Source organism: Xiphophorus hellerii, chromosome 2 (genome assembly GCF_003331165.1).
Source record: "Xiphophorus hellerii strain 12219 chromosome 2, Xiphophorus_hellerii-4.1, whole genome shotgun sequence".
NCBI classification, from domain to species: domain Eukaryota; kingdom Metazoa; phylum Chordata; class Actinopteri; order Cyprinodontiformes; family Poeciliidae; genus Xiphophorus; species Xiphophorus hellerii.
This window is the reverse complement of record NC_045673.1, coordinates 31,152,913-31,261,398: the sequence shown is the minus strand read 5'-3', so window position 1 is coordinate 31,261,398 and position 108,486 is coordinate 31,152,913. Positions and strand designations below refer to the sequence as shown.

Sequence of the window (108,486 nt, the reverse complement as noted above, 5' to 3'; positions counted from 1 at the left end):
CCAGCCCTAAACTTCCTTGTCCATAGATAAAAGTGATAGTGCCAAACTTACCACAAAAGTGCTCAGATTAGAATTCAATTCAGAAGCCAGTTGCAAACATGCCAGCGGCAAAGTGGGTGTTTGGTTGGTACAAACCACTAAGTGTAAAACAGCGGAGGCGGACCATTCCACTGCTTGTAGTGAGTTGTAGATGTTTTTGTGTCAACACATTATGCACAGTCAGTAATAATATTTATAGGCAAGTAAGAAATTGTACAGAAAGGAGTCACAACACACTGTTCTCAACATGTAGTGCTTAATTTGAAACATGATTAATCCCCACCTCAAGGACGGTGAGGGGATGCGAGGGGGGAGGGGTGAAAAGAGGGGAAGGTTTGGGAGGGAATTGGGGGAGATGGGGATGTAGTGGCCATCTACCCCCCAGGACAGGGAGAGAGGAAGAGGGGGGAAGGGGATGAGGAGAGGTGGAACAAACATCAAACTTGTATTCAAAATTGATTAGCAGTTTTTCCCAACACTGGTCCTCAAACTGACCTGCATGAGCGCACTTCAGCAAAACCCTGTTAATCAGCCATCAATTAAAATCATGTATGCTGAATTAGGGAAATGCCTAAAACTTGTATGGCAGTGTGCCTTGAGGAGTAGTATGAAAAACACTGGATTATACATTGGCATTTCAATCAATAGAATTTGACCAGAAAACAACATTGATTCAATGACATCTTTTCAACATTAGTTAATTGGCTAGAATTAGATGATTGCTTGATGGTTTATCCACCATCGGTCGTAAACCTTAATCATAAATTCAACCTTTATGGTCACCATAATTCAACATTGAAGTAACATCTTTTGCAAACAAGCCAACAGCGAAGTGGCTGTGAGGTAGGGACGTCCCACTCATGTAAATAGTGGGGGTGGACCGCTTCACTCCTTGTAGTAAGTTGTAGATGTTTTTGTGTCAATATATCACACAAAAACAGTCAGTAATATTTTTTATGGACAAGTAAGAAAATGTACAGAAAGCAATCACCACCCACTATCCTCAACAGTGCATAATTTAAAACGTGATAACCCACGCTCAGTAATAAAATACTCTCACCCAGAGAGTAGATGAGGAGGAGAACAGGGGAAGAGGTGTGACAAAACAGCATACGTTGATTAAACATTGATTAAACATTGATCAGATGTTGATCAGACATTGCCATTTCATTCATTAGATTTCAACCACAAAACAACATTGATTCAATGACACATTTTCAACATTGGTTACTTGGCTAGAATTGGATGATTGTTTGTTGGTTGATCCACCATCAGTTGTCGATCTCAACCAAAAATCAACCATTCTGATTATAATTCAAAGTTGAATTACTATCATGTGCTATTTGGAAAAACATTAACGAAAAACATTCGTAAACACAAAACGCTATCAATCCAAATTTAGATCAAATTAAAATTAAATACATGAAATAAAGTAAAAATAAGGTTAAAATGAAATTTTCTATCACATCCTACCAAAGTGTTGAGAAAGAAATGCATAGTCAGTCACTTTCTCTGAGTGGTCATAAACTGGCGCCTAAAGCCCCTCTGTTATTTTTGACCAAAATATGTCATGAAACATCCCATATTTCCACTACCTTCAAAAACACAAAGAAATAGACAAATTAAAAGAGAAACCGACAGATTTTGAACAATATTGGATTGATGTGGTGGAGAACCAAAAAGATTATCTCGGCTCTATGTGTGGACTATGTCAAGGAATTGTTTGAATAAAAGTTAAAAAAAGAAACATCCCATATTTTCCCCAGGTCTTTAGGATTTCCTTCTTTGTCCTATGGTATATTGCCAGAGTTGGGAATATCCTTTTCAGGATGCAGCAGAAAAACTGGCTAAGTCTAGGAAGCATTGAGGGAGTTTGTCCAGGCCAGTAATGCAAGTCCTCCCAGCATGTTGTCTCATCCCCCAAAAACAGTCCTGGTAGCAGTTGGGAGAAGGTCAGTGAGCAGCTTGTTCAACATCACAACCTTAGTGTACCCATCGCCCTTTTGTTTCTGAATGAATGGCACTATCTAATTACTGGAGCAGCGACAGGGGCTGCCAGCCCCATTAACAAAAGACACAAACATCCAAGGCCAGAGCCAGAGAGCAAATCAAGCCCAGTGGATGATTAGACAAGAATTTGGTTCACATACAAAGAGAGCCCTTCAAGTGATTATGTAGACAACACAATTACAGGAATGTTGTGTCCTTACAAAAAGATTTCAAAAATAAAAAAGTTTAATCAAAGGATGTGGCTGAAAGAAAAGTTAAAGACTTCTCCAAGAAATCAAGTAATCAGGGATGAACAGAGTCACAGTCCTATTATGGCCCCGTCACTCCCCCCTCCCCCCAAACACACATATATATATATATATATACACTGCTCAAAAACATAAATGGAACACTCAAATAACACATCCTAGATCTGAATGAAAGAAATATTCTCATTGAATACTTTGTTCTGTACAAAGTTGAATGTGCTGACAACAAAATCACACAAAAATCATCAATGGAAATCAAATTTATTAACCAATGGAGGCCTGGATTTGGAGCCACACACAAAATTAAAGTGAAATAACACTACACGCTGATCCAACTCTAATGTAATGTCCTTAAAACAAGTCAAAATGAGGCTCAGTATTGTGTGTGGCCTCCACGTGCCTGTATGACCTCCCTACAACGCCTGGGCATGCTCCTGATGAGGTGGCGGATGGTCTCCTGAGGGATCTCCTCCCAGACCTGGACTAAAGCGTCCGCCAACTCCTGGACAGTCTGTGGTGCAACGTGACGTTGGTGGATGGAGCGAGACATGATGTCCCAGATGTGCTCAATCGGATTCAGGTCTGGGGAATGGGCTGGCCAGTCCATAGCTTGAATGCCTTCATCTTGCAGGAACTGCTGACACACTCCAGCCACATGAGGTCTAGCATTGTCCTGCATTAGGAGGAACCCAGGGCCAACCGCACCAGCATATGGTCTCACAAGGGGTCTGAGGATCTCATCTCGGTACCTAATGGCAGTCAGGCTACCTCTGGTGAGCACATGGAGGGTTGTGCGGCCCTCCAAAGAAATGCCACCCCACACCATTACTGCTGAACGATGTTGCAGGCAGCAGACCGCTCTCCACGGCGTCTCCAGACTCTGTCACGTCTGTCACATGTGCTCAGTGTGAACCTGCTTTCATCTGTGAAGAACACAAGGCGCCAGTGGCGAATTTGCCAATCCTGGTGTTCTCTGGCAAATGCCAAGCGTCCTGCACGGTGTTGGGCTGTGAGCACAACCCCCATCTGTGGACATCGGGCCCTCATACCATCCTCATGGAGTCGGTTTCTAACCGTTTGTGCAGACAGACACATGCACATTTGTGGCCTGCTGGAGGTCATTTTGCAGGGCTCTGGCAGTGCTCCTCCTGTTCCTTCTTGCACAAAGGCAGAGGTAGCGGTCCTGCTGCTGGGTTGTTGCCCTCCTACGGCCTCCTCCACGTCTCCTGGTGTACTGGCCTGTCTCCTGGTAGCGCCTCCAGCCTCTGGACACTACGCTGACAGACACAGCAAACCTTCTTGCCACAGCTCGCATTGATGTGCCATCCTGGATGAGCTGCACTACCTGAGCCACTTGTGTGGGTTGTGGAGTCCGTCTCATGCTACCACGAGTGTGAAAGCACCACCAACATTCAAAACTGACCAAAACATCAGCCAAACAGCATAGGTACTGAGAAGTGGTCTGTGGTCCCAACTGCAGAACCACTCCTTTATTGAGTGTGTCTTGCTAATTGCCAATAATTTCCACCTGTTGTCTATTCCATTTGCACAACAGCAGGTGAAATTGATTGTCAATCAGTGTTGCTTCCTAAGTGGACAGTTTGATTTCACAGAAGTTTGATTTACTTGGAGTTATATTGTGTTGTTTAAGTGTTCCCTTTATTTTTTTGAGCAGTGTATATTTACAGTGGCGCTGCCAGAAATATTGGGCCCCATGACAAAAAATTAAATCCCCCCCTCCCCGCCTCCCACACACACAGATTGCTGTTACAATTTTTCGAGTCTATCTGACCCACCAAAAGTGTCACAATTTTAAAAGCTTGCAACTGCCTTGCTTTCTTTGGTCCAATACTGATACTAGGACAATATTTACTGCTCATGAATTTTACATGCAACAGTTGACATGCAGTATGCAAGTAGGTTGAATAAATTTTTTCTATTAGTTTTAGATTACTGAAATGTCTCTCCCCACAAGCAACAGTCATAGGCAACATGCAAAATATACATGAAGCAACCCAGACTTCTCAAAAAATGCTATGTAGATGCACTTTATACAGTATATAACTTTAATAAAAATATATATGTTTTCTCCATATTTATTAAAGCTGTCACCATGTTGTGACAGTTTGTTATGAGACAGATAATCTGTGAAAACAATCAATCTCCTCCACCTCCTCCCGGAGCTACTATTGCTAGCTAAAGAAATCCAACGTTCCGACCAAAACAACCAATCGGAAACAGTAGGTCGGTCTTAGCGTTGTCTATCAACCTCATTCATTCACTGCTAAATGTTCTAAAGGTGGAGAAACAACTTATCATTACAGGAAAAATGTTTATCTGCTGTTATTGGTAGCTACGCTAACCAATAACAGTGTGAGCATTCACAACAGGTTGTGTTAGCTGCAGCATAGGGATGAGCAGCCATATGAGATTGTGATTGACAGCACTAAAACTCTCCTCTCTCTGATTAGTTGTTTCTAGAGAGCACTGGGAAACGGCAGAGGAAATAGATTTTTCACAGATTATCTCTCATGCCATACTGTCACAATATAATGGAAGTTTTAACAAATATATAAATAAATAAATTATAAAAGTTACATACTGCAGCTTTAATTTCACTTAGGAGAGGACGGGTCAGGAGGGACGTGGGTTAAAGCTGCTGCTGTCTGACTCATCTGTTGTTACGTGTGATAAAAAGGTACAGGGACAAGTTCAACATATGAATATGTTGGTAATTTCTTTCCTTAATTCATTAAATGTTAGTGAAATGGAGGCAAACAGTAGTCTGTAGCTAAGCTAACTATGTTGAATGCTCACACAGTCTACCCACCTCTCGGGGAAAAACTGGGTTACAAATTGACACCTTTCCCTCTCTTCTTATCTCTCTATTTTTTGAAAATCTAACTTTATTATTTTTCTTAGCAGCATAGTAACTGCCACAGTCATTCTTGTCTTGTACTGACTGCTGCTGAACACCGTCACCGTCAAGCGCTCCAAGCAGGAACGAACCATTTCATGCAAATCCAGGAGGGCTTAAGTGCAAATATGGATGAGTGCATTTTGGTCTAGAAGGGGTAACATTTCATTTTTACTGATAAAACCAATTTTAGAAAACACTATTTTGTAATTGACAGGGCCCCATTTTAAAAAATGTTTATTAACAAAAAAAAATAAAAAATTGTGGAGGGCCCCCTGTTGGTCAGGGGCTCTTGGAATTGTCATATTTTTTCCCACCTATACGGCGCCCCTGGGTCACATACCTCGAATATTCAGCATGTGTGGAAGCAGCTCCAGCACAAACATGTATTTATATACACTGTAGTATTAGCTGTAGAAGGAGCTTCTACCTGTAAACATGTCTGTTTGTTCCACAGACTCCAGGCCGCACTGGTTCAGACCAGAAACAATCAGTGATAGCTTGTCTCAGACTAAATGGGGCACCATGTTCTGTTTGGCTCACTGTAACTCTGTTCACTGCGAGGGCGGTCTCACACGCATACTCAACTGGGTCGTTGTGACAACAGCAGGCTAAGACAATGGTGCACTATATCCCCTGGCTGGGTGGCGACGATGATGACGAAACGATGGTGAGAGATCAGCCAGCTGAGAGTAGATGCTGCAGATATATTATTATGAGAAACCAAAATGTCTTCACCAACAACAGCAAAACATTGTTAAAATTCTGTCCACACAGCAGTGTCTGCTCCCAAGTTATTTTATAGTTTGTTAAATACTATAAAATAAATCTCAGAAAAAACAGTGTTTATAGTCTGAAGCTTACAAACAATGGTAGCTGTATCCTCCAGATAGACAGCGATGAACGTTAACCTCTTTTCTTCATCTGGATGTGTGCTGATAATCAAAAGAGAACCAACTGTTGTTCGAAGTCTGCACGCTTTTATATTTGAAAGTTGGTAGAGCTAAATCAGTTAAACTTTATTTGTAAAGTTTCTTGAGAGGGTGTAAATTTAATTAATTTAAAAAAGCAATAATTCATCAATGTAATACATCAATTTATATTCAGCATCACTTCACAACAATTCAGTCCAGTGTTTCTCAATCCCAGACCACACAGCCCTGCATATATTAGCTGTCTCTTTTCCAGAACAACTGATTCAAATGATTCCATGACCTTCTCTTCATTCCATTAAGTGTGACAGAAAGCTGTTATTCACCCATTTATAGACATCAGGTGTGTGGCAGAAGGGAAACACATAAAACATGCAGGGCAGTGTTCTCTGAGGCCTGGAATTGAGAAACAGATTGGATGTCACTGATTGATAACAATTGACCCTTGTTCTGTTTATTATTCATATTGGTTAAAAAGTTTTTTTTATGTGTGCAGTAGTAATGACCTGCTTCTAAAACAGCACAATGTGTGTGGCATGGCCCACAGCAGGGGTGGGCAACTCCAGGGCCGTTCTCTTGCAACTTTTAGATGCATTTCTACTTCAACACACCTGAGTCAAATAATGAGGTCATCAGCAGGACTCTGGAGAACTTGACTGCACTTAGGAAGTGATAGTGATGGTGAGATGAAGCCTCATGAGGCATTGAACCACTTGAGCCAACTGGTTCGAGAAAGGGTTCATTTCTTGAAGCTTCATGTGCACACGAAACCACCTACTGGCCAGGTGTATAATCACAGCCAGCTGTATCTTAACACGTGTGATGCATTGAATTTTTGTCTATTATGGCTCTTGGGAATGACTTCACAAAAGGTGTAGGACAAAATCATTTGTCTACATAAATTATGTATACACATATGTGTATAATAAAATATTGTTTGAATGTATTCTCTGTGTGTAATTATTCCCAAAATAGTAGTGTCATGTGATATGGCATGTTGTGTAATAATGTTTTTCTGTGACTCTAGAAAAATGGCATGGGCTTAATCAGGCAGAGGACAGTGAAAGTGCTTGTGGAACTAGGGAGGGGGTAGTGAATAGGCTAATGCTTGTGTAACTTGGATGATTTCATGCATTTTTATTAAGAAACAACAATTTCTCCACAGTTTTTGGTTTCAAACGATTTCTCTTTTTTGACACTACATGGATGAGGTGTTATTATTGTACCCCAACTCCTTGGAGCACAATAAACACCTCACCTTTACAGAAAATAAGAAACAGTGAAAAATGCAGTTCCTCATTAGCAAACCTAATGCATCTGCAAATGTTCAGTTCACCTTACCTTGTTAGGGCTTATCAAATCGAAATGTTCCCACATAGGGGAAATCCTCCTCTTTCTCGCCGGCTCCATCCTACTCCTATCCTGTCCTCGCGCTCCTAAATCTCTTATCTATCTATCTCTCTCCTAAACTCTCCAAACACCAAACTAACTGTCTCAAACTAAATAACCATTATCCAAACTCTGCTATCCAAACTATCAAAACTCTATCCACTCTCTCAACTGACCGCAACTCGCCTACAACAACCCACATTTTGAATGGAGCCTGTGGGGTTTCTAAAGCTGTCAAACCCCGTGCCAAACTCTGAGCACTTCCCGAAGCAGTCACGTGGTACAGCCGGGCAGCGAGGCTTCGGACGTCATCGTTTTCGGCTCCTCCCCTAAATGAAGCAAGCTTCGATACGCGCTTTACGGAAACGACCCCTCCATTACTCGACACACGCCTCGAAGCCTCGGCACATCACGTAACATCACTAGGAAGTGATTCAGCTATTGGATTCAAGTGTGTTGGACTAGGGAGACATCTAAGAGTTGCAGGACACCGGCCCTTGAGGACCAGGATTGCCCACCCCTGGCCCACAGTGTATTGACCTGACACATCTCACAACAAAGCCCAGGAAACAGACATTATGTGCACTGGGGTCAAACTCATAAGGGAAACGTATACGTTTCCCTCATAAGGGAACGTATGAGGGAACAGTCTAGTGACTGTATACAGTGTCTAGTGAGGGGATTTCCATTGAGCTAACCTGTGGAAATCCTGTGGAAATGTATACAGTCACTAGACACTGTATACAGTGTCTAGTGACTGTATACAGTGTCTAGTGAGGGGATTTCCATTGAGCTAACCTGTGGTGAGAAATAGGCCCAAGTCACAACCAGATGGTCAGCCCTTCTGCCCTCACACTTCTCAATGGACATAAGTACATCTGACTTAGTGAGACCAAACAGGTAGGATAGAGTCACTCACCCTGTGGTCAGAACTAACAGCAGTTGTGTTTTAAATTAAATAAAGTTTGTACCAACACTGACAGCATGTTCAAAGGAATGATGGTGAAGGACATCCAACAACACCAGACAGGAGGCTTCTTCAGTTAGACAGGGTGAGGTCTCATGGTGTCATCGACGACTTAAGCATTGGTAGCTGAAGTCATGTCCCTCTCGTGAAAAGGCACACCAAGAGATAACATCAGGATCTGTGTGATGTTTGAGTTTTGCATGCCAGTGTGCAATCTCCCCTGAGCAGGATCTTTGCTTGGAGATGCTTTCTGCCTGCTACAGCCTGCACACCTGGCTGCAGTCAAGGAAGTGTGACCATATAAGGCCCATACTGGCCTCTTTACATTGGCTGCCTGTTTTTTATCAAATAGATTTTAAGATTCTTTTATTAACTTATAAAGTTTTAAATGGATTAGCTCCCCCTTATCTTCGGGACTTTTTAAAATTTCAGTCCGTGCCCAGAACCCTACGTTCAAATAATCAGCTTTTACTGACAGTTCCTCGGACCCGACTTAAGAGGAAAGGAGATCGGGCTTTTTCTGTTGTTGCTCCTCTTCTATGGAGTAATCTACCTTTCCAAATTAGATCTGCCCACAGCCCGGATCATTTTAAATCGCTTCTTAAAACTCATTTTTATTCCTTGGCATTTAATTGAACTAGTGTTTTGATACTCTGTTTTTATTCATTTGTGTTATTGTGATTCTTGTACAGCACTTTGGTGCAGTTTTATGCCTGTTTTTAAAGTGCTATATAAATAAATTTGACATTGACATTGACAAGTGTTAAAGGAAGATTCGGCCCAGAGCATTTAGAGTTCACAAAATAAACATCAGAGAAAATACTGTAGCAATAATTAGAGTAGTGGGAAGACACACATATTCCAGGCTAAACAATCACAGTGACGTTTAATAGGGGCATTAAAAAAATATGTAGGCGATATTCAGTGGCGCACAGTGGGTTATTTGATATCAGACAGAGTGGGTCAGGAGAGGAACACTGCAGATCCGTCAGAATCTAAAGAACCAGACATCAGTCTCTTCATCCCTCAATCATTTCCTGAGACCGAAAAATAATATAAATGGCAATTTAAAAACAAATCATACAAATAGATTAATAGATTAATAAATAAATTAATAAATATTGTGAAGAGAAACTGTTTATTTTTTCAACATTAAAAACGTTTGTTAGGATTGTGTAGGAAAAACGTTGATATCTTTTATAAATACAGTGTTTTGTGGTCAATATTATTTCACCATTTTATTAATGTGTGTGGTCAGTTTGGACAAGGCTTCCTATCAAGCTACAAGAATGATAGAAAACATCCTAACAAAATGCCTCAGACCGCAGGGCCGTGCAGAGACCTATGGAGGGGCAAGGGCAGGGACTCAAATTTAAAAAAGGGGCACATTGAACAAAAACTCCGTACAACAACATAGCAACAACCCATATTAATCAAGAATCTAATTGGATCCTACTATGTCATTGCCATCATGTGGGAACAATGCAAAGCAAATGTAGTGTATTTTCCCCAACAGGTATAAAGTTTCTGTTTCTGCTGCTGACAGTCCTGGAGGGTTGAGCTGATCTGAGACTGTAGCTGTTAAACAGGCCAGAGGAGAGAAGGTCTCTGGTTATGAAGTTATGAAATAAGCTAATTTGCTGCCATTTTACTAATGAAGCCCTAATAATATCTATTTAACCTCTACAACAACTTGACTGCAGACTGATTTATAGATCAAAAAACTCAAAGGGGTTAACTCTATATAATAGTTTGATGTTAGCACCTCTAAGACCTAGAATGATAAGACTGGAATATCAAGGTAAAGAAAACTCAGTAGCTGCTGGTAGGGGCCATTCAGGGCCCTCCAGACACTCAGGGGCCCCTAGAAATGGTTTAATTGTAACACAGACCATAGATCTAAACCTGTGGCATCATTTATAGAGAATGACAATGTTATTACATTTTATTTAATGCATCAGCTGAGAAAAATAAATAGTACATTTAGGATTTAATTAGGAAGTTTACTTTGTAAAAGTTTAAAGAATCATCTTGATAGTTTGATTGTTGTGTTACCATGGCTACAATATGGTGTAATCTTTGTGTTTGAATTGGGTTTGTTCACAAATACATCACAGCAAATAACCAATAATCAGTGATTGATTTTAAACTCGGCCAATAAACCTGGTCTCCCTCTCACAGACTTCACCTTATCTACAGTTATGGCCAAATGTTTTGAGAATGATTCAAATGTTAATATTTACAAAGTCTACTGCTTCAGTTTTTATAACGGCAATTTGCATATACTCCAGAATGTTATAAAGAGTGATCAGCGTAACAGCAATTAATTGCAAAGTCAATATTTGCCTAGAAAATGAACTTTATCCCCCAAAACACATTTCAACTTCATTGCAGCCCTGCCTTAAAAGGACTAGCTAACATCGTTTCAGTGATTGCTCCATTAACACGGGTGTGGGTGGTGATGAGGACAGAGCTGGAGATCAATCTGTCATGATTAAGTAAGAATGACACCACTGGACACTTTAAAAAGAGGCTGGTGCTTGGCATCATTGTTTCTCTTCTGTGAACCATGGTTATCTCGAAAGAAACACGTGCAGTCATCATTGCACTGCACAAAAATGGCCTAACAGGAAAGAGAATCGCAGCTAGAAAGATTGCACCTCAGTCAACAATCTATCGCATCATCAAGAACTTCAAGGAGAGAGGTTCCATTGTTGCCAAAAAGGCTCCAGGGCGCCCAAGAAAGGGGGTCCTGGCAAGCGCCAGGACCGTCTCTTAAAAGTGTTTCAGCTGTGGGATCGGGCTACTAGCAGTGCAGAGCTTGCTCAGGAATGGCAGCAGGCTGGTGTGAGTGCATCTGCACGCACTGTGAGGCGGAGACTCTTGGAGCAAGGCCTGGTCTCAAGGAGGGCAGCAAAGAAGCCACTTCTCTCCAGGAAAAACATCAGGGACAGACTGATATTCTGCAAAAGGTACAGGGAGTGGACTGCTGTAAAGTCATTTTCTCTGATGAATCCCCTTTCCGATTGTTTGGGACATCTGGAAAACAGCTTGTTCGGAGAAGACGAGGTGAGCGCTACCACCAGTCTTGTCTCATGCCAACTGTAAAGCATCCTGAAACCATTCATGTGTGGGGTTGCTTCTCAGCCAAGGGAGTTGGCTCTCTCACAGTCTTACCTAAAAACACAGCCATGAATAAAGAATGGTACCAGAATGTCCTCCAAGAGCAACTTCTCCCAACCGTCCAAGAGCAGTTTGGTGATGAACAATGCCTTTTCCAGCATGATGGAGCACCTTGCCATAAAGCAAAGGTGATATCTAACTGGCTCAGGGAACAAAACATAGAGATTTTGGGTCCATGGCCTGGAAACTCCCCTGATCTTAATCCCATTGAAAACTTGTGGTCAATCATCAAGAGACGGGTGGACAAACGAAAACCTAGGAATTCTGACAAAATGCAAGCATTGATTGTGCAAGAATGGACTGCTATCAGTCAGGATTTGGTCCAGAAACTGATTGAGAGCATGCCAGGGACAATTGCAGAGGTCCTGAAGAAGAGGGGTCAACACTGCAAATATTGACTTGCTGCATTAACTCATTGTAACTGTCATTAAAAGCTTTTGTTACTCATAATATGATTGCAATTGTATTTCTGTATGTGATGACAACATCTGACATACACACATGAAAACCAGAGGGCAGCAGATCATGGTGAAAATATAATATTTGTGTCATTCTCAATACTTTTGGCCATGACTGTATATTTCAACATGTTAGTGATGCTGAGGTTCTTAGTAGGAAGGGTTCCGGAGGGAGGCGGGTTCTGTCTATTACCTTATGCCGGCCCTGGAGGAACAGCTGCTGCGATGCTCATTTCTGGAATCTACCTGGAATCTACCTGGAATCCCCCGGTGGCCCCCGTCAGTCCTCCGATGCTTTGGAGACATTTTGATTCATTTCATTGTGGCATGTTTGGCTTTTTGCTGCGGTTCTAATTATTGCTACAATATTTTCTCTGATGTTTATTTTGTGAACTCTAATTGCTCTGGGTCGAATCTTCCTTTAACACTTGAGGTTCTGCAATAACTTCTATTTACAGCTGCGAACCTCCAGCCCAGATCCCGTCAGCAGCGGCTTTAACCCGCTTGGTAGAAACGTTAAGGAGAAGCAGGGCGAACAGAGAGCAGGTACTACCAGGTGGTATCAGGTGGTATATCGGGTCAAAAGTTTTCTCTGCAGCTGAAGCATTTCTGTGTTTAGTGGCGAGGCGGGTTTTGTCCCGCTATTGCAAGGACCATTATAAAAATATAAATAGAAACAGTTTTTCTAACGTCAACATCAGACCTATGTTAAATAAAATATTAAATAAAAATGTTTTCATGAATTTCCGCTTTTCCAAGTTGCTTTATTCAGAAAGAACATGGCAGGCTTTAGGACCCAGAGCATCACACATATAGTTGGATTACAGAGGAAGTCACGTTGCTACTTCTTGGGTAGGTGTATTTTAGCTTTACAAAGTTAGCCGATGTTTAGTATTATATTTATATTGGCTTTGGAGAGTCTTTTAATTGGAAAGCATATGAACTGCTTGTCCTGGCCACTTCAGTGCTCTCCAGACCTCTTTATGAACTAACTCCCTGTTAACAGTAGAGGCTAGATGTTAGCACCAACAGTCGGCAGCAAGAAAAGGTGAACAGGATGAGGCTGAAAGATGGGTCAGTGGTTGCTGCTGCATAAGTTGTTGCTTTTGTGTTTGCCTACAAAAATCTCATTAGAGACATATCTCCACACCGTTTATAAATAAATTAAAATAAAATGTGTAATTATCATATAGACCAAAAATGTTACAAGAAATTCATAAGGAACACTGTCATAAATTTTCTTCCCCTCTATCCTGACATCTCTAAAGAAAATAAGAACAAAATCGCTTTCTATTTACTATTTCAGTTCCACAAAAATGTAAGATATTAATTTCATAATTATGTATGAAGTTTTCCGTGTAATGACTTTCTGCATTATAAAATATAAATAAATATAAAATAAATATAAATTCCTGTGCGAGGTCGATAAGGGGCGACCGCGCCACAAGACGCCCGTTCTCAGAGCCTTTGAAGCTCTCATTCACTCTTAATAATTCTTCTCTGATATAATATCTAATCTTCATCTGATATGAATTCGGTTTTTGCCATCAGAGTTCTGATTTTTTTTCTCTTCATCTGTTGTCTTTTCCTTTCAAGTTACCATATGGCACTGCAAACATCAGCAGGACGGCGCTATGTGCAAACTTTCATTAGTGGATTCTTTGTTGCTGTTCCCGTCACAGTTACTATCCTAGATAAACTGGCATATGTGGCTCGAGTGGAAGGAGCGTCCATGCAGGTGAGACTCCATGACTCATCAAGGTGATGAATATCTATCTGTGGAAACACCTTACTAACACGGGGGCAAATAATTATCGCAGCATATTACAGTTTAGTTGTGGTGGCCCTGAAAGTTGGCTTGAAAATAACATTTTGATGTGATCAGCCATTTTTTCTGAACCTCCGTGGCAATCCACATGGACTCATTCTGAAGAAAATCCCACCAGTAACGGTATCTGGTCCCTCACATGCTTCCTCCTGTCTGGCTGGGACAGTGGTTTTCATCAAAGGGTCTTTGCACCATCGGGTTCCTGTCCATGTGTCAAATGTACCCAAAGCGCAAGGGTTTACTCATTTCAGTCTTTCTTTTTTAGTTTTTATGGATGCCCTTCAGCCTTAAAGGCAGACTCATCAGTTGGGTCCTGCAGGGTAGGCTATTTTTATTCATTTATTTGGACATGATGTCAGTGGCAGAACACATATTGCATCTCTACCAGCTGTTTGGCTAAGCTCTGACGATTGTGAACCTGGCTAAATGTCAGTTTGATCTGTCTGCTGTTGTTGCTGGGACATAAAGTGTCACCTCAAGCAAGTGGTTCCCTTAACTGTCAAGGTTGAAGCTGTTTCAGCTTTTTATCGCTCTCCCTCAGTGAAGCTCATGCAGGAGTTTTTGAGAATGGTGGACATTTACAACCATTTCATCCCCCATGCTCACCGTACGCACAACTTGTATGAAATGTTTAAAGGCAAAAAAAAAAAAAAAAAAAAAAGTGACCAGCAGACAGAGTGCATTATTAAGAGGATAACTGTTTTTGATGATGCCAAGAGAACTCTGGCTAACAAGGAGCTGTTTGCCCATCCGTCTCCAGCAGCTCCTATGGCCCTGATGGCCAATTGAAGCTATTTTTTTCTTTCTTAAGTTATTGTTTATTAAAAAAACATTATCCACAAGACTTTCTCATCAGGGGGTCTACTGTACACCTGGCATCAGAAGTACAGTAGACCTCCAATTTCCTACAGTTGGTCTCAAAGTCCTGTCCGTCGAAGATCTCACAATCATGGTCATCATTATTACTGTCCTCTTCAGAAGCTATAACTACAACAGCAACTTCTGTAATTTGTTGTATGTATAAAATTCTTATCTACAATGTTTAAAGTACAGTGTAAAATTTGCAAATGTTAGAACTACTAGAGTTCACTTTAAATCAGTTTTTTATATTGCGCCAGTTCACAACAAATGTTGTCACGAGGTACTTTACAAAAACCACCCGATTAAATAAATACATACTTACAATACTTACGAGTACATTGACTACATGTGACATGTGCATAGCCATGCTGAACTGTGACACTGCCGCATCATTGTTTTTCTATCATTTTATTATTAATAAATAGTGAATTAGGTACTCAATTATTTTTCATTATTCCCTTTGTTCTTTTAGTCACCATTCAGTAGTTGGTTTATTTGACCAATTTCAGCATTACTCCTTTTTGCTTGTTAGTTTAGTTGCATGTTGCTAACGGTGTTGCTAGCTTAGAGTTTTTTGACTTTGTATTTTGACTATGCGTCTAAAGTATTAAAATAAAATTCTCATGCTTTGAGGAGAAGTTGTTTGTCCTCATTGTGTGTATGTGTGCAGAGCTTGCTGTTTGGGAATGCTATTGCATGAATTCTCTCCTTCACCCCCATTCGCTAACAGTTCCTGACATATTGAATGTTGCTATTACTGATAGTAATGAACTATTACCAATTGTAATGATTCCTGATAATCAGGTGTTGTTAATGTAACACTTGGTTTTGTTTTTGTTTAAGTGTATGGAGTACCGTTGTGGGTGGCATGTTGGTGTACTTTTGTGGTCAAATGGTTGTTTTGAAGGAACACCTCCAGAAACATCTGATTTGGTAGAAAAACAGCTCCAAATGTAACAATTTGTTTTGAAATTGTATACTGTTAATATTTGCCAAAACAGGCCAGTATTCCAGTAATCTGAACATTTTAAATTTGACTTGTTGTAAGCTGATAAAGTCAGCTAAAACAGACTGTTAGCTTCACGTTTTCACCACTCTTGTGATTTATTTTCATTTCCAATAAGCTCCTGGTAATATAGCATCTTTCTGCTGCAGAGAAACAGAACTATTACCAATTGAAAACTTCAAAGAACCTCTCTCAAAAAACTTTTAACTAATGTTTAACGTTGTATTTCTGAACAGCCATTCCTTAACCCAGATGTGGGAGCCCAGTCTGATGTTGTCTTGCTGAATCGTTGGAGTGTAAGAAACTACCAAGTTCAAAGAGGGGACATTGTCTCTGTTGTGTGAGTAAATACCACAGTCATTATGAACATACATCGAATTTTATTTTTAGTTTTTTTTCTGTTTAATTTTTGTTTGAATACAATACACACCACCAATATAAATAAACATTAGCTTTGTTTAATAAACCTCATTTACTTTTCTCAGAAGTAATAATTAACTTCACACATTGCCTTTTTCACCTAATTAAGACAACCAAGGTTTAGTATATTGAACAGGATAAATCAATAGTTTTAAAGCTTTCCTGCATTTAGCTGCATATTAACTGATAAAAACATCAAAATGTACACTGATTTTAACTTAAGAATAATCAAAAATACAATTACAAGACTTACAACAAAAATATAGAATTTAACCAGTGACGTGCGGTCAGGGGAAGGCAGATGAGGCAGAGCCTCTCCTGTCATCATGGAAAAATAATACACTGCTCAAAAAAATAAAGGGAACACTCAAATAACACATCCTAGATCTGAATGAAAGAAATATTCTCATTGAATACTTTGTTCTGTACAAAGTTGAATGTGCTGACAACAAAATCACACAAAAATCATCAATGGAAATCAAATTTATTAACCAATGGAGGCCTGGATTTGGAGCCACACACAAAATTAAAGTGAAATAACACTACACGCTGATCCAACTTTAATGTAATGTCCTTAAAACAAGTCAAAATGAGGCTCAGTATTGTGTGTGGCCTCCACGTGCCTGTATGACCTCCCTACAACGCCTGGGCATGCTCCTGATGAGGTGGCGGATGGTCTCCTGAGGGATCTCCTCCCAGACCTGGACTAAAGCATCCGCCAACTCCTGGACAGTCTGTGGTGCAACGTGACGTTGGTGGATGGAGCGAGACTTGATGTCCCAGATGTGCTCAATCGGATTCAGGTCTGGGGAACGGGCTGGCCAGTCCATAGCTTGAATGCCTTCATCTTGCAGGAACTGCTGACACACTCCAGCCACATGAGGTCTAGCATTGTCCTGCATTAGGAGGAACCCAGGGCCAACCGCACCAGCATATGGTCTCACAAGGGGTCTGAGGATCTCATCTCGGTACCTAATGGCAGTCAGGCTACCTCTGGTGAGCACATGGAGGGTTGTGCGGCCCTCCAAAGAAATGCCACCCCACACCATTACTGCTGAACGATGTTGCAGGCAGCAGACCGCTCTCCACGGCGTCTCCAGACTCTGTCACGTCTGTCACATGTGCTCAATGTGAACCTGCTTTCATCTGTGAAGAGCACAAGGCGCCAGTGGCGAATTTGCCAATCCTGGTGTTCTCTGGCAAATGCCAAGCGTCCTGCACGGTGTTGGGCTGTGAGCACAACCCCCTTCTGTGGACGTCGGGCCCTCATACCATCCTCATGGAGTCAGTTTCTAACCGTTTGTGCAGACACATGCACATTTGTGGCCTGCTGGAGGTCATTTTGCAGGGCTCTGGCAGTGCTCCTCCTGTTCCTTCTTGCACAAAGGCGGAGGTAGCGGTCCTGCTGCTGGGTTGTTGCCCTCCTACGGCCTCCTCCACGTCTTCTGGTGTACTGGCCTGTCTCCTGGTAGCGCCTCCAGCCTCTGGACACTACACTGACAGACACAGCAAACCTTCTTGCCACAGCTCGCATTGATGTGCCATCCCGGATGAGCACATCAACCCACACAACCCACACAAGCCACTTGTGTGGGTTGTGGAGTCCGTCTCATGCTACCACGAGTGTGAAAGCACCACCAACATTCAAAACTGACCAAAACATCAGCCAGACAGCATAGGTACTGAGAAGTGGTCTGTGGTCCCAACTGCAGAACCACTCCTTTATTGAGTGTGTCTTGCTAATTGCCAATAATTTCCACCTGTTGTCTATTCCATTTGCACAACAGCAGGTGAAATTGATTGTCAATCAGTGTTGCTTCCTAAGTGGACAGTTTGATTTCACAGAAGTTTGATTTACTTGGAGTTATATTGTGTTGTTTAAGTGTACCCTTTATTTTTTTGAGCAGTGTATATAATGATAAAATAATTTATATTGCTATTTTCACCCTGTGGTTTGTACTATAAAGTACCTATTTTTCATTTAGCTTTACCAATTCTGATTATTTTTTCTTCAAAATCGCTTAATTTTCTCATTTTCCCATTCAAATGCTTGGAAGGCAGCAGCGAGCTCAGCCTCACCTGGGATTGTGCAATCTCTCGCTTACTGCACTGGCTTCCATTCTATGAGAGCATGTTCCTCCTGTCTGTACGTCGTCAATAAAATGGCTAAAAAACATTTAATGTATGAACTAATTTTCATAATTTGGCTTATGTATATAATGTACAGTGTTTTTGTCACCAACTGTTTGTGTAAGAGTTTCCTGTGCTAAGGATCGATCATAAATGGCAGAGAACAGATTCGAGGTGAGGTAGGCAGTTTTCTTGCCTCATGGCAGGGGGCGCTCATGATCCCAGACATTGAGGATCACAACTGCATTGTAAGAGACAGGAACAGCGAGCTAGCCATGGAGCTAGCCATGGAGCTAGCCATATAGTCAAGTGCAGCGATATATTTATAGTTTATTATATTTTATTAATATTCGCAAAATAAGCATCAAGCCTAAAACCATACAGCATAGCAACAGACTGAATGTTCTGCTCTTTGTATGGGAAATATTTGAGTATTCTTTTCGTTGTTGCTTTTTTTTGTTGTTGTGGCGTTGTTGTCAGTTGCTATTTTCATGTAGCTGCGCTTTTACAGAGAGCAAGAAAGAAGTGGTTTTGAGTTGTACTTTAACGGGTTTTCCCTTTGCTGTGGAGTACAGCACGAAATTAATAATATCTACATGTCCAAGTTTGATTGAGTTAACGGAATTATTCTACGGCGGCAGCGCAGCTATGCATGACATGTAAAAGAATAGTCTTTTTGCCCTCCATCGTTGTCCCCATGTGCAAAATTTCCTTATGTAAACCGTAACATGCAGGGGGTCTATATTTGTAAATATGATTATGATTAAGCCAATGCCTCACCAGCTATGAACCTCACCGCACGTCGCTGAATTTAACATGGCATTGTTTTAACTTTAACGTCTGAATTCCCACACTTCATGAACAAAGAATAGTTTCTCTACCTTTGACTTTGGCTGGACTCACTTTACCTTCATGCTCTGAGATACTTTATGAATCAACAAGCAACTGAATATTATTCAAACAAAAGCAAAATAAAACTCCTAAAACCCAGAGTTAGTAAGATATCACGGTCTTCCAGTCACCTAACCCCGTGGAACTTCCCAAACCTTCAAACCTCAAACCTTCAAAAACTTAGAGACTTACCAGCACACTTGCTGATTACAGGATCATCCAATAGTGGATGTAATTATGTTCCTGTTGTGCCTGTTACCATTAACTATTATGTATTAATATGCTTAATTATTTAATTCAGTTCCCCTAGAAATCCCAAGCAGAAGATCATCAAGCGTGTCATTGGCCTAGAAGGAGACTTCATCAGGTAGGAACGCTTTCCCAGTTTTCTTGCAGTAGCCTCAAACAGTTTTTTGATCATTTACTAGAGGTATGCTAACTATATTCTTGGAAAAGAAACAGTCATTAAAATCGAAATCATGCAGCGATCAGAGGGAAATCCGTTTTTTTAATTTTTTTTTAATGTTTTCTGCTGTAGCAACAAGCACACATTATATTGTGGCGTTGTGAAAACTGGCATAAGGAGGTGAGATCATTCCAGGCTAATGCAGACAAGAGATCATGTAGGCCTGAGAGAAATAAGTGAATCTTGTATTTTGATTTATTGATGATTATGAAACAAGTTATTTTGACTTTACTTATGTACTCATGTGAATTAATGATGATTATGAAACTGGTGATTTTGTATCTTTGATGATTAAAGTTGAAAGCTGACTGTGTAACAGGATGAAATTAAAAAGAAATCAAACAATTAATAAGAAAAGTAATGAAGAAAAGAATGCATTAAAAGATGTTGTGTATACTGGTTTAATGTTTATGATGATTATACACCATATATAAAACTGTAATTGAAATAATCAAACAATGTGTTAAATACAGAGGCAAGGGAAAAAGGCAAGTCTTAACATGTCCGGACTTGCCCCAGAGCTGTGTCCCAAATAAGGATTTGAAACCAAGATGGTCATGAGGCAAGTAAGGGAGTGAGGCAGGGTGTTGACCATATGTGCAAATGGCTGGGACTTTCCGATGAGGTAGTTGCATGCCTGAGAAGTCACTTACACCTTATGGAGGCGTGGGTTGAAAGGGTATATAAGGCCAAGAAAACCAAGAAAAGAGGTTCTTAGTCCGCGGTGCTGAAGACGAGTCAACAAGAGGACGCAGACAGAAGACCAGCAGAGGACCACACCCTGGAGCCATGGGGATGTTGAGACTTCGCACCGCCAGAAGGGACAAGACCCCTCGACCCTCAGCCCTGGTTCCTGATTCGACTGCCTTACTCTGCCTCAACCCAAGGATCTCAAAGTTGCAGCAACAGACTTGGAAAAAAGACAAAGGTCACTGAGTGATGAAGATCTGATGTGTTCGAAGGACAACAGCCAGTTCTGCTTTGCTTCTATTTCAAAGAGGATTTTGCCATATAAAGACAAAGACTCTGACCAAGGACATTGGAACCTTCCGTTGCTGAGATCATTTTCCACCCGGGTATGAGTTGAAGTGCCTCCCAAAGCCTCTTTTAGTAAATCAAGTGACACAGGGTAGGGAAAGAAGTTAGGGAATTATTAAGGTGATTGTATTCAAATTGATTTTTACTTTTATTTTGTAATCATTGATAATTAATCTGTCTGTCATTTACCCCTGCTAAACACTTGCTTAATAAAGATGCATCAAAATTATAATGAGGATTGTGGACATTGAAATTAATTGAATCATTTGTCATTTTATGGTTTTTCTAGTTAATGTAAAATCTATGTGCATGATTCTAGAGACGTGGTGGCTTCAGAAATTCCTTTAGTGTTGAGAAAATAATGACCTAGGGGCTCATGCTGAGCCACTAAAAATCAACTAGTCTGTAACAAGCGCACGTTGTACTTAGAGGGGGAGCTACCATTAACAGGAGTGGTTATTGAGGTTATGCAGCTATGAGGGCTACTCAGCTGATTGCTTCTTAACTGGAAAAGGCCATAACTCTTGGATCGTAGGTAGTTAAAGGCTAGTTGAGTCTCCTTCGACACCAGCTTAGATAGATCATCTCTACTAGACTTGCCTCTGGGTAATACTCGAAGGCTTAGAGATTTTTCGGACCCGTTGGACGGAGAGCTGGTCAGTAGTCAGTCCCTGGATGTTGTGAGGTTGAGGGCGGTAACAACAGTGGTTAAAGTCAGGTATTTCTTGCTATTTAACTCTTTAAGAAAGTCTGAGTTTTCTCTTATAAATTTATTCTTAAAGTTGATCAATTACAAAGTTATTATATAGTATACAAACAATTATAAATATTTCTAGATTTTCAACATTTTCTAGTTTACTAGGTTGTTTGTTGTTCTTGTTGGCAAAAAATACTTGGATGTGTTTTAAAACTAACACCACCTGTTGAAAATGGATTAATTAATATAACTGTGTGTGTAACACTTTAAGAACTCAGGAAGCTGCCTGAGTAATGTTTGCTGTGATTGGTTCTGAGTAATGTTTGCTGTGATTGGTTCTGAGTAATCTCAAGCTTTTAATGAGAGCACATGCTCAGTGTTAGACAAGCAGAAAGTTGAAGAAGTTGGAGATCGTTCAGAGCTGTTGTACAAGCTCTGAAGAGACTGAGAGTGTGTAAATGAATGACAGTAAGTCTTATCAGGATTAGAGCAGCATTTGTGTACCTGTTCAGTTTAATATATGTATTGCAATGTAAAGAGTTAAGATTGTGATGTTGTGCTTTGTGGTTTGTTTGTGGTCTTTTGCGCCATCTGGTGGACAAATTACAAATAACCGTTTGTAGCGAGCAGAAATAATGGGTTTAATTTTGTTGTCTTTTGTGTTCTTGTAGACCACTCTCAGCTCAATTAAAAAACCAAGACAGGAAAACTCTCCTCATTCTTTACCGGATGCTCGTGGTGGCTGTACTATTTAAGGAACTAACACACAAAATAAAGGGAGCACAACATTTAATGGTCATTCGAGCCAGAGTACAGTTGCCACGAAGAGAGCATGCCTTGGAGTTTTCCTCAGAATGTGATGGAGCGGGACGAACAGGTTCGACCCAGATGGCAAATACGTTGGCCACCTTACCTAAACAAATTTTATGTGGAGTATGTTGGTCAGCAGAGTAGAGCACCTTCTTATGGTGGACGTTACGAAGCTGTTGGACAGGGAGAGTATACAGCAAGGACACCCATCAACACTCACCCTTACGTAAGTGGCCATCAGCAACGTCATGAGGGATCTGCCAGGATGACACCTCTCCCCATACAAAGCTTTGAAGGTGGAAATAAGACACCAGCCTTCACTGAACAAACAAGAGATGAGATGGTCTTGACAGCAATTAGGGAAATTCGACAAGAAAACCGTCAGATGCAGGAGAACATGTTACGGCTCACAGAAGCAGTAAGCAAGCTGCAGATAACCCAGCCCCTTGCACCCAAAGTCGAGCAGGAGAGGCAACAATCTATTGCAGCTAAGTCAGTTGAAGATGTAGAACTTCAGGATTCTCCATGTACATCTGGATCAGAGTCAGAAGCTATTTCCCAATTGGAAAGTTTAAAGATAAGTATTGGTCAAGCAAATACAGAAGGAGCAAGTTTTACCTGTTCAGGACCCATCCCCCCCGCTGTAAGACAACGCTTGTCTCCCTCTCATTACTCCTATTTCAAGTCAGCTTCAGTGATGAACGATGACGTGCAAGATGTATGTAATGATGTGCAAAGGATGGATGTAAAGGAAGGAGAACCTTCTCTCACATATGGTGCTGTTCGGCCACGGCAGTACCCATCTTCCACAGAATATTCACAGCCATCTCACTATCATGCAGTGCAGTACCCCCATGCTACAGGTAACGTTCTTCATCCTCAGCTTCAAAATCAGCAACCACAAGATTTTGTACCCAGGCCAGGACATCAGGAGAAGATGTACAGGGGACCGAAGCCTACAATTCCCCCTTTCATACATGACAATCCCAGAGAATTCTCCAGACTTAAAATAGCTTTGGACAATCTTCTACCAAGTGATGCCACAGAACGGTTCAAGTATCAAATACTGGTTGACCACCTCAAGCTAGAGGATGCATTACTCATTGCAGATTCCTACAGCAACTCAGTGATCCCCTATAGTGACACCATGGCGGCACTCACAGCACAGTACGGACAGCCTCATCAGCTCGCTTTAAAAAGAATTGCACAGTTAATGGATGGCGCCAATATCAGAGACAGTGATACTTCATCTTTTCGCAGATTTGCTCTAAAAGTGCGAGCCCTTGTTGGAATGCTGGATCAACTGGGACAAAATGGACGAATTGAACTGACTTGTGGTTCCCATGTCACTCGACTCACATCAAAATTACCACATGCTTTAAGGACTAATTTTCATCGCTATGCTCTTTCTCAGCACATACAAGTACCCACATTGTACGATTTCTCAGACTGGTTGGAATTTGAAGTCCAGGTGCAGGAAAGTGAAATAGTAATGTCAGAGACCATACAGACAGAGGGAGCGACAAGAGAAACAAGCACACCCAAAGTCCTCTACTGTTTTACTCAGCACAGGACCTAGGACCACAGCTGCCATCCCTCCACAGACATGTTCTATTTCCACAGTCATCTCCAGCCAGTCAGAAATCTAAGTTATTCTGCCCATATTGCAATAACAATTAACATCTCCTGAATCAATGCACAAACTTCAGTAACCTCACTAAGGAGCAGAGAGAAGTGTGGATTCGGAGTAACAGAAAATGCTGGAAATGTGGAAGGAATCATCAAGCTGCTCAGTGTAGGCTGAAAGTTAGATGCAGCACAAGCAATGGCAGACACTTAGAAGCCCTTCATGAGGTAAATGCAAGACCAGCAAAAGAGGAGACTTGCTTAACAAGCTTGTTAAAAGAGCAGCTTCCCACACAGGTTCAGTGCTTTTTCACATGAAGAATGTGCAACAACTCTGGCAATTGGCTGTGCTGGCCTTCAGAAATGAAAAGGTGATTATGCGATCACAACAAGATCATCAAGCAATTATGCTCCCAGAGGAGAAAACTGCAAAAGTGACTGTCAACAGCATTAACAGGTATGCAACCCCGCTTCTTCGCAACATTAATATGCCTACATTGCATGCTGCTGAAGAAGCTGTTTTGCCACTGTTGAGAAGCACAGAAAGGAAATTCCTGAATGATGTTAACCGAGCAGACATCTACAATGAAGAAATAGCCAAGTTGGAAGATTCAGGCTACATTACCAAGTTAAAGCCAGATGATGTTGCACAAACAAAGGAAGCGTGGTATATACACATGGTGGAAAGCACAGAGTTGTGTTTAACTGCTCATTTAAATACCAAGGACATAGTCTGAATGACTATCTGTTGCCAGGACCAACCCTCGGCCCTACACTTCTGTGAGAGCTTTTGCGCTTCAGACAGCACAGCATTGCCATTTCAAGTGACATTAAAGGAATGTTCCATCAGGTCTGAGGACAAACCTCTTTTAAGATTTATATGGCGGGATGTAAAAAATAATGCAACCTCCTGATGTGTTTGAATGGCAAGTACCGGTACTTCCATTTGGCACTGTCTGTAGCCCATGCTGTGCTGTCTATGCATTGCAGATTCACACAAAGGAGAATACAACACCTGATGAAGAAGTAAGAAGGGTTGTGGAGAACAACTTCTACGTTGACAACTGCTTGTACAGTCTGAGTTCTACGGAAAAGGCAAAGGAGTTAGTTGACAGGCTTCAGTCACTTCTTCTCTCAGGAGGGTTTGAACTCAGGCAATGGGCAAGTAATGTCCCTGAAGTTATACTTCATCTTCCAGAAGAAGCCAGAAGTGGCAGCAATGAGCAATGGTTGGCCCAGGACAATCTAGAACAGCAAGAAATGACACTCGGCCTGCGCTGGGATTGTGAGAAAGATGAGCTGGGTTACAGATATCGTGCAGTGCCAGAGAACAGACCAACAATGCGCTACATTTACAAAGTTCTGGCAAAACAGTACGACCCACTTGGTTTCATTACACCTTTTACCACAAGAGCGAAGATTATTGTTCGGCACTTATGGGACAAGCATAGAGAGTGGGATGACCCTCATTTGCCTGAAGACCTCCTTAAGGCATGATACAAATGGGAAGGAGAGCTGGAACACCTTCCCCGAATAACCATCCCATGGTGCTACAATAGCCCTGAAACAGATATGCAGGACTGCAACAAGGCTCTCCACATATTCTGTGATGCATCTGAACAAGCTTACGGCGCCGTCACATACCTTCGTACTGAGAAAGCAGACAGAAATGTGGAATCAGCTTTTGTGATGGCGAGATCCAGAGTAGCCCCCAAGCGGCAGCAAAGCATTCCAAGACTGGAACTGTGCGCTGCTCTGACTGGTGCGCAACTGGCAAAACTACTAGTCACTGAGTTAACCTTACCAGTACAACAAGTCGTACTTTGGTGTGACTCCACAACTGTACTGAAATGGATAATCAGACTCGTGCAGATTTAAAGTTTTCGTCGGAACCAGAGTGGCTGAGATCCAAGAACTCACCGGTTCTATGACCTGGCGATGTGTAGATACACTTAATAACCCGGCTGATGACATCACTCGAGGAAAATCTCTGGAGTCCCTTATCAACTCGAATAAGTGGAGTCAGGGTCCAGCTTTCCTCTTGCTTTCACCAGAGCACTGGCCTAATCCTCCTGAATTAAGGGATGTGGATGAGTGTGAATTGAAGGTCGCATCCTTCTGTGGAGCCACAATGCAGATTTTGAATTCTATATTTGATGCGGATAACGCATGTTCCTTTCAAGAACTAATCGAACGCACCGCAGTATCTGCTCACGGGGCGGCTTCTTCCCAACATCACCTCTCAGTGGATGACTACAAGGATGCAGAGTTGTCAATTTTACAGCATCAGCTGCTGCAAGCAGGAAAAACCGTGCCACCCTCAAGTAGACTTGTTAAACTGGCTCCAGAGTATAACACAGAGATTAAACTGATCAGAGTTGGTGGACGTCTCCGACATAGTGAATACCTGGACACAGAAGAAAAGCATCCCATTTTGTTAGGTGGCACCCATCCTGTCACTAAACTTATCATTAAACAGTTTGATGATAAGCTCCATCACCCAGGGCAGGAAAGAGTGTTTTCTGAACTACGCAGACACTACTGGGTCATTAAAGGAAGGGAAGCTGTTAAACGACTTCAACGAGAACTCTGTCAAAAATGGCGTGCAACACCAGTGCTCCCTCAGATGGCTGATCTCCCAGCAGCAAGGTTGTGCCTATTAATACCACCCTTTTACTCATGTGGAGTTGATTGCTTTGGACCATTCCTTGTGAAGATTGGCAGGACAAATGAAAAGAAATGGGGTATACTTTTTAAGTGTCTCACAACACGAGCAGTTCACATTGAAGTCCTCATGGCTCTCAGGCGTTTTGTATCAAGGCGAGGAAAACCATCAGAATTACTCTCTGATTGTGGGACAAATTTCAAAGGAGGTGAACGAGAACTACATGAAGACTTTCAGAAGATGTGTCCTTCAATTCAAGACCACCTCTCCAAACAACATATAAGGTTCAGTTTCAACCCACCTGGTGTGCCTCATTTCGGTGGAGTTTGGGAGCGTGAAGTACGATCAATCAAGTCAGCAAGAGTATCCCTTGGAGCTCAGACTGTCACTGAAGAAGTTCTCAGAACTGTGCTCATTGAGGTCGAGGGGGTACTAAACTCCAAGCCACTTGGTTATGTGTCGTCAGATATCGCAGACTTGGATCCTGTAACGCCAAATTACCTTCTAATGGAGCGGCAAGATGCTTCATTACCACAGGTAATCTATCCTGAATCAGATCTGTTAACCAGGAAACGCTGGAAGCCCAGTCAGATGATTGCAAAACAGTTTTGGCATCATTTTATAAGAAGTTACTTGTCTACCTTGCAGTCACGTCAGAAATGGTCAATGAAGACAGAAAACCTTCAACTTGGAGCAGTGGTAATGATAGTTGACAAACAACTACCCAAAGCACTATGGCCTGTTGGAAAGGTTGTAAAACTTCTACCAGGATCAGATGGAACTGTTTGAACAGCTGAAATACAAATTAAAGACAAGACGTACATCAGACCAGTGGCACAACTTGTGCGTCTTCCAGCTATTCCAGAGACTGATGATAAGAAGGAGAAGACATAACTTGAATTTTCTGTTATTCAAATTTGTAAGACAAATTTGGGGGCGGCTGTTGAAAATGGACTAATTAATATAACTGTGTGTGTAGCACTTTAAGAGCTCAGGAAGCCGCCTGAATAATGTTTGCTGTGATTGGTTCTGAGTAATGTTTGCTGTGATTGGTTCTGAGTAATCTCAAGCTGCTAATGAGAGCACATGTTCAGTGGTAGACAAGCAGAAAGTTGAAGAAGTTGGAGATCGTTCAGAGCTGTTGTACAAGAGACTGAGAGCGTGTAAATGAATGACAGTAAGCCTTATCAGTATTCGAGCAGCATTTGTGTACCTGTGCAATTTAATATATGTATTGCAACGTAAAGAGTTAAGATTGTGATGTTGTGCTTTGGTTGTGGTCTTTTGCTGCCATCTGGTGGACAAAAAAAGAACCGTTTGTAGTGAGCGGAAATAATGGCTTTCATTTTGTTGTCTTTTGTGTTTTTGTAGACCACTCTCAGCTTGATTAAAGAACCAAGACCAGAAAACTCTCCTCATTTTTTACCGGATGCTCGTGGTGGCTGTACTATTTAACCCTAGTTAAACCCTAGTTGGGAGCACAACAAAATAAAGGGAGCACAACACCACCTGTTTAGAAAAGATCAATCAATCATCTGCCATGCTTATCCTTGTTGGGTTGTGAGGGTGCTGGTGCCTACCTTCAGCGGTTTGGTAAAAAAGGAAAGAAGAGAAAAGACTAGACGAAACCAGAACAAGCTCAATATGCTATCACTTTCTAAAGCTGTTTTTTTTTTTTTTTTTTGCATTAATGTATTAAATAACTTTTCTCTGATAATTTCTACAGGACTCTAAGCTACAAGAACCGATATGTACGGGTCCCTGACGGTCATTTGTGGATAGAGGGGGATCATCGTGGACACAGTCTGGACAGCAACTGCTTTGGACCGGTATAAACAATAACAGTTATGATATCCAAGCTGTAGGGAGAACCAACACTATCAGTAATGAACAAAAGTTATACTTCACAGATAACATCTTCTTAGTCTGCCCTTTCCATGTTATCCAAACTTTCAAGAAAATCAGTCCTGATTCCTGACCATATTTTTTACTGGAGAGGAAGAAAACTCTCACTTATTGTCAGAAGTTTATTATTTCAACCTGGAAAAAGAGAAAGTAGCTATTGACAAATAAACTTTGGTGCTCAGACCCTGGCAGAAGACATGGCGCTGGTAACTGCCGTCAGAGAGGATGAGCCGTTGTGGATTAGAGATGTCTTCCCCCCAAATTCCTTTCTGAATCTCAAATCATGGACACTGATCTAAATGCATCTTTCTGACCAGGACCTGACTGCATGTTGAAGAGTTATGGGCTGGATGCTGTGGAGCGCGTCTGGTTCAGAGGCGCATTCTAAACTTTTGGTTGAAATGTTGGTTGAAATTAAATTTAATTCCAGACTGCAGGGCAATTTCATCAAAGCAGCTTGATAAATTTGACTGGCAGCCAATCAGAAAGATGAGCATGGCAAATAACATTTCAATAAATTATTTTAGCTTATATTTTATTTGCTTTATATTTTAGAATAATGATTGTGAAACAGATTACATTTTATGATACAAAACATATTTTAAAAAATTTGATCAATATTTGGATTAATTCTCCCATTATTATTTTAACATATTTTTTTGTCATCATCCCCCCAACTTTCTGAGTTTTGGGGAAAAAAAGACAAAACAAAATATTGTACCTGAGTATGAATTCTGATCTTTGAATATTAAAACTGATTAAAACATCTTTTTTTTATATCCCTTCCTCTTTAGGTGTCACTGGGGCTCCTGCATGGCAGGGCCTCCCACATCATTTGGCCACCAAATCGTTGGCAACGCATTAAACCATCTCTACCGCCAAATAGAGAACCACTGGATGCTGAAGAAGATGATGAATAAAAAAAATATCAAGTAGTTTTTGTACAAATTCTTTTAAGCAAATGTTGTGCCAACGTCTATTTCCTCAGTATGTAACCATTTGAATTTGAATAATCAAGTGCTTTGATTGGGTTGCTTGTGCTTTTTTTAAAATCACTATAAAGTAAATCGTTGGTACTAACTTGGAACTATTTTCTTTGAGGTTGTCAGCTTTCGAAGCTTCAAACCCAAATACAGTAATAATCCCGAACATTGTCCTTTGAAACAGAATTTTACACATTGATATTCAATAGAGCAGACGACTTCAACGTGGGGGTCAAGAGTCACAACCTTGACTCAGATATGTGGGTCTCAGATATGCTCTGACCCACCAGTACCTCTGATTGAGACATTTTTTTGTAGATTTTTAAAAATGCTAAAGTTATTTTGTAATATTTTACTGATATTCACACAGAAGAAATTCTGATGTCAAATTCACACATGTGAGTGTGAATTTCCCACTGGGCTCCATCTGGCCTGCTTCACATCCAGACAAATGAAGCCCAGATGAAGTGTGTTTTGTTTTGCAGGTTACTAGAACAACCTCACTGCTGCTATTTATTACTTGAACTGTTCTGTGCATTTTTACATACAGTATATATCAATTGAACTTAGGGAAGGTCCAGTCTGAGTGCATGAAGTTCATGTTGAGTTGACTATAGCAATTAGAGCAAATTATTAAAGTGCAGTAAAAACAGACCAAATTTAGATAATAGGTTCTTGGGACACTTTCCATTAGAAGTAGAAAATGATTGATCAGTCTGTGCCTCTATCTAAGCAGGTGTTCTCTTTCCTTGGCAAACAAACATCAGTGATTCAAGAAAACTGTTTCAATTGTGGTGAGATTTATGGCCTTGTTAAAAAAAATATTACTGTAACGATATGAAACATCTCTTCTTTTACTGTTACTGAAAACTTCTCCTGGAAATGTCTGAGATGTCTTGGTAGAATTTCCTTGATAACATTTGCAGATTAAAACACCTTATGATTTAATGTTAACCAAATGTTGGAATAGTGTACTTTAAGAAATAAAAGAATTAAAAATGCATGTTGTCCTGAAATAAATTAAAATGTGAGTACTTTGTTTGACAGTCTAGGGCAAAATATATTACCATTTGCAAATCTGGTAGAATGCTCTTTTGCTGATTTTAGTCATTTAAAAACTTTCAGACATTCAAAAACCCTAGTAAAAGATCCATGGTTATGTTTTCTGTTCTCAAAATGAACAAGAGAAAGATAATAAGTCAATTGGATTGATAAAGAATGACCCAGCCTAAATATGTCTAAATATTTAATTATTTATTAGCGGGCATGTACAGTAGATGAAAATTACATGCAACAAGACAAAGTCAACACAGCAGAAAATTTTCAACAGTGATTGAAAAATAAAAAAAATATATGTTTCACAAAATCAAAATGGTTCATAGGAATTGGTGGGAGCTGTAATGCCAAGAACCTCAGTGAACTAAAGCAGTTTTGGAAAATGCTCCAAAATTCTTTAAAAAAAATTCATTTTATGAAAGTCACTGCTGCTCAAAGTGCTTCTACAAGCTACTCAATCATGAGATGTACCTAGTTTATTTTTCTTTTCGAAACAGGCTTCCCATTTTGGCTTATTAAATAAAGTTTGTTTATTAAAACTTTCACAGACAAAACTGTCACAAAGCAGGAGAGAAAATAGAGGTCATGTGAGCTCTGATCTGTGAGTAGCCTGGCCGAGGTATTTCCTATGGCTTGGAGGTGAGAAAAGGGTGATTGATAGCTATACCTTTTAAGTGTCAGACAACAGATTGTCATTAATTATTACATTAATGACAATCTGTTGTGTGGTTTTATACACTTAATTTTAGCTTTTAAATACTAAGGTACTAAGCTTCAATCATAAAACATTAAAATTAAAAAGGGACTTTTTTCTGTCTACATAAATGCCAGTAGATCTACCTCTCTGCTATATAATTTCAAACTTCAAATGACATCAGGGCATTTGGGCAATATTTTAACAAATATTTATGAAAATAAAGAAGAATGAGAAATTGTACTCATGAACTTTAGCATGCTAATCAACAGGAAAAGGAAGTGGCAAAAAGTCCTCCACCGTTTTGCATCATGGGATAAGAACTGGAAGTGGTGAAGGAGTACAAATAGACAAACAGCTGTTAGTTAATCTACAGAAAAGACAAAGCAGAATCTGCTTCTTGGGGTAGTGTTGATCCTTCAGTGTTTGTATAAAGACGCTACATCTTCTATAAGACTGTTGTGGAGAATGCAAACTCTTCTCCTGTTGAGATAGCAGCATCAGGACCAGGGACTAAAAGATCAAGTCTTAGATTCAAGTCCTAATAGACCCATAAAGACAAACAAAAAATATACATTTCTTGATGAAAATGCACGTATAAGGAAAAGAAAAAACAACATATATATATTTCGTGTTGAAAGCGCACGTTTAAGGGAAAGGGGAAAAAAAGATTTCTGCTTTTATTTTTAATTATGTCAGTTTTGGTAAACGGGCAGCACCACTTAGGAGTTGACGATGCTGTCATCTTCCTGCTGCAACGAGCACTTTCGCACCTGGATGGTGGAGGAGACACTGTGAGAATCACATTCTTTGATTTCTCCAGTGCTTCAACACCATCCAGCCTCTGCTACTGGGTGAGAAGCTGCGGAGGATGGGTGTCGACGACTCAGTGATCTCCTGGGTTACTGACTACTTGACAGGCAGGCCACAGTTTGTCTGTCTGGGCAGTGTCCTGTCTGATGTGGTGGTCAGTGATGTAGGAGCTCCACAGGGAACTGTGCTTTCTCCCTTTCTCTTCACCCTGTACACCACTGATTTCCAGTACAACTCTAAGTCATGTCACCTACAGAAGTTTTCTGATGACTCAGCGGTTGTCAGGTGTATAGGGGATGGAGAGGAGGGGGAGTACAGGACACTGGTGGACAGCTTTGTGGAGTGGTCTGAGCAGAATCACCTGAGGCTCAACATTAGTAAGACCAGAGAGATGGTGATTGACTTCAGAAGGAAGAAGACACCTTCACAGCCACTGAAGATCAAAGGGGAAGTGGTGGAGGGGGTGGAGGATTACAAATACCTGGGAGTTGTAATTGGTAACAGACTGGACTGGGCATCTAACACTGACGCTGTGTGCAAGAAGGGGATGAGCAGACTCTATTTTTTAAGGAAGCTGAGATCCTTCAATGTGTGCAGCAAGATGTTGGAGACCTTTTATCACAGAGTTGTTGCCGGTGCCATCTTCTTTGCTGCTGTGTGTTGGGGAAGCAGCATCAGAGCCAGCGACTCTAATAGACTGGACAAAATCATCAGGAAAGCTGGCTCTGTACTGGGACTAAGGCTGGAGTCCCTGGAAACTGTGGTGGAGAGGAGGACAGTGAAGAAGGTTCTGTCTATTATGGACAATAAACAGCACCCTCTCCACCACATAGTGGACAGACAGCGGAGCACCTTCTCACATAGACTGCTCCAGCTCCGCTGGGACAGATAGAGGAAATCCTTCCTGCCACATGCCATCTCACTGTACAATAAAAGCTAAATCATTGTTCTGCACTAATCAGTCCGATTTTGCACAACTGCACTGTGGCACACTTGCTGTACATATATTTACATATACATATCTGCATTTTTTTAATCTTTGCAAGGACTGCTCTTAAGTTGCTTATTATATTAACAGCATTTTATATTTTTACAATTTATAGCATTTTATATTTCATTTTTATTTTTTATTTTATCTACAACTACTACTCAGTGGTAGTTGTTATTGTGTCTTGTCTCTATGCTGTAACTGCGAAGTAATTTCCCTGCTGGGATGAATAAAGTACTTCTATTCTATTCTATTCTATTCTATTCTATTCTATTCTATTCTATTCTAGTTCTGCTTTATATTTTATTGTGGAAATGCTCTAACGGAACCGGTAGCGCTTTTTTCAAGTCCGGTAGGAACCTTTCTCCGCTCGAGAAAGGTTCCTACATGTTGGAAACAGTTGTACATATTTTTATGGAATGTAATAAATATAATCTAGAAAGAGAGGAATTAGTAGAAGAGTTAAATAGGAATAAAGTTAAATTAAATATTAGAGATCTGCTACAAAAATCTTCTGGAGATGTGGTTTTTAATTCCGTATTTAGGTTTCTTAGAAAAACAGGTCTAATAGGGAGATTATAGGGTTTAGGCATCTGGTTCATACTCCAGTCCAGAAGGTGGCGGTAATGCACCTGACAGTTGTTTGCCAACCGCCATAAAACAAAAAAGAAGAAGAAGAAGGTTCCTACACGTGAGCGATGGCCGAGCAGACACTTCTTATCGGTCTCTGTGACGGAGAGCTGGATCCCAGGAAATACCCCTCCACATTTCTGACAAACAAAGTCGGGGGCAAACCGGACTGGTCGTCGACTGTCACCGGGCAGTCACCCTGCTGTCGTCTTTGTAGCGCCCCGCTAGCCCATGTGGTGCAAGTGTACTGCCCCCTCCAGGACTCTCCCCACCATAGAAACCTTCACCTGTTCGCCTGCTGCCAGCCTGGCTGCAGCGGGACGTCCGGTAGCTGGACGGTCCTCCGCTGCCAGTGTCCGGAGGCTCCCAACCAGTCCTCCACGCCACAGGTAGTTGTTCCGTCGGCCACAGATTGGTGTGAGTTAGCTGATGACTGGGGAATGGAGAGGGAGGAAGATGATTCTGGATGCAGAGGAGGTGATGATCATCAGCAACAGTCTGAAGATCTGCAAACAGGAGGTAAGTATTTCAAAATTTCAAAATCATTAGCCTGTTGCCATCTTTCAATCCGGGGGGAGTGGTGGTGGGGAGTTACGCTACTCTTGTATTTCTCCATCTCGGCTCAGAGGGACATTTGGAATCTGGAAACCTGTCAGGTGTTGCAGACTCTAACTTTCACTCTGGTGTTTCATCAGTAAGTCCTACAGTCTGCCCCATGGATGTCAGCTCCGGTCTTCAACAACTCAGTCTGGTAGAATTTGAAGACATGCCCGTCTTCCGTCCATTTTTCATCAGTGTGGTGGAGGAGTCAGAACTGTGTGAGGAGGACGATCAGCTGGAGCACGCTCAGGAACTTCTGAGGGAGTATGAGAGGAGAGAGGGCACAGCAGTGTGGGAGGGAGAGGAAGGAGGTGGTGGTGGAGGAGAGAAGTATGAAAAGGCTGGAGCCAGACACGGAGATGCTGCTTTCTTCAGGTTCATGAAGGCCGTTTCGTTGTGTCCGCAGCAGATCCTGCGCTACTGTCGCCACAGTAAACCACTCTTCATCTCCAAGCCGCCATCCAAAGTGAGTCAGGCGGTTCCAGCATGCGGCTCCTGTGGAGAACCCAGGACCTTTGAGCTGCAGCTGATGCCTGCTCTGGTCAGTCTGCTGCAGAGGACAGACAGCAGCCCAGAGGACGAACTGGAATTTGGGACTGTGTTGGTTTATACTTGCACTAACAGCTGCTGGACTGCAGGAACAAACTGCCCAGTGGAGGAGTACTGCTTTGTTCAGCCAGACCCAGATCAGCAGCTCTTTAAATGATGGAGCAGATTGATTAATCTAATCATCGCTTTATACATTAAAAATGGATGAAAGAAGTATACATAAACATCCACCCATCCATTATCATACACATTTATTGTCCCTAGTGGGGTTAGGAGAGGTGCTGGTGCCTATCGAGAGGTGGGGTCACCCTGGACCGGTCACCAGTCCATCACAGATACATAAACATGGGAGGATTAACAGGCATTAAAGCGGATCCTGTTTTTGGTTTGTCTCAGCAGCATTAAAACATCAATCATAACCTGCGTCTGAACAATGCTCGGTTTCCATCAATCAATCATGTTTTTAGTGTAAAAGTAAAGGACATGGGAAGACAATTCATATTCTTCCACTGATATGTGTAACCTCATTTACATTTTTTCTGCAAATATCCTGTAGTAATCTGTAGTAATCCTGTAGTGGTTATGTTGATGCCAAGTTAGTGCCTGACAGGTCTACTCAAATCTGTCATATGTACGTGATGCATTCACATTGATATGCATTCTTCCCTTTATGAAATAAATAAATTCATATTTGTCTACAGTGTTGGCACAATTATTAGGTAAGTCTTATTACCTAAAGGAGTAGCATTATGTAAAATTGTCTTTTTTGAACTTTACATCATGTTATTTCCTCATCATAAACATACCTGGAGTGTTGCTTTCATTCTTTCATGCATGTTTGAGAAATCGCCGCCTTCCAGATGCAGCTCTTCCTCAGAGCTGCAGTTTCCAAGTTGAGCATCACAGAGCACCCTTCGTCCCCGCCACTCGGCTCCTTCAAACTAGCAGCAGCAATTAGAAAACATCTGGTGGAACATCTGCTGAGCTTATGCTATGAACTATCCAGTCCTCCAACAAACGTTTGACAAACGCATATTATTAGAATGACGACATGCTAAAGATGGAGAGTTGCCTAGAAATGATTTTGTCATGATACCCACTTGCACACAAATAGATGGAGTAGATAGAATGCACAGAACAGGAAGAGCAATAATAAAATAGATACGCATATGTTACGTCACTAAAAAGCGCATGGTGATTATTTATACATTATTTTTTAGTGGCAACCAAACCTCATCATAGATTCCATTTGTAAACATCTTAACCCATACCTGAGTGAACAAACTCTCTACGAGTTTTCAATAGTAGGTTTGAGGAGCCACACACCCGTCGCCCCATTTACACCCCGACTTCCTACGAAGGGAAAACACAGCAACTGGCAAAACAGGAAATGAGCAGGAAAACGCAAAAGAGTTCTTAGCAAAAGCCAAATAATTACTTTTTAAAACAATTGGAGTGTATGTCAAAATCATACAGTTGATATTTTGGACCAGGGTTTGGTCTCCACAAAGCCTGTCAGTTTTGAAAAGGTCCTATAGAGAAACATGGGAAAGTGTGGAGACAAGTTTATCTAATTATTCTCAGTTAAGTATTCTTTATTTTTACTTCAACCTCACAATATATTTCAGTGTCTTAAAAAGTCACACCACAGGAATTCAGGTTGAACATCATTAACGTAAAGCAAGAGAAAAATAAAACAAAGCCTTTAAAACGGTGCCATGGCAAAGCATTTCTGGATCAGATCCAGGGATCAAAAAGAACTTTTTAAGCTTACTGGCCCTGTCAAAATTCAAGAAATGTGTTTTTTTGTGCAACTTTAAAGTTTAACATTAAAGTTATAATATGACTTTGAAATCAGATTACAGTTACTTTTTCCCACTTTACAATTTCTCCAATTCAGTCATCAAATAAAATGTTTGGTTTGACTGTGAGGTACAAACTGCTTGTTTTCTAAAATTCCTGAGAAACATAAGGAACAGAACTCCAAATAAAATAAGCTACAGATTCCTCAAAGGCTACTGACTGGTTTTCAGGCACTTAAAGATCAGTTTGGAGAACTTTGTGCAAACGTGACCATCCGATGAAGGAACTGTCTTCTGAAACTACTGAGGGTCTCCATGGAAGGGCCCAGAGGGGCTGCTGGAACTGTGCTCCCAGGTGTATTGCTGGAACTGGTCATGCTGGTCAGTCTGCACACAGCTGCTCAATGTGCCAATGTCTCTGTCGATAATCTCGTTCACTGCAAGACGAAACAAACATTGTCAAAATTTTAGACAAATTTAGAAATTATTTCTGAGGGATGATAGCTGACTGGTCTACAAAGTTAAAACAAAAAATATACAAACACATGGTGTAAAATCTCATATAGAAAATGGTTTGAGCTGTTTATCAGTTGGAATGTATCTATTATATCTATATATCTATTTATGTTACAGTAATTCTGATACTGAAAGCTCCCAGCATGCCTCAGTGAATACTTGAGTAGCGTCCCAAAACAGAGACATGCAGCTGATGAGATTCATAGTCCGACTGAATGGCAGCTGGGAACCGGGCTTATAGACAGAGGTCAGGAGGACAGCTGGTGCCAACCAGCACCGCAACAGAACCCATCAGCATCATGCACAGCAGCAAACAGCAGACACAGCTAATTTTAGCTCAGATCACTCGGAAATAACCAGCAATACACATGCTTCAGGGAGCAGGCAGGAATAAATTAGGTAACAGAAATATGAAACGTGCTATTTTTGAAATCCAATCTGATACAGATAATTCCTCATTAGCCTACTTGAAAGTATTTTTTTTTTCTTCCAGCAAGTGGATTGAAGTTTGACAAAATAAAATAATCTGTTCATCAGGAGAAAGATTTAAAAAATGAGGTTATTTTTAAAAAAAAATTTCAAAGAAAAAACAGCAAACAAATGGATGGATGAACACCTGAACAATGGAGTAGGTGGAGGAGCTACTTCCTCATTTTTAAAAGTTGAAGTTTCTTCTCCCTCATTTTTCTGATGCAAGGAAATCTGATCACACTATGCAGTCTGAAACTGCATAGTGTGAAACTGCACTCCTTCACCTCAGAGATCACTCAATCCAAATTACCACATAAAACTCAGTTTGTCTCAACGTGAACCAGGCACATGCGGGGGGGGGGGGGGGGGGGCTTGAGCCCCTGCCCTAGTGCCCTTTTTGAGTTTTGTTTTGTTTTTTTCAAAAATTTTATTTTTATTTTTAATCCATACGGCAGAAGGCCTGTTTGTGCCCCTCAGCAATAATATTTAGCTAAATATGATAATTTAGTGGAAATAAACTAGTCTGGCTGCCCTCAGTCTCATAATGACTCTCAGAGCCTCCATGTTGTTCAGACTCCAGGTCCATGGTAAGGAGGAAGAGGGGGGCGGATCTGTGTCCTCTAACTATCAAATTATGGGCAAGAATATTTTTTCATACACTGGTTTGTGAATAAAAACATAGGTCTGATGTTGACGTTAGAAAAACAGTTTCTATTTATATTTTCATAATCGTCCTTGCAATAGCGGGACAAAACCCGCCTCACCCCTAAACACAGAAATGTTTCAGCTGCAGAGAAAACTTCTGACTTTAACTTCATCATTCTGCTGAATGTCTGGTTCACTACAGGCTGTCTGAGTCGGTCCACCGACAGATAGAAAGAATATCTGTCTTTAAATCAGACATCCTGATATAAGACACGGTACCGACTGTTACCGCGAGTAGCAACGCAGCTCAAAGCCCCAGTACCACCTGGTACCACCTGCTCTCTGTTCGCTCTGCTTCTCCTTAACGTTTCTACCAGGCGGTTTAAAGCAGCTGCTGAGGGGATCTGGGCTGGAGGTTCACAGCTGTAAATAGAACTTATTGCAGAACCTCAAGTGTTAAAGGAAGATTCGGCCCATTTGGAGTTCACAAAATAAACATCAGAAAACATTGTAGCAATAATTAGAACCGCAGCAAAAAGCCAAACATGCCACAATGAAATGAATCAAAATGTCTCCAAAGCATCGGAGGACTGACATATTGGCCACCGGGGGATTCCAGGTAGATTCCAGAGATGCGCTTCGCAGCAGCTGTTCATGCAGGGCCGGCCCAAGGTAATATGGGGCCTTAGACAGAACCCCCCCCCCCCCCCCCCCCCCCCCCCCGCCCAGAACCCGTCCTACTAAGAACCTCAGCATCGCTAACATGTTGAAATATAGATAAGGTGAATCTGTGAGAGGGAGACCAGGTTTATTGGCAGAGTTTAAAATCAATTACTGATTATGCAGAGACCTATGGAGGCATAGGTCTCTGCACGGCCCTGATGTCACCTTGTTAGTTGGAAAGTTTTCAGCAATGATAGGAAAGATATGATAAAGTAAGTCTGAGTTAGCTTTTTAAGAGCTAAACATCTCAAAGTCAACATAAATCTGACAGTAAAAAACATTTACTGTTTGTAAGGAGAGGCTGTAGTTCACAGGATAATAGGCAGGTTCTGATCCTCACCCTAGAAACCAAGGGTGTGTTTCTGAATTAAATCTAGCTGGTAACTCATGTAATAGGCTTATTAATCAACAAATTAAAAAGGAAAAAATATACAGAAGCTCAAACTCTCCTATACTTCAAAAAGTATTTATTTTATTTGGTGGGATTTTTGGGGGTTGGCTGGAAATGGAGATTGCACTTTAAGAACACAAATAGTTTTGATGCACATATAATTTGGTTCTAGGACAGCCAGTTGGTGTTGCTTCTAATTAGAACCAGACTGGTCTAGTTAAAGCTATTGTTTACAGACAGCAAGCTGTTCAGGAAATGCCATGAACTGTGGTTTGGGAAGCCACAAAGCTTCACCCCCTAACTGTAATTTATATAGAAGAGAAACTGTTGTAAAGGGTCAAACTAGTGAAAATCTGATCATGTAAACTTTTACATAGCGTGATAATAAATATTCTAGAGGTTGCCAGTGCTTTAATTTGCTTCTTACCGTCATCCAGTGTGATTTCCTGGAAGCCCAGAGATCCTAGAATAGGCTGCTCCTCCGGTTCTTTCTTGACACTCAGAACTTCTCCTGGGTTGTGCAGCAGGAACTCTTTGTGAGCGTCCAGAGAGCTTTTCAAAGTACTCTTGGAACTTTCAGATTGTTTCCTTGGAGGACCACCAGCAGAGGTATGATGAGAGAGGTTTAGAGTTTGGATGGGGGGAGAAGGTGCCTGTGCATCAATTGTGCCTATCTGCACTGATGTCAAACCTTGATTTGGAAGTGGAGTCATGATCTGACATGGTGCAGAAGACATTTGAGGCAACAATAATGATGCTTCAAGGGAACGCGTGAAAGCAGGAGGATGGTGTAGATGGGAGGAGTTTTGGGAAGGAAGACCATGCAGTGGGAGATTGTATGGATCATAAGCTACATCTGGCCTGAGCACGGCATCATGGGAAGGCGACAGGCTGGGCTCTGGACAGAAGATGTGCTCGGACCCCCAGAGCTCCTGTTTAACTGCAGGAGCAGCTTGATGGGGACCTCTGATTCCAGGCAGGTAAGTGAAGCTCTGCATTAGGCTTCTTCTTCTCTTCCCATTTGAAACATAGAACTGGACTTGGACAGGAGACGCTGTCCTCTTAACATAAGGGGGAATTTCCACCGTGATCCTCGACTAAAACAAAAACAAATAAATATGAGATCCAAACTCAGGAGTCTCAATCATGTTATACTGTGTTGAAGTCACTGTTCAGTTGTAATCAAAATAGTTCACTAGTTAATGAATGGAGCACACGCTGTGTGCTAATTGCAATGTATAAATTGCTAATTGCAATGTATAAACCTGCACGTTTATACAAAATACATTTCATATACTACAAATTCCTTTAAACCTTTATATGGGCTATAAATATCAATAAATATTCCTACTACTATTCCTACTATTCCTTTGAATGCAGCCATTCAAATAAACTGTTTTGTACTTACTTCATTACTTTTGTCAGACAGAACTCTGGCATCTACTTCCCATTGTGGTCTTCCATCTAAAAGTTCAATGCATTTACAATGCTGATTAATGTTAGTGAAAAGAGACATGATGAAAACACACTTATTGATGAACATAAGAGGATCTTACCAGGCCCCTTCTCAACGAAAACAACTGTAGATTGTGCAGACATGTTTGTTCCTGTGATTAGCAGCTCTTCTCCTCCGTCCACAAAGCAGCTGGTAGGAGAGAAACTCTCCACCTGAGGAAGCTCCTGACCTGATCGCTGGGCTGGAAAACAGGTTAGTTTAAGATTTCAGACGTTCCTGTGCATCATCAGTAGTAAAAATAGCAGCTCTATTTTCTCAAAAAGTAAACTGTCAGCCAGGACTACTTTTGAACATCTGTGGAAATATGTCATTTATTACATCTTCTGGTATTACTTATAATAAGGAATTCTTTACTTATTATGCAAGGTATATGTTGTTTAATACCAAACCAAAATGTTCATATGCAGTTGAAAACCAATATTAATATGTATTTTATAAACAGATACTGTACATACTGCATTGACTGTGTACCGCACATTGGTCCTGTGGGTTCTTATAGTCCTCTATAAATAAAGTTGGTAGGGTAAACAACTTTTTCTCTCACTGTCTGAGATTAAATTACACATAACTTGTCTTGTTTTAGCTGACTGCAGCTCAGATAAAACAGTCATTAGCAATTATTTTGACTTGCTAAATGCAAAACAAATGAGAGTTTGTTAGATATTTTTGTTAGATACATTTCCTGGCACCGTCTTCACTGGGGGAAGTGTACACGTATAAAATGCATTTATTTCTAGATCACAACTATTTCCTTCCAAAAAAAGCATGATGGCAGGACACTCCAATGCTGTTTATACTTGCAACTATTTGCTTGAATATATAGATGTGCTCTTGTTAAAAATGCGAAGATGAAATAGACTTATGTTCTCTTCACGTTATCTAGCCTGATTTCATTATTTCTTCCATATCACCCAAAAAACAGTAGGTGTGCTGTAAAATACATTGACACAGCTGTCGGTCCATTTAACTCGGTAGTTGTTAAGAACCAGACAAAACCATCCATCATCTGGGCTTTCCTAAACTATTCCCTGCATGAAAATCTTGGACAATGTAAACTTCTCGATTTGAAGAAAGCATAAAAAATCTCTCTTGCTCATCTGGTGTTTGGTAAAAGTAAACAATGTTGGTCATTATAACTCACGTAAAACAGGAAAGTTTAATTTGATTGAATAGTTGATTGTGTACACAGCTTATCTAAATATCTAGTTTCAACTGCACTTCAGTCCACTCACAGCACTCCACAGGAATAGAATCTGTCTGCAGCCAGAGCATCTGTCCGTCCTGCTGAGGCACGGCGACTCGAAATACAACTCGGACTCTCGTGTTCTTCCGTCCAATATCTGTCTCGCCTTTCTTCAGCTCAATATCAGCATTCCGCAGCTTCAGGATGCCAGCACAGTCAATGCTATGTAAAAAACAGAAATAAAGTATGTTCTTTCTAAATCTAAAGCAATTTTCTAACTTCAATTCGTCCTCTGACTTATAGCAAAAAAAGAAAAATCTTTGGAGTTGTATACTAGGCTCTTCTGGAATCCAAACAAGAACTTTCGGGTATTGCAAACAGAGGTTGTGGCAGACGTTTTTGTTGTCCATCACCACCTGCTGTGGTTCACCCCGCCCCCCTCCATCAACCAGAGGCTCAGAATGTAAACAGTGCTTGATGCAAACTGACCCCCCCCCCCCACCTCCTCTTATTGAACAACTTACAGGAGGGCTGGCCAGTAAGGTGGTTCGCCCAGGTCACCAAACAGACTGGGACCGCCTCTGGCTGCATGTGCATAATGGCACATGCATTATGGCTCTTGTTACAGTCTAACATGTTACAGTCTAATTAACTTATGAACATTTCTTTCTATCTTTGTTCAGCTTTCCTCATTTCAAACATTCCTGCTGTCATTTGTACATCCTCATTCTTTGCACAGTTTTTTTTTTACTTCTTGTAAACAGTCTTTTTTTTAACAACATTTTGTATTTAACTAGTATATTTTGATATGGTGCACAGCTACCATCAATTTCTGATGGTACAACTCCAACAATTATTGCTAAAGAGAATACTTAACTTTAAAAAATCATTTACTCAAGCTGACATACTGACTATATATTTTACTAAAATGTAACTGCAGGTCATAATCATCAAAGTCATGGTTTACAACAGATATAATTAACAGCATGCATGAGTGCAAAGTTTTCCCTGGGACATTTTGGTAAGGAATCTTTGATAGCAAGTGCAGAATATTTTTTTGGGGGTTTGAAGTTGACCTAAAAAGATGACCCCCCCCCCCCCCCACTAAATCCCAGTATGGTGAGGTTGCCTCCAATACCTGGCAGACATGTTGCTTTCTGGAAGCAAAGGGATCTCCAGGACTTTGGTGCCACTCATTATTTTCTCCTGGCACACAGTGTTGACTGTCTTTCCTGTGACTCGGTGGACCTGGTAGAAGGAGTGAGGACGAAGGTATCTGTCGTCTGCAGTACCAATGAACACCAGCAGGTGGACTGGTTGCTCACTGTATCCAATCAACTGCAGACAGAAAGAAATCTGATAAATAATTGGGAAACAATCATTTTTGCACAGATGGCAGGAAAATAGAATGTATTATTAATTTTTTTTAGGGATTTTGTTAAACGCCTACTATTCAGAAATGGTTAGTTCTATAACAAAAGCTCAACATGCTACAAAACTGATTTGAACATGCTATATGTTTCCAAATTCCATTTGGAAGTATATCTTAAACAAATAATAGACGTAACATAAAAACATAGTTAAAGAAAGTTCCTATTTGGTCAGTGAGCTGAAAATTACATTTGTGGTGCTCCAAAAGTTTTATGGAAGTTGGATTGGTGAAAACTTGAAGCAGAGCTGTATTCATCTGCGACTAGGTCTAGTGTTCAAATGAAGGTGATTTTGAGTGGCACACACTTCTTTGAGAACTTTACACTGATTGATGCTGTGTTTTTATCTTAGAAAATTGAAGTGAACAGGTCTCATTGTGACAATATTCAATAGCTGTTTTATTTGTTTATTTAACAGGTATTTTCAGAATAAAATGAGAGATGGAACCTGCAATTTTGTTTAAGCAGGCAAACTTTCAGTCAAGCTGAAGAAGATGCAGCTCAGTGCAGTTAATCACTTTTCTGTCACACCAATATTCTTTAAAGCCAAAATAAAAAAATATTTTGGCTTTAAAATAATTCTGTATTTTAAAAAATATTTTAAAATATTCTTTAAATTATTAAAGAATATTATCTATAAATCTATCAATAGAGGAAGCCATGGAGTTAAAATATTCTTTATCACAATTAAGGACATAAAATGTAAATTTACTGCTACATGTCCGGTTTTGGTACCAAAATACATTTTTAATGCAACTTCAAAAATAACTTTTCTGAAAAAGAAGCAGGTCTGTTTTGTGGGGAAATTAGATCAGCCACTTAGAATAAAGTATGTCCACTACTCAATCCCCTCAGATTTATTCTGTATATCACATAATAAATCTCCTTTCTTCCCCATTTTGATGCTCTGATTGAACTTTTAGATGCATTCCTTCTCCAACACACATGGATCAAATGAATGGCTCATTAGCAGGACTCTGCAGAGTGGAGTTTCTGCTGGTGAGAGAAGTCAGCCTTTTGACTTGGTGTGTTGGAGCAGGGATGCAAAGGTTGCAGGGCAGTAGCTCTCGAGGATTGGACTTGGTCACACCTGAATTGGGCTGTCAAATCCTATTGAACAAAAAAGTGATGAGAAAAGACATACTTTGACAACAGGATGTCCTCCAGTAGTTGCCTTGATCGATCCTCTGCTGCCCTCCGTCTCATAATGTGCTCTGTGATAGGACCTCGGCTGGACCTCCAACTTCAACTCAATGAGATCATACTGGTTGGGCAGAGGCCAGTCCAGTGGAGGGGGCGATAAGCCCCTGGAGAAAAGACACATAGAAGAATCTGATTGTTTGAAACATCAAACTTTCTCATAAAAAAAGCCAAAACAATGGGACTGCTACAGCCTAATAAACCATTGGTCAAAGTTTCTCCAGAATCCTCTGTCTCACTGAGAAATTAACTTTCACACCAACGAGATACTAATAATGACTAGTAATGAGTAATTTGTTCTTTAAGTAGCACTCTTAACAATAAGCCAACAATAACTAGCCCAGTTCAATTGGATCTTATTTCCACACAATGATGTCTTTTATTCACTAAAAAAAAAAAACAATAATTCTAAAAGTAAATTGGTCTGCTCTCTGCGCTTAACCTCTCTGGGAAAAGAAAAGAAGGAAGGAGAAATCAGATTTGAAAATCATTCGCTCTAACCGGAACAACGGGGCATTTCCAGGTTTAGGTTTAGCCCAGCTGTAGTGGGAAGGCACTTGAAGGTAAAGCTCAGCAAGGTCGGGTTTTTCTTTGACCTCCTCGCTAGGAGAGTCCTGGTAGGTGTCCAGACCAGGCTCTCCCTGACCGATCAAGAGGCCAAGGTGGCTACCAGTTGTCCTCCTGGTTTTGGAAGGAACGTCAAGCTCCTGGCATCCAGAAATGAGGAGTGAGCCAAGGGCAGAGGCGGGGCTTCCCACCCATGTGTCATCAGTCACACTGCCCCGTGGAGAAGTGCCTGGAGTGGGGCTTGGTGAGTGATGAGGAGAGGGTGAGCGAGCATGGGGCTCAGCACCGGAGTGGCGTCTCTTTCCACAAGGGGATGTTGGTCTGGATGATGGCCTGTGAAAGGAAACTTATTATTTACCAAATTTTAAAGCTCTCAAATGATTTCTGTTTTTGAGAGAGGTATTTTTTAATAGATGAATACATTTTTCATACAGGCATAAATAGTAATGCTGGTTCAAAATAACTGTGTGGAACATTGGTGTGATTCATATTTCAAGCATGGGTCTTAATAAATTGTAAGGGAAAGTCAGAAGTTCACAATGGAAGCAGTCAGTTCATCAACAATATTAACAATTATAAAATCTAACCTGGTTTAGGTGACCTGAAAAGATCCCAAATCACACTCCTCAATAAAGATAAAATTCAAAAAGAATCCAGAAGGATATAAAAGACTCTGTCGCTTATTGCTGACATTTTATCAAATGTTTTAAAAGTTATTTTGATCAGACTTAAGACCAACGGTGCCCAAAGTGGGTCCTCGAGGGCCGGCATCTTATGTGTTTCAGTTCCCAACCTGATGGTAGTATCAACCTCAGCATGACTTAGGCCTTCTAATGAGCCATAATTTGATCCAGGTGCATTAAACCAGGGAGAGAACTAAAACATGCAGAATGCCGGCCCTCGGGGGCCAACTTTTAGCACCACTGTTTAATACCTTACATAATTGTGATTGGCAGTTAATCCTGACAGATGAGGCACAACCTTTTACTTAGGAGGCAATTATTTTTCAAATCTCAAAATTAACTGTAGTAACTACGGCTGCCTCAGTTCCTTGACATGTTTATTCTTGACTTGGGAGTTTAACGTGTAGGAATAACCCTTTCAAAGATGAACAGATTCACTCCCACTGTGGGATGCAAATCCATACGCCACATTAACTAGTGTTTATTAATGTATCAGATGTTCCAGTTAATGCACAAGGTATCTGCTAGTTTAGGAAAGTCAGATTTAAGACTTTTTAAGACATCTTGTGAAAGCCACTTTGATCAAATTTAAGACAACTTTTTACTAGGGAGCCAATTATATTTCACATAGGGTCAGATGTTTTATGGAAAGCTTTTTTAACTTGAATCATTCTTTGTCTTAAAAAAAAACTGTATTTTGTTAAATACTTTTTAGACAATGCTTCATGAAGAACACTACTAGTAATGAATAAAAAAAACCTATGCAATACAATTGTTTGGAAAAAAAAAACAAATCACAATTAAAATCACAATCGCATTAAATCTATCCTTACCCAAGTACAACAGAGAGGGTAATTATGCATACTGCATAATGGATTTCCATATGGAGGTGAAGCTGACTGACCTGGAGGTGGGCTGGCGGCTCAGCCAGTTCTCCTCTGTGACACTGGTGCGTGGGGAGTGACAAGGTGACTGTCGGGGTGACTGATAGGGTGACAACACTGGATTGAAGGCTGACGGATGCTGGTACTTCTGCTGCCAAAGCTCCACCCCAAAAGCTCCACCCCTGCAACCTGGTGACCCCAGAGCTAGGAGTGCAGGGTCTTGTAGCTCTCCCTCCACATCGTCATAACCATGGGAGAATGATTCACAGGATGACAGGTCAGACATCCAGCTTCTAGAGGAGAGGCTGCTGCAGGGACTCTGACTGAGCGCCGTTTCACGATAGCAGGCATCCAGAGGCAAGTACAGCTGATCTCTGGTCCACAGTGGCTCAGGATAACCTCCTTCTGCACCACCCAGTGGCAAAACCTCCAGGTCATTGCCAGGCTCGATATGATTATGAGCAATGGAAGTGATTTCAATGCTTGGGCAATCAAACGCCCTGAAGTTCTGCTGGAGGCCACAATAGGGTCCGTGAGAAAGACCGTCAGCATGATCGTAGTCAACTGTACCAGGTAAACATGGAAGGTGGCTCTGCAGCTCCGGACTACAGAGCTGCTCAGTGAGAGCCTGAGTGGAGGGAGATGTCTTCACATCCAGAGCTAAAGCTGTGAAGTAGGACACAGTACAATCAAATGTTCAAAAATAATGAATCTCAAAATTAAATCAAGTATTGTAGCAACTACTGCTACCTCAATTTCTTGATATGTTTATTCTTGGATTGGGAGTTTAATGTGTTAATCTCCATTAATTAAGTATAACCTCTTCAAAAATTAACATTCACTCCCACTGTGGGATGTACATGTACATCCAGGTTCTGATTAACCTTAACAAAGGTCAAGGATTTTTACCATGACACATAATCAATACTCTGGTAATAGCTACTGATTTTCTAGAATTATATTTTATTAATAAATCATTCAGGACCTTCATTGTTCCAACAGACTTTTCCTTCCCACTTAAGAAGAAGAAAAATATACTTAAAGAATTTTCACATTTTCAAAGAGTCTGTAAGAAAATCAGATGCAGTTGCTTAAAATGATCCGCACTCCCAAAAGCCAAAGGATCAATCTGATGTGGAAAAAAATGTAACGCATTACTTTTTCTTACAATTATTAATTTCAAGTTTGGGAACATCTTCATAGTTGGATGTTGTCTAATAAATATACCAGCTTTCTATCCTGGTAGGTATTTTTTAAACAGTCTCACACACACCACATAATGTATGCAAAATATGTGTGTATGCAAAAAAGGTGTTGTTAAGGCACCAACTGTGATCTGCTTCACCAGCTCCACTGCTTCACGCATAACCCTCACTTTGCAGGGTAAAATAAGCTCGGCATGGAGAAGAGCAAACCTCCTCCTGTTGGGTCAGTGTTCCTCAGTTCCGGTCCTCAGGGGCCACTGCCCTGCATGTATAAATGCTTCCCTTCTGTCACACTGAAGACTTAAATCAGAAAGTGATTAAAAGGCTTCTTCCATTTTTTAAATCAGGGGTTCTGGAACAGAGACACATCTAAAGTTGGAAGGGCAGAGGTCCCTGAGGACCAGAATTGAGAACCACGTACCATGTTTTAGATATTATGCGAGACAGAAGGGGAAAAACAGCGGCGGGAGGTAACAGTCTAAACCAGGTGGGTGCCACAAAGCAGTTAGAAAACCAGGAAGTAAAACCAGCCAGCAGACATGCTGGGTGTCACACTGGTTCACTGCAGAGAACCTGAAAAACAGGCAGTCTAGAGACAGACGTGCTCCTCTTGGCTTTATCGACTCATCTACTTATTTGTTCATCCATTCACCTGAATCGTTAGAAGAGAAGAATAAGAAATGCTCCTTCAGATAATAACATTTTCCTTTTTTCTTCATTTTATAAAATTTTGAACTGCACTTTTGTCTGACAGACAGATAGTAGTTAACAGTGTTGCATTGCGGTGGAAAGTGCTCAGGGTGTGAACACAGAGAGGGTTCGCTCTGGATCCTGTGGCTGCCTGTCACAGTCCAAACATATGTACATCAGGTTAACTTCAAATGTTAAAAGCATTTTCAACATATCTCATCTTTGCTGGTTTATTTATTATTTCATTTATTGAATTTTGCTTTATTTACAAAATATTTTTTCTAAAGTAAGCTACTTGTATGATGGCATATGATGGTGTTCACTGAAACCTGGCTCACAGACCATGATGACGATGAAGGCCTGTCAGTAGTGGCTTCAGGCATGCACCAGCTGGACTCAAACATGGAGGTAGTGAGGGACACACAGGGGGCAGTGTGTGTCTTTGCACCTGTACTTCAGTGGCTCAGAGAGCGCATCTGCACACTTGATGTGTAACTTCTATCAGTGTCATTGCAAACCCTCTTATCTGCCCTGTGAGTTCCTGCAGCTTTTCATTACTGTTGTATTTACCCAAACTTAACACATCATCTGCAAGTACTATTTATGATATTGTGCAGAGACTTCAATTTATTTCTTCTGACACGTTAAGGTTTGCATTATGGGATTTTAAGAATGTTTCCCTCAAAAAGACACACTGTGGTTTTGCCCAGGACATATTCTGTCCCACCAGGTGGGATAAGACTACTGCTAAGAGGCACAAAGGGGTGCTGTGGTGGAGTATTAGTAAAGCAAAACATGTATGGAGGATTTGGTCTTTGACACAGACGTCACAAGTTAGAATCCTGGAATGATGACCTTTGCATTTCTTCTCCCTCTTTTCATTACTTACTTTCCTGACTTACCACTCTCAAATAAAGGCTGCTTGAGCCAAATAAAAACTAAAATTTTATTTTATTTTTTTTTAACAGAGGCACGCAAAGCTTTCCTCCTACCTCCTCTGGGAAATGATGATCAAAACTTCTTTCGCCAGTTACAAAGTCGACCTTCTATCACCTGAAGAATGTTTCCAGGATTAAAGGACTACTGTCCCAGCAAGATCTAGAGAAACTCATCGATGCTTTTATCTTTAGTCTAATTAAGAAAGTTAATAATATTTTTTGCTCTGTGCAAAAAAAAAGTTGGTGTGCTATCAAAAATGGCATTGAGTATTTTTCTTAGGGTCAGTATCAATTTTGAAATTTTTGTTTTGTGTCAATTCCAGCAACACCAGAGATAGATCATAACCAGATCAACTTGACACATTATATTCCATTCACAACTAAGTGTACAAGACTCAAATAATCAAAACTGTCAGGACAATTTGTTTTTAGTGACTAAGGCAGATTATCGGCACCCCTTTCACAGTGGAGACTTTTACAACACACTTTTAATCCAGTCATTCTGCAGAAATTCCTCAAGCACGTTGCCACCAGTACCCAAATTTAAGTACTTGTAGTTTCAGTTTCATGTTAAGAACACTTGTAGCCTAATGAGTGCATCATGTCATTTCATAATTGGCTATGCCATGTAACCACATCAACCAGAGCTCTAGACCAGCTTCTTGCACTGGGTGCACCTAAATTTTTGACCACATTGCATTTCACATCACAGTTTTACAACTACACTTTCATTTCTTAAACACTGTCTATTAAGGCAATATAGACTTATAAATGTTTAATTAACAAGCTAGTAAACAAAGTTATTTCTTTGAACCAGTTCAACAAGCTGAAATTTAAACTTAAAAATCTCCAAAGAAAAACTAAATAAAAGAAAAAAACATTTTTACTACGTTCAAGTCATTTTCCATATGAGTTCAGACTTGAACTTAGTGAAGGGAACTTTATATTTTGCAGATATTGCAGGCAACTTAAATCTAGACCATCATCTTGGCCATGTCTGATGATCTGTCTACTCATACCTGCTACTGAAATGCAGAACTTGGGTAGTGCTTTTCCCGCAGTATGTAATGTGTTTTATAGATGCATTGTGCTTTCTTGACATTTCAATTACAAATGTATTAGAATCAGTCACAAATTACGTTAGTACCAAGGTGCTTGTCCCAGAAAAAAATAAAGGGGGTGTGCACAGGACAGAAAGAGTGGATCCATTGCCTGAATTCCAGCTAACTAACCGTGAAAGCTGTGATAGTTTACTTTTGAAAAACAAGAATGTGCAAATTAAAAAAATTAGCAAGAAAAATGTCCTGCGTGTTTCCATTATTCTGCACCCCCCCCCAAAAAAAGTTCCAACATCACCACAGAATACCATGAATATATCGCCTAATGCCATATGGACATAAGGATATGGACTATCGGTTGGGAAAATTTTGCCAACATCCCCCAACCTTAAATACTACTATTGCCAATATACACAGCTCCCGGTCAAAAACAACCAATGTCAACCTACCTCATGTACAACCTGCTTAATGTGCTAATGGCAGAAAAACAACTTACTGTCCCAGGAAAGCCATTTAGTGGCTCAGTGGCTATGCTAACTAGCCAGAGGATTCACAGCATAGCAGAGAGCAAAAGGGAGGTTGTGCGCAACGCCTACACAAGCATGAATGACAACATAAAAATGCTCCTCCTGGCTTTAATTGGTGGTTTCTGACCGAGCTGGGTCTTTCTGTAGTTAGCACTGGGACAACTGGGAGAATGCAGAGGAACTCAATTTATTTCACAGATTATCTGTATCATACATGTTTAAAAAATATGTAAAAAATACTGGAATAAAAGTTGCATACACCAGCTTTAACTACACAACTTTTTTTGCAAAAATCTTTCAAATAAACACTTTAATGGTGATATCCAAGCCTTCTGTTTGGGTTCCGGGTTAAGTGTTTTTGAGTTTTGATTTATTCTAGTTTGATTATTCTGTGTCCCTTTGACTTTTGTTTAGATCATTCCTGTTTCTGTTTTACTTTAGCTCAGTCCTTCTTAATGTTTCTAGTTATGTTTATATCTTTTTTCTAGTTATTCTCAGTTACTCTAGTTTTATTATGTTTCTTTAGTTCAGTCATTCTTTAGTGTTAGAATTACTTCCTCATTCCCAGTGTACTCTGTCTCCTCAGCCTGCTTCCTGCTCTCCCCTCACACCTGCAACTCATTAGCTCATCAGCCTAGGTCTTTGCAACCTCATCAATATTTAAGCACCTCATCCTCCTCTACTCCCGTCACTTCCCTGCATTCTGCCAGTGTTCTCCTTGCTGGTCTGTTTATCTGGATTTATGGTTTTTATTCTTCATTTTTATTGTTAAATCTTCACTTCATTCAACGTATTCTCTCAGGCCTGATGCAATTGGGTCCATCATAAGACATCAGGACACCTTTCAAAAAGTCGTCAAATTGGTAAAATTCAGAACATTGGTTTGTAACTCTCCCCCCCCCCCATTTGATTTTACTTTTATTTTGAAGGCCTAAATTGTCGACTTCTGGTTTAACTCTCACAATCTCTTGAACTTGACAAGAGTTTTCGCTAACTAACTACTCGATAAAATGACACGTACCTGTTGAGTGTTTACCGTGTTCCTCAAACAGCAGTCTGAAGTCCAGCTCTTCAGCAGACTTTGTTGTGGACATTGAACCATGAGACGATTAAACGTCTATGCATGTAGCCTATAAATCGCACTGTCTTTAAAACGGACCTTTCTTGCTCCCTGTTTTATCCGATAGAAAGCAGAACTCTGTGTCGACTCCGGTAATAACACGATAATTCTAACCTGAAAGTAGTTCACCAAGACAAGTCATGAATAATTACACATCCGGACAACGCTGTAATTAACTAAAATCTCATTGTTGAGCTAACTTGTTCACTGCGTTTCTGCTCGGCTGCAGCGAGTTTTACTCTGCTTCAGCTTGATCCTCGTGCTGCCTTCAAGTCCCCTCGTAAACTTTATGACTTTTGAAACGGATGCGTAAAGGTGGGCAAGAGAAAGTCTTCAAATAAATGACATTGTTCTCTAGAGCTATGGATAAGTTCACTTTCATAATCCTTTTGATAAAAAATGCATAAATTGGTTGACAACTTCAGCGCTGAAGTAATCAACCAGATTTGATAACTTTTACATTTTTAGAATTTACTTTTGCTTTTCTTTACAATGCATTTCCTTTGTGATTAAATTACGAACTGTCTGTAATTGTTTTTTGTGGAATATCAAGAGTTGTATATGCACAAGATGCTACTATTGCATACTGAAACACTTTTGATAAAGGATTAAATAAGGATTAAGTTGAAAACACAAAATGCAGTAATCAGCTGCATGCCTACTTCCTCTTGTGGCCGCAAGACATTTGCTTCCTGTGAGAGATTAGCTACACTTAAAAATTATCAGTCAGCAGCCTTGCTTATTTCATCGTGTTTGTTATGCAATAAGAAAGCAGAAATTCAACCAGACAAACACTTACACATACTTTCCTGAGAAGGTGAAAATATGCTTTGAGTTATGTTGGGGGTTCAGTTACAGTGATAAGGCTATGGTGGAAAAAAACTACCATAGACTCTTTTTATCTCACCGATTTCAACTTTTATGTTTTTCACGTTTCCCTAAAGGCATCATTAGACCGCCCCGTAACGACGTACTCAACGTTGTTGCTAGAAGATACGCCTTAATTTCAACTTTGGTCAGTTCACTTAATGAAATACGCAAGCTAAAATCCAGGTTTATGACAGCTGTATGATCAAATTAACAATGTAAGCTTTTAACTCCCTCACTTTTTTTATTCCTCTTGTTATTGTTCTCTTTCGAAACTATATGTTAATTAGTTTGGGAATTCTTGGTTACCTGTTTGATATTAGACTAGATTAACAAAATAATACAATACGTAAAAATATATTGTCAGTAAAATCCATAACGGGGTAAGATTCTGACCAAAACATATCTTCACCGTTTCTGTTAAGGTGAATATAAGTTCTGCAACTTTTTTTTTTTTTAAACTAAAATTAGGAAGTGTCCTGTAAGTTGTCTTGTAAACTGAGAACTGTGGGTGCTTTATTTTGTATGGCACATTGCTGCCATCTACTGGATGTTTTGGGGAAGGGGAAATGCGTTACTTTTATGTGGCTTAGGGTTTTTGTTCGGCTAGCGGTGAAGCAGATGGACGGATGTGTCTGTTGTGGTGTCGCATTCTGTTCAGTTTCTTCGAGGCAATGTCTGTAAGTGACATCTTATAGTTCAGAATGAGCGTTTGTGTTAACGTGTAAGGCCGAGTGAGTTGTCTATTGAATTTATGTTGGTTCTGAAGATAAATGTCAGCGAGTCGATTGTTGCTACGTCATTGCTAGCAGGCCGTTAGGATATTTTAGGCCATTACGTAAGCGTTGTTTTGTACTTATGTAACTGTATGTGAAACATTTCTATTAGCTGTTTTGAGCTTATTCTGAGTTGTTTGTGTTTGCAGTTTCACTCCGTTCTACATGGAAAATAAAGAGGAGCTGACAAATCCTGACTCGTGTGAAAGGAGTTTGGCTGATGGTTAGCTTTGGTTCAAGACACCATAGCGAGACCATTACAGTGAAAAGACAGACGAATCAGCTGAAACTTAGTCTGGAATCAACATGGATGATCACGACAGTGCATCTCAGGTCAGCACAGGAAGCATACGCTCGTCTGCATCACAGATTAGCAGGGCTGCGTTAGCCCGTGCTAGAGCAGAAGCAGCACGTGCACGCGCATCATACGCTGAGCGAGAAGTACAACTTAAGCTGAACAAAGTCAAATTGGAAGCGGAATTGGAGTCCCTGAGTTTGCAGCGAGAGGCAGCAGCTGCTGATGCAGAAGCGGACATTCTGGAAGCAGCTGAGAGCAATAGTACTCACCTTTCTGTCATGCAAAGGAGTAATGCACCAATACATGGTGAATCAGCAGAACACACATTGGAATATATTGAAGGACAAGCAAAGCATCAAGTCGACCTACAAAGTAAAGATGCCTTAAGCAACGCGCCGCATCCAAAGGATGATTTTCCAAAAGAGAAAGTACCAAGCATTAACGTCACATATGAGCCAGTCAGAGGAAGTCATATGTTTCAGAACGCTTACAGTGAAACGCCTTCAAAGGCTTACATGCAGCTACCCACACCCAGTCATTACCCTCCAGTCACATTAGATGATTGTGGTAGGGCATCATTGAAGCATCCTAGCTGCCCTAATCCAGCAGCTCGGCCCTATACGTCACCGAATGTTACCAGCCTACATCCCCAAAGTCACAGAGACTCAATGTTCGACATTGCCAAGTTTTTAGCACGGCGGGATTTGGTGAGCACAGGCCTCAGCAAGTTCAATGACCAACCAGAAAGCTTCAGAGCATGGAGGTCTGCATTTGTTAACGCAACCCAAGAGCTAGAGCTGTCAGCAAGCGAAGAGCTGGATCTTCTCACAAAATGGCTTGGAAGGGAGTCAGCGGAACATGTGAAGAGGATGCGCCTTATGCACATTAGTAACCCCGAAGCAGCTCTCAAGAAAGCCTGGGACAGGTTGTATGAGTGTTACGCTGCACCAGAAGTGATTGAAAGTTCATTATTTACACGGCTTGATGCATTTCCCAGAGTTGCCAGCAGGGACTACAACAAACTAAGAGAGCTAGGAGATCTTTTGATGGAACTCCAGGCAGCAAAAGAAGATGGATATCTTCCTGGATTAGATTGCTTGGATACAGCTCGAGGAATCAGTCCAGTCTTAGAAAAGCTTCCCCATAATCTACAAGAGAAGTGGATAACAGAGGGTTCAAGATTTAAGAGAGAGCATTATGGTCGTTTCCCACCATTTTACTATTTTGCTTCATTTGTGTGTAATGAAGCCCGTACCAGAAATGATCCTAGTTTCGCTGTTCTCAGCAGTTCTCAACCTACAGTAAAAGCTAAGTCATTTGGGCAACACACAGCTGCAAAGTTTCCTGTAACCGTGCAAAAAACAGACTTAGAAGAGGGAAATGGCTCTGCCGTTCCTACCATGCTGAGGCAAACTGACCCAAGCAAGCATTGTCCAATCCACAAAAAACCCCACCCTCTGAAAAAATGCAAAGTTTTCAGAGCTAAAACGTTGGAAGAAAGGAAAGAATTTTTAAAAGACTGTGGGATTTGTTACAAATGCTGTGCATCCTGTTCTCATATTGCAAGAGACTGCAAAGTCCCTACTAAATGCAGCGAATGTAACAGTGAACACCACATCTCAGCAATGCACCCCGGTCCACTTTCACATGAATTAAAGACTACTTTAGCATCAGAGGTCAGCAAAGTCGAAGAAGATCATTCTAACAAGATCGCTGTTAGTAGTCACTGCACAGAGGTTTGTGGTGAAAGACACGCACCTGTGTCCTGTGCCAAAATATGCCTCACCAGAGTGTTTCTTCAGGACCAAAGAGATAAGGCCATCAGGGTGTATGCAGTAATTGACGACCAAAGCAACTGCTCACTTGCTAGGTCAGAACTGTTCGAGATGTTCAATATCCAGAGTCAGGTTTTTCCTTACTCACTGAAGACATGTTCAGGGCTCACAGACATGTCAGGGAGGAAAGCTGCAGGATTATGTATTGAACCAGTAAATGGAGGAGAATGCATAGCTCTGCCACCACTGATTGAATGCAACCAAATACCCAACAACAGGTATGAAATACCTACACCGGCTGCAGCTCTTCACCACCCACATCTTCAGTCCATCGCTTCGGAAATTCCTGAAATTGATCCCAGAGCAGAGATACTGCTCCTGCTTGGGCGGGATGCTATTGACGTGCACAAAGTAACACAACAAATAAGTGGCCCAGTGAATTCTCCCTTTGCTCAGAAGCTTTACCTTGGCTGGGTAATAGTCGGGGAGGTGTGTCTTCAAGGTGCCCACATGTCAAGTGTATCATCCTACAAAACCACTGTTTTGGCAGGTGGTCGACCATCTTTCATGACATCATGTGATGCATACATACAGCTTCAAGAGAGAGCAAGTTATGGCAGGGAGAGCCCCTGGGGCACTATTGCACCGTCAAATGAGCCAAAAGAGCAAAGCATAGGAAAGACTGTGTTTGCTGAAACAGGTAACGACAATAAGCTAGCACCATCATATGAAGATACTGTCTTTTTAAAGACTATTCGACCCAAATGTACAGAGATAAAGACAATACCTGGGTTGCTCCGCTGCCGTTTAAAGCACCCAGGCCAAGGTTGTCAAATAACCGTGAGCAGGCAACAAAGCGCCTCACCTCCTTGTGCCGCACGCTCAACCGAAAAGGGGAGATGAGAGAACATTTTGAGAGCTTCATGAAGAAGATCTTTGAAAACAATCATGCTGAGATAGCACCACCCCTTGCGGAAAATGAAGAGTGCTGGTACTTACCATTCTTCGGTGTTTACCATCCTCAAAAGACTGGGCAAATTAGGGTCGTTTTTGATTCCAGCGCTCAGCACCAGGGAATTTCACTGAACAGTGTGCTGCTCAAAGGGCCAGATCTCAACAACAGCCTACTCGGGGTCCTACTTAGATTCAGGAAAGAGAGAGTAGCTGTCACAGCTGACATCCGTCAGATGTTTCATTGTTTTCGAGTAAGGGAGGACCACAGAAACTTTTTGAGGTTTATGTGGTTCAGAGACAATGACATGACTAAAGATATTATCGACTACAGGATGAAAGTCCATGTGTTCGGCAACAAACCGTCCCCAGCTGTTGCCATATATGGTCTCCGAAGAGCTGCTGAAGTAGGAGCACATCGCCATGGTGAAGACACATGTCACTTTGTGGAGAGACATTTCTATGTCGATGATGGACTTATGTCACTTCCATCTGAGACACAAGCCATAGATCTCCTTCAGAGGACGCAAGCATCCCTTTCTGAGTCCAATCTTCGCCTGCACAAGATTGCATCTAACAGTCCAGCTGTGATGAAGGCTTTCCCTCCTGAGGACCATGCAGAAGGAATCAAGGATCTGGATTTCAGTGGAGAGCAGGAGCCTGTGCAGCGTAGTCTGGGGTTGTGCTGGGAGGTAGCATCTGACACCTTAACATTCAGCATCTCTGTCAAGGACAAACCATTTACCCGTCGGGGTGTCCTGTCCATTGTGAACAGCCTGTTTGATCCCATCGGGTTTGCTGCTCCAGTCATAATACATGGAAGGATTCTGCTTCGAGAGCTTAACAGTGACACATTTGACTGGGACACACCACTACCTGAAGTGAAGCGACAAAGCTGGGAATCTTGGAAAGATTCTCTACAAGAGCTGAGCCGCCTGCACATTCCTCGCATGTACACCAGTAATTCCCTATGCGAAACTGTGCGGAAGGAATTGTGTGTCTTCTCTGATGCATCTACAAAAGCCATTGGAGCAGTGGCATACATCAGAATCATAAGTGGAGACGGGACAACTAGTGTGGGTTTCGTTTTTGGGAAAGCCAGGCTGACACCACAGTCAGAGCCCACTATTCCACGCCTGGAGCTATGCGCTGCCGTGATGGCAGTGGAAATAGCTGACTTCATTCTCAGCGAGATTGACTTCCAACCAGATGCAGTGAAGTTTTACTGCGACAGTAAGGTTGTCTTGGGTTATGTACATAACCAGAGCCGGCGATTTTACGTATATGTGCATAACAGGATTCAGCGCATACATCAGTCTTCCAAACCTGAGCAGTGGTTCTACGTCCCATCTGAGCAGAATCCAGCAGACATGGCGTCCCGGTCAGTTCATGCTTCCCAGCTATCCTCCACCATGTGGTTATCTGGACCGGCTTTCCTCAACAAACGCTATCAAGGTGAGGAAGCCACATTTCAAGCACATGAGCTTGTTAATCCAGATGAAGATGTTGAGGTGCGACCAACTGTTACATGTTGTGTTACACAAACTCAAGCAACAAAAGTTCTGACAGCTGACCGGTTCGACAGGTTCTCTACATGGAGCTCACTTTTAAGAGCAGTGAGTTTTCTCATTCACATTGCTCGTTCACACCAAGAAGGTCAAAAGGTAAAGGGCTGCAAGAGATGGCACAGATGTCATAAGCCTCGAACACCAGAAGAGAGAATTCAAGCTGAAAACATCATAATAAGATCAACACAAAACCAGGCTTTTGCAGAGGAGATAACAGCTTTGACGGCAGGGAGGCCCATTCCAAAAAACAGTCCCCTTTTTAAGCTTCAGCCAGGGATTGATGAAGCGGGACTCATCAGGGTTGGAGGTCGGCTTAAAAATGCTCAGCTGGACATTGAAGTGAAAAATCCTCTCATCCTTCCTAAAAACCACCACATATCCATGCTTCTGGCCCGTCACTATCACGAGCAGGTAAAACACCAGGGGCGTCATTTCAGTGAAGGAGCCGTTCGAGCTGCGGGTCTGTGGATTATTGGAGGAAAAAGACTCATTAGCTCTATTATTCACTCTTGCATCACCTGCCGGAAACTCAGAGGCACAATCATGGAACAGCAGATGGCCGACTTGCCACCTGAACGCGTGACAGCAGCACCACCTTTCACGTTCATAGGCATGGATGTTTTTGGGCCGTGGTCAGTTACTGCCAGACGGACAAGAGGTGGCCAAGCAGAAAGTAAGCGGTGGGCTTTGCTGTTTACATGCATGTCTACCAGAGCAGTGCACATCGAAGTTATTTCTACTCTGGATACGTCAGGTTGCATTAATGCTATGAGAAGGCTTTTTGCAATAAGGGGACCTGCCAAACATCTTAGGTCAGACTGTGGAACTAACTTTGTCGGAGCACGGAAGGAGTTGGGATTCCTGAAAAAAGTGGAGGGTGACAGCATCCAAAGATACCTGAATGAACATGGCTGCACTTGGGAATTTAACTCTCCTCACTCCAGTCACATGGGAGGAGCATGGGAGAGGATGATTGGGGTTGCCCGGAGAATCCTAGATAATATGCTGGCAAAAGGACATGTTCACCTTACACATGATGTTTTGTGTACTCTGATGGCTGAGGTGTCAGCCATTATAAATTCCAGACCCCTCATTCCTGTGTCTACAGACCCTGAATCACCATTCCTGCTTACACCTGCGACACTTCTCACACAGAAGACAGCTGCTGCATCTCTCTGTGGAGAGTTTACAAATAGAGATTCATTTGGATGTCAGTGGAAAAGAGTACAGGCGCTTGCCAGCAGTTTTTGGAACCGTTGGAGGAGCGAGTACTTGTCTTCTCTCCAGCCACGTTCCAAATGGAATGAACGACATCGCAATCTTCAAAAGGGGGACATTGTGCTGTTAAAGGACAGTCGAGCACCACGCAATGAATGGCCAATGGCTGTCGTTGTTGCTTCTTACCCGAGTGCTGACGGTTTGGTTCGCAAAGTGGAACTGAAAGTTACATCACAGACTGGTTCGAAGACTTACTTGAGGCCTATTTCGGAGGTCGTACTCCTACTCCCAAAAGACGCTGCAAGTTAAGACTGTTTCAAATGTTATGTTTCTGTAGTATGACATCACAGATGTCAGGCAGGGAGTGTCCTGTAAGTTGTCTTGTAAACTGAGAACTGTGGGTGCTTTATTTTGTATGGCACATTGCTGCCATCTACTGGATGTTTTGGGGAAGGGGAAATGCGTTACTTTTATGTGGCTTAGGGTTTTTGTTCGGCTAGCGGTGAAGCAGATGGACGGATGTGTCTGTTGTGGTGTCGCATTCTGTTCAGTTTCTTCGAGGCAATGTCTGTAAGTGACATCTTATAGTTCAGAATGAGCGTTTGTGTTAACGTGTAAGGCCGAGTAAGTTGTCTATTGAATTTATGTTGGTTCTGAAGATAAATGTCAGCGAGTCGATTGTTGCTACGTCATTGCTAGCAGGCCGTTAGGATATTTTAGGCCATTACGTAAGCGTTGTTTTGTACTTATGTAACTGTATGTGAAACATTTCTATTAGCTGTTTTGAGCTTATTCTGAGTTGTTTGTGTTTGCAGTTTCACTCCGTTCTACATGGAAAATAAAGAGGAGCTGACAAATCCTGACTCGTGTGAAAGGAGTTTGGCTGATGGTTAGCTTTGGTTCAAGACACCATAGCGAGACCATTACAGGAAGCATTATGTGTTTAAGGATTCAATAATATTTTTTTCATTGTCATGAAAAATGAAAAAAACGTTGTTTTTTTTTTGTGGTACAAAATTCGGACTCAGGTCCCAGATTAAGAAATAGAATAAACAAATAAAATAAATAAGTAATTTATGTGATATATAGATATGTATTTTTAAATAATTTATGAGATGAAGCTAAATTAGATGCAGCTTGAGTTCAGCAGTCTGATGGCTGAAGGGTGTTGTTTTTAGCCCTTAGGACTGGGAGAAAAATAGACAAGCAAATAATTTTTTCATGCCATGCTGTCACAACATAGTGACAGTTTCAACAAATATGTAAAAAACTATATTTTATAAGAGATGCATACTGTATCTAAGGCAGACTTCCCATCAGTTTCAGGTGCAACACAAGAACAGACACATGTGCGGTAACACCTGAGTAACTGCTTCTGGTGTTGTTCTGGATGCTCCTCAGCCTCCTGCCTGATTAGAGCGACTGGAACAATCTGTGTGCAGGATGGGTGGAGTCATGATGTGGAGTGAACAGGTCAGATTGCTATTGATTAGGCACAACATTGGTAATGGGCTTGACCTTCTAATTTTCAGAATTTTCTCAATAAAGAAGTTAGTAAGATTGTTTCAGGTCCTGGTGGACTGGAGTTAATTTGCCTTGGTCACATGGTGGTTTGATTTCAGAAAAGGATTCCTTGCATTCTTCAGTTGTAAGTTATATATGTGAAGTGAAGTCTCTCTCTATAGATATCACAGTGAACCTGCAGTCCAGTCCTACAGTTCAAATTTTGACACTCCCTTCTAACCAGTGGAGCACCACAGGGACTTCTTCCTACCAAAGACGACCTTCATTTTAAAGGGAGCAATAGTATTGATTATGTCTGAAATGTTAGAAGGAAAGTTACCAGCTAATTACTGTGCCAAAGTGACAAAGGATAGAAAGAGATGGAAGAATAAACTTGATCAAAGTGTTCAGCTGAGTCAGTCGCTGAGATAACGTCTTGCTACATCAGAATTTTTTTTTTAAATAAAGTCTCTCAATTAAAGAGACTGGAAATATTTAGAAACCCAGTAACTTACTGATTATCAAGTCAAGTATGTGTCTCTGTGTGTTTGATGTACAACATGTTGATTCAAAACTAAATTTTGAAGTGTTTCATATGGTTTTGAAGCATTTCATATGGTTCTTTTGCTTCTTTGAGACACTTTAACATCCATGTTGACAACCTCATGTTGTCAACATGGGATTGTCAACATGTTGATTGTGTTTGTCAACACAAGCAACACAGATGATAACTGAAATTCCCAAAGAAGTTCATACAAGGCTAGAAAAATAGTTCAAATAGGGTCTTCGCCTGAATAGCAAAACATTCAAAAGGGTCAAAGTTCCCCATTAGCATCTTTTTACAGTTTTAGTGAATCATGAAATAAGGTAGCAACATTTCCCCTCCCCGTTCTTGTCAGGTCAAGAATCTCAGTTTGTTTCCTTTGGGGGAAATTCTTTCTGTCCTGGGAAAATTTGCTACAACAATTACATTATCCAGTCGACAGCATAAAGAATAGTATTCTAAAATAATACAAACAGAAATCATAAAACGTTTATCAATCATCCTCCCACAGAGTCTGTCTTATTTTAAGCCATTTATCAATCCCAAACATCAACACATGCAGATTTTTAAAATCTTTATGGATTTTCTGCGCTCTCGTAGAAAATTGTCAATAGGAGGCGTTGACTCGATCAGTATAGGTGACTCACTATTTCTATTCATCCCCAAAATGTACAAGAAGAATGAATGTGTTTAAAGCTAAAATGTTACATCTACAGTTCTGCATTATCTCACATCATTTCTTTATAATGACATTATTTCAGGCAGAGTGTTTGAAAGTCTTTCAAAAATGTTTTCATTGTACATTTAGTTTTGTCCAATCCTTACAACTGATCAGTAAAGTTGGTTTGGTTACTAAGACAGACAGAAAACAGAAAACCAGCTTCCATAAGGACAAATTAGCCTATTCCATCCAAATAAGAAATAAAGATTGAATGTAAATTAAAATATGTATAAATCACCTTGACAGGTTTACAATGACAACAAAACATCTTACAGCTAAAAGGAAACAATTTTAAATGGTGATTTTAAGCAGGAAGGCACAGATATTAAGGTTTATATGATTTTTGTGAAAAAATTTAACTGAACTAATTGATCTGCTTTACCTATAAACACAAATATAAACCTCGCCACTTAAACTTAAAACAAATGTTTAGTTTCTAATACATTAAATAAAAAAGCATCATTAAGGCCACCTGGCTTTGTCCCTGCTGATGGAATCAGTTGATCCAACTGGGAAAATAATCCTTTAGAAATATGGAAGACTTAAGCAAATCTTGAAAGAGTCTTATTTTAGTGTTTCCTCCAAGGAAAGGTTCCAGGCTTCAAAATATTACAACAGCAATAGGCTGATCTGCAGTCCTCTGGTTCAGTCAAACATTGCAGAAATCTGTCTGTCTTCTGTTTTAACTGAGAGCTTCTCTTAAAGCTTCTGCTTGTTTTAAAGGTGTGGCTGGGTTTTGCTCATCACTGTTCATCTCCACAGTGGGGCTTGGGGCTTCCGCTTCCTGCAAGATGTCAACATGCAGCTTTTTGCTCCTCCCTTCCTCACCGCTGCAGTTCGGCTTTCCCTCCCTCTTCCTCTTGCAGACCAAGCCAGAATCTTCTTCCCCAATGCGACCCTCTGGTACACCCAACACTCGCAGGCAGACAATAGCAGAAGCTTGCTCAGCAAACTTTTTCGACTTCTCCCTGTTAGAAATAGAACACAGAAAAGCAAACTGAAGATGAGTCAACATATAGAAAGGCTTTTTTTACATTGCTCTTTTACATCTTAAATTATGACAACATAGTTTGTTTCAAAACTGGGTCAAATAATGGATTAACAGAGGTGATTAAAAACAGAGGTCATCACAGTTGGTAACCATTGTGAAATGGTGATCAATGCATTTGATCACCATCATCAAGCCTTTTTGTTTCTTCTTTTCTTTTTATTTTCTGGGCCTAAATGAAAGAGTTGACCCAAGTCTGCTTTTAAGATTGCTCACTAGACCTTCATAGTCATTTTACTTGTCACAATAAAATACTACTGCACTACAGCTTCTCCCCATCAGAGGAGCCTGGCATGAATGATCAGACTAGTTAGCATAGCCACAGATGACAACGTACAAACGGTTTTCCTGTAAAGCAGGACAATGAGCCCAAGCAACAGAGGAGTTCATCAGGCAGAGAAAGTAGAAGGTCAGATCTATTCTAAACCTCCAGGTTTGAATGCCACAGAGAACTATTTGACCTACTAGGCAGGAGACTGTGGATGATCTAACTTTCCTAAATGAGGCTCTTCGGAAAGAGTTTGGGAAAATATCACAAAAGAAGATTCTAAAAGTTTGGGGAAGTCAGTAGGTCACAGGCTTCATGTAGTTATTGCAAGCAAAGGCTCTGAAACTGCACATGAAGGGCCTGATGTTAGAAGATTCTAAATAAGGAGTACTAACGTGCGAGTGTGGAAAAAAAAAAAGTTGCCATGTTGCATTCAATTTGAAGATTGTCTGGGCCGTTGATTACAGATGCAAAAATGGTGCTGACTTTATCTCATTATTTAAATGAGATCTTTGCATGTGCTACTAGCTGGCACCATGGAGAAGGTCAGACAGAAGCATGGTCATATCTTCAGAACCAGATAAAGTCTGTAAATAAAAACTAATATATTTCAGTTACATTTTTTACTGTATAATCTAAATGTTTGCAGCATACTACACAAAAGGCTGTCGTATGCTGCAATAGATTTTATACAGACAATAGATTTGATCAAAGTGACATTCAAAGATGCAAAACAAACTTGTTGGACATCAACAAAACAAAGAATATGGTACTGTATTTTCCGCACTATAAGGCGCACCGCATTATAAGGCGCACCTTCAATGAATGGCCTATTTTAAAACTTTTTTCATATATAAGGCACACCGCATTATAAAGAGCATAGAATAGACGCTACAGTAGAGGCAGGGGTTACGTTATGCATCCATTAGATGGAACTGCGATAAAGGGAATGTCAACAAAATAGTCAGACAGGTCAGTCAAACTTTATTAATAGATTACAAACCAGCGTTCTGAAAACTCTGTTCATTCCCAAAATGAATAAACAGCTGTTTTATTATTTTCCCCGAGGTAAAGTAAGTGACGTGGTATTTTCGTGACACAGTTTATCTTTTAACAACAGCAAGGTATAACATGTAGTGGAGGGGAACTTTTCCTCGATTCAATAAACACGTAAAAAACAGTCTGATACTGTTACGGTAAATCAAACGTTAGTGCAATCACAATATATATCCACTTCCGCACCATTGATTCGTTCATGTTAAATTCTCTCGCTGCTGCTCTATTCCCGTGTTCTACTGTGTGACTGATCGCCTTGAGTTTAAACTCTGCGTCGTAAGCGTGTCTCTTAATAGGAGCCATTTTGGGGTCTTTACACAAAACCCAGCGTGCACCGCGCGCTTCTTCTTCTACGGGGGAAAATGAAGTCGGCGGCTGCTTACCATAGTTGCGAGATCTGTTGTGGCTCAGTATTGGTCCATATATAAGGCTCGCCGGATTATAAGGCGCACTCTCGGCTTTTGAGAAAATTGAAGGTTTTTAGGTGCGCCTATAGTGTGGAAAATACGGTAAATGTTTTTTGGGGAAAAAGCTTGTTCAGTTTTTTCATTTTACCTTTTGTTTTCAATACTTCTGCTTAAACCAAAGTTGCCACTCAGGAAGCAGACTATGCTTTTACCAGAACATGTTTCATTTACCTGGTTGATGTACAGTATGTCAGGTTGTTGATGTACAGTATGTCATGAAGATCTGCCTGAGTGAAGCCACACACACACACAGGACAAAAACAACATGCATGTGTGTACTAACCAAAGGGATGATCTGTATTTTTTGTTGGCAACAGTCACAGTTGACTGAAATGCTCGATCCTGAGAGCGCTGTGCCTGAAAAGAAGGAAAACACACTGCTTTGTTTGAAGCATGCTTAGAAGACATGCCTGATTGCCTGGCACTTCACTCTGCCTCACTATCTGTACAACACATTAAAAAGAGGAAAGAACATGCACTTAAAAAACCTTTAGAAACACATTTGTTACATGCAATAATGCATGTTGGATGTTTTTTTCTTCTGAGGCCTGCATAAGCTGGTCAGTCTGCAGCCGGCTGCACACTGCTCATCAGGAGGATGAAACTGTGAGAGGAGCCATGTTTTATCCTTTTGATTGCTCTTACAAATCAATCATGATGAGCAGAATTTGGCTTTTCTTTTCTTTTTTTAAAAAAAGAAACCTTTCATGTCAAAAGGACACCATTATTTCAATGATTTCTACAAAAAATAATGACAGTAATAGAGATATTTTCACAGATCATCTGTCTCATAACGTACTGTAACAACATAGTGACAGTTTCAAATATGTAAAAAACTATGTTTTTTAATAAAAGTTACATACTCCACTTTTAAAGTGAGCCATTCACACCAAAATAACATATATTACAGGAGTAAATTTCTCAGCCCTAAAAATGTTCCTTAGTGTCCCAATTGTTCAGAGTGAAACTCTGAGTTTATTTCCAGAAGCTAAACCCAGACTGAACGTGACAGTTTTACGTACCGTTTCATACTGCGGCTGTTCGAGCTTCTCTTTGCGGCTCCACTCCAGCAGAAACATCTTGGGTGTGATCTGCGGTGGATAGTCTCTCCTTCAAACACAGACAAGTCACACAATGTTTATCAAAAATTATTTTTGACTGCCATTTACAATTATGCAGACATTTTTCTCTTTTTATGTACTAATCAGTTTGTTGCCTCTCAGTTTACAGTTTGACTATTAACAGTTTTAGTCTCTAAACCAAAGCGTTAAATATAAGCAGGTAAACTGATTAAAATGTAACAAACACCCTTTCAACTCCAATGTATTTTAACTGCTTTGTATCCAGACTTTCACCATTCCAATAAAAACTACAAAATGTCATGATAAACTTTTAAACCCATGTCCGTACAGCACACACACATCAAAAAAGGGTACATCTGTCATGTTAAAATGTGATATTTGACAGATTTACCGTTCAAACTTAACAGCCATGGTGGTCACATCTCCATCCATTATGGGTTTGTTAGGCTGATTACTGCTCTGAAGGGCTGCCATCTTGGCCTGAAGGTCCTGCTGGATCTCCTGGTAAAATGTCTGCAGTCCATATGCCTCACTGCAGTACAGTCAAATCACATCTTTTCGCTTTACACAACACTAAGACGGCTTACTGATAATATTCCATTCTGTTCCTGGTTTATACAAGAAAAGGTCTTTAGAAAACACAACTCTTGCACCTTATCTCAGCATTGGTCTGTGCAGCCTGCACCTGCTTCCCCAGTGGAGATTCCACCCTGTCTCTCAGCATCTGGCACAGACAGTACTTCGTGTTGAAAGCATGGTTGTCATAACGTATTGCCTGGAACCAGGAAACCCAAAAGCTCAAACCTGAGGCATATTGTCAGCATTGATTGAAATGTAGAATATATCTCTATAATAAAACTGCATTGACAGGCTGAACTCAGTTAGTAAAAACACTGTGAAATCAACGTGTTGATTTACTAAAAGAAGTTCATTCTGTAATTTCTGATGTTAAAAAACATGAGGTAAATCCACAGGCCACAGTGAAATGGCCCTGGGTTCAAAAGTGACTAATTTCACAAAATGCAATGTGCCCATTTAAAGAAATGCAGTCTGTGTGCTCTTCACTTTCAGACTGCCAGTTTACTGATAGTTTCCACCAGAGCTTCTAGAGGGAAATTGAGAGGCAGATCTACTAGTTGTCAGGTTCCTCTCCAGCGCAACCAGCTCCCTATTACTGTCAATGAAGCAGACAGCTGTAGCCTGAAAGTTAACCCCTTAACTGGCGGCATCCCATCCATGGGACAAATCTCGATTGTCTGAATTCTTTGCGTTTTTCTCCTCTTTAAACTCTGCCGGTGTCCATTATGACGCTTTTATTGGGCAGCCTAGAGCCCCCCCTTTTGATTGACACCGCATTCGACCAATGCGGTGGTCGGATGCGGTGGGAAATGGGAAAATGGCTTTTCCCATTTCATAATGGGAAAAGCCATTATGAAATGGCTTTTCCCGAGCCAATAATATCTAGAGAACAACTTGAGCTCATTTTGACATGCCTGTATTCTTTCTGGAATATTTCTGACTGGTCAACTCGGAGACTAAATCTAAAGCCACAGATGTGTAGCCAACACGTGTCCTGTCATAAGGATATAAGGCATTTTGGGGTTTGTTTTGACGTGAATCAAAACAAAACCAGCTGCATGCGTAACCATGCGTAATGTGTGCGTCTATGCTGCGTCAAATCAGGCTCTGTGCGCCCTCATGCGTAAAGGTGTTTACAGGACTTTTTCTCACCAACGGAGAGCCACATTGTCAGAAAGTGTCAAAACTGGATGTATTTCTTCAGCAGAACTTCACAACTCACGGGAGTGGATGATTATGGCCGTAAGAGTACTGACAAGTTTCAGATTTGAGAATACCGGAAACTTTTAGTCCTCCGCTGCTACAGTCAGAGTGAGGTGGGTAGAGCGTACCATAAGAGCGCGCATGGGAGCAGGAACGGGAGGGGGGATGTTAGCGTACCGTTACATGGTGGGGGGTAGCGAAGTAAAAGGAGGGGGGTTACAGTTCCAGCTAGAGTGTGGAGGGGGGAGAAGGATGTGGGGGTTAGCGTACCGTTAGAGAAGGGAGAGCGGGGGTGGTAGAGTATCGCAAGAGGGGGAGGAGGTCTGACTGCACACTAACCACCTCTACGTCCCTCCCCCGCTCTAACGGTGGTGGCAACTTGCTAAAAGCTTCCCATATTCAATTGATTGATATCAATTATCAATTATTAATTATCAATGGATTGATATCAATCCATTATTCATATCAATAATGGATTAGTTTTCTTTTTTTTACTATGTGAAATACTGCTACTCTGGTAGCATGACTTCTCCTGTTTAATCCACAGTTTCCCCTTCACATTGTTGTTCATTTTGAAGCAGTTATGGTGGCAAAAAATGAAACTGCTCAGTAACCAAAGACTGAGTGAGTTAGTTGGTGCCACTCAAAAGGAAATGTGTCCATCTCATTTTGAGCAGATGGGGCTTTCTTGGATGCGTCGCCCCACTGGCTCATCCCAAACTCTCATCTCCATCAGCTGTGATACTTCATGCAACCGGACCAGTGTGTGAGAAGCTTAGCTTTATTTAGCTGCCAAATGTGCTTTGGTGATACGATATGCAGCAGCGTTTTGTGGAACACCTACACTTTTGGAATATAGATTTCATCCCATAATTTGTGATGTTTTTAGATGCAGCATACATTAGGGATTTCTGTACTTTCAGGTTTTTTTTTATTTACTTCACTTTTTTGGGGAGGGTTTATTTTTTTTAGTGATTGCTACATCTATCCATGGTTTGTGTGATTATGCTCTATTCAATATGTAACTATGAATAGAGAAATTATAGTAACTTTTAAAAAGTTACATCCCTGTTAAGAATATGTCTTAATTAAAAGTTCACTTAAGACAAAAAAATATAGAATCTTGTTAAAGACTTTAATTCTGCAGCCTAAAATAAAATGATTCTCATTTGAATTCTTCATCCTAATCAGCCTGGTCACTCTCTAAAACAATCCCAGCTAGGTAAAGCACGGTGTGGTCAACTGCTTTAGATGAAACAAACTGAAACCTCTTAAAACGGAATGGATAGAAAACCTCGATAAAAGTAATCAATTCTTCCCATGAAAATAAAATGATAGTAAGACATACAATGACACAAAAATATGTTCTAGTTGCGTCTCCAGAGATGTCATCTCTCTTCCCTTTTTTCAGATACAAGTAACAAACTTACATATTTAATGTATTGCTCCATGACTTTTTCCACAGGAAGTGGCCCCTGGTTGCAAAACACAGACGGATTCCACATGGCAGCACGAGCCAACATGACAGACGACGCTCCTGTTGCTTTCCTGAACTTCTCGATATCACTGTTGGTCTTCACCAAATCTAGAGAACCTCCACTGCAGGACAGGTGATACAGTACATTTAATTAAGCAACTTTGCAAACCGCTTTGGATTAAAAAAAGACAAAAAACAAAAAAAGGGAGTAGAAACAATAATTGTATTGATGGGTTTCCGACACAGAGCAGAATTCCTGATTCAATCCATTATGACCTTGAGGAAGCAAAGCTGCCCCAAACAGTTCACACAACCAGCACCATGTTTGACTGTTAGTTTATGAGATGTAAGAACGCGCACAGAAAAGCAGGATATCAGTGTTTTTACCATGCCACGCTCAGGAGGAGCGGGACAAATGTCCCTATCGGAGCGTGGGGAAGCCGGGTGTTGTCTCGTATGTTTCCAAAACCACACACACAAAAAAACGTTGTAAAAGCTCACACTCCGCGTGACCCCACCGGACCCCGCACAGAGTAAAAAAAGCCGTTGGGTCCAAATATTTCCATCGCTTCAGACCGAGGAAGGGTTAAACATGCCAAGTTTTGTTTTAATGGCAGCAGCTTGCTCTCATGCAAATATCAGCAGGAGTAACTGTTATTTCTGTTGTGAAAAGACAGTAGGGATGCACAAATTCCAGTTTTCTGCCAGATTATTGATATTTAAAAAGCGATCAATGTGTAACCCCTAAAAATGAGCCCTTCTCCCCCCAAGGCCGAGTCCCCCGGGGAAACACTGCTCATGCTGTAAGAGCAATTCATTTTGAGTGGCTTCTAGATTCTAGGGATCTGGCAGGGATCACATCTGGGTTTGGCCTGTGAAGCTGAGCCTAAAAAAGTGTTTGATTAATTAATGATTTAAATAAGAATGGCAATTTGCATTGGCTCAACATTTTTACATTGAGCCAGGATGCAGTGATAGCTTTCTTACCTTAAAAAAATCATAATTTGTAGGGGGAGGGGGAATTGTATTTAGTAAGGTTATTTTTCAAAAGATAATATGAGTCAAAACTAACAAAACAGGAAAAAGAAGCCCCTTTTTTCCCTTTGAAACCAATAACTTTAGATTCTTCTGTAACATCTGGAAAACACGTTGCTATAGAGCGCATTGGTGCAAAGGTTTTAAAAAATAACATGTTAAGAATAGTCATTTGGTAAAAAAAAAAAAAAAAAGAGGTCCCTATCGGAACATTAAGCAATGTTAATTCTGCTTAACATTGCCTTTACAGAAATTTTAGACAGAGAAAAAGTGGTCCAGAAAGGTCCCAGTAGCTGCCTTTATACTGGTTTGGTGTTTTAGTGAAACAAAGGTCAGAGCAGTGGCTGATGACTGATACTCACTTTGCGATGACAGGGATTGAAACAGCCTGTGCAACAGCCTGAATGTAATCGCAGTGGATAGGATGTGTGGGACGCTCGTCCTTAAACCTGAGCAACAGCCGGAAAAATGACATGAGGATCAATTGCAACTAACACTCCAGCTTCACACTCACTTAACCAAGTCATGTGTCCACGCTAAAATGTCAGATAATTTATGCTGTACAAAAAATATTAATTTCTTTGGCTTAAAAGCTTTTGGCAGAGGAAAATAGCTTTCTTTATTTTGACAAATATAATAATTTTTTTAGGAACGCTGAGAAAAATGTGGCCCAACCTTACCAACCTCCAAGGTTCAGAAAGTGGGAAAATATTTCATTCATGAAGTTTCTAGCAACACTTGTTGTGAACAAGTGAACAACAAGTTCACTTGTTCACTAAAGTGGCATAGCACTTTAGTGCTGTACAGCACATTAAAAAGAGGAAGGAAGTGCGGTGGCATAGGGTCTTCAAAGCAGTTTACATTTGACTAAAACAAATCTATAAAATAGTAGGAAATAAAGTAAAAGCAACAAATCTCAAACTTTCACTTCTTTTTAAAAATGAAATGAAAGTAACAGGCAGACTAGATCTGTGTGGATGACCTTTTAGACATTTCAGGCCATTGTTATTTCATGTAATACCTCAAAATAATAAAAAGTCTATAAGTATGAATTTCATTTTGCATGTTTATGATCTATGGATTCTTTAGAAACAACACAAAACAAAACATGAAAGTTATGAACACAATGTATAAAAACAGTAAACAAATAGTTCTATTCTGACATATCCGTGTTTATAATAAAGAAAAAGCTTGAGTGTACACTCAGTGTGAAAAGCAGTGCTCTAGAGGGTTAATGATAGATATATTTGTAACAAATATCTTCATAGAGCACTTCAGTACTATATGAACTGAAGTGCATATAGAACACTGTGCAGCATAATGTTTGTAGTGCAACACTGTGCTGCACTATAAATACAGCACAGCGTTAAATCTGCACAAATGCTGAAGGTCTAGGTGTGGAATTAGTGCACCACACTACATTCCATCAACTAACATTAAAAAAGACATCGAAACAAAAGAGAGGACTTTCATCTATCACTGATTTGGAAACATTGATGTTTCTCGTGCTGCTACAGTAATAATGGAGAAAGAAAAGTGCCTCTTACCTGCCATGAACAGCAACAGCAGCGACGCCGGTCTTCTCAATCCGCTGCACCAGACTGACCGTCTCCTCCAACTGTTAACCACCAACGTGAAACACTGAACTGTTAGTCATTCTGCTTTCACATCGGCCCTGTTATCTTCCATTTTCACCATGTCACAAACTTATTTCAATATCTCATTTCTGCTTTGTTTCATTTCTCATACCAGCCTTTTGATGGCATGTTTTACAATTCCTTCTAGAAGTACAGATTTTATTTTTCAAAATTTTAACAACTTTTTTTTTGTTGCATTTGTCACATTTGAATCAAAAACTTCATCTTCTTTAACTGGGATTTGAGTGATGGACTAACTCAAAGTGGTGCATAATTATAATGTGGAAAGAAAATGGTGAATAGTAGAGCTGCACAATGAATCTAATCATAACTACCATCAGAATATCAGTGAATGAAAGCTGCAATCACAACGGACTTCTTGGATGCAGTAAATGGACCGAATGGACCGAACTTATATAGCTTATAACGAACTTATAACTTATATAGTAGTTGGTAGATCCTATATTTCCAGTGTCATGAATTCATGATTTACATGTCAAAATATATTTCAGAAGTTAGTGGACTACAACAAAATTAAATATTTAAAGAAGGAACGGCCTTAAAGCTTTACCAGCTCAGAAAATCTGATTTGATAACAGACTTGCGATGTCTCACCGAAGGCAGAATCCGGATTTTACACGTAACTGGTACTGAGACTCCCGTCACAAGCTTTTTAAGAATCTTTAACAAAGAAGAATAATACAGATTGGATCAAGAAAACTCTTGACAGCATACCCACAAATTTCAAAGTGGTTCCTTGTCAATTAAAAAAATATTTTAGTGGATATACTCACAGCTTCAATCTTGTCTGGATTTGATAGTAGAGCAGCTCCCATTCCACCCTGAAGGAAAACACAGAGCAGAGGGTCAGAGGTCAAAGCAGAGGCAGCAAAATAATATGCATCACAATCACAGTCAGGTGGTTACCCTGAAGGATATCTGCTCTAGCAGCTGTTTTTATGCAAGTGGTACAATCACAAAAAGAATAAAAACAAAACAAATCAACTTACCTTAGTGGAGTATTCCTTTGGACATCCCATGTTTACATCAATGGCAGCCACATCCTTCTCCCTGAACAACAGAAGAGACACAGTCTGAATATACTTCAGCAGATTATCACTTATATCATGACGCACCAGTTTACCAGTAAAGGATAAACTACAGGGTGTTTGCATGTGGAAAATGGAAAAAATGTGTGTGAGATACACTTCTTCAAACTAATGAAGTGTTCCTTTCTTCATAGAACCTACGAGGAAAGAAACATCTGCTGCTAATTAAATCTCATGTTTGTTCAACTTGAAGCTCTAAGACATCCGAATGTGTCTTAAAACAATGCTTTGGTGGAATAACATCAATGGAGTTTAAGTAGCAACATTTGCTGCCCAACAATCTAGGAGTGGTTATATGGCCATTTACAGACTATTTAAAGTTCATCATTCCACTGTTGAAAAAGATTATTCACAAGAGGGATAATTTGTTTTATTGCCACATTACATATGACAATCCTTCAAGAATCAAGAGGTGAATGAGCACACACATTTCCCCTAAAGAAAGACAAACTCAGACAAATGACAAAAAACACCATTTGATGGTAAATGTTAAAGTTCATGACAACACAATCAGATATTCTAAGGTATTCTAGAGTGAAATGTGAGGCTTCGTTGATCCCGAAACTTTAACAGAAGTGTGGCGAAGAAGTTCCTGTCCAGTCATGCAAGTAACTCAAAGTCCAATAAATGTCACCAACACTAAAAATAAAGACTTCACTTAGTTGACCAACTGACACATTTGAATTATACAAGTAGGTTGGTTATTGTTTTCTATAGAAACGTACAGAAAAAATGACAGACATCAAGCCAATAAAAACCTTAAACTGAACAAATTCACCACTCAAACAAACTGCATATTTTCCTCCTGTGGTGCTTTGCAGACGTGTACAAATGTGAAGCTTGTAAATGCTGTTTCTACCATTGTCTCACCTGAATGTGTTGCTCAGAAGTAGTGAAGAATTTTACATGTCAAAAAATATTAAATTAACCAACTGTCTTGTATTCTGCTGTCCTGAACTGTTACAATCAGTTCCAGGTATAGTGAAGGTTATGGAAATAACAAAAATATTTAAAGTTGAGCTTTGCAGGTGAGGTTCTGCACTAGAAAGGTCTCTCCATACTGATCTCCATGATTAAGAATCATAAATATTAATTTATTACTATTAATATTAATATAATTAATATCTAACTGCTTTGTTGCAGAGCTTCTTCCACTCTCCATTGTATGTTCTGTAATACTCACACAAGCTGGGCCACTGTTAAAGCTCTGTCAGGGTCAGCAGTTCCCTAAAAGTGTTCAAACAGAGTTTCAGTCCTGCATCTTGATCTGCAGAAAATGGTAGCCACTGCATAATACCAACTGGGTTGATGGCTGGTGCTGTTATGTTTGGTCTCACCATCTGGAAGACGACTCTGTCCTTTTCCCTCTCACAGGTCCGGAACATTACGCGCTCATCTGGAGCCACAAAATCCACCGTTTCCAGCACATCTGGTAAAACATACACACACAATACAAGCAATTGTCATAACATATATGCAAATGTCAGAAAACAAAAATCTTTAAGCATTTCCTAAAAAAAAAAAAAAAAAAAACTTAAGAAACTCAAGTTAAGCATCCAGAATAATTTTATTCACATGTAGACCAGTTATGAATATGTAAATGACTGGATCTGAATGTAAACGGAAAGAGGCAGCAGAATACAAAATGCTAATTTTACTTGTCATCATTTAGGCTTTGCATCAAAGTAAGTTGTTATTGTTTCAACTGACAGCGAGAAATGTCTGCAGCTCTCTGGTGCTGTTCTTCCTAACAAATCAAATCTACAAACCTATCTCTGGTCTCCATGACAACATAACTACTATCCCATTGGAGATGGACAGGACACAGCACCATTTCAGAAGCTAAACACACAAGCAAGACTAAACATCTTGAAACAGTTGTAATCTGTTTTGTTGCAGGTCAGCTGGAGAAAACAGTGGTGGACTTTGATATGGACTGCATAGGTATTTGACCAGGGCAGTATTACAAAAAGTCTGTAAACTGTGCCAAGAAGAAGTTCACCGCTGCTTTGTTTACATGTGCAATGGCATAAATTTCCCTTGCTTGCTGCTGAATCCTAGGAGAAATTACTGGGAAAAATTCAAACAATTACTTCCATTTTAATTGGTTGATGAGCAGAAAGAATTCATACAAGAACCATTACTTAGAGGAAACGTTCTGAGATTACAATTTAATCTTATTTTTAAATTTAATATCAGTGAACCTCTGAACGCACAGTTATGAATTTAGTTTACCTCCACACTGTGACTTGTCATTTTTTCCCCACACAAATTTTAATTAAAAGAGAAGATAAATTATCACAAGTTAGTGAGAGGGCCAGTTCATCTGAAGCTTTGGGAAAAGGTCTTACCGTTCACGATCCTCTGACATTGGGCCATTTTAATGTCTATCAGCTCCTGGGAAAGACCAAACAACGCGTTCCTTTTAACAGCATTTTCTAGTTTAATGTTTTGGGTCGTGTGGTAGCCAGCCTACCTCACAGTAAACTACATCAGCTCCGTAGTCCAGAGCCAGCAGCCTCATCGGCAGGGTCCCCACACGGACCATCGGGGCCAGGGCTGTGATGTTTCTGAAACTGAGCCTGCGTGCTGCCATGCTAATTGCTTAGTGGATCTGCAAAACTCCCAACATCAGAAACCCACGGTAAAATAACATTTTTTGTTCAAAAGCTACAAAAAAAAGAAAGAAAGAAAAAGGAAAAAAAAAAAAACATTAATCAAAACCAGGCTGAAATGGCTGGAGGAATATGCCAATTTAGAAATAAACCTGGATTTCTACCTTGAGGGGTCTGACATGTACGACATGCGTTCAACTGTTTACTGTAATTTTTCTGAGTAACATTTTGCGGAATATAAGAACAGAACTCTTGGCAAAATGCATACGTGCTTTCTCAACGATACGCTAACCACAAAGATGTTAGCTCGCAGGGTTTACCATATCTCAGAAAATTCACCTACCGGCATTTCAGACTGTAGCTGTACTGTGTGTTCATGTGGGAAACGTGCTGCCACACTTCCTGTTTAGGCTTCAACGTCATTATGTCAGCAATGACGTCTACACATATCCGTTCAACATACGTAGATTCAAGTTCAAACTTGGTTGTGAAGTCAGTATTTCAATCTAGCTGAAATTTCCAGATGATATAAAACCAATAAGTTAATAATAAGGCAGTGTAACTATGAATTTATCATAGTTACTCTGTCACTATTCTTCTTATTATTCTTATTATTTAATTTTATTTTTTTTAAGTACAATAGGACTGTATCATATCAGTGTCCACGTATCAACAGAGAACAAAAACAAAGATAGCTGCCGCATGAAGTGCTTTTCTGAGCCTTATGTGAGAAAAATAGGTTCAAAGTTTACTCTTTTTTTGCTTGTTCCAGCAGCTGAGGTGAAATGAAACAAAATAAAGGCAGTTGACATTATTGAAAAATAAAATGGACAAATGTGATATTATATCATATTTTTATGTTATATTTATAATCTATTACCAGAAATTATTCTTAAAATTACCAAAAGTCAATGTCAACTATGTTGGTCTTATGTTTCGCATGAAAATAGCAGGAAAATGTCTTGTAGGTGCATTACATACATTAAATGTATGTAATTTACTCTTAAGAAACTATCAAAAAAATAAAGAAAGAATCAACAATTAATTGCAATGGTTTGCCAGGATAACACTTGTTCTCTCTAAAAGAAACTGACATAATTTAGTTTTGGAAAGTTGTGTCTGTGCGACTGACCAGTTGTCTAGAATGATGTTCTTTTCACACATTATAAATCCATCATTCAATTAATTTTTATTCATAGAACACTTTTTGTACATTCACATGTAAAACAAAGTGTTTAGAGGTTACAAAATGAGGGACAGATATAACACCTCTAAAAGTTTAGATCTGATTAAATTAAGTAAAAAAAGAAAAAAAAACACAAATAACTGCAATGACAAAGCAGAGAATTAAAAGAGAGGGACAAATCAGTCAATCATATCAGACCCCGAGCTGACTGAGTTGAGTGGTGTATACGGGAGCAGTGCATGAAGGAATGAATGAATGAAAGCAATGTTGGAAAGAAAGACAGGCTAAGACTTCCATAACAATATGACAGGCTGATTTGTCAGAAAGAGGCTGCAAAGTGGGTTGGGTGCACACTACTTTTACACTTTCCATTTTGATTGAATTTTACTTTGTTGAATAAATAATGGCTATAAGGCCATCGTGCGTCTATATAAGGCCACCTGAAGCCTGGTTGAAAAAATGATAAAACCTGGAAAAGATTACATGGCTTTTATGACGTACATTTTTTTATACAAACATCTTTTAGAATTAAGATCACTACTAGTGTAGTGCCAAAAGAATTCTTAAACAAACAAGAAAGACTGCCATAATGAGTCATGTTTGCAGTTAACCTCAAGCTAAGGGACACAACGAACATGTTGAAGGTGCCAAAATTATTTAGCTTTTTGGCCACAATGTGTTGCAGAAAACAAACCGCATATAAACTATGAACACAGAAATCCCAGAGGGACATATAAGTTTGGAGGCATTATGCTGAAGAAGTCCTCCTCACTGCCCCTAACATTTAGTCACACCAGGAGCTCTCATAACACCTAAGGTGCTTCGTGAATAACTTTTGTCTAACCCAGGTAAAATTCTACCAGACTTCTTTACAATTCCAGAAATTGTAAGAAGTTAAACTGCAGCAAGTCAACATCCCAAAATAGTTTTTAAGTATGACTCAGAAGGGCTAAATGTAAATGTACGCTACACATCTTAGATTTTATTTGTAAAAATATTAAAAACCAGTATGCTATTTCATACCATTTGCACAGTGTTTTAACATGTGAGTAAGTTAATTGACATGTTAATTAAAACAATAAAAAAAACTAACCTGTTGGGAAAAGCTATAGTTAATAACTGATCAACAGTTTAACTGACAACTACATGACAAGATACAAGTCTTTTAAATATTTCAGCTTCACTAAGCTGAAAAATTGAGTTGCAAAGTTAAAACTGCAATTCACAAGTCTGGAAATTGCTCTAGATTCTGAAATTATTTTTGAAGAACTGCCAAAAATGTAACCAAAAGACAAGCAAAAAGTTATCCATAACATCTGACCAAAATCCAGCTTCATTCAAGCTCTCCCTGAGAGTAATTCTATTGGCATTTTTGAGAAAGTGAAACCTGTACATGTTTTATCTGTCTGGGTCAAGCGACAGCAGTTGGATGTCAAAGCTATGTTCACCCTAACGTTAGTCTGCTAGTCTGGAGTGAGTTCAAAGTGAGATTGATAAAAGTTGCCAAGTGACTGGATATTTACATTATTATGATTATTAAACTCTTGAGAACTATACAAAATGCCGTATTTTTCTGTAGTCTTTGAAATATTTCAGTCCAGGCCAAAGATGTGGCAACATGAACAAGAATGAATGTCCTCCAGCACCAAATGTACTACATAGGGCTTTTAGTCCCAAGTTGGCTTCTGCTCAATTGGACTACGGTGTTGCTGCTGTATCTGTGAGATATGTCAGGCTGCAGTAGATCTAAAGGGTTGCTTGACAAAACCAGAAGCTCACATTTCAATGCTATGAAAAAGCATCGTAATGTGAGTGTTACCTGCAACACAATTCTTATATTTTGCTTTTTGTAATACCTAACTGTTCGGCTCATTGACCACATTTTAATGTCAGATAAAGATAAACTAAGTAAAAACAAAAAACTCTTAAATCAGGACTTTATTTATTGAGGAAAAAAGCTTTCCAAACCTTTGTTAAAAAATGTAATTCCCCTCCTTGTTAAATCCTCAATTAATGTACTGGTTAACAAAGAACAGAACTAAGGTTGCAAAATTATACAGGCCTCAACAATTTGTCCATATCAATATAAAAAAATATTGACAGTTACCATAAGGGCTTGATTTCTGTTGGTGCCAATAAGAAGGGCAAAATCAGTGTTTAGAGACTGGGGGCAGTTACTTTGTCACATTTGAATTGCTCTTCCTCCCTTGATTATATATATATATATATATATATATATATATATATATATATATATATATATATATATATATATATATATATATATATATATATATATATATATATATATATATGTATATATATATATATATTAGCATTTACTGAGGCTTTGTTTCGATGTTCACATTTGCCTGATGATCTGAAACATAAACATACAAGTTAAACAGAAAGTGTGTGTGTGAGGGGGGAAGGGTACTTTACAGTATATGGCACTTTTTATGAAACACATTAACAAAGGGGTCAGCTAGCAGAGGAATGGAGTGGGAGAAACAAAGTACATTTTTGTGGGGTTTTAATTGCTTTTAAAAATAAACGGTGCCTAATTTTTTTTTCCTTTTCATTGGTTTTGATCTTGTTGAAAAGACTTTAGAGCACAATGAAACCCTAAATATAACTAAAAGACATGATTACCTAATGTCAGTCAATCAGGGTTCTGTAGAAGAATGAAAGGGTAACAAAGGCCATTAGATTTTTACACGTTGATCCTCAAAAGACAATACATGAAATTTAAAAATTCACACATCAAACAGAACAGCAGGCATGTTCACTTGAATATTAGATGAAAAGCTGATTTATCAGGATCAGAAATCAGACTGGAGACTTTCATTGTAGTAAAGAACACCTCAACATAAACAACGGCAATTTTAAAATAGGAGCAAGAACACAAATCTTCACATGTTCAGAAAAGGAACCTTTACGATCTGCCAGAGAAACTTTTTCTGCCGGTTGACCGATCAGTCCATTCTGAAGGACTGGCAATCTCAATAGGGTCAATCTGAGGAAAGACCACGAAACACAACTTCTGGCCCACAGATGTAGCCCATTCTGGAGGGAAACACGGGGCAGAGTTTTGTATTAGTTGCATTAGTAAGAGCAATAATCAAAATGTCTCAGTTTTTACAAACTCACCAATAAAATTGTCGATACACTTTGGTTTTTCTTTCCAGTGCACACCCAGAAAATAGACAGGAACACCGGTAAGCATGATGACCAAACCAACACCACAAACGACTGGCTCTGAGTACAGGCTAAATCCCAGTAGCAATGCCCAGAACATAAGGTAGGACACGGGGACAAGCAGGTTTACCTGGGAGAGAATACCAGGGAAATTTGTTTAAAGACTACATAACAGCAGATAGTTGGCCATGGAACTGCTAAGTGAGGTAGGCCCTGATCTAGTTTTTTGAGCAAAAGATTATGAATTAAAAGTTACCTTTTTTAAATGTATGCATGATTACGTCAAAACAGCCTGTTATATCTCTGGATGTCATACAGTTAAACGCAAAATTATTAATACCCCTGGCAGATTTACATTTACATTTCTTTAAAATAGACAAAATAACCTTTTCTCTGGAATTGGCACAGGCATCTCCCAAAGAATAATAAGAAAATACAAGGGGTATCACTTAAAACCAACAACAAAAACTTTCTCTGATTTTATTTATAACCAGAGAAGTAACATAGATAATTTGTACTCTTCTCAATAATTAACAGAAAAGTCTACATTGGCATTACAGCAACCAATCCCTAGCCTGGCTATTGCCTTCCTATGCAATTTCTCTCAATTCTCATCTCACTTCACTGCTCAGTCTGGGCTTTCTCCCATTGAAGGGAATTTCTCTGGTAGAATTTCATCCTGGTCAATCAGGGAACAGAAGGAGAAGTTGAGAACAAAGACATTGATTTTCTGCGCTGTTTTAGAATTGTAGTTTGCCTTTAGTTTTAGTGATGGCAGAGGAGGTAGCCATTCAGTCTGTGCTGAATTAACATTAGCAGCCACCTCATTCAGCTCAGCTCTTCTCTCTTTGCAGTGGAGGATGATATTTACAGCTCAGGGAATTTCCGGCATAGCATCAAACTCACAGGCAGACTTTAGTGAAGAGATTTATCCTGCACTAACTTGTTTAGTTTGTTGATTGTACCTTAATAGGTCGATATAAGTTAGGTTTCTTCCAACGGTACCACAGCAGACCTGCAATGGTGACACCGTATGACAGATAGTTGATAAAGGAGACGTAGTTGATCAGGTTGTGGGTTTCTCCGATGCACAGTATAACAATAGTGGCAGCACACTGTCAAAAAACAACCATGACATGATGATTTGATGAGGAGCAATTTACTTACTGACCTAAAGCACCTCACAACACATTGTTCTTTAACCCTTTTCAAAACAATACCCAAAAGATGGTCTTATTTAAAACATCATGAATTAGCCAGTAAATAAGAAATATGTAAAACAAAAGAACATTCAGATGGAAAACCTTAATGAAAAGCAGAATGTATTTTACAACCCTGTTCCTCAAGCCACATAGCCTTGCATGTCTTAGATGCTTCCCTGCTTCAGCAACCCTAATTTCAATTGATGGGTGATGAACAAGCTTTAGCTGAACTCCATTCCTCAAAATCAGGTGTTTTAAAATGATGAAACATCTTAAGCATGAAGGGCAGAATCATTTTATTTTTCAAAAATACAAATCTAATAGAGAAAATTTAGTTCAACTAAATAACTTAATATTATTTAAGTATTTTATTTCACCAGGAAAATCCCACTGAGATCAAAAATCTCTTTTACTAGAGAATCCTGGCCAAGACTGACAGCAACACACAGAGATTACAGAATATTCACAGCAAAACAGAAAAACAGAAATGTTAATGCCATCATAAAAGAATTAAAAGATCCCTCAGTTAAAACATTTACAGCCATGTGATTCCTTCTCAAAATCAGTAAGAACTGCTTTAAAAACATTTAGTGACATTATTTGTCATTAAAAAAAGTTCATGTTCATTTGCTGTCCACACTCTAGTTCAGTTGGTGGAAGTAAGGAAACATTATAGTTCAAATTCAATTCAAAAATACTTTATTAATCCCAAAGGAAAATTAAATGTTGTTGTAGCTCATTAATTCAGATTCTTCACAGAGTTATTGAAGGCGGTGACAAGAATGGTCCAAAAAAAGAGAAAATATAAAATGAGTGCCAGTTGTGTGGACAAATAATGTGTTGCTGAGAAGAATGTGGGCTTTTAGTAAGCAGTGGCCATCATTGAAAATAACTGTTGCTCTTGCTCGGCCAGATTAATAAAGTCAGTGATGACCTTGGGAGAATGACTCCATCCTGCCTTGTCTTAACAGTTCAGGCTGTTGCTGGGACGCTTTGGGGCCCATTGTGGAATCTGAGAATTACTTAACCATCACAGAGTGTTGCTGCTGATCTTGTAAAACCCTCAACACAGTCCACCCATTTTCTGATTGTGACCTCACCTCCATCAGGATAAAGTGGCATGTCACAGAGGTCATATCATCTTAAACTGGCTTATTTAACTTGACTGAACAAGAGGTTTGAACCTGCAGCAGCTGTGTAATGTTTACAATGTCTACCTAAAAAGGTGGCTAGTGCATGTTAATAGATGCAGTCCAGCTGCTTTCAAACAAAACACATACTGCTCATTCAAAGTGCAGACTTTAGACACATAAAAGGAAACCCATGATGTGATTGTGTTACTATACATACGCAAACCAGGAGGGCTGGGATGGGCGTACATTTCTTGTAGTGAATCATAGCTAGCAGGCTGGGAAGATGTCCCTCTCTAGCTCCTGAGAAACACAACCTGCAAAGTCATACAGGCCATCAGCAGCTGGGCTTACCATCAGAAGTTAGATGAAGCAGGAAATGTTGTCATTTGTACCTTGAAGAGGTGAACAGGTAACCATTGATTCCCCCAAAGGTGGACAGAGCCACTGAGATGGGCATAACGATAGCAAAGGCTCCAAGCAGTTTCTCACCAAATGTCTGAGTAGAGAAACAACAGTCAGCGATTCCTGGAGAGCAGAAGCAATGACTGAATGGGATCAGGAGGGTTGATGTGAGTATTACAGGATTACAGTCCAGTGCTATTATGATGTAAAATTGCTGAGTTTGCTCCTCCAGCCTCTAAATCACCTTTTGTCTCTTACCTTTTGCCATTTCATGATAAGTTGTGGAGGCAGGCATATTTATAAGCACAGACCTTAAATTCGATTTAACTTGATGAAGAAAACCAAAAAATTCTGAAGGAATCTTTACTTATACTATTTGTCGTCAAAATTAGCTGAGATGAAAACAATTTTTATAGTTTGTATAAATTCACAAATGGGGTTTTTCAGTCCATGATGTTACTCACAACAGCCACAGCATTGGAGGATAGCAGCTCCTCGGGTGACATGGAAGAAAAGTAGGCGATGTTGGTGAGCGTGTACACAAACGTCACCAGTGGAATGGAGATGTAGATGGCGCGAGGTAGATTCCTTACCAAGTTTACGTCATACAGAGCAGTAGAATGAATGCAAAAACAATGTATTAATACAAATCTTTTTCAATAAAAAGACAGAAGGTAAATGAAGATGATTATTGTAGCTGAGAAATGCTATCATATTATTATTATTTAAACATCACATTTAAATTTGTGTTTATCAGTATTGGGGTTTAATCACTGCCACTACGCCATTCCATCAGAAGAATAGAATAAATAAACCAAATATTTGCATTAATTAGGAAAATTAGCTGGACCGCTATATGATGAACCATAAACTGGAATCAACAACATTACATATCTTCCTACATTCTGTTCATTATATTTAAGAGATTTATATAAATGTCCATAAAAGGTCAAATATCTTCTAACAATAACAGTGCAAGAAGGAAAGCCCAATAAGAGAAAATTCTACAATGTATTTAGAATGGAAAATATTCACCGTCTGGGGTCAACCACCTCTTCAGTAACGTAATTGAGAAAGTTCCACCCACTGAAGGCAAAGGAGGCCTGCAGGAATGCCAGAGCAACCTGTCCAACGGATGGTGTCCTGTCCATGGAAAAGGCCACCTTAGTAGTCAGTGCTTCATAGTTTCCTATGAAAAAACACCAACATTAATTTATTTGGAGTTTTAAATCACATGGATGCAGTAGAAGGGTGTCCATTGTGAAAGTTGTACCATTGAAGATCTGTACCAGACCCACAACAATGATTAGACACAAAGCCATAAGTTTTCCCACTGTGAAAACATCCTGGATTCTGGTGGCCATACGGACACTGGAGCAGTTCACCCAGGTCAGCAATACTGAAAGACAAAGTGAAGTGAGAAAACTGGTCTTTATTACAGGCAAAATAATTTATAATTTAACCTTCTTCTTTTACATGTTTGAGAGTTGAGAGACATGTAGTCTTTCCACAAAATAGGTTCTAATATTTTGTACTTTGTATTATATTTTCAAGTGACTGACATATTCAAACATTCAAGTCTAGTTACTGTGGGGCAACTGTGGCTCAGTGGGTAGAGTAGTGGTCTATGATGAGAAAGCTGTAGGTTCTATTTCAGCTTCCTCCTGCCACATGTTGATGTGCCCCTGGGCAAGGCACTTAACCCCAAGTGACCTAGTGATCAGTGTATAAATGTGTGAGCATTTGTTGGGGTGAATGGGTGAATGTGACTCTAGTGTAAAGTGCTTTGAGTGGTCAAAATGATTAGAAAAGTGCTCTATAAGTTCAATTCATTTACCATTGAGTGCCTTGCAAATTTATTGCAGGAAAATTATATTTATTTTTAAATATCATGTTGATGATGGAAGAAAGATAATTGTTATGAAGGTAAAAACTACATGACTGACTGGTGAGGAGGCAGTCTGAGGAATAAGTCAGTGAGAGCACACAAAAAGCACTGTGCTGGAAGACAGACTTTGCACAGTTTAGAGCTTACCAGCGTTAGGACAAAACTATAACGCAATTTTCCCAAATAATGTTCATCGCTTTAATGACAGAATAAATTATTTATAGCTGCCAGTGCACAAAAAGCAGGATTTCACATCAAGATCTTATCACATTTTTGTGTTTCTGCTTTCTTTCAATAGTACCTGACATGGTAATATCAGGTATTACCTGCTCGATATTAAAACTGCTTTTAATAACGAGCAGTTATTAAAAGTCTGCACAACAACTATTTGGAGTGTTTTTGAATGTTATCAGATCCAGGATGTGGTTTCATTGCACTGGTGCAATGGGCAGCAGGAGCTAAAGCCAGTTGCTACTGACGACAGGAATGTGGGAAACAGCAGAATGAGGGAAGGCATGACTGCTTCAACTCATCCATCACAGCCAGCAGCACTGCCCAGCTCCCGCTCATGGTGGCCTTGATTTCAGAGTGAAAATAGACCCATCAGCACCATACAACCAAACTACTTCCATTAAAGGAGGAAGTAACAAAACACAAGTCCCCTTTGCCACACTTCAAGAGCATAAAGTTTACAACTCAGGAAGATATGTTAGTGCTATTTCAAAAGTAAGATCTCTTATAGGGAGTTCTGGTGGATATGAGGCTCGGAGAGGGGGTGTGATCCAGATTGCGGTTGAGTTTAGTAGATCTGCTGCAGGAGGACAACCAATGACGAGCGAGACTGGAGATCTTCGACCAGGACACAGGTAAATGATTGATCTTTAAAGCTTGGAGAAATATTTTAACTCAGCTGAAAGATCAGAATCCTAAAAAACAAGATCCTAGCAAAATGTCAATACTTCAGTAATAATAATAATATATTTTATTTATAATGCCCTATATATCTTTTGAAAGGGCAAAAACAAAAGAAGCAATCACAATGGATACAAAAAATTAAGTAAATTAATTAATGAAGTAATGTTGGAAGTGTACTCCCAACTTGTCAACAACAAAATATTTCAAGTTTTTTTTACCAGCATCATCAGCATTACAGAACTAGTCAGTATATCTCAACATTTGATCAATCCCAAGTTTCCTCTGTACCAGTCTGAAACTCCCAACACCAGGTGTCTTGATTCACCAATACATGAGAATGAACTATAAATCTTAAGGTAAAAACACTCACAAAGACACGTTGCAGATAAAAGTCGTGTTGCCATGTATGGAGGAGCACAGTTTTGGAAGACAGGCTGCAGCACATAGCTGGAGAAAGTAAGGGCAATAACAGCAAGGGTTGTTGGGTACATGATGAGGACTGCGCTCCACAACAACAGAAACCTGAAAGAGACAGGAAACCCTGGTGACATGGGACAAAATTAAAAACTCACCAAAAGAAAAGGAGAACTTTAATGGAATTTCTACACAAAAACGCAGTTTCTGTATTGGCCTCTAGATCATCAAAAAGCAAATAAAATGCTTGGATCAACACTGACCAGTATATCAGCTTAAAGCATTGAATTTTCAAACAGATATTTTTTTTTTGTTTTAGGTCCACACATTTAAATGAGAAATTGCAAAGGTCGTCCCTAAATCCTCAATCCAATCGAACATTACTAAAAAACATTTTTGGTGTTACAGTCTTACATCATCTCATTGGTTTTTATACCAGTTAAGATTAATCAACAATGAGGTAAGACATAATGTCTCTACTGTTTTGGGGGAATTATTTGAAGTTCAAGCAAAATGTCAAAGTTGTCACCTGTAAGGATTTGAGTTTTCTGTGTGTTTATTTAGCATTCTGTGTCAGTTGAGTCTCCGTGTTGTCCTGTCTACCCTTGATTGATCCCAGCTATGTCTGATTCCCTTGATTACCCCCTATGTATTTATACCCACCTGTGTCTCTTGTTCTCTGTCAGGTCCTTGTCTATATTGTCTTTTGTCATGTCTACCGTCCGCTGACATTTGTCTTGCGTCAGTTGTTTAAGTAATTTACCAGTTGCTACCAGACTCAGAGCTTTTGCTACTGCTCTTCTGTGCTGCCTGGATTTGTGTTTGTTCCTTCATTAAATCATCATACTAAGCTGCTGCCTCACCTCTCTGCTTCTGGGTCTGAACTACAAAACCACAAATCATGACATCACCTAATTTGTTAGAAAGTGAAAAGTACATTTCTCTTAAAAACAACATTTTGAAAGTAGTATGTAAAGGCCTAACAGAAAACTTTTATGATAAATTAACTTTCTTGACTGCAGTGTGAAGTGAAGGAAAGCTTTTACTCACCCTGTCAGCCCACCAAATATCTCTGTCACATAGGAGTAGTCACCGCCAGATTTGGGAATGGTGACACCCAACTCAGCGTAGCACATTGAGCCTAGAGCAGCGACACAGCCACCCAGTGCCCACACCACCAGAGCCAAACCCACTGAACCAGAGTGCTCCAGGACCCCCTTTGGAGAAATAAAAATCCCAGAGCCAATGATGTTTCCTGGGGAAAAAAAGAAAGTCAATGTAGCAGACCCAAAGGGGTTTGTTTTCCAGACCGTCCTGTGCAGTCTTGGATCTTTTTATCAAGTTTAACATCACATGTTAATGCCAAATCAAAAGATAGTACTGATGAAAATAGCTGTTTTTGAAAAGCATTTTTTCTATTATGTTTAAAACAGAAATATGATGGGATTGAAACAGTGAGACACCATATTTATAGTCAGTGTCTCCCAATTACAGATTTATGGCCTGACCCCAAAAAGGCCTAAATCTTTTAAATTGTTGATCATGACCTAGTTGGGCTCAGGCTTCTGTGTCATGTTTAATAAGCTTGCAATACATACAGCACAAAGAAAACCAAATGAGAATGTGTGCTATAAAATGACCTATAGTCTATAGGAAAAGGTCATTTACCCTGTTGTGGAAAGAAAGAAAATAAGGTGCAGAAGTTCATTAGACTGTAACAAGGTCAATGCACGCCACAATAAATGGCCATGCAGCTCTGCTCCTATCAATCACACATCCCAGATCATTTGCACTTGACCCCCTGGTGGTTACAACAAGCAACAAAATGGAGCTGGAAGATGTTAGACAAAAACAAAAAACAGGCGCTTAATCAAATTATGGTCTGACATGAAAGTGGTAAAATCATAATATGTCAAGTTTACTTGGGTCTCTAAGTTTTCTTAGATTATCTTTGTGTGACATAATCACACAAAGCTAGACAAAAGTCCAAAGACAGGAAGAGTGAGTTGGACAAATGAGAAAAGAACCTGCATGACCAAAGAAACCTGAGCCACTGGGACATGGACCTCTCAGTTAAATGCGATGCTCTTCAAAACAGACTGAGACACAGTGACATGACGATGTTTGATATTGCGGATGGAACAAATAAAATTGATCGGATATTAGGGACCTGCTCCAAGGCTCACAGAGAATAAATGAATAAATAAAATAAATTCAATACATTCAAATAAATTATTTTTGAATTTGAAACTTCAGGGAACATCCTGGGTAAAACTAATAGAATTTAAGATTTATTATAGGCTACAATTAAGTTTCAATTTCAATGTCTAAATTAAAGTTAAATTCTCCCTGTGATGACTTTACCAGTATTTCTTACTAAATCAGCTGAAAAATCTGAGAATTCAGAGAATTTTACTCCAGCAAACTAGAAATAAAAGCAACATAAGATATTAAAAGAGCTGTAAAAATTGGCCCTGGACAAATCAAAAAACTTGAATAAAATGTGATTCCTGACCCTTCTCTTCAGACAGTAATTCATGGAATTGGTCCATTTTTAAAAAGGGGAATGAGTTAACCAGATTTTGCTAACATAATCCTACTGATACAGTCAGATTTCTATAGGTCAGCATAAAGCTAGTTATCACATCTTTAACTGTTAAAATAGTTTATGGTAGAGATTTTATGTTAAACTGCAACAGACTGGCAACCTGTCCAGGATGTACCCGCCTCTCGCCCAAAACGTTTGCTGGAGATAGGCACCAGCACCCCTCCCGATCCCAGTAGCAACAAAGGTGTACAGAAAATGGATGGATGGATTTAAGTTAAATAAAACACATTCATTTTTTTTTTTTTTGCTCAGTTAATAAGAATGTAGTTTTTTAAAATTTGATTATTTACCCCCCTTTGACTTGGTTTTAAACTTGTTTAATTTGGAATTGAAAGACAAGTAGGCACTGCCTCAGCAGAAGCTATAAAAAGCTGAATTAAATTAGCCTGGCCATTGCCTTCCTGTGCAGCCCTGCTAAAAAAAATTCTCACTTACTCTGTACGAAGCAAGTAGCACAGGAGAAGGGGCTGAGTTTACTAGGCCATACTACCATACTAGTTTCCTTCCTTCCTGAAGTGTATGTGTGATTGAAATGAAATTACATTTTTTGTAACATGCCTCAAGAAGATTTATGTTGTCAATTGGTGCTATATAATTCTAATGAAATTTAAAGTCACAATCAAGTACTATATAATGTTTATTTATCCCTTAAAATTCTTTAAAATCTCAAGAAAACACATTCAATTTTGTGCTTGTCATGGGAGAAAATATAAATAAATTCAAGTGGTATTGTTATTGTTTTGTTCATTTGTCTGACCAACATGCACAAAAGCTCTTCGGGGAACAGTAAAGTTTAAAAGGTTTACTGTGAAAAAATTTAACCTGGTGAAAACTAAGTCGTGTATACACTAAAACCTTAGAACTGTGTGTGTGTTTTTTACTGTGACTTTAGAGCCATGTGGATATAATGTTTAGAATAATTCAATTTATGGATGTTTGTCCAAAAGGCTGTCATGTAGTTCAGCACATGCTAATTCTAAGTGGATTTGTTTGTTGTCAAAGTCAAATTTATTCATACAACACTTGACCAAACTGCTTCACAATTTACATCAATCATTATCATTCGAAGGAGTTTTCCATGACTGTGGGAATTTCCTAAGCAACACTCACACTAGGATTTAGGAAGGAATGTAGAGGCTATTAATCAGGACACTCTTCAATAAATTCTCAGTATGCACAGAAGAGTGCCGGTAGGTCATACAAATTCAGGCTACAGCACTACCAGTAGCGCAGCAGAAGGCGGCAAAGTGGCACACACGGCTCTTACATAAGCAGACATAAAACACACACTCTGGTCTGGAGAGGTGGGAAGTGACTGCCTCATTTCATCAAAATAGTATTCTAATATTGTTAACTGCATGACAACGGTGCTTTTCATGACACTATGATGAACAGATTCAGAATCATTAATGCAAATGTGAAATGCTACTTTAAACAAACAATACTTTATAAATTAGAGCTGCACAGTATATCGTTTGAGCATCATCATGACAATGTACCTGCACAATAGTTACATTGCAGCTGTAATGTAGGAGAAAAATAAACTCACCGTGTTCTCATATAATTTCAAGGGTATCTGACACACTGTGTGCAGCAATCTACCAATCACAATCTTTCTTAAATCAGTTTGTCGAAGCAGACCTACACATGGAGAGAGTCGCTGGTTATAATATTGAAAAATGAGCAACAAGCAAGAGACAATTACCAAAACCAAAGAGTTGGTGCCAAAAACAAACACAATGTCAGTTTTGGAATGATTTTGGCTGCAAGACGGATGATATTGACCAAACGCGTGTTCCGTGTTGATAGTGCCTTGCACCAACTTATGAGAGGTAATATTACTAATTTATATGAACATTTAAATCTTCACCATACACTTTAGTTCAACAAATGTAAAGCCAAATCTGAATGTTGTCCAAAGCAAAAAAAAAAAAAAACATTTTGGAAGCTTTTGTAAGTGTTATTCCATATGAGAAAAGTTCCAAATGGCAGAAAGATATAAGATATGCTCTCATGCTTCACCTGGCTGGTACCCATTAATACTTTTTCCAAAGATGGTTTTAAAAGTGGTGATCAAACTACTTTTTTCCTTAAGTTACCAACCTGGAACTGCATGAGAAATGCAAAGCAGAAGAGTAAAGCTCTCAGATGGTGAGTATGATGCAGCGGCAACAGACTTGTTGTCCAGTTGGACAGCAGAGACTGTCCACTTCATTAATCAACACAGAAAAAAATACATACTTGTAACATTCACAAAAAGCGGTAAGATCAGGGCAGAAGATACAAGATGAGCAGCATAACTTGTATTTTTTTAATAACACAATATATATTGTAGAGTTAAAAAAATTAAATATAAATTTTTTCAATACCATGCAGTCCTATTGAAAGTGACTGCTTTGGTTTTGCATACGTGCCTCAAACATTACTGGGACATTTTGATAAGTCATTAAAGTGTTCAAATAAACTTCTTCTCTTCAAATGTCAAAAATCTGATCCGACAAATCATGTCAAATAAAAAACAATGAGCAAAATACTGAAGAGTAATTGAAGAGGAATTTGTGGCAAGATTTTCAAGGGTTTTATTTACATACAGTACATGTCTGTGCTGCTCAGCCCACAGAAGAGTTTTTCCAACAAATGTGGCATCATGTTTGTTTTGGAGAGAAAAAATTCTAAATCAGAAATAATCATCAAAGCATTTTTTTTTACTTTATTACTAAGGTTAGATTTATCCAATTGTAATTACAAATTTACTTTTAGGAAGGTTATAACTGTTATTTGGAGATAATAAATTATCCAGTTTGTTTTATTCTAAGCTGTAACATAGGTAATTATGAGTTAATAAAAAATCTAAGTAGTTTAGGCAGTCTTCATAATAATAGAAATAATAATAATATTAACACTTTTCAGGACATAAATCTGCATCAAAAGGACATTATTACAATAGTTACTACTTTGGGGGATCTCCATCACTGATGTCAATGCAGTAGATTCCCATTGAATAAAAATTTAATGAAAAACAGCATACGGGTAAAAAGCCCTGTTATAGCAGAGTCCTGCACCTGGTCAGCACTGCTTTCTGACCTTTCCTGTTTCCTTATCCTCAGTGGCCGAGGCTCCTTGTAAAACTTCTACCTCTGAGGCTCTAACTGCTGCTGGGAGCTGGAGATCACTCAGCACCTTTTCAGAATACAGCAGCAGATTGGATTAAACAGGAAAATCAATGATTAGATGATAGGAGAGTAGTATAGTATATACGTATATGTACAGTACAGACCAAAAGTTTGGACTTTTGGTCTTTTGGCTTTTAATTCAATGAGTTTCCTTTATTTTCATGACTATTGATATTGTAGATTCACACTGAAGGCATCAAAACTATGAATAACACATGTGGAAATATGCGCTAAACAAAAAAGTGTAAAACAACTGAAAATACCCCTTATATTCTAGTTTCTTCAAAGTAGCAACCTTTTGCTGTGATTACTGCTTTGCACACACTCTGCATTTTCTTGATGAGCTTCAAGAGGTAGTCACCTGAAATGGTTTTCACTTCATAGGTGTGCCCTGTCAGGTTAATAAGTGGGATTTCTTGCCTTATAAATAGTCATGAAAATAAAGAAAACCCATTGAATTAGAAGGTGTGTCCAAACTTTTGGTCTGTACTGTATATATACTGTATATATACACTGCCTGGCCAAAAAAAAAGTCGCCACCTGGATTTAACTAAGCAAATAGGTACAGGCCTCCTATTGGATAAGTACTGTATAGGCGATTATCTTTCAGCTGGCAACAAGTTATTTAACCCCAGCTGATGCAATGAGTAACTCCTCATTTCTTAAACAACCATAGCAAAAGACACATCCTGTGGTCGTGGAAAAGACGTTAGTCTGTTTAAGAAGGGTCAAATCATTGGCATGCATCAAGCAGAGAAAACATCTAAGGAGATTGCAGAAACTACTAGAATTGGGTTAAGAACTGTCCAACGCATCATTACAAACTGGAAGGATGGTGGGGAACCATCGTCTTCCAGGAAGAAATGTGGTCGGAAAAAAATCCTGAATGATCGTGATCGGCGATTACTTAAAGGTTTGGTCAAATCAAATCGAAGAAAAACAACAGCAGAACTCAGGAGTATGTTTAATTGTGAACGCAAAAGCATTTCCACACGCACAATGCGAAGGGAACTCAAGGGGTTGGGATTGAACAGCTGTGTAGCCGTAAGAAAACCTATAATCAGTAAGGCTAACCAGAAAAAAAGGCTTCAGTTTGCTAGGGAGCATAAAGATTGGACTCTGGAGGAATGGAAGAGGGTCATGTGGTCTGATGAGTCCAGATTTACCATGTTGCAGAGTGATGGGTGCATCAGGGTAAGAAGAGAGGCAGGTGAAGTGATGCACCCATCATGCCTAGTGCCTACTGTACAAGCCTGTGGGGGCAGTGCTATGATCTGGGGTTGCTGCAGTTGGTCAGGTCTAGGTTCAGCAACATTGTGTGCCCAAAGAACGAGGTCAGCTGACTACCTGAATATACTGAATGACCAGGTTATTCCATCAATGGATTTTGTCTTCCCAAATGGAACGGGCATATTCCAAGATGACAATGCCAGGATTTATCGGGCTCACATTGTGAAAGAGTGGTTCAGGGAGCAAGAGACATCTTTTTCACACATGGATTGGCCACCACAGAGTCCAGACCTTAACCCCATTGAGAATCTTTGGGATGTGATGGAGAAGGCTTTGCGCAGTGGTCAGACTCTCCCATCATCAATACAAGATCTTGGTGAAAGATTAATGCAACACTGGATGGAAATAATGGAAATAAATCTTGTGACACTGCAGAAGCTTATTGAAACAATGCCACAGCGAATGCGGGCTGTAATCAAAGCTAAAGGCGGTCCAACAAAATATTAGAGAGTGTGACCATTTTTTGGTGGCGACTTTTTTTTTGGCCAGGCAGTGTATATATACACTGCTCAAAAAAATAAAGGGAACACTCAAATAACACATCCTAGATCTGAATGAAAGAAATATTCTCATTGAATACTTTGTTCTGTACAAAGTTGAATGTGCTGACAACAAAATCACACAAAAATCATCAATGGAAATCAAATTTATAAACCAATGAAGGCCTGGATTTGGAGCCACACACAAAATTAAAGTGAAATAACACTACACGCTGATCCAACTTTAATGTAATGTCCTTAAAACAAGTCAAAATGAGGCTCAGTATTGTGTGTGGCCTCCACGTGCCTGTATGACCTCCCTACAACGCCTGGGCATGCTCCTGATGAGGTGGCGGATGGTCTCCTGAGGGATCTCCTCCCAGACCTGGACTAAAGCATCCGCCAACTCCTGGACAGTCTGTGGTGCAACGTGATGTTGATGGATGGAGCGAGACATGATGTCCCAGATGTGCTCAATCGGATTCAGGTCTGGGGAACGGGCTGGCCAGTCCATAGCTTCAATGCCTTCATCTTGCAGGAACTGCTGACACACTCCAGCCACATGAAGTCTAGCACTATCCTGCATTAGGAGGAACCCAGGGCCAACCGCACCAGCATATGGTCTCACAAGGGGTCTGAGGATCTCATCTCGGTACCTAATGGCAGTCAGGCTACCTCTGGTGAGCACATGGAGGGCTGTGCGGCCCTCCAGAGAAATGCCACCCCACACCATTACTGACCCACTGCCAAACCGGTCATGCTGAAGGATGTTGCAGGCAGCAGACCGCTCTCCACGGCGTCTCCAGACTGTGTCACGTCTGTCACATGTGCTCAGTGTGAACCTGCTTTCATCTGTGAAGAGCACAAGGCGCCAGTGGCAAATTTGCCAATCCTGGTGTTCTCTGGCAAATGCCAAGCATCCTGCACGGTGTTGGGCTGTGAGCACAACCCCCATCTGTGGACGTCGGGCCCTCATACCATCCTCATGGAGTCGGTTTCTAACCGTTTGTGCAGACACATGCACATTTGTGGCCTGCTGGAGGTCATTTTGCAGGGCTCTGGCAGTGCTCCTCCTGTTCCTTCTTGCACAAAGGCGGAGGTAGCGGTCCTGCTGCTGGGTTGTTGCCCTCCTACAGCCTCCTCCACGTCTCCTGGTGTACTGGCCTGTCTCCTGGTAGCGCCTCCAGCCTCTGGACACTACGCTGACAGACACAGCAAACCTTCTTGCCACAGCTCGCATTGATGTGCCGTCCTGGATGAGCTGCACTACCTGAGCCACTTGTGTGGGTTGTGGAGTCCGTCTCATCCTACCACGAGTGTGAAAGCACCACCAACATTCAAAACTGACCAAAACATCAGCCAGACAGAATAGGTACTGAGAAGTGGTCTGTGGTCCCAACTGCAGAACCACTCCTTTATTGAGTGTGTCTTGCTAATTGCCAATAATTTCCACCTGTTGTCTATTTCATTTGCACAACAGCAGGTGAAATTGATTGTCAATCAGTGTTGCTTCCTAAGTGGACAGTTTGATTTCACAGAAGTTTGATTTACTTGGAGTTATATTGTGTTGTTTAAGTGTTCCCTTTATTTTTTTGAGCAGTATATATATATATATATATATATATATATATATATATATATATATATATATATATATATATATGCTAATCGATTTTTATTTGCTCCTAAACCTTTCCCCTGACTGAGCCTCACTGCAGGGCATCTAACCTCTGACTTGAACTCCTCCACCCTGTCCTCCCATCAGGTGATCACCAGGTGATCTCTCTCCTCCCACACCACCAGCTGATGAAAGAAGATCCAGAGAATCATGAAGATGTCTGCTGATCTTTGACCCCAGAGAACTGATGAAACCTTTCCATTCACTGTCTGGTCTCCTGTTAATGACCTCTGTTGATCTGCTGTCTAATATCAGCATGGAGAAGGAAAAGATAAACCTGCTGCAGAGATGTGAGAGAAGAAGGCACCACACTGAACTGCTTGATGCTTGTTTCATCTGAGGGCAACATGGACACTGGATGAGGGTCGGTTTGGAAAACCCAAAGTACCAACACCAGAACCGGTTGGACTGATGGGGGGCCGGAGGAGAGAAAGGGAAAGTAAAGAACTTTCTAAGCCAAAAATGGTTTTTAAATTTAAGATTGGTTACTTTCAAACACAGCGTAAACTTGATTAACTTTAAGTGTTGAAATAAATGTTAAAAAAACTGAATAACTTTAGACAATGAACATGAAAAAAATTGTATCAATGGGAATTATGAATGGGTAGAAATAAACGGGTTTCCTTAGTACTTAATGTTTTGAAATCATCTGACACACAGATGATAAGATTTTTATTTATTTATTTTTACTTTTTTAAGCACTGTGCTGTAATTACACACCACTTTGGGGAAAAAAATTATTTCCGTATTAAGAATTAAAGATCAATAATATTGCAGTGTTTGTAATATTTTGGTACACCATAATATTTGGTTGCATTTAATTTGAGCAGAAGAAAATTCTTATAAAATACAGCTATAATAGATTTGAACTAAAAGACTTGAAAGAAACTTTTTGTTCTCCTGGAACTGGAGTTTATTGTTATAACAGAATCAAAATTTTTGAAATAAGCATTTCAGCAGCAAAAACATTGATCAGTTTGTTGATTAGATCCTAAATTATGTTTGATTTTTGATTTTTTGTGCTTCACATTTAAAATATTTACTAAAGGTTATAAACTGGTGAAAAAACCCTGACGTTTACAAAGGAATATTGCATTAGATGATATAAGATCATCGGTTGTCTTCAGGATGATAATTTGTATTTCTAAAGAGATTTGTTACTTTGAAGACCAAAATTATAGTTTGCTCTATGTTTATCTTAACAATGTTAGGGCGATGTACGACCTCCTGCTGTCCATCTATCAGAGACTAAAACACCTTCCAGCTCCACCCACATACTGGGTTTGTTCCCACCTTGAGTTTTCATACCAACACTCAACGTTATCAATTTAAAAAATATTCCCTGATTCAAAACTTTACTGAGGTAGTGGGTGTAATTTCAGACTCCAATTCTGGCAGCAGAGTTCAGATTCAGCCTCCAGAACATCAGAACCACCATGAGAGTCATCAGTCTGAAGCAAATGTTAGCAGGCGAACAATAAGATACAGGATTACTTGCTGCCTCTCCTCTCAGATCTATCTCCAAACCACTTTTTAGAGTCGAAAATAGATCAACTCTATTGTTTTATTACTTGTATAATAAAGCATCAAAAACAAAAGATCTTCCAAATTTGGGAGCCCTTCATTTTTCATGCAAAAGGGAGGGGCAGATTTCACATGATGGGAATGCAGACAGTAGCACTTGATAATGTTTAACATCAGAGAAAAATGAACTGAAATTAAAATTATACAGTGAATGTCAGAGCTAGAGTTAGTTGTTTTGGTTTTGCTGTATTTTCATACTGGGAAAATTAAAGTGTGGAAAAAAAATAAACTAAAAAGCTAAATTTAAAAAATGCAACAACAAAAAATAGATAAAAAAGTTCCTATACTTCACTGTCACGGCCAAAACTGTTTTGTCAATTCTCATCAAATTTTAACTGAAGCAAAAACAATCGAGGTGCAATAAAGTGTTCTAGTAATGTCAGTGTCACAGACTAGATTCATCTGTGGAATGAGTTAAAACCACAGCAGACACACAGGCCTTATGTGGTACCCGTTAGCCCTTCAGGCCTGGTAAAAGCGTTAGAACCAAACAGAAGCGTGAGGCAAATCTTTGCAGTAATAAAGTAAGAAGTGGAGCTGAGCACTCAGCTTGTTTTCCTCCCTCACCTATAATGATTGTGCAGGCACTCAGCAGCCCGATCTCCTTCTTCAAAGTCACCCTCTCCGGGATTTCCTTTTTCTTTTTCTTCTTCTTGGAGTCCGTAGCGGGTTTATGCGTCCAGGAGCAGATGTTGTTGCAGTTCCGTCCTTCCATGGCTGATCCGGTCTGAGTTCGCCTCAGTCCCTGTACTCCCAGAGCTCCTGAGCTTTCCTCACTCCTCATTCATGCACGTTCAAAGAGCCGCGCTTGCGCAACGACAGGCCGTTCTCCAGGGTAGAATGTTAAATACCCAGAACCCACCATGATACGTTCAGGAACCCCAGGGGGACCAGTCCCAAACCCGAGGCACCTTCCAACCGCATCCAGACAGTTTTCATGGACAGTGAAGGTACTGGACTGGAACGGGTCATGTTCACACGGGATCGGTGAAGGAACCTTAAAAAGGCTGGAGAACTTTTAACCGAGAGCACTTAGAAAGCTCTGACAAAAATCCTGGCTGCTGATGCGACAAATCACTTTCATCATATCACACCTAAACACGGGGCTGAAATGTGCAACTCAAGTCAACATTTAAGATTTTCTCCAGCTCTAAAAACTCTTTTCTCTATGAATTCACTGCAGGTTTTAGCTAGAAAATTGGAAACTGAATGGCATTATGTCCATTAATGTGCCATGCCCCTTTTTAATGGTTAATCCGAGTTGCATTTTTTTTATTTCTTCATTTGCATTTTACGTCCGACATGAGAGAATCGAAATAGAAACAAACAGTTGGAACTAAATAAATAAACAGAATAAAGTCAGGCAACAATTTAAAAAGTTAATGTCAAATATAAGAGTCCGAGAACATGTCTTAAGTAGGATTAAGAAGCATGTTTATTAATCCTACTTGTCCTGTTTTAATAATTACCAATTACCAGTTGATTTCAGTATCCTGTATTTCGAGCGGACAACCGACAATACCTATGCAGGATATGGCTACCTGCAGACAAAAGAAAATAAGGAAATAAGTGAGCAACTGATAAGTGAAAACACCTTGTGATTGTAAACACCCTTCATTCTCCCTTTAAAGCCATGTTTTTTTTTGTTTTTTTTTTACCGCCCTCGGAACTGCTACTTCAACATTGATTGAGCTCTGCAGCCGTAGAGGCGCCGTATATATTTTTTGTTCATAGAAATAGAAAAAAAATGGGGCCTTGTCAATTACAAAATTATTTATATCGTGTTTTTAAAAAATTGCTTTTAGCTGCAAAAATTAAATGTTATCACTCCTAGACCAAAAAGCAAAAGTCTGTATTTGCACTGAACCCCACTGGATCAGCAGGAAATGGTTTGTTCTATTTCATCCCTACTGACTTCAAACACTGAATGATCATTCTTGCGCATGCGCAGGTCGAGTACTATTGACAACAAAGTCACCTGTGACCTGCCGGGGACCCACGTGACTCTATACAGTCACATGGCACCTGGCGTTCAATCCCTTTGTTCTTCTCACACACCTGTACAGTGTTGAGTACAGGTGTGTGGTCGCGTGAAGCTGGTTGCTTCTGTATGTACCACTGTTGTCCTAGCTGCTTGTTGCTAGTAGCCCCGTGACCAAGTTTGGTCGGAGCTGTCGGTAAGTCTCGCCCTCCAGGGGCTGCACAAGCTGTTTTCACCTTTACCAGATCTGCGGGTGCCGCTGCGACGACTGGTAAGTTTTGTTCTTTTCTCAGCAGTAGTTTACTGTTCGCTTTGATTTGCCACATTCATTTTTGTGGCTCTTTTGACTCACCGGTGGCGTTTCTGCTCACGCTGAGTTGATCTTACTTTGTTGTCGTTTTATCTGACTCACCTGTATCGTTTCTGCTCGCGCTGAGTCCGTCTTCAGTTTGTTTATCTGACTCACCAGTGGCGCCTCTGCTCTTGCTGAGTTCTTCTATAGTTTGTTTATCTCACTCACCAGTGGCGTTTCTGCTTGCGCTGAGTCCATCTTACTTTGCTGTTCATTATCTGACTCACCAGTGGCGTCTCTGCTCGTGCTGAGTTGATCTATGGTTAATTATCGGACTCGCTGGTGGCCTTTCTGCTCATGCTGAGTTTGTAGCCTCTACGGGGGTTTTCCTACAACGGAGTCGCCAGGGGTGTTTTCTGCTTGTGTTGACTTTTTGTTGGTGGAGGGCTAATCACGCCTTTTCAGCAGTATGATGCTGGATAATTTATGCTGCTCGACCTGTCTGGCTCCGCTTCAGCCCGACGACGGGCGAGACACCTGTCTCGGTGTGGAACATCTCCGGGAGGGGCTGACGGATAATGCTTGCCCCAACTGTTGCGTCATGCCCCGGTCGGTCAGGCTGGATCGGCTGGCTGCGCTGGAGCAGCCTACGGACTGGGCGGGTGCTGCACCACATAGTCCGTTGCCGCAGGGACAGGCGATGTGCAAACGGCCTACTGTGGCTGCACCTTCGGTGCCGGTGAAGCGAGCCAGATGGACCGATGCAGGGAGGTTGCCCACAAGAGTGGATTACCTCACTACTTAGCTGGCCCAAATGAAGGCCCTCCTCCAGTCCTTTCAGGCTGATGGTGATCGCGGCGCGGCTCTCCCTCCCGAGCAGGATGGAGCATCAATCAATGATGACGATGCTATTTCGGTGGTGGCCTCTGGCACCCTTTTCTGTGTGGACCTTCCAGAGCTGGGCTCCGGGGCCTCTGGGTCTGACTCCATTGCCTCCCTGGAGGATACTGGGGAGTCTGTGACAGCCGCCATTCGAACGGCTCTTGCCCGTTTACAGATTGGTGTTCCTCAGGCCCAGCCTGCAGCTTCCAGCGCCTTCTTTAGGCGCAGTAGATGAGAGACTGCCTTTGTGGTTCCTCCCTTGATGGAGTTCTATCAAGGGAGGAACTACATGTTTGCTGGTCAGACACCAAGGCGCTTTCATGTCTGACAACGGATGGCAGGGTCTTGGCGGCCATGCAGGAGGCACCCAGGGTTGGCTTTTAGGCAGATGCCAGCAGTGGAACCGGTGGAACTTCTCTTATTATCCCAGCTGATGAGGCTTTGCGACCTAATACCCGTTGTCTGCGGCCTCAGTGCCGTATTACTGATGACCTTCTCTGCAAGGCCTATGACTCTGGGGCCCGCATGGGCAGGATTAGGAACTCTCTCTCCCATCTTATGCTGTCCCTGTCTTCCTCTTTGGAGTCTATTCCACTGAAGCACACCATGCAAGGCCTGGTTGATGCATCTCTGCAGGCCTTTGCCCTCATGTCAAGGGAGCTTGGCCGCACACTCTCCCCACTGGTTCATGTTCGCCGCCAGGTCTGGTTGGCGCAGTCGCCACTTGTACTGAGCCTTGTAGAAGAACCCTCCGGGCCCTGTCTGTAGTTCCGGGGGAACTTTTCGGCTCTGCAGCACTGGACGCCTTGGACCGTACAGCTTATGGCCTCTCGAACAAGGCAGCAGCTGGCAGGGCTTCACCGACGTGATCGCCAACCAGTCGGCACTTGGGCAGCTGCGGGTCCTTCATGGAGGTCCTCGCGCCCATCTCCTTTCATTGAACCCCAGGGTCTGGTGCCGGGTCAGAGATCAGTCCAAAGACCTGCTCCAGATCAGGGAAACCAGGCTCGAGACCAAGTTGGGGCGAGGTCATCTCACCCCTTTCGAGCCGCACAGTCTGGCTGGCATCCTCCCAAGCCTTCAAAGGGCCTGGGGGCCTGCAGATGATGAAGGCCGGTGGTCGGTTATTTTACCACGGGACAGCTCGGCTTCTGGGCTACCCACACCCCGGACTTGTTGTCCACCCTGTCCCGGGGGTACCGTCTTCAATTCTGCCGCCGGCCACCTGTCCCTGGCCATGTCAGGATGACTGTGATCCGCGACCCGGTGAAGACACAGGCACTGAATCAAGAAATCTGTACCTTGCTGGCCAAGGGAACTATAGTGCCTGTGGACCCCCTGATGGATCCGGGGGGCTTTTATTTAATATATTTTCTGGTTCCGAAGAAGACCGGGGGTCTACGTCCAGTCTTGGACCTCAGGGGCCTCAATGTGTACTTGAAGGCCATGCTTTTTTGTATGCCGACCACCAGGGAAGTGCTGCAGGCGATTTCCCCAGGCGATTAGTTCACGTCCATAGATCTCAGGGATGCTTATTTTCATGCCCCAATCGCTCCACCCCATTGGCAGTTTCTTCGTTTTGCTTTTCAGGGGAGGCACTTCGAGTTTAGGGTCCTCCCGTTTGGACATTCACTGTCTCCCGATGTGACGCTCTCTCCTCTGCAGGCACGAGGATTAAGGATCCTCCCATATCTGGACAACTGGCTCATTTGTGCCGCGACACGGGACCAGGCGGTTCGAGACACTCAGTTAGTGCTCCATCATGTGGGATGCTTGGGCTTGCAGGTGTACATGGAGAAAAGCAGTCTGACTCCCTCACAGGAGACTGTCTTCCTGGGCATTGCCATGAATTCCATCTCAATGACTGCTTGCCCGTCACCCCAGTGGGTCAACAGTATATTGAGCATGCTCCCAGAATTCAGGCGCAGCATGGCACTGCCTCTTATGCGGTATCTTCGACTTCTGGGCATGCTTACAGCTGCATCTGCCGTAGTGCTTTTGGGGCTGCTGTCATTGCGGCCCCTCCAGATGTGGTTGAACAGCTTGAATCTAGACTCCACACGGAACACTCATCGTCTCAGAAGACTTCGGGTGGGGCCTCAGTGTCTTCAGTCTCTGTCCCAATGGAGGGTGAGGGTGTTTATGACGACATTGGTCCCGCTCGGTTCCCTCCCATGTTGTTGGGAAGTTGTGTTTACGGATGCATCCTCCACGGGCTGGGGTGCAACCTGGCGGGGTCAAATGGCACAGGGGACATGGTCCCAGCTGCAAAGCAGGGAACACATCAATGTCCTGAAATTACAGGCTGTGGTTCTGGCTCTTTGGAGCTTTCTTCCAGGCTTGCAGGGGAAGCATGTGCTGGTGAGGTCAGACACTACCACTGTGGTTTTTCACATCAATCACCAGGGGGGACCAGGTCAAGGACACTGTTGTGCTTGACTCAACGGCTTCTGACCTGGCAACGTCATACTTGGCCAGCCTACATCCCGGGGCCACAGAACGTGCCAGCAGATTTTCTATCTCATCAGAAGCCGCTTCCAGGGGAGTGGAAGCTTCACCAAGAGGTAGTGGAATGCATCTGGAAGGTCTTTGGCAGGGTGGACTTGGATGTCTTTGCCTCAAGGGATGCATTTTACTGTCCCCTTTGGTTCTCCTTGGACAACAGCAGCCCTCTGGGACACCATGAGCTGGCACACGACTGGCCCCGGACCCTCCTTTATGCCTTTCCACCATTCAGCCTACTTCTTCAGACTCTCTGGAGGGTTCGCCAGGAGGGGTACAGGGTTCTGCTGGTGGCCCCCTTCTGGCCAGCGAGGACTTGGTTTCCTCTACTGTGCGAACTCAGCTCTGGCTCACCAATGCGTCTCCCCTCCAGAAGGGATCTTCTTTCCCAGATGGGGGGTCGGATTTTGCACCCCAAACCGGACGGCTCCAGCTCTGGGTTTGGCCACTGCAAGGCCGGGGTCCACTTTTTCAAGATACACTGGGTCAGTAGGGCGTACAATGGCTAATGCATGGGCGCCGTCCACGCGAGCTGTCTATGCTAACAAGTGGGCGGTCTTTGCAACCTGGTGCCTAAAGGTCAGGACCCTGTGCAGTGTTTAGTCTCTGATCTTCCTGCAGGCATTACTGGATCGGGGACGGTCTCCATCTACCTTAAAAGTGTATGTGGGTGCCATTTCCTGCTGGCATGTCGGGCTGAATGGTTGTTCGGTGGGCCGAGACAAAGTTTCTGAGAGGTGCTCGGCGTTTGCACCCACCCGACCGCCCTGTGGCACCGGCATGGGACCGTTGAGGTGCCACGCCGAGCCTCAAGCCCCTCTGGAGCTGGAGGCTGTTCGGTCCCTCCCATTTGAGCCCCTGGCATTGGCAGACCTCAAATGGCTCTCACTTAAGACGGCGTTCCTTTTGGCGATGGTTTCCACAAAGCGTGTTTTGCTGCCATCACTGGGGTGCCGTTGGACGTTACATGCTGTGCGGCCTCCTGGAAATCACCTAGTACCTTCACTCGGTTTTACAGGGTAAATGTTGCTGTGCCCCATCCCCTTTAAGGAATTCTGGAGCAACATACCTCTACATCACATTAGGGTGGGTGGTGTAATGGATGTCCCTTGAAAGTTGCCGATTCCTCGTGACCTTGTTGACATAATTCATCCAGTGCTTGAAGCACTGCCTCTGGTGGTCAGTAGGGATGACATAGAATGAAAGTTACTACTGTAACTATGGTTCTATGAATCCCGGATGACCACCAGAGTGCTTGGTTCCTCGGGATCCTTGCTTCTCATGAGAAGGTTGAGGGATTTAACGCCGTGTGCCATGTGACTATATAGAGTCACGTGGGTCCCCGGCAGGTCACAGGTGACTTTGTTGTCATTAGTACTCGACCTGCGCATGCGCAAGAATGATCATTCAGTGCTTGAAGCACTGCCTCTGGCGGCCATCCGGGATTCATAGAACCGTAGTTACAGTAGTAACTTTCGTCCTGGTTAGCGGTGATGGCAGCAGTCAAGACAAGAATGACTATGGCAGTAACCTGTGCTGTTTTTTAAGACATTTGTCTGCTCAAGAGACATTAGAGTGGGGGTAACGGGAGTTGGGGAATTGTCGGTCACAGTTGTTGAGGAAAACAAAAAACAGATTTATATTGATGGTTAAAAAGTGGAAATTAAGAACTGAAAGGGAAGAAGATGAAGATAAAGAAATAAGAATATCTCGGACTCATGGAATTCGGCGTCGAGGAAATGTTCAAGATGCTATCGGGAAAACCAGTGGATTGGTGAAAGAACTTTGGACAAAGACTACGGCGGGTAGACACCGTAGTTAATGGACCAGAGTGGGAAAATAGTATAAATAACGAGTGACGGGAGCAGTGAAACATCGAGTAGTGAAAGGATGAGTCCAAAAAGAGGAGACTCTTCAGCGAAGGTAGGTGTAGGAAAGAGGGGAAGAGTGGGGAAAAACTGGGATGAGTCTGAAGAAGAAATGGAGGGGAAAATAAGAGAGTTCAAAGTAATTATTAGAGTTAACGAGGAGAAGGCATTGCAAACGATCAGTCCAGTTAAACTATCCACGATTGGTTGTGCTGTGGTGGTGCAGGGGTTAGGCACAACCCACATATGGAGGCCTTAACATGGCTGTCGCAGGTTCGATTCCCAGCCTGGCGACCTTTGTCGCATGTCTTCCCCTTCTCTCATTACCCACTTTCCTGTCAATTAACTATCAAATAAAGGCCACTAGAGCCAATAAAAGCTTTAAAAAATCATGTGACATGAGTTGATGGAGAAATTAAATAGATAAAAGACAACAGGGTTAAATAAAGAGAATATACATGGACAGAAGAACTAACTGTTTTGACGTTTGACCTAAATTTCATCCATATTTAAAATTGTTAGTTGGGTAAAAATAAGTTTTCTTACTTTTTTTGTCAACTGGGTTCTCTTATCTTCCTCCACCTGACTGGTGGTGTAAAAATAAAATTATGGACAACCCTGACCATCCTCTTCATGAGACCATCTTGGGAAAACAGCATCTTCAGTCAGAGGCTTCTTCAAATTTGCTGTAAATGCAAAACATCTTTCCTGACAACACCCATCACCACCTACAATAACTCTTTGAAGAATCTGAATTAATGACTTGCAACAACATTTAATTTCCCTTTGAGATCAATGAAGTATTTTTGATTTGTTTTTGTCAATCCAGGCTTCACGGCAGAGAAAAATGTATATACACTTTATTACTTATTTATTATTGGAGCCTTCCAATTAAATTTCTTTAAATTTGTACATTTTTAAATGTGCAGTTGAATGACAATAAATTCTGTATATGCCTATGTGAAGTGATTTGTGGTCCAGGATGTAACTGAGATACTCCTTCGGTTTATTTTGTACATGTTTTAGACTTCCAGATCATTTTGTCATTGATTATCACACCAAGAATCAACTCAGATAGCACGTGATGGTAATTCAACGTCGAATGGTCAGAATGGTTGATTTTTGGTTGAGGTCGACAATTTACGGTGGATCAACCGTCAAACAATCATCCAATTCTAGCCAAGTAACCAATGTTGAAAAGAATCAATGCTTTATGGTTGAAATCTAATGAATGAAATGCCAATGTCTGATCAATGTTGAATCAATGTATGCCGTTTGTCGCACGCCTTCTCCTCCTCTCCTGAGCTCAGGGTGAGAGCATTTTATTATTGAGGTGGGGTTAATCACGTTTTAAATTAAGCACTGTTGAGGATAGTGGGCTGTAATTCCTTTCTGTACATTTTATTACTTGTCCATAAAAGTTGTTACCGACTGTTTTGTGCGTGATATGTTGACACAAAAACATCTACAAGTTACTACAAGATGTGAAGCGGTCCACCCCATTATTTGCATGAGTGGGAGGTCCCAACCACACAGCCACGTTGCTGTTGACTTGTTTGCAAAAGATGTTAATTCAATGTTGAATTATGATCACAAACGTTGAATTTATGGTTAAGGTTGACAACTGATGGTGGATAAACCAATCATCCAATTCTAGCCAATTAACTAATGTTGAAATGTCATTGAATCAATCTTGTTTTGTGGCCGAATTCTAATGATTGAAATGACAAAGTATAATCCAGTGTTTTTCAAAACTAGTCCTCAAGGCTCACAGCCCTGCAAATTTCAGGCATTTCCCTAATTCAGCACACAGGATTTTAATTGATGGCTGATTAACAGGGTTTTGCTGAATTGCAAACATGCAGGTCAGTTTGCTTTAACTACTAATTTTGAATCCAAGTATGCCGTTTGTCGCCGACCGAAGTCAAACTTGGGTTACCCCAACTTGTACCGTTTCCGTGGTTCATACAGTACAAAGCTTAACCTCATGGATGTTGTTCTTCCATGGACAATAGACTGTTCTGACAGTCAAAAAGAAGTCAAATATGTTTACAGATCTACCCCTGTTTTCCTAAATAAAATGTTATATTCATGCCGTGTTGTCATTTTAAAGCTTGTGTACACTAGTGATTTTATGTGATGTGCCGAGGCTTCGAGGCATGTGTCGAGTAATGGAGGGGGCGTTTCCGTAAAGCGCGTATCAAAGCTTGCTTCATTTAGGGGAGGATCCGAAAACGATGACGTCCGAAGCCTCGCTGCCCGGCTGTACCACGTGACTGCTTCGGGAAGTGGCTCAGATTTTGGTGTGGGGTTTGACAGCTTTAGAAACCCCACAGGCTCCATTCAAAATGTGGGTTGTTGTAGGCGAGTTGCGGTCAGTTGAGAGAGTGGATAGAGTTTTGATAGTTTGGATAGTGGTTATTTAGTTTGAGACAGTTAGTTTGGTGTTTGGAGAGTTTAGGAGAGAGATAGATAGATGGGAGATTTAGGAGCGCGAGGACAGGATAGGAGTAGGATGGAGCCGGCGAGAAAGAGGAGGATTTCCCCTATGTGGGAACATTTCGATTTGATAAGCCCTAACAAGGTAAGGTGAACTGAACATTTGCAGATGCATTAGGTTTGCTTATGAGGAACTGTATTTTTCACTGTTTCTTATTTTCTGTAAAGGTGAGGTGTTTATTGTGCTCCAAGGAGTTGGGGTACAATAATAACACCTCATCCATGCTAAGGCACTACCGTGCCTTGCATGAGAATAGGGAGGAAACTGGAGCTTCACCCAGCCAAGGTATTTCATTACTATATTACAAACACACTATCACAATTTTTGCATGCTGATGTTTGCTTGTTGTGCAAATAAAGACAGGTAACAGACACTGTATTTATTCCCTTTTAACCAGCCACCAGAAAACAAGAGCTGGATGAAGCTCTAGTCTCCATGATAATGAAGGATACCCAGCCTTTCACTATTGTGGATGACGTTGGATTCAGGACATTTGTGTCTAAGCTGGATCCCAATTATGTTCTCCCTACAAGGCAGGTATGTGTGGGTCCATACATGAAACAAATGACTACATTATTGTATGTCACAATTCAGCAATATATATATATTTCTTCCTTTAGGCTCTGAAGGCCATGGTGGAGGCCAAATATGAGTCTGCTAAGGAGCACGCTAAGGCTAAAGTAGAGAAGGTGGCTGCTGTTAGCCTTACATCAGATATGTGGACATCCATCAACATGGATGCCTACCTGGCAGTGACATGCCACTTTGTGGAGGAGAACGAAAAGCTGAGCTCGGTGTTGTTGGGAGTGCAGGCATTCCCCCAGTCTCACACTGCTGAAAATATTGCTTGTGTGAAAGCCTCCCTGATGGAGGAATGGGGAATCTCAGGCAAGGTGACATGCATGGTCACCGATGGTGCTCCTAATATAGTGGCATGCGTGAGACCTGAAGCTTCGCCACCACATTTGTGTTGCTCACACCCTCAATCTTGTTGTGAAGAGGGCGCTTGACCAGCACCCTGTGCTCTCTGGCCTCTGGGCCAAAGGAAGGAAGCTGATTGGCTACTTTAGAAGCAGCACCACTGCTAAGGTATGCTCTTTTCTTTTATTCCAATATATAATGTTAATAGTTTGTCTGTACTCCTACTGCAGTGACTTAATGGCCTA

At 40.7% G+C, this 108,486-nt stretch overlaps 5 protein-coding genes across 12 annotated transcripts; 2 read left to right on the top strand and 3 right to left on the bottom strand.

Moving 5' to 3' along the window:
* Window positions 1-12,890: 12,890 nt before the first annotated feature.
* Window positions 12,891-30,470, top strand: immp2l (inner mitochondrial membrane peptidase subunit 2). 3 transcript variants are annotated; one of them, XM_032547512.1, is made up of 6 exons: window positions 12,891-12,995; window positions 13,740-13,881; window positions 16,075-16,178; window positions 19,581-19,646; window positions 28,308-28,410; window positions 29,281-30,470. In XM_032547512.1, the coding sequence occupies exons 2-6, from the start codon at window positions 13,747-13,749 to the stop codon at window positions 29,404-29,406; spliced, it is 534 nt and encodes a 177-aa protein (XP_032403403.1). In that variant the 5' UTR covers window positions 12,891-12,995; window positions 13,740-13,746; the 3' UTR covers window positions 29,407-30,470. The 3 variants fall into 3 exon arrangements, with proteins under 3 accessions (XP_032403403.1, XP_032403386.1, XP_032403394.1); XM_032547495.1 differs by lacking the exon at window positions 12,891-12,995 and adding an exon at window positions 13,002-13,191; XM_032547503.1 differs by lacking the exon at window positions 12,891-12,995 and adding an exon at window positions 13,002-13,217.
* A 2,846-nt stretch (window positions 30,471-33,316) lies between these two features.
* pdcd2l (programmed cell death 2-like) lies at window positions 33,317-35,499 on the top strand. Of its 2 annotated transcripts, none has more exons than XM_032547429.1 (3): window positions 33,317-33,399; window positions 33,702-34,169; window positions 34,277-35,499. In XM_032547429.1, exons 2-3 carry the CDS (start codon window positions 33,719-33,721, stop codon window positions 34,954-34,956), a joined length of 1,131 nt encoding a protein of 376 aa, XP_032403320.1. In that variant the 5' UTR covers window positions 33,317-33,399; window positions 33,702-33,718; the 3' UTR covers window positions 34,957-35,499. The 2 variants fall into 2 exon arrangements, with proteins under 2 accessions (XP_032403320.1, XP_032403331.1); XM_032547440.1 differs by having other exon boundaries at window positions 33,320-33,399; window positions 34,346-35,499.
* Window positions 35,500-36,212: 713 nt separating this feature from the next.
* Window positions 36,213-52,599, bottom strand: nfatc3b (nuclear factor of activated T cells 3b). The gene is made up of 10 exons (XM_032547241.1): window positions 52,250-52,599; window positions 46,831-47,476; window positions 45,178-45,576; window positions 44,621-44,783; window positions 43,185-43,384; window positions 42,096-42,268; window positions 40,904-41,044; window positions 40,756-40,811; window positions 39,775-40,444; window positions 36,213-37,038 (listed from the first exon to the last, which is right to left on the bottom strand). Exons 1-10 carry the CDS (start codon window positions 52,320-52,322, stop codon window positions 36,902-36,904), a joined length of 2,658 nt encoding a protein of 885 aa, XP_032403132.1. The 5' UTR covers window positions 52,323-52,599; the 3' UTR covers window positions 36,213-36,901.
* Window positions 52,600-62,408: 9,809 nt separating this feature from the next.
* Window positions 62,409-76,627, bottom strand: dus2 (dihydrouridine synthase 2). Of its 5 annotated transcripts, none has more exons than XM_032547312.1 (17): window positions 76,489-76,627; window positions 76,007-76,152; window positions 75,882-75,927; window positions 74,868-74,959; window positions 74,714-74,757; window positions 73,432-73,492; window positions 73,216-73,263; window positions 73,037-73,102; window positions 72,332-72,402; window positions 71,147-71,233; window positions 70,137-70,211; window positions 69,703-69,871; window positions 67,144-67,265; window positions 66,882-67,022; window positions 66,431-66,518; window positions 65,692-65,765; window positions 62,409-63,537 (listed from the first exon to the last, which is right to left on the bottom strand). In XM_032547312.1, exons 2-17 carry the CDS (start codon window positions 76,124-76,126, stop codon window positions 63,252-63,254), a joined length of 1,590 nt encoding a protein of 529 aa, XP_032403203.1. In that variant the 5' UTR covers window positions 76,127-76,152; window positions 76,489-76,627; the 3' UTR covers window positions 62,409-63,251. The 5 variants fall into 5 exon arrangements, with proteins under 5 accessions (XP_032403203.1, XP_032403212.1, XP_032403184.1 ...); XM_032547321.1 differs by having other exon boundaries at window positions 76,007-76,144; XM_032547293.1 differs by having other exon boundaries at window positions 76,007-76,200; window positions 76,489-76,626.
* Window positions 76,628-79,621: 2,994 nt separating this feature from the next.
* slc7a10b (solute carrier family 7 member 10b) lies at window positions 79,622-98,238 on the bottom strand. Its single transcript, XM_032547279.1, has 11 exons — window positions 97,863-98,238; window positions 87,534-87,738; window positions 86,440-86,591; window positions 84,540-84,665; window positions 84,302-84,455; window positions 83,731-83,854; window positions 83,257-83,360; window positions 83,082-83,178; window positions 81,495-81,644; window positions 80,482-80,659; window positions 79,622-80,397 (listed from the first exon to the last, which is right to left on the bottom strand). The coding sequence occupies exons 1-11, from the start codon at window positions 98,077-98,079 to the stop codon at window positions 80,267-80,269; spliced, it is 1,638 nt and encodes a 545-aa protein (XP_032403170.1). The 5' UTR covers window positions 98,080-98,238; the 3' UTR covers window positions 79,622-80,266.
* Window positions 98,239-108,486: the final 10,248 nt, after the last annotated feature.

What these genes read in the sequence shown, in the direction of transcription:
- immp2l (XM_032547495.1), top strand. Translation starts at nt 13,160, where the DNA reads ATGTTAGCACCAACAGTCGGCAGCAAGAAAAG. An exon ending in CTAGAAGGAGACTTCATCAG is followed by an intron (nt 19,647 to 28,307) that starts GTAGGAACGCTT and finishes TAATTTCTACAG; the next exon opens with GACTCTAAGCTACAAGAACC. An exon ending in ACAGCAACTGCTTTGGACCG is followed by an intron (nt 28,411 to 29,280) that starts GTATAAACAATA and finishes CTTCCTCTTTAG; the next exon opens with GTGTCACTGGGGCTCCTGCA.
- pdcd2l (XM_032547429.1), top strand. Translation starts at nt 33,719, where the DNA reads ATGGCCGAGCAGACACTTCTTATCGGTCTCTGTGACGGAGAGCTGGAT. An exon ending in TGAAGATCTGCAAACAGGAG is followed by an intron (nt 34,170 to 34,276) that starts GTAAGTATTTCA and finishes ATCTCGGCTCAG; the next exon opens with AGGGACATTTGGAATCTGGA.
- nfatc3b (XM_032547241.1), bottom strand. Translation starts at nt 52,322, where the DNA reads ATGTCCACAACAAAGTCTGCTGAAGAGCTGGACTTCAGACTGCTGTTT. An exon ending in TTCTATTCCTGTGGAGTGCT is followed by an intron (nt 41,045 to 42,095) that starts GTGAGTGGACTG and finishes CCTGTTTTCCAG; the next exon opens with CCCAGCGATCAGGTCAGGAG. An exon ending in TGTCTGACAAAAGTAATGAA is followed by an intron (nt 40,445 to 40,755) that starts GTAAGTACAAAA and finishes TTTTTGTTTTAG; the next exon opens with TCGAGGATCACGGTGGAAAT.
- dus2 (XM_032547312.1), bottom strand. Translation starts at nt 76,126, where the DNA reads ATGGCAGCACGCAGGCTCAGTTTCAGAAACATCACAGCCCTGGCCCCG. An exon ending in ATCCAGACAAGATTGAAGCT is followed by an intron (nt 73,103 to 73,215) that starts GTGAGTATATCC and finishes TCTTTGTTAAAG; the next exon opens with ATTCTTAAAAAGCTTGTGAC. An exon ending in CTCCTCCTGAGCGTGGCATG is followed by an intron (nt 69,872 to 70,136) that starts GTAAAAACACTG and finishes CCTGTCCTGCAG; the next exon opens with TGGAGGTTCTCTAGATTTGG.
- slc7a10b (XM_032547279.1), bottom strand. Translation starts at nt 98,079, where the DNA reads ATGAGGAGTGAGGAAAGCTCAGGAGCTCTGGGAGTACAGGGACTGAGG. An exon ending in TGCCTGCACAATCATTATAG is followed by an intron (nt 87,739 to 97,862) that starts GTGAGGGAGGAA and finishes TTTTTTCCCCAG; the next exon opens with GAAACATCATTGGCTCTGGG. An exon ending in TACCTGTTCACCTCTTCAAG is followed by an intron (nt 83,179 to 83,256) that starts GTACAAATGACA and finishes ATGACTTTGCAG; the next exon opens with GTTGTGTTTCTCAGGAGCTA.